The following is a 112700-nucleotide window of genomic DNA, read 5'->3' as shown; positions in this document are numbered from 1 at the left end:
CTGTATCCCCTGGGAGAGGGTGGGCGCCTTCCACGACCTTCCCCAGGCACCTGCACTGTCTGGCTGCTCTCCAGAGTGAAGAGTGAGGGCTCAGATTATCTCTAATTCTGTGTGAGGCCGATTATTTAAAATCCCCATACCTTAGTTTTCTCATTGGTAAAATGGGTGGAGAGGTGGGAATTACTCTGACAACTGTATATAAACCATATTATCTGGTACATAGGACCCCATACATGAGAACCGTTTTTGTCATCTAAAGGCATTTTATAGATGAAGACGCAGGCTTGGGACATTGAGTCAACAGACATTTGTTAAATCCCAGCCCCAGGCTGGATCCTGTGAAAACACATCCCCTTCCCTTATGGAATTTAAAGCAGATCATGTAATTATGATTACATCTGATATTAAGTGCTAAATAAAAAGGTAATGAACAGTGGGAGCAATGAGCACAGGTAACGGGACCTGTGACGTGTTAAGCTCTGAAGGGTCAGATGGAAGCTGAGGGAAAAGGAGTGAGCAGGGAGGTGTGTTCCTGGCAGATGATGTGTGAGACCCTGAAACAGGAAACAGCTGGGCAGCTTTCCAGAAAGCAGCTGTCAGGAGTAGAAGGGACCTGGAAAAGCGTAGTAGGTGCCTCCAAGATCCTAAGCAGGAGAGGAAGGTGATGTGATTTAAGAGGACAGTGGGCCGGGTGCAGAGGCTCACGCCTGTAATCCCATCACTTTGGGAGGCTGAGGTGGGCGGATCACCTGAAGTCAGAGTTCGAAACCAGCCTGGCCAACATGGTGAAACACCGTCTCTACTAAAAATACAAAAAATAAGCTGGGTGCAGTGGTGGGTGTCGGTAATCCCAGCTACTCTGGAGGCTGAGGCAGGAGAATTGCTTTAACACGGGAGGCGGAGGTTGCAGTGAGCCAAGATATGGTGCCACTGCACTCCAGCCTTGGCAACAGAGCCAGACTCCATCTGAAAAAAAAAAAAAAAAAAAAGGACAGTAGCTGTTGTGGAGGACAGATTAGGGAGAAGCAAAAGGAAACAGGAAGACTAAATGGACAGAGGCTACTATAGTCCTGAACTGAGACAAGACTGCCTCGGGCAGTGGAGATGGAGAAAAACAGTGAGATACCTGGGAGGTAGAAACTTAAGTTCCAGACCATGGGGGCACATGTGCACTGCACCCTTCTCAAAGAAAGTTGGCTGAGCGCGAGCGTGGGGACTCACAGGGCTTCCTGTGCCCTGCCCTGATGCATGGCCTGACCTGGGATGCAGTAAGCCCCAGCTGATTGGATGCCTGAATGCAGCACTTCCAGTACTTCACCTGCTTCTCAGATTTTTTTTTTTTTTTTGCCTGTCCCCTCCCATCATATGGTCAAGAATACGTTTCATTGGTTCTGTTTGCTTTCCATCTTACCTTTGTATTTTTACTTGTGTTTGCAAGTAAAATACCTATTCTGTATTGCCTTACCTAGCATACCTTCCCAGGTTTCCTGTTGTAATCAAGCTCATCCTTTAGCCTGTATCCTTAAAGGACACCCTTTTTCCCACTCCTTTTTAAGTATAGCTTCATGATGAGATATTCCTGTCGCTTTGGCATCCCTCCTTCCACCCTCTCCTGATCACCGGAGCAGTTTTCCTCCCAATGGTTGTTGGTCTGTCTCTCTAGCGATCCTCTCTAGTGGCAACCGGGCTGGGTAGCAGAGCCCTGGGCTACAGTGTCACTTCAGCCGCCCAAAAGGAAGACAAGCTCTGCTCTGTATGGCCATTGAGGCGTCAGCTGCCTCCCTGGCCTCCAGCGACAAATCAAGTCACTGGCCCAGGTAACTCTCCAGAACCGAGGAGCCCTTAATCTGCTGATAGCAGAAAAGGGAGGTATCTGTCTGTTTCTTCAGGAGCAATGCTGCTATTACATCAATGAAACAGGCCTTGTGGAAAAAAATGTCAACGCTCTTTATCGCCTCCAAGAGGACCTCCGCAAGAAGTCTCGCCTTTTAACTGGTGGACCTGGCTGACCCCTATTGTCACCCCCATCGTTGTTGTTCGCCTTCTGTTAGTGTTGGCCCCTTTTTCTCCTCAGGTTTTTACAGGCCCACATGGGGGAATTTCCAGGGTGGCCGTAAACTGGATGCTGCTTCACCCCTTCACCTTTTCCCTGATTTTTCCTGGCCAAGCAAATGTCTAGCCGCCATGCTAATGCCACACTATCACCAGAACACAACCCCTAGCACCAGCTGCCTGCCAGCTTATTCCTCAACCGGTACACAAAGCAAGTTAATTTTAAAGCGTTCTTGTGGCATAGATCAAGCCCAGCACTTCTGACACTCTTCTCTGTTGCTGAGATGCCAATGGGAAATCAGCTGTGTGGTTAGCTGCCACTTTATGCACTGTTGAGTTCTCAGAGATGGTTAAAAGTATTGGCCTAAAGTTAGGAAATCCAGGTTCCTGTCTTGACCGTTTTTTTTTTTTTTAAAGAAACAAAGTCTTGCTCTTGTTGCCCCAGGCTCCAGGCTAGAGCATAGTGGTGCCAATCTCTGCTCACTGCAATCTCTGCCTTCCTGGTTCAAGTGATTCTCCTGCCTCAGTCTCCTGAGTAGCTGGGATTATAGGCATCTGCCACCATGCCCGGCTAATTTTTATATTTTTAGTAGAGACGGGGTTTCACCATGTTGAAGCTGGTCTCGATCTCCTCCTGGCCTTAAGTGACCTGCTCACCTCAGCCTCCGAAAGTGTTGGGATTATAGGCGTAAGCCACCACGCCCAGCCTTGACCTCTCATTTTTTTTGACTTTTTATTTATTTATGTATTGTGAGACGGAGTTTCAACTCTTGTTGCCTAAGTTGGAGTGCAATGGTGTGATCTCGGCTCACAGGAACCTCTGTCTCCTGGGTTCAAGAGATTCTCCTGCCTCAGCCTCCCGAGTAGCTGGGATTATAGGCGCCAGCCACCATGCCTGGCTAATTTTTTGTATTTTAGTAGAGATGGGGTTTCACCATGTTGGCCAGGCTGGTCTTGAACTCCTGATTTCAGGTGATCCACCCACCTCGGCCTCCCAAAGTGTTGGGATTACAGGAATGAGCCACCACACCCCAATGATCTCTCATTTTCTTTTCTTTTCTTTTCTTTTTTTTTTTTAAAGACAGGGTTTCACCATATTGGTCAGGTTGATCTTGAACTCCTGACCTCAGGTGATCCGTCTGCCTCAGCCTCCCAAAGTGCTGGGATTACAGGTGTGAGCCACCGCGCCCGGCGATCTCTCACTTTCTATAGGAAGGATTCATTTTGCTTCCCTGCGCCTCACGTTCCTTATCAGTATAGTGAGGCTATGCCAGAACCATTGCAGTGCTATGCACACCTTCGGGGCTGATTAGTAGGTACCATTTAATGGCAGCAAACCGAAGCCAGGGATAAGGGGTTCTCTTATAAGTCAATTAAAAATTTGCATAATAGTAAATTTTGTCAGTTCTTTTTTTTTTTTTTTTTTTTTTGAGGTGGACTCTCACTTTGTCACCCAGGCTGGAGTGCAGTGGTACAATCTCTGCTCACTGCAACCTCTGCCTCCAGGGTTATAGCAATTCTCCTCCCTCAGCCTCCCAAGTAGCTGGGATGAAAGGCACCCACCACCATGCCCGGCTAATTTTTGTATTTTTAGTAAAGATGGGGTTTCACCATGTTGGTCAGGCTGGTCTCGAATTCCTGACCTCAGGTGATCCACCCACCTCAGCCACCCAAAGTTTTGGGATTACAGGCATGAGCCACCACGCCCGGCCAATTTTGCCAGTTCTTATGCTGCAAAAGTCAAGTACATGTTACCTATCCTCTTTAATAAATTCCAAAAACACACTAATGAAGTTTAATACAGTTTGTTGCTTATCCCTCTCTAGGTTTCAAGAGATGTCTTAACTATGCTGGGAAGGTAAGAACTCTCTTAAAGAGGATGTTTCTTGGGAGGGTGCAGTGGCTCAGGCCTGTAATCCTAGCACATTGGGAGGCCAAGGTGGGTGGATCACCTGAGGTCAGGAGTTCGAGACCAGCATGATCAACATGGTGAAACCCCATCTCCACCTAAATACAAAAAAATTAGCTGGCAAGTGGCACATGCCTGTAATCTCAGCTACTTGGGAGGCTGAGGCAGAAGAATCATTTGACCCAGGAAGTGGAGGCTGCAGTGAGCCGAGATTGCACCATTGTACTCCAGCCTGGACAGCAAGAGTGAAACTCTATCTCAAAAAAAAAAATAAGACAATGCTTCTTCACTATTACGGGCCCTATTCGGGGAAAAAAAAAAAAAAAAAAAAAAAAAAAGCCCATAGAGTCTTCTAGGACAATTCACAGTTTACTAGAGAAAAGAGAACCATATTCATATGTCTACTGGTTCAAGAATTAAAACGTGTTTTAAGCTAGTCTGTATTCTGGTTCTCAATTTCACATATGATAGTTTTAGAGTATACTGGAGCTTCTCTCTTGAAAATAAGTAAATCTCCTAGCATCGTTATTTTATATATAGGTTTTTTTTAACTTTTCATCTTGATGTAATTTTGCATTCACAGGAAGTTGCACTCCAGCCCGGGTAACAAGAGCAAAAGTATGTATTTAAAATACACACACACACACACACACACACACACGTGTGTGTCTATGTATTATATGTATATACATATATGTGTGTTGTCATGTAAATAATGCATTATGGCCATTGTCATCGAGAAGATAAATTAAGGCATGCCAAGATTTCTTGCAAGATTAATTTGCATTTGCTCTAATAAAAACACTCCTTTACATTTTAAGAATTCATGAATCATTTTTTCTCTTAAGGGTCTCAAATAGCTACAGCCTTGAGGCTCCATATTTTCCAACTGGAAGTGCCTAACAAGCCAGGGGGCATAATGTGAATTTCTGATCTAGTACTAGAGCTTTGAGGTTTTCTTGTCCTTAGGAAAATAAGTTTCCTTCAAACTAAAATACACTCAAGGACTTGTTTTCTTTGGACTAGATCAACTGACAGACAACCTGGCCCTTTTGCTCTTGGCATGTGAATCATACAACTTGTTAAAGAGAAGTATTGGATTTTATTTGGAGAAAGGAGGAGAGGAGAGTAGAATTGGGTAGAAGGTTCAATTTGTCCCAACTTGATTGGCCTCATCCTTCACTCCTTGTTAACTACATGAAATCATGTGATTGAGCCATGTCTAATGTAATTTGCTGGGAGGATGCAAGTTTTCATGCTTGCTTTTCACTTGAATGTATCACACTTCACTATGCTTTAACCTCAACCACTAAGAAGCTGTTACTAGAGCGTGTTGAAACAAGCTTACCTCTGCCATCATGTTATCTGTCCGGAATTCAGAGTGGCAAACCATACTTGGCGTGTATGTTTTTCTGCACCTGAGGAAGTCATTATGATAGTCACTGTTCCTCAACGTCCCTGCCACGTGGCAGCAGGTGGGATTTTGGTGTGTGGAGGGGGCTCGGGAATGGATAGAAAGGTCTCCGTTGCAAGTACTAGTTTGCACTTGTAGAAAGAGAGCTGTTGGGGCTGGGCATGGTGGCTCATGCCTGTAAGCCCAGCACTTTGGGAGGCTGAGGCAGGCAGATCACTTGAGGTCAGGAGTTTGAGACCCCTGACCAACATAGTAAAATCTCATCTACTAAAAATACAAAAATTAGCCAGCCATGGTGGCGTACCTGTAATCCCAGCTACTCAGAGGCTGAGGTAGGAGAATGGCTTGAACCCCGGGAAGCGAAGGTTGCAGTGAGCTGACCACTGCACTTCAGCCTGGGCAACAGAGCGAGACTCTGTCTCAAAAAAAAAGAAAGCAGGCACAGTGGCTCATGCCTGTAATCCCTACACTATGGGAGGCCGAGGCGGGTGGATCATGAGGTCAGGAGTTCAAGACCAGCCTGACCAACATGGTGAAACCCTGTCTCTTCTAAAAATAAAAAAATTAGCTGGGTGCGGTGTCAGGTGCCTGTAATTCCAGCTACTTGGGAGGCTGAGGCAGGAGAATCTCCTGAACCCAGGAGGCAGAGGTTGCAGTGAGCTCTAGCCTGGGTGACAGAGTAAGACTCCATCAAAAAAAAAAAAAAGAAGAGAAGGGGAGGGGAGGGGAGGGAAGGGGAAGGGAGAAGGGACGGAGGGAGGGAGGGAGGGAGGGACAGAGGGAAGAAGAGGAGGGAGGGAGGGAAAAGAAAAGAAAAAAAGAAAAGGGAAGAGCTGTGATCAGGCTATGAGTTTAGCGTGCCTCTCTTCAGCCCATCACTTCCCTGGGAATCCTGAAACCTACCAGGAAGTGCAAGCAAGTAAACCTGTATCAAGCTCACTAAAACAGCATCCGGAAACACATTATTTGTTCTTTTTTTCCCCACTAAAAAAGTTGTCTCGCCGGGCACGGTGGCTCAAGCCTGTAATCCCAGCACTTTGGGAGGCCGAGGCGGGTGGATCATGAGGTCAAGAGATCGAGACCATCCTGGTCAACACGGTGAAACCCCGTCTCTACTAAAAATACAAAAAAAAAAAGCTGGGCATGGTGGCGCGTGCCTGTAATCCCAGCTACTCAGGAGGCTGAGGCAGGAGAATTGCCTGAACCCAGGGGGCGGAGGTTGCGGTGAGCCGAGATCGCGCCATTGCACTCCAGCCTGGGTAACAAGAGCGAAACTCCGTCTCAAAAAAAAAAAAAAAGTTGTCTCACTCAGAGACCAGTCCTGAGGAATGTACTTGTTATCAGTTAACTTGACATTTTGCTCTGTTGAAGGCAGCGCCTTCATTCCTTGGACATAACTCTGGGTCCTCGTCAAACACCCTAGTCATGCTTCATGCATGAGGGTTTAGCCCAGTGCCTTCCCCTGGGACTGCATGACTTTTGTACACTCCCCTCTTCTGTAAGTCAGAGTTAACCGTGTCTTTCTGGCCCGAGCCCCAAACCTTCCTTGGGCTGAGCCTCAGAGCTGCCTGGGGTGCAGCATGCAGGAAGCGGTGTTTTGTATGTTTTAAATTCCTGGCTGTCCTGATGTTCTTGGATGAACCAGTGTCCTTGTACACAGTGTCTCTACTTAGTGATTGATAAAAGTTCTTGGCTGGGCAGAAGCCAGTTGACAGTTCCTGCAGTTGGATGAGTCACGGGAGCCTCCACTCACCCGCTCCGGGCTGCAGAGGCAACTCCGGGCACCCACAGAGGCTCAGACGCGTGATAAGACTTGTCTGTGCACCACATTATCCCAGCCCAGGAGCCTCTAATTACACGTCTGGTGTTTGCAGGAGCCCAGGTGGCCTGCACTTCCATGGGCCGAGAACTGTGAAGTTAGCGCGGGTTTGGTTCTCACTGCCAGCACGAGGCCAGGGTGGGGGAGGCACCTCAAAGCCCCAGTGCGTCACTTCAACACCAGTTATCATCCCCGCGTTCTAAAGAAAACAACAGTCTATTGAATCATGTGATTCTTTCTTTCTAAAGCACTGCCACAATTTTATCTTCCCATAGACATTTCGAGCCCTTTTTTTCAGTTTGTTTTTACATCTCGCTTTTCCATTCACCCTTCTTAGTACAGGCAGAAACCTACCTGGCACTGCGGGAGACGGAGTGTAGGAGAAAGCAGGATGACTCTGGGTCTGAATGGTGGTGTGTTTTCCTCCACACAATGTGGCTTTGTCCTCCAAGGTGTCTCACGTGATGGAATCTGGCTGATCGGACTTGCTTACAGATGTCTGGAACAGCATTAGCCACTTCCAAGCGTCAGGAGCTCACTGATTGCCAGGGATGGTGCCAGGCACACTGAAATGTTGTGGGATGGCATTGGGATCAGCCCTAGAACCAGGAGACCTACTTTCACAGAAAGGACACTCGTTCAGAGCAGGGCAAGAAAGTCACTATCACAGAGACCAAAACTGCTTCTGGCCCAAGCCAGTCAGTGGCTGATGGCCGAAGCTGCGCTGTGGGACAGTGAAATGGAGCATTTGTTGATCCTGTCAGGAACATCATCTGTGTGGGAAGCTTTTGAGGACAGCAGCCAGAAATCTGTTTTTGTTTTTGTTTTCGCAGCTACATTTTTCTTCCACGCTTAGTTGATGCTGAATCAATTTGACTGTCCTTTTGCCACAAACTTTAACAATAATAGATAGTCATTTGTCATCTGGCAAGATGAGGTTGCGAAGACTCTCACTGAGAAACTGATTTACCCAATTGAAATGTGCATTTACATTTTTTTTTCTCCTCTAAAACCTAGAGTATTCATCTGTGGATGACTTCTACTCCTGATGTTTTCTTAAATTGGATACTTAAATGATTCTATGTATTTAGTAATCACAAAAAGTCAGTCTTATGGATACAGTTTTCTCTAAATAGTTTTGGTATAGACAAAAAGAGGTGTTACCATCCACCCGGCTTGCATTATAATTCTGTGCTTCCCTAATCCCCACCCAAATGCCCATTTCCATCTGCACAAACTCATTCTTTCTGAATCATAAATGCCACACCCTCAGTTGCACATAAAACTTTGCCGTATTATGTATACATCGGTGTGTACAAAGACAAGTTGTGGCTTAGAAGCAGGCCATTTATAGTTTCTGCAACTGTTTATCATCTCACTTCTCCACAACTGATTCTAGGTCTGAAAGGTTTTCTTCTAACATTTGATAGCCTGATTTCGAGGATATGTTTTCAACACCGTTTCTGGTTACAAATCCTGATGTTGGCAAGTCTTTCTCCGTAAGCATGAACATCAACCAAGACACGGTACACTGTGCTATTAATCAAAGCAGCACAGAGCAACTATGTGACAGGTCATAGCCAAGAGTGTAATGGAACAGGGGTGTGGAGGGCCATGAAGATTCCCACAGCCCTCCTGCTACACATCTGAAAATCTCCTGAAATTAAGAATAAACCCATAGCTGAAAAACAAAAGTGTTTATTGGCATACCAGACTGTTTCAGGAATTCATGAAAGAAAGAAAGGAGATGGGTCTTGTTTGATGGAGAAATATGACCACAGGAAAGACCAATGGCTAGGGGCCGGGTGCGGTGGCTCATGCCTGTAATCCCAGCACTTTGGGAGGCTGAGGCCAGTGGATCACTTGAGGCCAGGAGTTCGAGACCACCCTAACCAACATGGTGGAAACCCATTTCTATTAAAAATACAAAAATTAGCCAGGCGTGCTACAAACCTGTAATCCCAGCTGCTTGGGAGGCTGAGACAGGAAAATTGCTGAACCCACGAGGCAGAGGTGTCAGTGAGCTGAGATCATGCCACTACACTCCAGCCTGCCCAGAGCGAGACTCTGTCTCAAAAAATAAATAAATAAATAAATAAATAAAATAAAAATAAAAATCACTTCTGTGAAGGTAGCTGTGAGTTCTATGAAAGCTATGCCCTTTATGGAAATAGGGAACAGAAAGGAGCCCTGTGGCAGGAGTAAAGGTGATTATCTGGGGGCTTTTGGAGGATCAGCCAGTTGCCTTCACCCCCTTCCCCACCTCTTTTGTGCTAAACTGTGTCACAATGAGTGTGTGCCCACAGGCCAGAGCACTGGTGACAAGAGGCACAGAAAGACGTGGGGTAGCAAGGAATCTGCACTATTTCTAGGTGGACTGGAAAGGCCTTCCTGACGGACAGCACTCAGCCTTCCTCACATTGTCCAGTTTTTCCTCTGCTATGGTTACCAGAGGCAAGCTCATGTCATCAGAACCTGGTTCAACAGACAGGAGAATAGGAATTTTCAAATATGAGCCTCAAACTTAAATTGCCAAGCATTTGAGGAAAAGTAATATCAAGAAAAGTACAAAACTCAATAAACAAAGACTAATCCCCATGCAAACATTTCACAAAGCAAACAGACGTTAAAACAATCTTCGGAGATTAGACAGAATATTACATTCATGAAATAAGAACAGGCTGTTAGGCCGGGCACGGTGGCTCACGCCTGTAATCTTAGCACTTTGGGAGGCCAAGGCAGGCAGATCACAAGGTCAGGAGTTCAAGACCAGCCTGGCCAACATGGCGAAACCTCGTCTCTACTAAAAATACAAAAATTAGCTCAGCATAGTGGCACATGCCTATAATCCCAGCTACTTGGGAGCCTGAGGCAGGAGAACCTGGAAGGTGGAGGTTGAACCTGGAAGGTGGAGGTTGCAGTTAGCTGAGATCATGGCACTACACTCCAGCCTGGGCAACAGAGCGAGACTCCGTCTCAAAAAAAAAAAAAATTATACTATCCCCCTTTCTTCTTGACCCCCACTTCACAAGCCATGCTAAAGATAACTGTTTTTTTTTTTTTAGACGGAGTTTCGCTCTTGTTACCCAGGCTGGCTGGAGTGCAATGGCGCGATCTCGGCTCACTGCAACCTCTGCCTCCTGGGTTCAGGCAATTCTCCTGCCTCAGCCTCCTGAGTAGCTGGGATTACAGGCACGCGCCACCATGCCCAGCTAATTTTTTGTATTTTTAGTAGAGACGGGGTTTCATCATGTTGACCAGGATGGTCTCGATCTTTTGACCTCGTGATCCACCCGCCTCGGCCTCCCAAAGTGCTGGGATTACAGGCGTGAGCCACCGCGCCCGGCCCGAGATAACCGTCTTTTATTTCCTGCTGACAGGTCTGGGAAGAAAAAGAATAAATAAGGCTAACCACCTTCCTGACTTTTTTTTTTTTTTTTTTTTGAGACAGAGTGACAGTCTTCATTTGTCACCCAGGCTGGAGTGCAGTGGCTCTCAGCTCGCTGGAGCCTCTACTTCCTGGGTTCAAGCGATTCTCATACCTCAGCCTTCTGGAGTAGCTGGAATTACAGGCACACACCTCCACGCCTGGCTAGTTTTTGTATTTTTAGTAGAGATGGGGTTTCACCATGTTGGCCAGGCTGGTCTTGAACTTCTGACCTCAAGTGATCCACCTACCTCTGCCTCCCAAAGTGCTTGGATTATAGGCGTGAGCTATCATGCCCAGCCCACCTTTCAGACTTCTAATGCTATAAATTAATTTTGCCTGTTTTTAAAAACTTTATATAAACAGAATCAGAGAGTAGTACTCTTTTGTGTCTGTTTTATTTTGCTCAATATTATGTTTGTGATATTTTTGCATGTGGAAACTTTTTTCCTTTTTTTTTTTTGGGGGGGGGGGGACTGAGTTTTGCTCTGTCTCCCAGGCTGGAGTGCAGTGGCAGGATCTCAGCTCACTACCGCCTCCATCTTCCCCCGCCCCCATCCCCACCTGTTCGAGCTATGCTCATGCCTTGGCCTCCCAAGTAGCTGGGATTACAGGCATGAGCCACCACACATGACTAATTTTTGCATTTTTAGTAGAGATGGGGTTTCACTATGGTGGCCAGTCTGGACTTGAACTCCCAACCTCAGGTGATCTGCCCACCTCAGCCTCTCAAAGTGCTGGGATTACAGGCGTGAGCCACCGCGCCGAGCCAGAAACATTTTTTTCATTCTCATTCCTTTATATGAATAAACCACAAGATCTTTATCCGTTCTTGTATTTGTGGACATTTATATTGTCTCTCTTGTAGTCAGTGCAAGCGGTGGAGCCGTGAACATTCTTGTGCATGGTCGTTTGAAGATTGTGCATACATATTTCTACTGGTCATGTTTAGCTTCTGTTTCATTTTTAGATATTGCCAAAAAGATTTCCAAAATAATTGTAGCCGTTTATATTCCCCCCAGCAGCACTGGAGCGCTCCAGTTGCTCCCCTCTTCACCAGCACTTGGAATTATTCTGCCTCTCTCGTCTTTGCCTTTCTGAAGGGTGTGAGAAGATCTATTCTTTTCAATCACACACGGCCTATTTACAAAAACTGACAAACTGCTAAGGTACAACCAGTTTCAAAGAATTGGTACCATACACACCGGGTTCTCTGACCACGGTGGTTCAAGGCCTTTAATCCCAGCACTCTGGGAGGCTGAGGTGGATGGATCACCTGGGGTCAGGAGTTTGAGACCAACCTGGCCAACACAGTGAAAATACAAAAATACAAAACTTAGCCAGGCATGGTGGTGTGCACCTGTAATCCCAGCTACTCGGGAGGCTGAGGCAGGAGAATCACTTGAACCTGGGAGACAGGGGTTGAAGTGAGCCAAGATCATGCCACTGCACTCCAGCCTGGATGACAAAGCAAGACTCTGGAGACTCCATCTCAAAAAAAAAAAAAAAAATTGAGAAAAGGTAGTCAAATAAACGGCTGTACATGAAAGCTCACAGCAGTGGGATTCACAGTAGCCAGAAGATGAAAATAACCTAAATGTCTATCGCTGGATAAACGGATAAATAAAATGTGGTACATCCATACAGTGGAATATTATTCCGTATGTTGTATGATTCCATTTATATGAAACATCCATTACAGGTAAATTCATAGAGGTAGAAAGTGAACTAGGGCTTGCCAAAGGCTGGGGGAGAGGGGAAGGGAGAGTGAGAAGTGGCTTCTAATGAGTACAGGGTCCACTTTGAGGGGATGAAAATATTTCAGAGCTAGAGAGCAGTGATGACTGCACACAACTCGTGAATGTGCTAAATGCCACTGAATTGTCTGCTTTAACATGGTTAATTTTGTTAGATGAATTTGAGCTCAATTTTTTAAGACCCAGGTGGATTTAGAGGAAAATTCCATGAAATATTCAAAGAATAGTTAATTCTAACTCTTCAGAAATATCTCTACAGAAAAGAAAAAGAGGGCTACTCCCTGATACAGTTTGGATATTCACCCCCACCCAAGTCTCATATTGAATATCCCCAGTGTTGGAGGTGGGGCCTGCGGGGAGATGTTTGGGTCACAGGGTGGATCCTTCATGGCTTGGTGCAGTTTTCTCGGTAGTGAGTTCTCCTGAGATGTGGCTGCTGTCAAGTGTGTGTGGCATCTGCCTTCCTACCCACCGCCTCCTGCTCCTGCTCCCACTTCGCCTTCTACCATGAGTAAAAGTTCCCTGAGGCCTCCCCAGAAGCCGAGCTCAGGCCAGTGCCATGCTTCCTGTCCTGCTCACAGAACCATGAGCCAAATCCACCTCTTTCTTTCTAAATTACCAAACGCAGGTATTTCTTTATAGCAATGCAAGAACAGCCTAACACTCCCCAACTCAAGACATGACTTTACCGTAACCTTGATTCCAAAATTGTACAAAGACAGTACGAGAAAGGAAAATTCCAGTTCAACGTTACCCATGAGATGTAGAAATCCTAAATTACATACTTATCAAATAGAACCTGGTAACGTATAAAAACATAATGACCGCATTGAGTTTATTTCAGGCATGTAAGACTAATTCATTAGAAAATCTACTGATATAATTCGCCACGGTCATAGATTAAAGGAGAAAAGCCAGATGATGTCACTAATGAAGGAAAACCATTCAATAAATTTCAACATCTACTCATGGCAAAAACTCTTAGCAAACCAAGAATGGAAAGTGTACTTTATTTATTTATTTATTTATTTTGAGACAGAATCTAGCTCTGTCAACCCGGCTGCAGGGCAGAAGAACGGTCAGAGAGACTTGAAGAGAATCTGGATAGTCCACTCCAGAATATTCCACTTTGGCATAAAGATTATTTTAAGCTGAAGGCAATTGAGAATCAACAGATGCAGAATTATCTGCCCTCCCCCTTTCTGCCTAAAAGCAGGTGGTAAATTTTATCACACCAGTGTACAGCCTGGGTGACAAAGCAAGACTCTGTCTCTTAAAAGAGTAAATAAGTAAATAAAAGTATCTGCATTTCTATATACCAGCAACAATCAGAAAACAAATTTTAAAAGGAGTTAGCAATGAAGAGAGAGAGAGAGAGAGAGAGAGAGAGAAAGAAAGAGAGAGAGAAGGGAGAAGAAAAAAGAAGAGAAAGAAAAAAAGACCTAAAAATACCTAACGATAAATCCAAAAGATGTGTAAGTCCTTAATGGGGAAATTACAAAACTTTATTGAAAAACATTAAAGTTGCCTTATGCGTAGGTAGAGCTCCATCGCTCATGCTTATAATCCCAGCACTTTAGGTGGCTGAGGTGAGTGGATCACTTGAGGCCAGGAGTTCGGGACCAGCCTGGCCAACATGATAAAACCCCATCTATACTAAAAATACAAAAAAATTAGCTGGGTGTGGTAACACATGCCTGCAATCCCAGCTACATAGGAGGCTGAGGTGGGAGAATCGCTTGAACTCGGGAGGTGGAGGTTACAGTGAGCTGAGACTGTGCCATTGCACTCCAGCCTGGGAGACCAAGTAAGGCTGTTTCAAAAAATATATATATATATATATATCAGCAACAACAATCCGATTCAAAACTGGGCAAAGTACACACTTCAGCAGCACATATATTAAAAATGGAACAATACAGATTATTAGCATGGCCCCCGAAAAAAAAATTTGTTTAAATGGGCAAAGCACTTGAATAGACATTTCTAAGATGTATAAATGGCCAATAAGCAGATGAAACGATGTTCCACATCATTACTCATTAGGGAAATGCGAATAAAAACCACAGTGGGAATTACCATATCATTCAGCAATTCCACTTCTGCATGTATACCCCAAAGAATGGAGAGCAGGGTCTGGAAGAGCTGTGGACACCATGTTAAGAGCAGCATTATTCATAATAGCTAAGAGGTGGAAGTAACACAAGTGTCTCTATGGAGACGAAAGGATAAGCAAAATCTGGAACACACATACACTTGAATTTTATTCAGCCTTAAAAAGGAAGGAAATTATGGGCCAGGGGGCAGTGGCTCACACCTGTAATACAAGCACTTCTGGAGGCCAAAGCGGGGAGATCACTTAAGGTCAGGAGTTTGAGACCACCAGCCTGACCAACACTGTGAAAACCCATCTCTACAAAAAATACAAAAATTAGCTGGGCATGGTGGCGAGTGCTTGTAATCCCAGCTACTCCAGAGGCTGAGGCAGGAGAATCGCTTGAACCTGAAAGGCAGGGGTTGCAGTAAAAGGAGATCGCACCACTGCACTCCAGCCTGGGCAACAGAGTGAGACTGTCTCAAAAAAAGAAAAAGAGAGAGAAAGTGGAATGGTGGTTGCCAGGGGCTGGGGGTAGGGGAAGGAAAGCTAGTGTTTACTGGATACAGAGTCTCAGTTTTACAAGATGAAAAAGAGTTTGGAAGATGGATGGTGCTGATGGTTGCACAGCAGGATGAATGTATCTAATACCACCGAACTGTATTTAAAACGGCTAGGATAGTAAATTTCATGTTATATGTATTTTACTGCAACAACAATAAAAAATTTTAATGGAGGAAATCCATTAACAGAGATTGAATGCCCAGGAGTTTGAGGCCAGCCTGGACAACGTAGTGAGACCCCATCTCTACAAAAAAATAAAATAAAATAAATTAGCTGGGTGTGGTAGCACGCACCTGCAGTCCCAGCTGCCTGTAGTTCCAGCTACTGGGGGTGGAGGAGTGGGTAGCTGAGGTGAAAAGGATAGCTTGAGCCCAGGAGGTGGAGGCTGCAGTGAGCCTTGATCACACCACTATACTCCAGCCTGGGTGACAGAGCAAGACTCTGTCTCAAAAACAACAACAACAACAAAAGATTAAATAAGTTACAGTATGGTTATACTATAACATTCTGTTCAACCAGACTTGCTTTATATATTCCTGTATCATCTGAGTCTTTCCCAGTGAACAGGTATTGATGTATTTGTTGTATAATTACATTTTTTAAGTGCTTTAAGACCCAGGTGGTACTGAGCTTGATGCCTCATGGACTAATGACATGGTATTATTATCCACCATCGGAGATAATTGACTCTTTCATAAGCGTGCTGAGTGGCTGGTTTCCTGAATAAGGGATGTAGAAGCATAAGCAAGTATTAGAAAAGAGGCTGAGCTCACTCTTGCCTGTGACCTTTGTTAAGTTTTATTCTTGCACTGATTTACTGCTGAAGCCCAAATCTGAGGCCTGACCACCCTTCTATTACCATCATCCTTTTACTCACCCCTGGCTGTCAAGTTATCTGTAACAAAGCTTCCTCCTAGTCACCCTAACTGCCTCAGGCTAGTCACTCAGCAATGCAAATAGAGAGAATTCTGCATTTTTTAAACACAGACCACAGACCACAGAAGGGCCCCAGGCACCAGGTCTCAGGAAGGGCCTGAGACCACAACAGATAAGGAAGGCGGGAGGGTGGAATCTTCAGGACCAGGTGAATGTGACTGTCACCAGCCACATTCCATCTGGGTCTAGGAAAAAAAAAAACAAATGGCCAGGGTTCGGTGGGTCGCTCACTCCTGTAATCTAGCACTATGGGAGGCCAAGGTGGGTGAATCACCTGAGGTCAGGAGTTCTCAACCAGCCTGGCCAACATAGTGAAACCCCAACTCTACTAAAAATACAAAAATTACTCAGGCGTGGTGGTGGGTGCCTATAATCCCAGCTACTTGGGAGGCTGAGGCAGGAGAATCGCTTGAACCCAAGAGGTGGAGGTTGTGGTGAGCCAAGATGGCGCCATTGCACTCCAGCCTGGGCAACAAGACCAAAACTCTGTCTCAAAAAAAAAAAAAAAAAAAACCCTGAGAATGTGATCACATGCAGAATTCAAACAGCGAAGCAAAATAAAGCAGCTCTGTAAAGCAGCTGAGTTTCTGAGGCCCAGCATGTATGCAGCCCTGTGGGGAGATCCCATCTGATCAGCTGGTCCAGGACTTGTTTGGGAACATGCAAGTTGCAGGAAATGAAAAATATAATGATGGTGGCGGTGATGGTGGTGAGGGTGATGGTGGCGATGGTGATGGTGATGGTGGTGATGGTGGTGATGACTGACGGTGGTGGTGGTGATGGTGATGGTGGTGAGGGTGATGGTGGTGATGGTGATGGTGGTGATGGTGATGATGGTGGTGATGACTGATGGTGGTGGTGGTGATGGTGATGATGGTGGTGATAGTGGTGATGGTGGTGGTGGTGATGGTGACTGGTGGTGATGACGGTGGGGATGTTGATGATGATGGAGATGGTGATGCTGCTGGTGATGGTGATGGTAATGGTGGTGAAAGCAACATTCACATTCTTCCCAGTGCTAAAGACCTTCCTTAGTGCTCAGTCCCATAAGAGCCCTTGGCCCAGCCTGGATGCCTTGGGACTCAAGCTAGGGTCTAGGGAAAGGACCAGCTCCAGAAGGACCTTATGCTAGTACTGTGAAGAGTGTGTCCCGCCCAGATATGAAAAGGAATAGCCCCTCCCTCTGCACCATGCTGACAGACCACACATGTGCATGGGGAAGATGCTGTAGCTAATAAACAGGGAAGAGTCTGAGAGCAGCCCAGACCTCCCTATCGCTCCTTGGATGCCCAGGTCCCTGCTGCTGCTTCCCCTTACTAAGGGCAAAGGCAGGGTGTTTTCTAAAAAAACCAACCAGATGATTCTGCAGAACTGGCTGCAGGAGAATATGGTGTTGTCATTTCTTAGGAAACCAACACCCTAGAATATGGAGTAACCAGACTCAGATGATACAGCTGGCTACCCTAAAATCGTACTTTACATTTAATGGTGCATTTACAGAAATGGATCCTATGGCATAGGCCCTGTAGGCTGTTGACCTCTAGAAAGACTTTCTTCTCTATAATGGATGATACCAATGGCCACTTTCTAGGGTTATTGTTTGGACAGAATTGGATGATGTGGCACATAAATGTCCACATACTGACAGAGGGAAGCTCTCTTAAGATATGGTAAATGAAAAAGCAGGGGCAGAATGCAATCCCTCTTGGGATTTTGGGTAGAATCTGATCCTTTTGTATAAGGTGTGAAAGAAAACACATCTTCAGCCCCAACCCACGAAATTAAGCTCCTAGCAGGCCACATGACAGGCAGGGGTCAGTAACCCCAGCCCTTTCCCTATGAAACCAGTTAACATCTGGGTAGCAGGGCAGGGCCATCACAGCCCTAGAGCAACTCTGTCTTTGGCCTCAGGAATTCAGTTAATGGGTACCTGGCTGCCCACTGCCCAGTGGGGCAAGCCGTGGTCTTGAGCTAGTTGGAGGCTTGGGTGCTCTTCCGGAAAGAGGAAGTTTCAGGTCTCCTTCCTAACTCTCTGGGGTCCTTGGGCAAGCCAGTTGGGCTCTCAAAGCAACTGTTACTGTCTCTAAGACGGCAGAGATCCCACCCTGACCCCACCAACTCAGGAGAACAATCAAGCCAATTGCCACACACCTGAATTCTGACTCCAGGTCACTTTTCAAGTGCAGACAGCGCCCCTCCCACTTAAGTTCCCAATTTTTGTTTACCCCCTCCCTGCTTATTAGAAGTTTGTTCAGCCTGGGAAAGAAGCAGGCAGATAAGAGAGGGTGGAGGCTTTAAAAATGTTTTCAACATGCCGAAAGCTAGTCATTCAAGAAGGACCAGAAGAAGCCCAAGGTTTCCTAGAGACCTCCACCCCAGATACTGTCAGGGAGAGGGAAAGAAATCTTCAGTGCAATGCCGGGGCTCTGATAGTACTGATTTCTGTTAGAGAATGCTCTTTAGAAACCTCCAACTAGAAACACCTTTTCCTGCTGCCCTGAAGGCACAAAAACTCAGCCAATTTCTTTCAATATCTCCCTTCCTGTAGATGTCTCTAAAATTCCAAGGAGCGTAATTATTCAGAGGTAAGGGATGCTGGCAAAACACCTAGCAACCCTCAGAGAGTTTACAGATGTTCACTATTAGTAATAAATGGTTTTCAGATCAGCAATTTGTGACTTTCAAATAGCAGGTATCCGCCAGGCACGGTGGCTCACGCCTGTAATCCCAACACTTTGGGAGGCTGAGGTGGGCAGATCATGAGGTCAGGAGTTTGAGACCAGCCTGACCAACATGGTGAAACCCCATCTCTACTATAAATACAAAATAGCCTGGCATGGTGGGGCCCGCCTGTAATCCCAGCTACTCAGAAGGCTAAGGCAGGAGAATCGCTTGAACCTAGGAGGCAGAGATTGCAGTGAGCTGAGTTCGTGCCACTGCCCTCCAGCCTGGGAAACAGAACAAAACTCTGTCTGAAAAAAAAAAAAAATGTATTTTACAGACATCTGAAATTCACTAATCTTAACTCTAAATTCATCCCAGCCACTCCCCCAAGGACCCCTTCAAAACTCAAGACAGCAAATCTCCACATGATCTGTGTTCAAGTCAGAAATTCGTAGGGGTTATGGCTGGGCGTGGTGGCTCATGCCTGTAATCCCAGCACTTTGGGAGGGTAAGGCAGGTGGATCACTTGAGACCAGGAGTTGGAGTCCAGCCTGGCCAACATGGGAAAACCCTGTCTCTACCAAAAACACAAAAATTAGCTGGGCATGGGTGGTGCACATCTGTAATCCCAGCTACTCGGGAGGCTGAGGCAGGAGAATCGCTTGAACTTGGGAGGCAGAGGTTGTAATGAGCTAAGATCACATCACTGCACTCCAGCCTGGGTGACAGGACTGCTTCAAAAAGAAAAGTGGGAGTTGTCCCGGATGCCCCTCCTCTCACACCAAGTAGGTGCCCAACGTTGCCACCCGCCTGCTTGCACGCCTGCTCCGGAAGGAGCAGAGCCAGCCTTTAAACCAGGTGGGTTAGGTCTCTCCAGTGGTTCTGACTCTATTGAGTCTTGACAGCTTGCTGTGGCCCTGGCTACCTCTCCAACTTCACGTCCTACCGCGTTCCCCTAACCCACCCCTCACTGCTCGGCAGGTTGTGCTCCATCACAGAGGCCCAGGCCCACTCCTACCTCAGGGCCTTTACACTCCCTGCTCCTGCTGCCTGGTGCACTCTGAACAGATACCTACTTGTATCTTTCACACATAAATGTCCTCAGATTCCCTGAGATTTCTTTTCAGAGAGGACTTCGCTGCCCACATGCAATTCCCTCATCACTGCTTCCTTACTCCTCCTTCATTTTCTTCACAGCATGTGGGTATTTTAGTATTTGCTTTCATCTCTCCCCTGTGCCCATGGAGTAAGCTCCCCAAGGACAAAGGCTCTGTTTCTCCTTGGTGTATTCCCAGCACCAGGAACAGCACCTGGCACACAGTAGGTACTACCTGAGCACCCAGCTGGGGAAGGAATGAAAACCTAAGCACTGCTCTTACTTCCTACCTCAGATGTCACTTCCTCAGAAGCCCCACCCCACCCACCTCCACCATGTAAATTGTCTCTCCCTTAGTATTCTTTATCATCTGTAAAAGTGCTTATAAAATAGACAATTACATGTGTTTGCACTTGTAAAAGTTAACATCTGCCTGGCCTTCTGGACCAGGGTCAGCCACCTACACTCTGAGGCAGCCCTACACCCCTAGGCAGGCCTTTCGCTGGCAGTGAGAGATGGCTGTCAATGCTCCGGGTTGCCGGAGTATCCCCTTGGCCACTCCAGCAGAGAGAGAGAGTATAGCAGCTATGAGACACTCCAGTGGAGTCTTGTGGACTGACTGAGCTCACCTGGGTCACACGGCCAGTGGTAAACAAGGCTCTGATTGGCTGGGTCTGGGTCATGTGCCCACCCAGGAGGAACTGAGTGGTTCACAAGGAATGCTGGATGCTATCACCTGGGGAAGGGAAAAGAAGATGTTGGGCCAACCTTGAAAAGTTTGTATCCAAGGACTCTTTCCGTAACAGAAAAAGGAACTAGTGTAAAAAAAAAATTCACCAGTACAGCCAATTTTTTTTTTTTTTGGAGACAGGGTCTTGCTATATCACCCAGGGTGAAGTGCTGTGGTGTGATCACAGCTCACTGCAGCCTTGAGGACCTGGGCTCAAGTGATCCTCCCACCTCAGGCTCCTGAGTAGCTGGGACTACAGGTGCATGCCACCATGCCTGGCTAATTTTTGTATTTTTTTGTTGAGATGGAGTCTTGCTATATTGCCCAGGCTGGTCTTGAACTCCTGGCCTCAAGCAATCCTCCTGGCTGGGCTTCCCAAAGTGCTGTGATTACAGGCATGAGCCACCACACCTAGCCCTCATTGGTATTTTTTTACTAGCACATTAAAAACACCCAGCTAATAAGCGGAGAAAATCACAAGCCTCTTAAAATTCTGCTTGTATGCTTTTCCTCCTTGCTGGACCGTTAAGAGCTGCAAACGAAGGTAATAAGGAATTTCGCAAAAGAAATGAGAGACAAAACAAGAACAATCATTAGTTTGCTAAATGCCCTGTTTATTCTGCAAACAAGGCTTAGAAATGTATAGACACAATTTGTAGGTTGGAAGATCTCTGTGTAGTTATGACTTCACAACTATACTTCACAAAAGCAGTAATGAGGGCAGCTTAGGAACATATTAACCTACCATTGTTCTGTTCAGAGCAAACATAGTGAGAAGAGATTCCTAAGGCCTATCTCTCTAGGTGATTGTCACATTTTGCTGCTCTAGTCTTTAAGAACAAGTGGAGCCTTCACTTGAGCCGCCACCTCCTTGCCATTCAGGGCTTCAACAATTGCAAGCGCGAACTCGAAGCTGGTCCCAGGCCCGCGGCTTGTAAGAATCAGGCCGTCCTTCTCCACCCGATTCTCAGAGTAGGTGTAATGACCTGCAGAGCAGAAACAGAAAAGGTGACATCCTAATGGGCTATGTGACAAGAAAGAGGATTACTTACCAATTCAACTCACTATTACAGCATGTAACTAGCCATTCAAAAACATCTACTCAGCACTCCAAGCTCTTAGAAGCCCTCCACAAAAGTATTTTTAAAACCGTGTAGAGCAAAGGCTGAGAGAAACCAGTCAGAATGAAATATGTGTAAGTTAAACGCAGCTGCTAAACTTTAAGTGCTGGGGGACTGTCAGTAAATGACAGTTACGTCACTATTTTACAACAAAGCTCAAGTGTCAATTCAGAAGTGCTGGGGAAAGCATGAGGAGGGTACAGCAACGCTGAAGGCAGAAGCCACCAGGATCAACATGTGGCAACACACACCCTGATGCCTCAAAAACAACCACAGCACAGCAGATATGCATGTGTGTGTCCAGGTAGAAACAACATTCACTCTCAAAGACTACTTTCCTTCTGCATCCCCACACCGCCGTGCCCGCCAGTTGGCTATTTCTTGGCAAATATAATATGAAAACTGGGATTCTTAAGCATGAATGCCCTGAGCTCTGCCCCTCCACAGCAGGTAGTTACCAGTCTCTCCCACTGCACACAGGGCCTAACCTCCCTCCCCACAGCCATCCCTATCACTCTCCCACCTGGAGTTTCCCTTACTGAATACAACAGGTTCTCTCCTGCTCCAGGAAGAGCTCAAGGGCTGCTCCCTCCACCCAGAGACCAGCTCTTCCCAGTGCCTTGCCCCTTTGGTTTCAGTTTGGGCATCAACAAAAACCCCTCAGAGAGGGTATCTGTGACCACCCCCATCCCCCCAAATTAGGTTCCTCTGTTGACTCTATCACTGCATCCTATTTACTGCCCTCCCAGCATTGGCACAATCTATCACAATCTATAAACATTTCATTTCCTTGTTTATTGTTTACTCTTTAAAGGGGCTGAGCCTTCATTAGTCCGTCTGGCCAACGATATCCATGGCATAAAGGAGGTGCACCTGAAGGGTGAGGTCAAGGCCACCAAGCACCATTCTCGACTTGATCTCCTTTCTGTACCTTTCCCTTGCTTTAAAGGGAAAGAATCTTGCAGGATTGTAGCTCTCCCTTCAAGCTGTGTACCCCTTCAACCCATTCCAGCACCCAAAAGCTAACTCTCCAGAGCGCAAAGTGGGGCACAGCCAGTCCCCAAGGAAAGCCCTTGCCAACTCTCCAGCACCTGAAGGTCACACTGAACTCCATGTCACGGAGCATGGAGCCCTCTTTGGTCCGGCCTTCGCACAGAGACTGGGCTGGGACCAGAAGGGAGAAGGAAAGGAACCTGCTGTCTGGGTGGGAGCAGGTGGTGCCTGCACTAGGCTGGTGACAGTGATCCAGAGGAAATGAAGGTTTGCAATGAAGGACTAGGCGAGGAGGCTTCAAGGATGACTCACAGCTGTCTGTCCCAGGTGACTGGGTGATGCTGAACCACTCAGTGACGTGGGACACAGAACAGATTTAGGGCGGGGGAAGTGACAAAGCTCCTCCGTGAACTCCCGCTCTATCCTGATGCACCAGGCACACAGGCAGGCGGGCAGCTCTCGCCACCAGAGCTCGCCACTGTGCCCGAGAACACCCCGAGGGCACAGCTTCCTCTTCTTCCTTTTTCTGTTCCCAGCGCCAGGCACTAAGGAAGAGCTTAGGAAACATTTGTTCAATGAACACACAGGAAAATTCATCCAAAAATCTTCCTTCAAACAGAAACAGAGTGCTTCTGCTATATTAATGAGCTTTTGAAACCAAACAATATTCATCTCTTTTCCAAGATATTAACAATGACTACAGGAACTTTATGTCTTACTATGTCACTAAAAAAAACAAGCCACCGGCTGGTCAAAGGCGGTGAGTTATCTCAGTTGATCACTCACAGTCAGTTACTCCCGGCTGGTAGAAGGTGGTGAGTTGTCTCAATTGATCGTTTAGTTACTCCTTGTTCTACTCTTTCTCCCCTTCTCACTACTGTGCTTGACTAATCTAAAAAATTTTAAAAATCAAGTGACCCACCAAAATAAACGAAGAGAACATCAAAAATTTTCAATTTCACTATTGTAGAGAAAAAGAGGATCCCTAGTTTGAGAGAAAATGGTTTTCATAATCTAGCCTCATTTACTGATGGTTAAACCAGCCCAAACTGGGCTGGGTCTTCCAGAGCGACTTGTGAGACGCATGGCTGAGAGTGGGACACCACAAAGCACAACTGTAAATGGTTCACTTGACAGTATCTTTGTAGCTAAAACAGTGCAAACAAGGCTTAAGCTGGCTACATATGCTTAAAGGTTCTATGGTTCTTTTCAGTCTTTTAACCCGGCAAAGCAAAAGGTTTATGGTTGCCAACTGCTTCCACCTAGTGGCAAAGACAGAACATGCACCCCGCCAGCGCCAGGAAGGCGCAATGCAAACTGGAGGCTCGAATTGTGACCCTACAGTGAATTCAGACTTTACACCTCCCATTCCAGCCAGCAGAGGGCATTGATTTTTTTGTTTGTTTTAAACCAGACTCCAGGTCTTTAAGTATCTTCAGAGAAAAAGCAATGGGAGCCTGGGCGTGGTGGCTCACGCTGGTAATCCCAGCACTTTGGGAGGCTGAGGTGGGTGGATCACCTGAGGGCAGGAGTTTGAGACCAGCCTCATCAACATGGTGAAACCCCGTCTCTACTAAAAATATAAAAATTAGCTGGGCGTGGTGATGAGCGCCTGCAATCCCAGCTACTTGGGAGGCTGAGGCAGGAGAATCCCTTGAATCTGGGAGGCAGAGGGTGCAGTGAGGTGAGATCGCACCACTGCACTCCAGCCTGGGTGACAGAGCGAGACTCCAACTCAAAAAAAAAGGCAACTGAACACAGGTCAGCTCAGCAACTGTAAGCCTGAGGGCCGAGGCCAGGATGCTGCCTGTTTTGCAAATGCAGCTTCACCGGCACAAAGCCAGCCTGAATGTTTAATACAGTCTGTAGCTACTGTGGAGCTGCAACAGTTGAGTAGCTGCCAGAGAGCTCAAGTCCTGGAAAGTCTGCAATATTTACCACCCGGCCTTTGGGGAGCAGTCAGTGGACCCCTGAGCAGAGCTCTGGTTTCAAATCCCAGGTCTGCCATTTAGTGGCTGTCTGACCTCTCTGAGCCTCACTTTTTGGTAAAATGAGAATGACACCAACCCAGCAAACAGTACTAAGCAGTGGTGGTATGCAGTGGCATTACAGAGGCTGGGTGAGGGCAGCCTTTTCACCAACAATCCTGAAGCAGGTTTATCCTCAGGCAATGGATGAGGAAACAGGCTCAGAGAGACTAAGGAACCTTCCCACGAGTGGGGAAGCTGGGGGCCACCCCATGATGCCAAGCTCCAGAGACCCTGCTCTTCACTGCTCAGGTGTGGGACCAGGTATGCAGATGCCATTAAACAGTGGACGAATGAGAAAGAAAACCAGACATTACAGTTATAACTTACTTACTTTAAAATCTGAGGAATTAAGACTATGGGGGCTGGAGCTGGTGGCACACACCTGTAATACTAGCATTTGGGGAAACCAAGGCCGGAGAATGATTTGAACCCAGGAGTTTAAGTACAGCCTGGGCAACACAGGGAGACCCCGAATCTACCAAAAAAAAAAAAAAAAAAAAAAAAAAGACTATCCCCTTCAGATGGGATTGCTTATCTCAGGAGAAACTGTCACACTGATCTTTCAAGTTCACAATGAGGAACAGGGCCTCACGCAGAGCAGACCCTCAAGTGACGACTGCAGCTCTACCTCTCAAAGTGTCCTGAAGGGGTAGACATTTCAAGTATCCATTTCTTACAATAAGGTTACTGAATAAGTCCAACGCCTAATAACTTAAGTGTGGGTGGGAGCCTAGCTACCACAGAGGGGAGGGGCAGGAAGGCAAGACTGGATGCAGGGCAGAGGGCTGGGCTGGAGCTCTGGCCGCAGTCTCCTTGCTTGTGAAGCCAGAATGATACCACCTGCCCTGCTAGGCACTGGAGACCAGGAGGCTCCACCAAAATGATGTAGGGGAACGTGCTTTTTGTAAACTGAGTGTTTGAGCATCAACAATCTGATATTTTTCTATGCCTGACTAACCTCAATGGTTTTGAGGCACTAAAGGAAAACAGATGCAATAGGCATACCTTCAGGTAATGCAGGAACCTGTTCTGCTGAGTCTTCCCTCTGGACAGATCACAAAGGGAGCCCAGTTCTGCTCTTTACATCTCTTTCCAACTTTCTAAAATCCCTCTATCAGCTTAAATTCCTACATTGAAAATGCCCAGAAACCAGAGCCTTTTTAAAAAGTACCAATTTTCATGCAGATAGTTTTAATGAAAACGTGGTATCTTCCTAAGCAACTAAAATAAAACCGTGAGTGGGGCACACTGGCTCACATCTGTAATCCTAGTATTTTGGGAGGCCAAGCCAGAAGGATCACTTGAGGCCAGGAGTTCAAGACCAGCCTGTGCAATATAGTTAAACCCTGTTTCTACAAAAAAATTTAAAAACTAGTCAAGTGTGGTGGCTCCTGCCCAAACTTCCAGCTACCTGGGAGGCTGAGGTGAGAGAACTGCCTGATCCCAAAGGTGGAGGTTACAGTGAACTGAGATCACACCACTGCTCTCCATCCTGGGTGACAGAGCGAGCCTCTGTCTCAAATAAATAAATAAACCAACCATGGATTTTCAGAAAAACACTGCTCTCAATAAAATATAAGCGTATGTAGAATGTACAACACCAAGAGAGAACCCTGATGTAAACTGTGGACTCTGGATGATGATGTGTCAATGTACATGCAGATTCTGGTGCAGGATGCTGACAGTAGGGGAGGCTATGCATGGCCGGGGGCGGGGTAGGGGTGAAGAGTGGGTGAAGAAGATGGGAACTTCGCTGTGAACCTAAAACTGCTCTAAAAAGACAAAGTTTAGTAATTTAAAAACAAGCAGTATAATGAATCGTTGAGAAACAGTCAGTTTACCCTGCCCCCGTGGCTCCCTTGTGGAAGTTACTTTTACTTTGTAATTAGTGGTAGGCGAGTAACAGCTGCCTACCTGGTATTCCTGAGTTATGTGTATATGGAGAACATCTGTGTATTAATACGAATCATCTGTCAAAGAGCAAATAAATGTGTGGCTGAACCTCTCTGCTTGGGGCCTTCAGCCTGGAGAGCCGTCAGCCCCACAGGCCCTCAGGCTGTTGGTCCCCAGGACAGATCCACTCTGTTGTGCTGTCTGGGTGTCTGCCTCTCAAATACCTTTAGAGCCGCCTGAGTGGGGGGGGTCTCCCAACCCAGCTGGTTCTCAGTAATGAAAAGTGCATCACTTTTAAAAGGGAACTCAGTTACGCTCACAATGGCATTCAAGGATGTTCATTATGGCATGATTTACAAGGGCAAAACCACCTCCGTGCCCACCCCCAGGAGAAGGTTACATACAGCATGGCACATTCCAACACTGGACTAGCAGCAGCACTTAACAGGATGAAGCAAATCTAAATCTACATGTGCTGTTAAAAGATAACATAAGATATGCCACTAAGTTAAAATGCAAGCTGCAGAACAATACATTTAGATCTCATTTTAGTTAAAAAGGATAATGAGTATGTGCAGATAAAATTCTACAGTTATACAAGAAACTTTTTTTTTTTTTGAGATATGGCCTTGCTCTGTCCCCCAGGCTGGAGTGCAGTGGCGAGATCACAGCTTATCATAGCTTTGACCTCCTGGTCTTAAGTGACCATCGCATCGCAGCCTCCCAAGCAGCCGCAACTACCAGTATGCTTCACCACGCCTGGCTAATGTTTTTTGTATTTTTATTGGAGATGGAGTTTCACCATGTTGCCCAGACTGGTCTCAAACTCCTGGACTCAAACGATCCACCCGCCTCAGCCTCCCGAAGTATTGAGGTTACAGGTGGGAGCCACTGCACCCAGTCTACATGAAACTTTTAGCAGAAGTTACCTGTGAGAAGTAGAGACGGGTGGGAAGACAAAAGAGAAACATATGTTTTTACTTCACATCCCTTCTCTAATATTTGCGTTTTTTATCATCAACAGAAGTTACTTTTATAAAACTAAATTAGTAAAAACTAAATGTCTAGCTGATATTTAAAAAGAAACACACCAGCAAGGGAGTATGCCTGCAACTGATTCTCAGAGCAATGTCCATTTGACTTTGAACTGGGGTCAAAGGGCATACTCTGAAACCGCTGTGGAGATTGAAAGTTCGCTCTCAGGCAGCTGGCTAAGTATTTAACCAAAATGCTAGTTAAACCTGATTTCATTAATATTTTCACCTGCAATGATCCAGAATCCAAATGGCCAATGGTGCTGGCCACACACCCCACCCATTGTATACACAGAGGCTGGCAAACACTGCCCCTCCAGCCCACAGTGAGTGGCGTCTCCCACCACACCCTGGCCCACAGAGAACCTCTATGAATTAGATTCTAGTTGAAAAACAACACTAAATGACAGGTTTTTTCTTTGTATATTAAAATACAAGCACATAGGCTGGGCACGGTGGCTCACGCCTGTAATCCCAGCCCTTTGGGAGGCCAAGGCAGGCAGATCACAACGTCAGGAGTTTGAGACCAGCCTGACCAACAGGGAGAAACCACACCTCTATTAAAAATACAAAAATTAGTTAAACATGGTGGCATGCACCTGTAATCCAAGCTACTCAGGAGGCCGAGGCAGGAGAATTGCTTGAATCCGGGAGGTGGAGGTTGCAGTGAGCTGAGATCGCACCACTGCACTCCAGCCTGGGCAACAGAGCGAGACTATGTCTCAAAAAAAAAAAAAAAAAAAAAAAAACAAGTATATACTTACCTCCGTTCATCATTTTGTCTTTAGCAAGCGGATGTGTTGTAACTTTACTTCCAAAACCTATTTCATGAGCCAACAGAGCAGTAGGACCTAAAAACAAAAATAAAAAGATTTAAGTGTAGATATAGAAAAACCCCACGTTTAAAAAATTCCAACGGTGCCTGGCGTGGTGGCTCATGCCTATAATCCCAGCACCTGGGGAGACCTAGGAAGAAAAACTGCTTAAGCCCAGGTCTTCAAGATCAGCCTGGGCAACACAGACCCCTTTTCAACAGCAAAGTAGACTTAAAAATCAAGAGGCTCTTACCAAACACACAGCTGTGATTCTGAAATGAAACACTTCTTAGTATGAGAGATAAAGTGTGTTTATAAAAAACAAATTGCTGAGCACATCTGGCAAAAGCACAGAAACTCCAAATACTTCAATAACCACTCAAGAAGATTTACCTTGATACCAGAGATAACAGAGCATACACAGATAAACACAGAGCATACACAGATTAACAAAATGTGCTGATTTCTCTCCTCTCCCCCAACCCCAGAACAGGGACCAAATATACCAGCAACCCAAAGGAGGGCGAGATCACCGAGGGGTAGGCTCAACTTCTTACCTCACTCTCAGCAAAAGGAAAGATTTAGTTACATGCTAAAGTCAAGTAGTATTCTGAGTTTTTGGATCTTATTGCTCTTTTATAATTTTATTTTCTACTTGAAAATGGGAAATTAACACTCATTCATCCACCCATCCATCCAAACATAGCAGGTGGTACGATTAAAATGAAAACACACTGCCCCGAAGGCGATATCCTGTGAAGTGCCTGAAGTGTGAGATATAAAGACACTAGCATCACTTTATGAAAGCTACTTATGCAAAGAACCACACAGAAGTGTCAGTTAATGAAGTCTTTCAAAATGGGCAGGTCCCAACAGAAGATTTTTATTCAAATGTATTCGCTAAAAAATGGCCAACCTCAGGGAAAGTCACAGCATACTGCGTATGTAATGGCCCTCAAATAAGGATTAAAAACAAAGGTATTTTATTCCTTTAGCTGTTACTTCATCTTAAAGCTTTTCACAAAGTATTTATTCTGCCTTTTTCTCTAAGCCACACAGATAAAAATTCTTCCTAAGGCCTCACATGACACCCAGAAGAATATGTTTCAGAACAGTACTCTGCCCTTGGAAATGCTCAGGGAGCTGTGGGCGGCTAAGATCCTATGGCACAGTCTGTACGCTTTTGGTGTCAGCCAACCTGAGAGGTCTTGGTCTTACTGACCTTTCATTTTTCAACAAGACTTCAAGGAAGGAGTTATATAACATACCCACAGGCTACTCAGACTGTAGCTGTTGCAAACAGGAAGATCATACAGATATTACCTAGTTACATAAGCTTTCTGCCTAATACCAGGTGTCAGTTTCAGACCAAGTCCTGACTTTTAGCTCTTAAACCAAAAGCCTCAAATGTTTCTTCTCCACATTACTTTTTGCACACAAGACAGCTGTATACAGCAGCAAATTTAAAAAATCTCTAAGAATTGAATAATTTCACTCAGTTTTTATTTGAATGAATTCATAAATTGCCTTTAATTTTTATTTGGTAAGAGTTTAAAAAGAAGTTCCTACATCATCTTGTATTTTAAATTAAACTTTAACAGATGATTGCACAGTGAGGATTGGTGAGTGAGAATTTTTAGGCTGCTGCCCTCAAGGTGGTAAAATCACTGCTACAACGATGTGAATTTACATTACAGTTGAATGCAGTTTACTGATGTCTTCCTTGCTCATCATGGTAAGCTCATAATTCCTGCCTTCTGGGGCTTCAGAATCCTATTTGGAATACCAGAGAAGAGATGTTTCATACTCGTAGGACCTGGGATCCTGATGGATGAAAACACTGCGCGATGGTGGATGCGGAGGGTGCAGCTGACCACATCCCCTTCTGCAGCCAACGGCACCACCCTGTGGTGACTTACAAAATGACCACCTCTGCCAACTCGCCAGCTCCTCCAGGTGGCCAAGACCTTATTGCTAGACCTGGGCATCTCAGCGGTAAACTGTCCACTCCTCCAACTCCACACTTCCTTCCACTCCCCCAAAGTAAATCTCATTTAATTTTCTTCTCAACACAGACTCCCTTCCAACTTGCCTTCCTCATTCACTCAACAGTAAGGGCTAGACTAATATTCTTTGTGTTCAAAACGTTTCCAATTCCTAACTGCAACACTTCAGAAGAATAATCTTATTTTTCTGTTTGTCAATTTAAAAGATCCGAATCTCTTCCATCACTCCTCTATTCCATTCCCATCACCTTCATCTCAATTAGCTCAGCTCATTATCACACTTTTTCCTATATTGATGTAGTGCCCAGAACGGTGGTGCAGGATATCCAATAGTATAAACACACTGCCAGAGTGTTATTTTTCTATTTTTAATTTTTTTTAAGAGACAGAGTCTTGCTCTGTCACTTGGGCTGACATGTAGTGGCATGATCATCACAGCTCACTGTAACCTGTCTCCTGAGTAGCTGGGACTACAGATGTGCACCAACATACTAGGTTGATGTTTAAAAAAAAATTTTTTTTTGTAGGGGTGGGGTCTCACTATGTTGCCCAGGTTGGTCTTAAACTCCTGGGCTCAAGTGATCCTCCCACCTCAGTCTCCCAAAGTGTTAGGATTACAGCTATGAGCCACCATAGTCAGCCTATTTATTTGTAATGTTGATTTAAGTTATTATAAGGCCCATGCTTCGTAGCATGGCATTTGAGGTAGACTGAGCACAAAGTGACCCAGATGTGATTGATCTTTTTTTTTTAAGACAGAGTCTTGCTCTGTCACCCAGGCTGGAGTGTAGTGGCATGATCTCAGCTCACTGCAACCTCTGTCTCCCGGGTTCAAGCGATTCTGTCTCAGCCTCCCAAGTAGCTGGGACTACAGGCATGCATCACCATGACCAGCTAATTTTTGTATTTTTATTACTTTATTTTTTTGAGACAAGAGTTTTACTCTTGTTGCCCAGGCTGGAGTGCAATGGTACAAACATAGCGCACTGCATGCTCTACCTCCCGGGTTCAAGCGATTCTCCTGCCTCAGCCTCCTGAGTAGCTGGGATTACAGGCATGTGCCATCATGCCTGGCTAATTTTGTATTTTTAGTAGAGATGTGGTTTCACCATGTTGGTCAGGCTGGTCTCAAACTCCCAGCCTCAGGTGATCCTCCTACCTCGGCCACCCAAAGTGCTGGGATTACAGGTGTGAGCCACCGTACCTGGCCACGGCTGATCATTTCACTACTTTTATGGCACAGGACAAACTGACATGCAGTCTTTTCTTTCAGCAGAATCATAAGGAAACAAATTCAGCCCAAACTCTTACTTTCCTTTGGTCAAAGCATCTAGGACTGAGGCTTGCTTCACAGCAGAAGTGCCAAAGAAAACCAAACTCAAGGGATCTGTGACTTTCTCTCCAGAGGGGTGCAGCTGCTTGGGCTGCAGGGACTGCAATGCCCTTTGGCAGAGATAATTTCCTGAGCCTCAGGACAGGTCAAAAGGCTAGTGGTGACTCTCGTAGTAAGACCAAGTACAAGACTTGCCAGGGTGGTCACCTCTGTGGTCCTTCCCAGCCTCTAATGCCACAGTTCTCAAACATTTAGGTCTTAGGATTCCTTTAGCTTTTATGTGGGTTATATCTATGAACATCTGCCATATTAAAAGTTACTTTTTTTTTTTTTTTGAGACAGTCTTGCTCTGTCACTCAGGCTGGAGTGCAGTGGCGCCATCTCGGCTCACTACAACCTCTGCCTCCCTGGTTCAATAGATTCTCCTGCCTCAGCCCCCGAGAAGCCGGGATTATAGGTATGCACAACCATGCCCTTAACTTTTGTATTTTTAGTAAAGATGGGGTCTCACCATGTTGGCCAGGCTGGTTTCAAACTCTTGACCTCAAATAATCCGCCCACCTTGGCTTCCCAAAGTGCTGAGATTACAGGCATGCACCACCACGCCCAGCCAATTATTTTTAATGGAAAAAAACGCAATTACTTTTGCACCAACCCAATAAAACTGGGAAATTTTTTTTTTTTTTTGAGACAGAGTCTCACTCTGTCACCCAGGCTGGAGTGCAATGGCACAATCTTGGCTCACCACAACCTCCACCTCCTGGGTTCAAGCAATTCTCCTAGCTCAGCCTCCCAAGTAGCTGGGATTATAGGTGCGTACCACCATGCCCGATTATTTTTGTATTTTTAAGTAGAGACGGGGTTTCATCATCTTGGTCGGGCTGGTCTCAAACCCCTGACCTCATGATCCGCCTGCCTCAGCCTCCCAAAGTGCTGGGATTACAGGTGTAAGGCACGGTGCCCAGCTAAACTGGGAAACAATTAAAACACGAGAATAGATGCTCAAATGATGGTATCCTACTCTGATGTCACTCCTGAAAGAATGAGAAGGAAAAAGGCAAGTAACACTTTTGTTTGAAAGGCGTGGTCTCACTCTGTTACTCAGGCTGGAGTGCAATCATAGCTCACTGCAGCCTCTAACTCCTGCCCTCAAGTGATCCTCCCACCTCAGCCTCCTGAGTAGCTGGGACTACAGGCACACAGTGCTGTACTTGGCTAATTTTGTTTGTTTGTTTGTTGAGATGGGGTCTGGCTATGTTGCCAAGGCTGGTCTCAAATTCCTGGCTTTCAAGAGATCCTCCTGCCGTGGCCTCCCAAAGTGCTCGGACTACAGGCATAAGCCACCACACCTGGCCCCTCGGTAGTAACTACTTTGACCTTTCAAGCGCTCCAAAAGAACTCTGAGAACCACTGATCGAATGTATCAAGTCCCTGGGACCTCTGGCCTGTAACTTCTTTTAAAAAGCGTACTGCATTGAACAAAATAGCAACATGTTTTGATGTTGATGTTTACCAAACCATCCGTTCATTCATTTGTTTATTCATTCGGTCTTCTGACAAATATTTAATGAAGATCTACAAGAAGAAAGGTGCTGCAGAAATTACAGCATGGGAAAAAATCAAGATGGGAGAACATCATCTGACATGAAGCAACAAGAATGGATTTTAAAATAGTTACGAGAAAATATTACTGAGGTACAATGATGAGAGGACATCTGTGAAATACAAAATGTCCTTATTCTACATTATGTGGCAGATAATATGGTGCCCAAGATCACTAGGTACTGAGAGAATCAGAAGCTCCTGGAAAGCCAGTGGGGCTTCTGAATCTGCAGGGCAAGCACCGCAGAGCTGTTGTGTTTATGTCTGACGGATTCTTGCTGACTGTGTGCTGGCACAAAGACTTTCTGGCACAGAGATTTGCTGTAACAAGCTGTTTACTGAATTCCAGAGGGCCTTGTTTTCCTCCGAGGTCAACCAAACACGGAAAACACTAAGTTTCACAGAATGTAGACCAAAGGCATGGAGAGGCAGAAAACAGAACAATTGTCCTCATTTCTGAAATGACACCAACTTGATGCCACCCAAACTAAATACACCAACACAGATGCCCTGCATGCTTTATGAAGGGGAAGAGCTATTTGGAGTCAAACCATCAAATGAAAGGCTACCCCACCCACCAACAACATTGCAACACAGACTGCCCCTGCACGTCACCTGCACAGATGGCGGCTATCAGGCCCTTCCGGTTTTCCTGTTCCTTCAGTATCTCCTTCACAGCAGCAGACTGGTGAAAAGAAAACCAAAAATACATCAAATTATCATTAAACCACTACCCAATCACTCACTAGGAAACTTTGGAAGAATCTGAGTTTAGCTTAAACCACAAGTTCTCTGACCTATTTTCCACCAATACTTCTGTATCACTGGTATAAAAATAATCAAAGTGTATCCATATTCTTAAGCCTAAGCAAGGCATTTCTTCGAAGAGAAACACATTCCTCCATATTTAAAGATCAGAAAAAAAAGCAATTTGACCCCTGCCATTTTGTACTCCAGGGAGAAAGAGGAAATGTGGTGTTGCGGCTGTTTTCAGAGGGCAGAAAGACAGACTCTAGCAGGAAGCAATCTCTTGCGTCTGACTCAACCCACTTTTTTATTTTTTTTTTAAAAAAAGACATTTATTCAGCGTCACGATCAGACTATTACATTTAGCAATCAACAGCATGGATGCAAAAAAAAAGATAAAGGAAAAAAAATCTACATTAAAACTCTCTGTTGGAATGCTTTACACTTTCCACAGAACAGAAACTAAAATAACCTATTATACAATTAGTCACAAATACAGTCCTCGAGTTTTTTGCCCATATACATGAGTATTTGTCTAAATCATGTCTTCTTTGTAGCAGCTAGGCCCTGCCACCACTGTGCTTGGCCGAGTTCACAAATCTGTTGTAACCTGTAGCTTCCCTGTCACTTCTCTGGCTCTCCTCTCCTGCTAAGCTTTGTTTCCTAATTAAAATCTTCTGCCACTGCCATAGCTACTGCTGCTACTGGAACCGCCATAGCCACCTTGGTTTCGTGGTTTGGCAAAGTATTGGCCGCCACCACCATAGGGGCCAGAGCTTCTGCCTCCAAAGTTTCCTCCCTTCGTGGGTCCAAAATTTGAAGACTGATTGTTGTAACTGCCAAAATCATTGTAGCTTCCACCACCTCCAAAATTGCCTCCATCATTACCAAATCCGTTATAGCCATCCCCACTGCCACCATATCCACCACCACCACGGCTGCCACCAAAGCCACCACGACCACTGAAGTTTCCTCCACGACCAAAGTTGTCATTCCCACCAAAACCACCTCCACGACCACCACCAAAGTTTCCAGAACCACTTCGACCTCTCTGGCTGGAGGAAGCACTAGCCATCTCTTGCTTTGACAGAGCTTTCCTAACTTCACAGTTGTGGCCTTTCACAGTATGGTATTTCTGAATGACAATCTTATCCACGGAGTCACGGTCATCAAAGGTTACAAAGGCAAAGCCCCTTTTCTTGCCACTGCCTCTGTCAGTCATGATTTCAATCACTTCAATTTTTCCATACTGTTCAAAATAATCTTAGGTGATGTTCTTCAGTGTCTTCTTTAATGCCACCAACGAATATTTTTTTCACAGTTAAGTGGGCACCTGGTCTTTGAGAAGCTTCTCTTGAGACAGCTCTCTTTGGTTCCACAACTCTTCCATCCACTTGCTGTGGCCTTGCATTCATGGCTGCGTCCACCTCCTCCACAGTTGCATACGTGACGAACCCAAAGCCCCTGGAGCGCTTGGTGTTTGGATCTCTCATTACCACACAGTCTGTGAGCGTTCCCCATTGCTCAAAATGGTTCCTCAGGCTCTCATCGGTTGTTTCAAAGCTCAACTCTCCAATGAAGAGCTTCCTCAGCTGTTCCGGCTCTTTAGGAGACTCTGACTTAAACATGATTGCAGGGAGAAGAGAGACTTTAACGATGCTTCTTCGGCGGCGTCCACGGGCAGAAAGGCGACTCAACCCACTTCTAGCAGCCCCGACTCTGCCTGCTGGTGTGCCCCTCACCCTGGCCTCTGACTCCTCCCATATGACTTAAAACGAGGAACAGCAGTCTGCTGATGGCATTTGTCATTCCTGCTGGTAGCTCTAGCCCCACAAACTCCCCCAGTTCAGACTGTTGAGTAGACAATTTGCCCTTCCCAAAACACAAAATCTGATTATTCTTTTGATGGTGGAAAAAAATGAAATAATCTTACTTTGGACTATATTCACTGAAATCTGTTCGTAACTGTTCCACCAATTCACCTTACTTCCACGGCAACTTTTTTGTGTGTGTGCGGATGAGACAGGTTCTTGCTCTGCTGCCCAGGCTAGAATGCAGTGGTGCAATCACAGCTCACTGCAGCCTCAAAATTCTGGGCTTAAGCCATCCTCCCACCATAGCCTCCCGAGTACCTGGGGCTACAGGTGTGCACCACCATGCCCAGCTAATTAAAAGAAATTTTTTTTGGAGAGATGGGGTCTCAATGTGTTACTCAGGCTGGTCTCAAACTCTGGGCCTCGAGCAATCCTCCTGCCTCAGCCTCCAAAAGCACTGGGTTTATAGGCATGAGCCACAGCACCTGACCTCCACAGAAAATATTAAAAATGTTTTTTTTTGAGATTGGGCACGGTGGCTCACACCTATAAGTCCAGCACTTTGGGAGGCTGAGGTAGGTGGATCACAAGGTCAGGAGTTGAGACCAGCCTGGCCGACATGGTGAAACCCTGTCTCTAATAAAAACACAAAAATCAGCAGGGCGTGGTGGTGCACGCCTGTAATCCCAGCTACTGTGGAGGCTGAGGCAGGAGAACTCCTTGAACTCAGGAGGTGGAGGTTGCAGTGAGCTGAGATTGTGCCACTACACTCCAGCCTGGGTGACAGAACAAGACTCCGTCTCAAAAAGAAAAAAAATTTGAGTTAATGCTACAACACCATTTTGTTAATTTTAGTTGTTTCTATTTCATTCACAGCCTCCTCCCTGAATTATCTGAATAATAACAAAATCAACAGAACACAAGCAGATGCTATTGAGGTATAATTGAATAGAATTTTACCTCAGACAAATTCTGTGCACCCAGATTACCTCCTGGTAGAACCACGACGTCATATGGTCCCTGTAACAGTTTAAAACAAAGAAAACGAAAATATTTCATTTCAAATGAGCATTAAAATGACAGTCCAATACTGTAATACCTTCCTATTTTAAATGTAGGAAATATAGGAGATAGCCTAAATATCTGCCAATGGAACAGTTAAATAAATTAACGTGTATCCGTATGATGGAATGTTGTTTCAAACCTGTATACAGTGACATTAAAGGATGTCCACACTGCAGAGTAGCAGGGGTGTATAATCTCCCCCCTGTAAAAGACAGGGATGTATGTTTGTATGTACATGTATGTGTGTATGTGTATAATCATCACAAGCACCCTGACCCCACATATTGTGTATACAGGTAGTCATAAAGGAAGACACTCTAGCTGCTAATGGGAGTAGTGTGGAATGGGGCAGAGGGAGAATGAGAATAGGACACTTAACATTTCAACTTTGTATATGTCCATATTGTTTGAATTATTCTTCAACAAGAATGAAGCAACTTTAAAAAAATTAACAGAAAAAGAGGCTGGGCATGGTGGCTCATGTCTGTAATCCCAGCACTTTGGTGGGCCGAGGCGGGCAGATTACCTGAACTCAGGAGTTCAAGACCAGCCTGGCCAACATGGCAAAACCCCGTCTCTACTGAAAACACAAAAATCAGCCGGAGCTGGTGGTGCCTGCCTGTTAGACCCATCTACTTGCGAGGTATGAGGCAGGAGAATCGCCTGAACCTAGGAGGAGGAGGCTGCCGTGAGCTGAGGCTGCGCCACTGCACTCTAGCCTGGGCAACAGAGCCAGACTCTATCTCAGAAAAGAAAAAAAAAATTTAATAGAAAAACAAATTTTAAGTAAAAGGCACAAAAACAATTTTTTTAACTTTAGGAAATTAAAAAAAATTTTTTTGTGCCTTTTACTTAAAAAGTTACATTTTAACGTTAAAAAATGTAACGGGGGAGAATTTTAGTATCCCTCCCCCAAAAAATTCCTAGAAATCTAATTAATTTCAAACTTCCTGAAATTACAAAATGGAAATTTTGTATTGTACTTTAGGATGGAATTTTAACATCCTAAAGTATTGTTAAAACAGTATTTTAACATATTGTTAACATTTTAACAAGTATTGTTTTAACAATACTTTAGGATGTTAAAAGGAGGTTTAAAAAAATCTAGTCATTAAACAAATTACAAAATAAAAATGTATTATGTATTTACTGCAACCTGTACTTTAAAAATTTTTTAGAGACAGGGTCTCATTGTCACCCAGGCTAGAGTGCAGTGGCGCAATATTATAGCTCACCACAGCCTTGAACTCCTGGGCTCAAGCAACTCTCCTACTTCTGCCTCCCCAGTAGCTAGGACTGCAGGCATGCACCACCAGAGCCAGCTCATTTTTTTTATTTTTGTAGAGACAGGGTCTTGCTATCTTGCCAGGCTAGTCCTGAAACTCCTAGCCTCAAGTAATCCTCCCACCTCAGCCTCCCAAAGTGCTGGGATTTCAGGGGTAAACCACTGTGGCTGGCTCAGAATCACTTTTAAGACCATAAACATCCTACTGTTGATGGAAAACCAAGCAAAGCTCAAAACTCAAAAGAAAATGTGTGAAGTATAGAATTTGTTTGACTCCTTTTAGAATCGGCAATGAAAAATAAAAGCATGCAAAAGGTAACCACTTCCTCAAAAATCTACAGTAAATACAACTACCATATGGTCCAGCAATCCCACTACCGAGCATGTATTCAATGGAAAGGAGATCGGCCTACTGAAGAGACACCGGCACACCCTTGTTCACTGCAACAATAGTCACACTAGCCAAGATATTAAATCAACCAAGTTCCAACAACAGATGAATACATAAGAAAATGTGGCATTTATACACAATGGAATACTATTCAGCCATAAAAAGGAATGAAATATTGTCATTTGTGGCCATAAGAATGGAACTAGAGGACATTATATTAAGTGAAAGAAACCAGGAACAGCAAATTAAACACTGCATGTTCTCACTCATATGTGAAAGCTAAAAAAATTGACCACATAGAAGTAAAAAGTAGGACAGAGGATATCAGAGGCTGGGGAGGATAGAAGAAAGTAGGGATAGGGAGCGATTTGCTAAAAGATACAAAATTATAGCTAGATAAGAGGAATAAGTTTTGGTGTTCTGTGCCCCTGTAGGATGACTATAGTTAACGACCATATATAGTTTCAAGTAGCAGGAGAATACTGAACATTCCCAACACAAAGAAATGATAAATGTTTGAGATGATGGATGTGCTGGTCACTCTGATCTGATCACTATATATATGTATGGAAACATCATGTATCCCATGAATATATACACTTACTATCGATTGAAAATAAAGGTAACCACTGTTTTAAAATACCCAGACACCACATGACAAAAACACAGAGATTAAAAAAATGTATTATTTTTGAGACAGGGTCTCGCTCTGTCACCCAGGCTGAAGTGCAATGGCACACTGAAGTGCAATAGTTCACTGCAGTCTCAAATTCCTGCGCTCAAGCAGTCGTCTGGGCTCAAGTGATCCTCTTGCCTCAGTCTCTGGAGTAGCTAGAACTACAGGCATGCACCACCATGCCTGGCTTTTAAAATGTTGCCCAGGCTGGTCTCAAACTCCTGGCCCCAAGTGATCCTTCCACTTTGGCCTCCAAGTGCTGGGATCACAGGTGAGCCACTGCACTTGGCCTGGAATATTTACTTCTGCTTGTCATTCTTTTTTCTTTTTTTTTTTTTTTTGAGACGGAATTTCGCTCTTGTTACCCTGGCTGGAGTGCACTTGCATGATCTTGGCTCACCACAACCTCCGCCTCCTGGGTTCAAGCGATTATCCTGCCTCAGCCTTCCAAGTAGCTGGGATTACAGGCACCCACCACCACATCTGGCTAATTTTGTACTTTGGGTACAGACAGGGTTTCTCCATGTTGGTCAGGCTGGTCTCGAACTCCTGACCTCAGGTCATCTGGCCGCCTCAGCCTCCCAAAGTGCTGGGAATACAGGGGTAAGCCACTGCAGCCAGCCTGCTTGTCATTTTTAATTTATTTCAACAAATTATATGTAAATACCAACAGTCTAATCTTCTACAATCCAGTATTGAAAAATCTGAACTTATTAGAAAGGCTTAAACTTTTTCCTATGTACCTGAGGACAGCTCAGCACACAGAACCACACTCTAGGTTCCTTGGCAGTGCACCACCAGCCATTCATGATCCAACTCCACCTCCTTTCCCACCATGCCTCTGCTCCCACACTCCTGTTACCCTGAGCCCACGATGGAGTGTGCAAAAGCACCTGTGGGGGAGCATGTTTTGAAGAAAGGAATGCTAGCTTCCAAAAGTGTCCATTGTCCTTAAAGGTGAGAACCATAATTCTGAAGATACTGAAGAAGGAACACAACTAAAGTAGAAAAGAGAACAGTGGCCAGGCGTGGCACATGCCCGTAGTCCCAACTACCTGAGGGGTTGACGTGGGAGGACTGCCTGAACCTGGGAGGCTGAGACTGCAGTGAGCGGTGACTGTACCACTGGACTCCAGCCTAGGGGACAGAGCAGGACCCTGCCTTTAAAACAGAAAAAAATAATAATAATAACAAACAGGAAATGTGGCAGTTGATTTACATCAGGTAAAAATGTGCAAGAGGAGGCAAGGACGCCTGTATAAACCGGAAGAATACCGATGGGAAGACGATGCAGCCATCCAGCTAAGCATCAACCCACTCATCTGGCCACACAGCTACCCAGCCACCCACTTAGCACATTCGGTATCAAGCAACTGCCACGTTCTATGGGTACAGAATAGAAAGACAAAGTCCTCACCCTCTTAATTTGTCGGGGGAAGACATTCAAGCAAAATAATTTTCTAAAATGAGTCTGTGCTAACAATAGTCTTAGATACAGTCAAAAAACATTTCAAGAAACGAAGAAGTCGTATGAAGGAATAACTCCATGTATGGATTACAAACCTCTTTTTTTGCATCTTCAAGACTGGCATCAGGACAAATCATGACATCACGGCTACACTGTACTGGGTCTTTTCCAGCCAGACCTGCAACGGTGACCTTTATCTACGAGAAATATATTATCATGATATTTAACAACACCTAAACATAAAGAATAACACTGTCTTTAAAAAAAAAAAAATAGAGATGGGGCCTCACTCTGTCACCTGGGCTAGAGGGCAGTGACATAATCATAGCACCGCAGCCTCCAGCTCCCGGGCTCAAATGATCCTCCTGCTTAAGCCTCCCAGGTAGCTGGGATTACAGACATGAGCCACCACACCTGGCTAGAGTAACATTTACACAACTGCCCTGTGTTTGAAAGTAACATGGCAGGAAATATTGCACCAAACCTATACCAAATTTAAGCTAATATGTTGGCTAAATATATTTAATAACTAGGTCTGCCCTGGTTTGCCTGGGATAGACCCTCTTTATAGCTGCTGCCCTGTACCTTGTGTGACTGGAACACCCTTTCTCCCACAAATGTTCTGGTTTGGGGGACCAGTTATATGATTACCCTATTAATGACTTATCTTGCAAGTTTACTGTTGCCATTTAAACCTCATGGTATTTTTGTAAGATAGAAATGCAAGTCAAAACACTGAAATACTACTTTATCTTTCAAAAAATTTTAAAGAGCTGGCACTGGGATAGTGAGAATTTTCCTACACTCCTGGTGGGACTCCAAACTGGGACACTGGAGAGCAACTTGGCAAAACCTAGTCATGCTGACTAGGGGCCGTCCTGCGACCTACTAATTCTACTTTTAGATGTATAACCTGGAAAAACTTCTACACACTTGCACAAGGAAACCTACACAAAAACACTTATTACAGAACTGTAATGCTGTAATTAGAGGAATGGGTAGATTGTGGCATTGAGTGCAACACCAAGCAGCAATTTTAAATGAATAAACTGAATTGACGTGTATCTTCATTTGTGAGAACCAGAGGAGTATAGGGTTAACAGACTCTGGGGCCAAACCGCCTGGGTCTGAGTTCTGGCTTTTGTACTTACTATGTGACGTGGGTATTTTATTGTCTCTGTGCCTCAGTTTCTTCAATCATAAAATGAGGATGGCAGTATCTAACTCACAGGGTTGTTGTAAGGTTTATAAGCACTTAGAATGATGCCTGGCACAGAGTGAGTTCTACTTCAGTGTTCACTATTGTTAGATATAGAGAGACAATATATAAACACTCAGAATGAGAACCATAGTCAACTGCTACCTTAAAGGCATGCATGGATGGATACACAATAGTGCAAGGACAGCAATTATCTTTAAGGAAGGAGGAAGGGGCATAGGATTGGAGAAATTTACAAAGGAGGCTTCAAATACATTTATTTGAAGCATGTGCTCTTTAAGAAATAAGTCTGAGGGGCCCGGCACGGTGGCTCACACCTGTAATCCCAGCACTGTGAAAGGCTGAGGCGGGTGGGTCACTTGAGGCCAGGCGTTTGAGACCAACCTGACCAACATGGTGAAACCCCAACTGTACTAAAAATACAAAAATTAGCTGGGCATGGTGGTGCACACCTGTAATCTCAGCTACTCGGGTGGCAGAAGCAGGAGAATCTCTTAAACCTGGGAGGTAGAGGTTGCAATGAGTAGAGATCACACCACTGCACTGCAGCCTGGACAACAGAGTGAGACACCATCTCAAAAAAAAAAAAAAAAAAAAAAAAGAAAAAGAAAAATGGGTCTGAGGACAGTGGGGTGACTCACATATGTAGTCCTAACACTTTGGGAGGCCTGAGGCAGGTGGATAACTTGAGCTCAGGTGTTGGAGAGCAGCCTGAGCAACATGGTGAAACCCTGTCTCTAGAAAACATACAAAAATTAACCAGGTGTGGCGGCATGCACCTGTAGTCCCAGCTACTTGGGAGGCTGAGGTGGAAAGATGGTTTGAGCCGAGGACACGGAGGCTGAAATGAGCCAAGATCATGCCACTGCACTCCAGCCTGGACGACAGAGCTCAAAACAAAAAAGAAATGGGTGTGAAGGAAATATGGTAAGACATTAACAAGTGTTAAATGTGGGCAGTCGATCAACAGGTATTTATTCTTAGGTAATCTCTGAAACTTTGTGTATATTTGAAATATTTCACAAAGCACTTTGAATATTATTTTATTCGAAATGATTTAAAAATCCAAAAATATTTAACAGGGATGGCTAGAAATCGGTGTGGGACTTACCCCAGCTCGCCTCATGACATCTACAGGGATGACGGTCTCCATTTCCTCCGCTCCTTTAGCCAGGATGACCAGAGCTCTTTTGGAAGCCATTTTTATATGTTTTAAAGGCTTAAAAAAAAAAAAAAAAGTTTCAAAAAACTTTCACGGCAACCCTGGAATACCCCAAAATTTAAAGTTTAGGAACATTTTCAAGCAGAATTAAGTACTTCCTAGGGAAATGGTTCTGATAGACAACTGAATATAAAAGCAGCAGTTTAGGTTAAAGTTGATTTGCATAAAAGCTTTAATTGTTTTGGGAAGAAAAGACCATGAGAGCGTTCCAAGGTGTAGTATGGCTTAGAGTTTTCTTCTACCATGTTCTCTTAAATCCAACTTTAATAATATATTGCAAATGGGCTTTTCCAAATTACAAGTACGCGGGTCTCGCGTTTCACACAACGCAGGGAGACAGTATCAGTTCAGAGCAACGATTAAACTGAACTTCATGGGCAAAACTTTAAATACGGTCTTTCGCAATTAACTTGCAATTTTTTGGAGGGGATTTTTGTTTTCTTAGTGCCAATAACTGTACTAAAAAATTGTGTGTGGGGGTCAACGGTGTTAAACGTCTGAACACATTTTTTAATGACTGAGAAAGATGGAAATCCCCCTCACTGAAGTCAACCCAACCCCATTCTGCCTCTCCGTGCACAAAGCTGTCACTGCAAAGGACAGCAGCTCAACGAGGTTCTGATTTTTTTTTTTTGCCTATTTAAGGTTATGTGGACATGTACCGTCCGCACAAAACAAAACGAGTTTCATACAACGGTTTCAACCAACAGCGTTAGCCAGTTCCATGCCGGGCGACAGGTTAGGCAGAAGCTTCTGGACGCTGCAGCATTGCTACCGCGCTGGCGGTCAGTCAAGTCCAACGCCAGCGACAGGACCCGACTGGGAGGCCGGAGGCGAGGGCGGCCCAGGCCCAGGCCCCGCGCCGGGGACGACCCAGCGGGACACCGTCCAGGGCCCCCACGCCGCCAAGCGCCACGGCCCACACACGCGCCGCGCCCCGGCTGGCCCTGACCCGCACCCCGCGCCTCTTCCTGCGGACGCGGCGCCCCGGCCCGTCGGGGACCACTCACCCCACACCAGGCTGAAGGCGGACGCGCGCCACCACGCACGCGCGCCGCCCGGCCTCCCTCAGCCGCGCATTGCGCAGACTCGCGCGCCTGGGCGCCAGGCTGCGTCACGTCCGGCCGAGCCTACCTCGGACCGAGGCGGGGGTGGTGCCGGGGTGGTTCCTCGTTGAACAGGCCTGAGTGAGGCGGCTGGCACCCGGGGGAAACCCTCCGCGAATGGCACAGTCTGGCCTGCCCCGGCCCCCGCAGTACCTAACATTGTCCGCGGCCAGCGTGGGGGAGCAGCCGATCTCTGGAGCGGCGGAGGCAAAGAGGTTGCTGGCAGAGGGCTTCCTTTGTTCGCGCTCCGTTTACGTCTGTTCCTTCTGCGTGGTTCCTCTTTCCTGGACCCGTTTCGCCCCTGGCCTGTTAGGTCTCTTGTCCAGGCCTTCCCCCCTCCACGCCTGGTCTCCCGATCTCCGGCGACTCTTGCGCATTTATTCACACCCGGATTTCTCAGGGGTGTGTGTTTTTTTTCCTCAGCCTTGTTTTCAGCATCGTTTTTCCTCGTGCAGTGGCGCGATCTTGGCTCGCTGCAACCTCCACCTCCCGAGTTCCAGAGATTCTTCCTTAGCCTCCCGAGTAGCTGGGATGACAGGCGTGCGCCAGTACGCCCGGCTCGTTTTTGTATTTTTAGTAGAGATGGGGTTTCGCCATGATGGCCAGGGTGGTCTCGAACTCCTGACCTCAGGTGATCCACCAGCCTTGGCCTCCCAAAGGGCTGGGATTACAGGCGTTGAACCACCGTGCCTGGCCGATACTTGTCTTTCTTTGCCTGGCTTGTTTCACTTCACGTAACGACCTCCAGTTCCATCAGTGTCGTTGCAAATAGGATTTGATTATTTTTTATGGCCGACTAGTATTGTGTACATTTTCTTTATCCGTTCATCCGTTGATGAACGCTTCGGTTGAGTCCATATTTTGGCTGTTGTGAACAGTGCTGCAATAAGCATGGGAGTGCAAATAACTCTTTGATGTACTGATGTCCATTCTGTTTTTGTTTTGTTTTTTAATAGACTCCATCTTGCTCTGTCACCCTGGCTGGAGTGCAGTGGCACCATCAGGGCTCACTGCAACCTCCGCCTGTGGGTTCAAACAGTTGTCATGCCTCAGCCTCCCAGGTAGCTGCGACTACAGGCGTGTGCCACCACACCTGGCTAAGTTTTGTATTTTTAGTAGAGACACGGTTTTACCATATTGGCTAGACTGCCTTGAACTCCTGATCCCAAGAGATCTGCCTGCCTCAGCCTCCCAAAGTGCTGGGATTATAGGCGTCAGCTATTGCTCCTAGCCCTTTCTTTCTTTTTGATATATACCCAGTAGTGGGAGTGCTGGAACATAATGGTAGTTCTGCTTTTCATCTTTTGAGGATTCCATGCAGTTTTCTATAGGGCTGCACTCATTTACGTGCTTGCCAACACTGTATGAGGTTCCTTCTTTCTCCACGTCCATGTCGACATGTTATTCCCTTTTTGATAAGAAAAAGGCATTTTAACTGGGGTGAGATGATAACTTGCTGTCTTTATTTGCATTTCTCCGATTCGTGTCTTGAATTCCTGACCTCGTGATCACTCGCCTCAGCCTCCCAAAGTGCTGGGATTACAGGCCTGAGCCACCGCGCCCGGCTCTGCTTTGTTTCTTTTTCTGTGCATACAGTTTTTAGTTTGATGTAATCCCATTTGTCTGTTTTTGCTTTTGTTATCTGTGCTTTGAGGTCTTTGCCCAGATCAATACCCTGGAACATTTCCCCAGTGTTTTCTTTCTCTTTTTTCTTTTTCTTTCTTTTTTTTTTTGAGACAGTGTCCGCCCAGGCTGGAGTGTAGTGATGTGATCTTGGCTCACTGCAACGACTATCTCCTGGGTTCAAGCGATTCTCCTGTCTCAGCCACCCAAGTAGCTGGGGTTACAGGCACCCATCATCATGCCCGGCTAATTATTGTATTTTAGTAGAGACAGGGATTCACCGTATTGGCTAGGCTGGTCTTGAACTCCTGACCTCAGGTGATCCACCCACCTTGGCCTCCCAAAGTGCTAGGCTTACAGGCATGAGCCACCATGCCTGGCCCCCCAGTGTTTTCTTCTAGTAGTTTGTTTATTTATTTTGAGATGGAGTCTCGCTCTGTTGCCCAGAGCTGGAGTGCAATGGTGCCATCTCAGCTTATTGCAACCTCCACCTCCCAGGGTCAAGCAGTTCTCCCGAGTAGATGGGATTATAAGCACCCGCCACCATGCCCAGCTAATTTTTGTATTTTTTAAAATTATATGATACTTTTAAGTTCTGGGGTACATGTGCCGCTCATGCAGGATTATAACATAGGTAATTTTTGTATTTTTGTAGAGATGGGGTTTCACTGTGTTGGCCAGGCTGGTCCTGAGCTCCTGGCCTCAGGTGATCTGCCTGCCTCTGCCTCCCAAAGTGCTGGGATTACAGGTGTGAGCCTCCACACCTGGCCTCTTCTAGCAGCTTCATAGTTTCAGGTCTTAGATTTAAGTCTTTGATCCATGTGGATTTAATTTTTGTATGTGGTGAGAGATAGGGGTCTAATTTCATTCTGCTTATTGTTTTCCAGTTTTTCCAGTACCATTTATTGAAGATGCTGTTTTTTCCCTCAGATTTTATTTTATTTATGTATTTTTACTAGTATATATTTTTTGAGACAGTGTCCCTCTGTTGCCCAGGCTGGAGTGCAGTGGTGTGATCTCAGCTCACTGCAACCTCTGCCTCCCAGCTTCAAGTGATTCTTGTGCCTCAGCCTCCTACATAGCTAGGAGTGCAGGGGTGCGCCACCCACCCACCCCCAGGTAATTTTTGTATTTTTAGTGGAGACAGGGTTTCATCACGTTGGCCAGGCTGGTCTCAAACTCCTGGCCTCAAGTGATCTGCCTGCTTCAGCTTCCCAAAGTGCCAAGATTACAGGCATGAGTCACCATGCCCCACCTCAAATTTTATTTTTACAAGTTTTTGAATACTGATACTTGATTTTTCAAAAATCAAGATGATAAGGATCACATTGAACACACATACCTGTTCCTATCCAGTTCCATGGCCGCTGCCTCACATTACTAGCTTCTTATGCATTCTTCCAGTATTTCTTTAGGCAAGCACAAGCATACAAATATATGCTATTACATATACTGTTATTTTCCCTTTCTCCTGTAAAAATGTAGATCATACAGATATAATAACAAAATAATCTGAAAAATAAAGTTCTTTTTGCTATGGAAAGATCTTTTAAGATATTCTCGTGTGTGTGTCAGTGACTGGGTGGGCTAAATGCAGAAATATATATATACACGCTATAGAATCTACATTTTATATATGTATATGTGTATATATATGTGTATGTATATGTGTATATATGTGTATATATATGTATATGTGTATGTATATATTTCTGCATTTCCCCCACCCAATCACTCACACACTTAAATGAGTATCTTGGGAGATCTCTCCATAGCAAAAAGAACTTCATTTTCTTTATGTTTCAGGTTATTTTCAGATAGTATGCCATCGTGGACATGTTCTATAGTTTATTTGCTGGTGCCCCATTGATACGACAAGTTATTTCCAGTTGTATAGTGTAGACAGAGTTGGATTGAATAACCTTACATATAGGTCCTGCTTGTGCAAGTCTAATTGGAGGGTAAATTCCCAGAAGTGAGAAGTACATTTAAGCAATTCCATACGAGTGGAACCACTCAACATTATCACCAATAATAAGAGATCAAACAGTATTTTAAATACATCAGTATTTTTGTTGTTGTTTAGAGTTTCACTTTGTCGCCTAGGCTGGAGTGCAGTGGTGCAATCTTGGCTCACTGAAACCTCCAACTCCCAGGTTCAAGTGACTTTCGTGCCTCAACCTCCCGAATAGCTGGGATTACAGGCATGCACCACCACATCCAGCTAATTTTTGTATTTTTAGTCAAAATGGGGTTTCACCATGTTGGCCAGGCTGGTTTCAAACTCCTGACCTCAAATGATCTGCCTACCTCGGCCTCCCACAGTGCTGGGATTACAAGTGTGAGCCACAGCACCCGCCTAAATACATCAGTGTTTTTAAGGTTCGTATTTAGATATTAAAATCGTGTTTTTCTTCTTTCCTTTTTTTTTAATTAAAAAATTATACTTTAAAAGAATTTTTTTTTTTTTTTAGTAAAAATGGGGTTTCACCATGTTGGCCAGGCTGGTCTTGAACACCTGACCTCAGGTAATCCAGCCACCTCAGCCTCCCAAAGTGCTAGGATTACAGGCATGAGCCACCACGCCCAGCTGCTTCTTTCTTCTTCTTTGTTGTTGTTGTTGAGACAGTCTCGCTCTGTCACCCAGGCTGAAGTGCAGTGGTGCAATCTCGGCTCACTGCAACCTCCATCTCCCAGGTTCAAGAGATTCTCATGCCTCAGCCTCCCAAGTAGCTGGGATTACAGGTAGGTGCCACCACCCAAGTAATTTTTGTATTTTTATTTGAGATGGGATTTCACCATGTTGGCCAGGTTGGTCTTGAACTCCTGACTTTAAGTGATCTGCCCACCTTGGCCTCCCAAAGTGCTTGTGTTACAAGCATGAGCCACCGCGCCTTGCCACATTTATTTTCAAGAAATAAATTTTTTGTTTGTTTACAAAGCACTTTGGTATATTTCATATGATTCTTACAATGGTGGTGAGTGTGTTTTTTATTTTATTTAATTTTAAAAATTGGAGCTGAGCAAGGTGGCTCATGCCAACACTGTGGGAGGCCAGGGTGGGAGGACTGCTTGAGCCAAGGAGTTCAGGACTAGCCTGGGCAACATGGCAAGACGCTGTCTTTACAAAAAATTTAAAAAATTAGACGCCTGTGGTCCCAGCTCCTTGAGAGGCTGAGGTGGGGTAACTGCTTGAGCCCAGGAGGTCAAGACTGCAGTGAGTCATGATCTTATGCCACTACACTCCAGCCTGCTCAACAGAGACCGTGTCTAAAAAAAAAAAAAAAAAAAAAAAAATTGTGAATAGAGTCATTTATGACCACTGAATTTGTGCAAAAGTTTGAAATGTCTTTAATCATAGGACATTTAAGAAGAAACTTTCACAAGTTCTGGAATGACTTCACTTTTGGCTATTTGCAAAGGAAGGAATGTGGAAAACAGGAATGACAAAGAGAGGAGAAGCAAGTGGTCAGATGTTTGCTTCTAGAACCAAGGAGGGAAGGAAAACCAAAAGAACAAAAGAACACAGGTTGTTTGGATCCAGTCCCATTGTAAACTTTTCTTTTTTTTTTTTTTTTTTTTTGAGACGAAGTCTCACTCTGTTGCCCAGGCTGTAGTGTGGTGGTGTGATCTTAGCTCACTGCAACCTCTACCTCCAAAGTTCTAGTGATTCTCCTGCCTCAGCCTCCCGAGTAGTTGGGGTTACAGGCATATGACACCATACCCAGCTAAATTTTTTGCATTTTTATTAGAGACAGGGTTTCACCACATTGGCCAGGCTGGTGATCCATCAGCCTTGGCCTCCCAAAGTGCTGGGATTACAGGTGTGAGCCACTACGCCTGGTCACCAATGGTAAACTCCTAAAAGGAGTCAACAGTGCTCCTGCTTCTGGTCTGCTACAGCATGAGACAACCACAACAGTGTAAAAATGACAGATGTTTCAGCAGTGAAAGCAAGAGAGAATGAACTAGAGTTAACAATCCTGAGACATGAGCATCACCGTCAAGACCTGAAATGGACCAGAGTCAGCATTATTTCTTACAAAGTGAATACACTGCACAGTTTTTTAAAAGTCAAGTATTGGCCGGGCATGTGACTCACACCTGTTATCCCAGCACTTTGGGAGGCTGAGGCAGGTGGATCACCTGAGATCAGGAGTTTGAGACCAGCCTAGTCAACATGGCGAAACCCTGTCTCTACTAAAAAATACAAAAATTAGCTGCTCGAATTGGCAGGCGCCTGTAATCACAGATACTCAGGAGGCTGAGGCAGGAGAATCGCTTGAACCAGGAAGGTGGAGGTTGCAGTAAGCTGAGATTGCACCATTGCACATCAGCAATCTCTTGCTCTGGGAGACAGAGCAATATTCCATCTCAAAAAAACAAACAAGTACTACTTGTGGCAGATTGGATTAGTTTTCAAAAATAGTCACTACCTTTCTACCTTTATGGGTGGTGTCTACTTCCTGTTCCTTGATTTTGGGTTTGGCCTTGTTTTGGTCCATGGAATGTTAACAGACACCTGACCAAAGCCTTGAAAAGTCTGACCTGATGATTAGGTTGCGCTCTTCTGCTGCTGAATTGCAGGAGGAAGAGCTTTCCTCAGGCAAGCTGCTGCTGTTCCCTCAACCTGGGTTTCAGAATGAACATGTCGAACAGAGCAGCCCCAGCCAACCTGCACAACTAACAACCTGAAGCAGAGTCACTACAACCTGATGGGGACTGTAGCAGCCAGGTTTTGCTACAGAGCAGTAGTTCACCCATGCAGCAGCAGCCCTCTGACTCAGTCATTCCCCTCAACCCTGCTCCCCAGAAGCAAATATTTTCAAGTCTTTAATTCTTTTGGTAGTTAGCTCAGTATTTTAAAATAGTATGTTAATATTTTCTTATTTATCAGCTTTAGACCTTATATATTGACTTCCTGGCAGGTGTTACCATTTTTCTTCCACGGATGTGAAGACTGAGGTCCAGAACGGTGAAATGACTGTACAAGGTCCTGCAGTCTTGGTCAAATTCAGATATTCGGATGCTAACTTTCACACTCTACCCACCATATACTGTAAGTATTAAAACTCAGTTACACTCAAGACACTCTATAGTTCATGCATATTTCTCAGAACACATTTATAGGACAAAACCAAGAAATTAAAACTATTTACCAAAAAATATTGCTGTAGTACTGACGACGAAGACACTTCCTAGTTGAGTCTCCAATTTCCAGGCAGAACCACCCCATCCTACCCACTACCTCTTTAACTCAGCATTTGACAACTCTATGCATTGCAGGAGGTATGAATGAAGAAACTGCCAGTTTTATTTCTTTTTTTAGAGACGGGGCCTGGCTATGTTGCCCAGGTTGGTCTCCACCTCCTGGGCTTAAGGGATCCTCCTGCCTCAGCCTCCCAAGTAGCTAGGACTACAGGCATAAGCAACCGTGCCTGGCCAAAAACTCCGTTTTCAAGGAACGTGGCTTCTCGTAGCAGTTGCAACTTTTAATGCTGAAATACTGTTCTTCCTGTGGAGGTCACAAAGCAATCACAGAGAAATAATGTTGACAGTGTTAGTAATAGCCACCCATGGCCATCTGGCCATCGTTCCAGAAACACAACTCCGCTCATAATTAACCTGGTCTTAGCGGCAAAAAACAAACCAACCAACCCAAAATAAAAAAACAAAACTGCTGCTAAGTTATTATTGTTTTTCCATGGGTCACTCTTCCATTTGGTATCTCATCTTAAGTAAACACTCTAAAATAAATCATTCCCTATATTTCATCTCGGGAGAGTGCATCATTCTAGCATTTTGCCTTTTGTTTAGTTATTTATCGTGTCTTCCCGGAGTCCCGAGAGCGCCGGGAGAACCTTCCTGTCTTGGCTGTCGCTGAATCCTCAGCATCTATTACAGCCCCTGGCACACAGCAGGTGCTAACCAGATGTCATCCCGCTTTCACCCTGTTATTTGACAGCCTTCTTGGTTGCTATAAATATTTTACATGTGCAGAACTCTACAGTTTACAATGTGATTTCAACCAATTTCTTATTCCTATTTTAATCTTATTTCTCACGTCCAATTAATCTCACCAGACAACTACAAAATGAATTAGAGGAGGAATTTAAACTGTAGTTATTGGGCATAAGGAAGGCCTCTGGGGCACCGAATAAACGTAGTTGAACGTTCACCACCCCATAAAGGCCGGGTTCAGGCACGCTCTAGAGAGGTCCGGTAGAAACGGCGAATTTCCCCTCTGGAGCCCCCAAAAGGTTAGGTCTGCAAGACCGAAGAAGCGTAGGCGCGCCCTGACATTTGAGGCGACACTGGCGCAAGGGGGGAAATTCTGACGCCAACGTCTGTGAGGGGCCCCGGGAACGGCATCGCTTCTGCGCCCACCGGTGTGAAAAGCCCCCCGGCGTGGGCCGGCAGACACAACTCCCACGGCGAGCGCCGGAAACTGGGCGGCTGACCCGCATGACGTAGGTTCACTTCCGGCGGCCGCAGCACGTGACTCCCAGGATTGGCCGAGCCAGGTCGCAGGGGGCGGGACGGTCGCGTGTTCCCAGCGACTCGCGCGGTCGCGTCGGAGCTTGCCGGGGCCAGACCAGACGCAAATACGCAGGGTGCTGCTGGCGAGGCCTGAGCGAAACAGCCCCGAAAGGTCACTTCCTTCAGAGCGTCGCTTCTGGGTCTCTGCGCCCTGGAGCCGCTGTGCCGCAGCCACCTCGCCGACTCTGAGGTGGGTGCGGTCTGCGGGATGCGGGGCGGAAGGTCGAGACCTTGGCACCTGCTGCTCCCATGTTCGTCCTAGTGACCGCAGCCCACAGTTTCGCTGTTCCCATCCCGGGACCCTTGGTATCCTGAGGAATCGGATGCAGTCTCTGATGTTTTAACCACCTCGTTGGTGGCTCATTGGAAAATCTTCAAAGCCCAGTGTGGAAGCAAGTCTGTGGCTTGCACAGGGTTTTCTGTTTCTGTTTCTCTTGAGTTATTTTTTTTTTTTTTTTTTTTTTTTTTTTGAGACAGAGTTTCGCTCTTGTTACCCAGGCTGGAGTGCAATGGCGCGATCTCGGCTCACCGCAACCTCCGCCTCCCGGGTTCAGGCAGTTCTCCTGCCTCAGCCTCCTGAGTAGCTGGGATTACAGGCATGCGCCACGATGCCCAGCTAATTTTTTTTTGTAATTTTAGTAGAGACGGGGTTTCACCATGTTGACCAGGATGGTCTCGATCTCTTGACCTCGTGATCCGCCCGCCTCGGCCTCCCAAAGTGCTGGGATTACAGGCTTGAGCCACCGCGCCCGGCTTCTCTTGGGTTATTTATGGAAAACACTTATTGTCATGCCTTCCATGGCATGTTATTTCTTTTCTTTTCTTTCGGAGAAGCAGAGACGGGGTCATGCTATGTTGCCGAGGCTGATATCGAACTCCTGGGCTAAAGTGATCCGCCCGCCTTGGCCTCCCAAAGTTTTGGGATCACAGGCATGAGCCACCGCCCCCAGCCATTATCTTATTTCTTGAAGTAAGAGTAAGATTCCATTACTTAGGGTTTCAGTTACGAGTTATCAAAAAGCCTTTAAGATAACTTACTTGCAAAATGTGAATAGCAATGCCTGCCCAGAGGTTAGTGAGGACATAGTGAGGTCTTGCATAAAACACCAAGCTCAGAGTGCCTTAATATTTCCTGTAGTAATTCTGTAATTGTTTCCATAAGGCTTTCAAATTCCAATACTTTGGAAACATACAGTGATCAAGGAGTTACACCAGTATTTCTCTCAATGGGCAAGGCAAAATCCATATCCACCCAGCGGTAGACCCTTGAATCTGGCAAAACTTTCCTGGCCGACTCCCTGCCCCCTATCCTTTATTGTATTCTGGAGATCCCTTCCTTTTCTGGAGGCCTACTTACTCTGGAGGTTGTTAGAGCAGTGAGAATTATATTCTGGTGATTGTTCCTATGTCTGTAGTTGTGTAAATCTGAACTTGCCAGTTACTACTAGGTAGGAGATTCAGAGTTTGAATCCTGCCGCAATGTGCTTCAACAAATCCCTTCTTCCTTATCTTCCACATTTGTATGTCTTCTGCTCCCTCACTCAGTTACTGTTCTGGGAACTTTCTGGAACCTTTCTTCCTTCATGCTTTGGCATAAGCATTTCCTTCTGCTGGGAATACCTCTACTTCTGTATCAGGCTTTTTTTTTTTTTTTTTTTTTTTTTTTTTCTTTTTTTCAGATGAAGTCTGGCTCTGTTGCCCAGGCTGGAGTGCAGTGGTGTGATCTCGGCTCACTGCAAACTCCACCTACTGGGTTCAAGCAGATTCTCTGCCTCAGCCTCCCCAGTAGCTGGGATTACAGTCGCCTGCCACCACGCCTGGTTAATTTTTGTATTTTTAGTAGAGATGGGGTTTTGCCATCTTGGCCAGGCTGGTCTTGAACTCCTGGTGGATCCAGGTGGATCCTGGCGTGATCCACTCTCGGCCTTCCAAAGCGCTGAGATTACAGGCATGAGGCACCACACCCGGCCTATATTAGCCTTTCAATGGATTACTCATCCTGCAAAACCCAGTTATGGTGCCAGTCCCTCCAGGAAACTTTCTCCATTACCATAGCACTTTGCCCTCCTATTACAGAATCTGTAGGGCTGTGTGCTCTTATCTTAGTTATTTGTGTAACTTCTTCCTTCCATTTAAGGCTGGGAAAACTGTTGGGATGGCACCTTATCTGTATATACCTCACAAGACAGTAAAACTAATTCCAGAAGTATTTATGGAGCGCTTGTCGTGTGCTCTCAGGAGTACTCTGGGTGCCAGAGGATGCAGCAGTGAACAGTGTCCCCTTTCATGGAGCTTATGTTCCATGGGGAAAAACAGACAGCAAACAAAAGCACAAATAAATATGTGTGCTAAGTGGTGGTATATACTATGAAGGAAAACAAAGGAGGGAGAAAGGACAGAGAATAATTTGGAAGGAGGAGTACTTTTTTAGACACTGGTCAAAGAATGCTTTTTCTGAGGAGAAAACCCAAATAAGATGAGGGAATGGCCAGGCGAGGTAGCTCAAGCCTTTAATCTCAGCACTTTGGGAGGCCAAGGTGGGCGGATCACCTGAAGTCAGGAGCTCGAGACCAGCCTGGCCAACATGGCGAAATCCCATCTCTACTAAAAATCTAAAAATTAGCCGGGTGTCATGGCAGCTGTCTGTAATTCCAGCTACTCAGGAGGCTGAGGTGGGAGAATCTCTTGAACTTGGCAAGTGGAGGTTGTAGTGAGCCGAGATGATGCCACTGCACTCCAGCCTGGGAGACTGAGCAAGACGTCATCTCAAAAATAAATAAAAATTACAAATTGTTTTTAAAAAACAAGAAAGTCAAACTAGAGGGGAGTGGTAGGATACAAAGTAGAAGTAAACGGGTTAGAAAGGTAGAAAATGTGCAGATTTGCATTACGCATTCGATAAATGCTTATTGAATTTACTGAATTGGTAAGGGACAGCGATTCAATGATGATAATAATGAAATTTGGGAATTGCTTGAGGTTGGGTGCAACAGGCTCTGTAGGCATATATATGTAATATTTACAGCTTACACCCAGGTACAGTGGAACTTTATTTAGTGTGGTGATACTTAACTGAAAAAAAAAAGTCTTATGAAAACCAATGGTTTATGCAACAATCTTCCATTATAATGGAAACCCAGAAGAACAGGAGACGGATTTTGTCAAGAACGACTTATGAGTGGAATTATTTGGTAGATAATGCCGGTCACCATTAAAAAGTTCAGAAGGGACAAAATCTGCCTCCTGGTATTGCCTTGCTTTTTATTTGTTGACTAAGAACTCTTGAATGTTAATTGGTAGTAGTTGAGATGAATTTGTGTATTCCTTAATTTTAATAGTACTTTACTTCCCAAGGGTAAGGTGAATGGTAGGGACTGGGAGCTAGTACCCCACAGCCAGAAATTGGCCTTCAGTACAAAGTCATGTTACTTCAGGATAATGTTGCCTTTTGGGGTGATACTGCTTTGATCACAGCTGTCACTTGCAGCACAAAGAATAGTTTTCCCCTTAATGGCATGTGGCAACTATCTCTCTCCATCTGAATTTTAAAATACAGAGCACTGTTGACAATGGTTTTTGATGACATGCTCTTTCTTATTTTAAGCTAATCTAACTTCTTCCAAAAAGTGTCTACTATGAGGCTATCAATTCTGCTCTTCATCACATGTCCCAAAGTTTAAATTGATCGTCATTTTCGTGGTAGTCATTCATGTAGATTAGCTCTAATGTGGTTTCTAACTCAGATCGAAAACCAGTGGATTGAGTCTACCCTTGGTTGCTGAGTCAACACATCTTTTTATTGATTCATAGGAATGCACCATTACAGTTAGCTCCTGTGTTAGTCATACCTCTTGGCCAGATGTTAAGGTAGCTTTGGAATGAGACAATGTCAGTTCTACCCCTGGCGTTTCCATTCCTTAAATGTGGCAGTATGGTGTGGTGGGAGTGCGTGTTCTTGCTCTCTGAGTCCAGCCTGTCTGGAGTTAAGCCCAGCTCTGTCCCATGCTAGCTAAGTGATCTTGAACAAATGACTTAGCTCTCATGCCTCAGGTTCCCCATCTATAAAATGGGGTAGGGGGGATCACAGAACCTGTGTACTTCACAGGATTACTGTGAGGATTAAATGAATTCATATAGTTAAAGCTAGAACACTGGCCTGGAGTAAACCCTCAAATGCTGACCTTAATCTTTGTCTCAGTAATTCAACTCCCCTGGCTTCTGTTTCTTGACATTAGAATAGTAACAGTAATTCTTACCTCACTGAGTTTCTGCATTGCAGATGTTATGCTCAATGTGTTTGTGTGTGTGTGTGTGTGTGTGTGTGTGTGTGTGTGTGTGTGTGTGTTCGTTGCCCAGGCTGAAGTGCAGTGGTGTTATTTCAGCTCACTGTACCCTCCACTTCCTGGGTTCAAGTGATTCTCCTGCCTCAGCCTCCCGAGTAGCTGGGACTACAGGCGCACACCACCATGCCCAGCTAATTTTTGTATTTTCAGTAGAGATGAGATTTCACCATGTTGGCCAGGCTGGTCTCAAACTCCTGACCTCAGGTGATCTGCTCACCTTGGCCTCCTAAAGTTCTGGGATTGCAAGCCTGAGCCACCGTGCCCAACCTATGCTAAATAATTTTAAGTATTTTATTTAGCCTCTTCAGAAGGAAACAAAATCTGTCTTCTCAGGCTAAATAAAACATTTAAAGTGTTTAGCATAACCTGCAATACAGGAAGCCACCCATAAGTATTAGCTCTTATTAAGTATTAGAAAACATGTATCTATCAGTAGTCGCAATCTGTTTAAATTCAGTGATGAAGGGACCAGAGGAATGGACCACAGAAAGTGATACACCATACACATGCCATCTTGGTGAGGATGGTGAGGGACAGAAATGACAAGAGTTTTTGCCTTAAGCTATGTGACAGCATCTGAAGAAGTAATCAAAGTGAAGCTGGCTCTTGGAGTAAGAGCAAGTTCCCAGAGCTAAGACTGTTGAATTACATGAGCGATGGTGAAGAGACTTCATCCAGGGGTTGTGACCCTATGGTCCACAGATACCCAGGGGTGCACAGACAAGAATCACGGAGTCTGTGAACTTAGATCTAAAGTTCCGTCTTTATTTTCACTAAATTCTAATGGAAATCTAACATCTCCCATTTTGAATACAGTAATTCACGAAGCATAGCTGAAGGAACAGTACTCATGGCTTGGGACCAAAGTTGTCTTCTTATCACATTATAGTTCTTGCAGATATCCCAAAATACCATTTAGAATCATGATTAATTTGAAATTATGGCAGATATATGGTAAGTCCGTATATTAATACATCAGAAATTGGCTTTTTTTTTTTAAAGATGGAGTCTCACTCTGTCTCCCAGGCTGGAGTGCAGTGGCATGATCTCGGCTTACTGCAACCTCCACTTCCTGGGTTCAAGCAATTGTCCGTCTCAACCTCCCTAGTAGCTGGGATTACAGGCCCTGCCATCACACCCAGCTAATTTTTTTTTTTTTAAAATTTTTAGTAGAAATGGTGTTTCACTATCTTGGCCAGGCTGGTCTTGAACTCCTGACCTTGTGATCCACCTGCCTCGGCCTCCCAAAGTGCTGGAATTACAGGCATGAGCCACCATGCCTGACCACAAATTGGCTTTAAAAATATTTCACCAGGTACATTTCAATTCAGTTGGTTTCCTTTGTAATCCTTTGCATTATATTTTATGAATTACGAACCCTATTCTGAGAGGGCTCCACAAGCATAGGGCCCACAAGCGAAAAGGGCCCTGGGCACAGGCAGGTTAAGAGTGTTTGATAAGAGCATGGCTTCTGGAGCCAGACAGCCGAGTTTCTAACCCTTTCTCAGCTTCTTACCAGCGCGGTGATGCCGGGCAGGCTACCTGGCTTCTCTGTGCTCTTGTTTACTTGCCTGTAACATAGGGACAAAGGCTGTCCTAAGGTATAATTGTGGGAACTTATGTAAACACATAAAACAGTGTTGCACATAGTAAGCCCTTGGCCAGTGTTAGCCATGATCAGAAAAGCATTTTATGTGAGACCTGAGGAAGGAAAAGACAGCTCAGACTGGGGTCTACGTGCCAGAAGATTTCCCTAGGGAGAGAGTGAAAATAAAATGTTAGGTCACAAGAGATAGGCAGACCACAGGACTGGAGTTAACAAATTCATGCATTCCTTTATTTATTTGTTCATTTGATAAAGGTTATTGACTACCAACTATGTGTCTCTCAGCACGGTCTCTGACACTTTTGGACCTGGAGCAGGTATAGAAATGAGCCCCACACCGTGTCTGAATATTTAATTGTGGCAAATCAAGTGCAAGGAGAATATTCTACTTCACAGAGAAGTCTTCAAAGTAACTAAATAACAAATTATTTTTATGCGACAAAGTTGGCAAAGATGACTGAGTTTAATTAATATTATAGATGTGTAGATGTTCTCTGATGATCTGAAAATGTTTAAATGAGTGGTAAATACAGGCATACAGGGCCAGGCATGGTGACTCACGCCTGTAATCCTAGCACTTTGGGAGGCTGAGGCGGGCAGATCACCTGAAGTCAGGAGTTTGAGACCAGCCTGGCCAGCATGGTGAAACCCCGTATCTACTAAAAATACAAAAATTAGCCGGGTGTGGGGGCGTGCGCCTGTAGTCCAGCTGGGTGGGGAGAATCACTTGAACCTGGGAGACAGAGATTGCAGTGAGCCGAGATCACACCACCGCACTCCAGCCTGGGTGACAGAGCAAGATTCCATCGCAAAGAAAAAAAAAAAGACACACACAGTTTATAAATTATTGTATTTTTGCCCATCAAATTTATTTTTCTTGCTTTCATTTCATTTGTTGCAATAGATAATTTCACACAATTTGTATTTGGACAGTAATGACTTAAAGGATTAAAAAATAAAATATAATTATACTCAACATATATAGCATTTGTATGTATTTAATGTAAAATGTGAATTAGAGTATGTAAAGTTTATTTATTTATTAATATTATTTTTTGAGACGGAGTTTCACTCTTGTTACCCCAGCTGGAGTGCAGTGGCCCGATCTCGGCTCACTGCAACCTCTGCCTCCTGGGTTCAAGCAATTCTCCTGCCTCCTGGGTTCAAGCAATTCTCCTGCCTCAGCCTTCCGAGTAGCTGGGACTACAGGCGTGTACCACCATGCTCAGCTAATTTTTGTATTTTTAGTAGAGACGGGATTTCACCATGTTGACCAGGATGGTCTCGATCTCTTGACCTCATGATCCACCCGCCTCGGCCTACCAAAGTGCTGGGATTATAGGCGTGAGCCACCGTGCCCGGCCCCATTTATTTATTTATTTATTTATTTATTTATTTATTTATTTTGAGACGGAGTTTTTTGCTCTTGTTGCCCAGGCTGGAGTGCAATGGCGCGATCTCAGCTCACGGCAACCTCTGCCTCCACCTCCTGGGTTCAAGCGATTCTCCTGCCTCAGCCTCCCAAGTAGCTGGGATTATAGGCATGTGGCACAATGCCTGGCTAATTTTTTTGTTTTTTTAGTAGAGACAGGGTTTCTCCATGTTGACCAGACTGCTCTCAAACTCCCAACATCAGGTGATCTGCCTGTCTCAGCCTTCCAAAGTGCTGGGATTACAGGCATGAGCCACCACACCTGACCCTAAATTTTTCATGTTTGTTTTTTCATTATTTTTTTTTAAGTTTCAGAATTATTAGAATTAAAAAACAAATTATAATGGATAAATATCAAGTATTTAAAACTTATTTTTATTAAAGATCTGAGATTTTTAATCTTTTGAAATTTAATTAAATTGTTTTAAATATTTTTATAAAAATTGAAATTGTTCTTTGGCTCAGTCCTAGGAGATTCTAGTAAATAATTAATACTGCAGTTCTTATTCTACATATTACATATGTGCATAGTCAAGAATAATATGAATAGTTTAATATTACAAAGGAATCATTAGACTGTGCATAACTGCTGTGAATTCCGTGCTAATGTACAAGAACTTCCAGAACTGCCAAGTGGACCATTAATAGGATCAAACAAGTGGATAACCAGCCTGCACAACATGAAAAACCCTCTTCCACAACAAAATACAGAAATTAGCTGGGCAAGGTGGTATGCACTATAGGGTCCCAGCTACTTGGGAGTCTGAGGCAGAAGAATCCCTTGAACCTGGGAGGCGGAGGCTGCAGCGAGTCAAGATTGCCCCACTGCACTGCAGGCTGGGTGACAGAGTGAGACCCTGTCTCAAAAAAAAAAAAAAAGTGGATCCCTGGGACTGCTGGGAAATACCACTGTCTGTGATATTCTTACATAATAATAGATTATACAAGAATGTTCTGGCCAGAAGCGGTGGCTCATGCCTGTAATCCTAGCACATTAGGAGGCCAAGGAGGGTGGATCATGATGTCAGGAGATCGAGACCATCCTGGCTAACACGGTGAAACCTTGTGTCTACTAAAAATACAAAAAATTAGCCCGGCGAGGTGGTGGGCACCTGTAGTCCCAGCTGCTCGGGAGGCTGAGACAGGAGAATTGCTTAAACACTGGAGGCGGAGGTTGCAGTGAGCTGAGACTGCACCACTGATCTCCAGCCTGGGTGACAGAGCGAGACTCCATAACAACAACAAAAGAAGAATCTGTTACACCCTCGGTATCTGAGACAGATTTAACAAATCCACTTGCCTTTTGTCTGCCTGGTACCCCCATGACTCACACCCTTCCAGCCCTTCCTGGAGGCAGCAGCACAGCCCACAACCCTCACAGCATGGAGACACCCTCACCTAGAGTTTCAAGGATATGGGTCCAGGAATGTGGGGGAGTCTTCACCTGGGCTTGGCAGTGTGGGTCCACAGAGCAGATGGAGCCGAGTTACGCGTCCCTATGCCAGCACCATGTGCCAGACACCCAGTCAGACGTGCCTGTGTGTTCGTTGTTTGTGTGTGTTTGGGTCCCTGCTCTGGACGGAACATACTTAACAGCGTATTTAGATTGATGAGTAATTTCTAAATATTTGGACACATGGTAAGCAGGCCTTCATTTGTATTCTTGTCCTGGGGACTGCACAGTGTTGGGGGTGGTCTGAAGTTGGAGACAAATATTGCTGAGCCTTAGCATATGAGTGGATACCACCTGGAGAAAGGGCAGAACAAGGCGGAAAGGCGAGCAAAGTCGACTGCCGGCATCCGCCTCTCCTTATGATACGTACTTCTCCTTACTCTACCTTCTTCCTCTTCGATTTCCTGCTCATTCTCTTTTTTTCCAAGTTTAAAAACAGTTTACTCCTTCCCAGGCCTCAGAACTCCTGCTGGCATCACAAGCACCATGTATACCTAATAGTGACTACTAGTTTGGGTATTTGGGGTAGGGGTGGAGACACTGAACTTTGAAAGAATAGATCTTTTGGGACTATAACAAATGTAAATAGTGAATATCCCACAGATGAGATTGCCTCTAAGGACAGCAAAATATTTTATAGGAAGCTTATTTTGAGGGCTTTCTCTTTCTCTTTTTTTTTTTTTTTTTGAGACGGAGTTTCGCTCTTGTTACCCAGGCTGGAGTGCAATGGCACGATCTCAGCTCACCGCAACCTCCGCCTCCTGGGATCAGGCAATTCTCCTGCCTCAGCCTCCTGAGTAGCTGGGACTACAGGCATGTGCCACCATGCCCAGCTAATTTTTTTTTTTTTTTTTTTTTTTTTTGTATCTTTAGTAGAGATGGGGTTTCACCATGTTGACCAGGATGGTCTCGATCTCTTGACCTCATGATCCACCCGCCTCAGCCTCCCAAAGTGCTGGGTTTACAGGCTTGAGCCACCGCACCCGGCCGAGGGCTTTCTCTTTCTAAATGTCTTCTTTATCTTGTTTAGAGTTCTTGGACCTTCGTGCTATTTAGCTTCACAGTATTTAGCTGCTTGAGATACTCAAGATTAGACCTATAATCAATCAAAATGAAACAAAATCTATTTCTTGGTTTAGAATGAGATGCTTAGAATGTGATGAAACAGATATTATTAATATTGCTAAAGTGTTGATGCTTTGTTGGGGTCATCTCTGATTTAGTTTGGGAAGGTTTTATGGAATAGATGAAGTTTTTGTTGCATTTGAAAGATTACAGGGCTACAGTGGATAAAGCAATGTGATACATATTTTAAAGCAAATGAAAATCATACCAAAAGAATATTACACCTTTGGCTAGCTTAGTATGTATGTATATCTGATTAACTATATAATTTGTCTTAGCTTACTATGATGATTTTATCACACAAAAATGCATGCAGTAACATGAATTCTTTTTTTTTTTTTTTGAGACAGTCTAGTTTTGTTGCCCAGGCTGAAGTGCACGGCTACAAACGTGGCTGCCTGCAGCCTCGACCTCCCAGGCTCAAGCAGTCCTCCCATCCCAGCCCCCTAAGTAGTTGGAACCACGGACGGGTGCCACCACACCCAGCTAATTTTTTAATTTTTTGTAGAGACAGGGTCTGGTCATCTTGCCTAAGCTGGTCTTGAACTCTTGAGCTCAAGCGATCCTCCTGCCTCAGCCTCCCTAAATGCTGAGATTACAGGTGTGAGCCCCTGTGCCCGGCCATGAATTTTTTAAATGCCTGAATAAAGTTGAGTATGGCCTTCAGTAGCGTAATTCTGAAGTGGCTGATTCTGTTTAACTGTGGGCAGGCAAAACTAACGTTGAGACTCTTTTAGCTCAATAAGGACTTTTATGTTACTCGCATAAAAACCTGAGATAGTGAGCTCATTACTGTGGTGGGAAAATAAATATGTCACTTTCAGAGGAAGTAATGTCTCTGCCCACAGAATGTCCAAAATGTAGGTGAGTGAGTAGCATTCAGTAAAATGAAACGATGGTCCAGTTAAATGTCACACTGCAATGTTAAAGAGAGTGACACATGTAAACGAGGAGGTTACTTGGTTAGATGGTGACTTTCAGAGTGTTAGGAGGGGATCAGCAGTCTGGTTTTTATGGTGTGACACTCTCACATTCAGCCAATTTCTGCCAAAGTGGGGCAAGGAGGGGTTCCACAGATGTCATAGGTGAGCTGACTCTCAGATGACTGCCAGTATTTGGGAACACATTCTGTAGGCAACTCGTAGATTTTTCTCCTTTTCTGTCGTGACTTGCCCTGTGGTCGCTCTTCTGATGATCAGTGTGGGAGATAGGGAAGGAACAGTTGAAACCAGCAAGTCTGATCGTAGAAATTCCTGCTTTCTTGAGAACTGTGTGGCAAGCATTGAACTACTTTGCATGCTCATTGTCTCATTTAATCCTAGCTCATGAGGATGATGTGTGGTGTTACGGTACCTGTAAGATGTGCGTGGGAAAATGGAGCTAGGGAGGTTAAGAGATTTGCTCAACGTTAGACAACTGAGGCAGGAGAATGGGGAAAATGAGGCAGGAGAATAGCAAAGGGAATTAGAAGTTGGATAAAGGAGGGCTGGGCACTGTGGCTCACGCCTGTAATCCCAGCACTTTGGGAGGCTGAGGCAGACGGATCACGAAGTCAGGAGATAGAGACCATCCTGCCTAACATGGTGAAACCCCGTCTCTACTAAAAATAAAAATTAAAAAATTTTTAAAAGTTGGATAAAGAGCAGAACAAGTCAAAGCAGAGAGCAGAAGTAAGGTGAAAGGGCAGGTGAGCAAGAAGCAAGATAAGAGAAGGAAGCTAAGCAGCCAATACCAAAAGGAAGAGAAGTGAGCAAAGACTCCTTGGCCAGCAGGATCTGGACCAAATCAGTAAGGAGCAGCTCTTCCGGGCTAGGCACATGCATTAGAGAGAAAAAGTATCTTTAACATGACCCTGTGTGATGATCCGCTCATTGAAGCTCATGCATATGGACTCATATCATGCCTGTACTTAAAACTATGGGACGGAGATGAAGAACAAGCACACAGAGTCAAAATAACTAAGCGACACGCCTACCAATCAAAAAGGCAGACACTGGGCAGGGAGGGGGAGGTTGCAGTGAGCGGGGATCGTGCCACTGCATTCCAGCCTTGGTGACAGAGTGAAACTCTGTCTCAAAAACCAGCAAGCAAACAAAAAGGCAGACACTGGCTAGAGGTTAGGCAACCTTGGGAAGAGAAGGAAAAAAAACTTCAAAGTAACCCAAAGTACAGCAAACTAATGCTGCTCTCATCTCCAAGAGACCAGCTCGCTCCTCCCTCTCCGAGAGTGCAGTACTGTGCTTAATCAACTCTTTGTTTTCCTTTTCCTTTTTTGAAATGGAGTCTTGCTCTGTCACCCAGGCTGGAGTGCCATCTCTAATGACTGCAACCTCCCCGTCCCGAGTTCAAGTGATTATCCTGCCTCAGCCTCCAGAGTAGCTGGGATTACGGGCACCCACCAGCACACCCAGCGAATTTTTGTTAGAGATGAGGTTTCACCATGTTGCCCTGGCTGGTCTCGAACTCCTGACCTCAAGTGATCCACCTGCCTTGGCCTCCCAAAGTGCTGGGATTACAAGTGTGAGCCACCATGCCCCTCCTGCACTTAACAAACATTTGCTGCTTTGCTTTGCCCTCTGTGTGTGTCACGTCCAATTCTTTGTTCGGGACACCAAGAGCCTGGAACTGCATGGCACTATCCGGCAACACCACCACAAATGGAGAGCCTAGATTTGATCCAGTTCAGTCTGAGAGCAAAGAATGAGCTCAACCATTGTTCTGTTCTTTGCCTCTCCTTTTTCTCGTGTGTGTGTGTGTGTGATAAAATTGGGTAAGCGTAGCAAATCAAAACCACAAAGAGTTACCACTTTATACCTACTAGGATGGCTATAATGTTTTTTAATGGAAAAATTACAAGTATTAGCAAGGATAAGGGGAAATGGAAACCCTCACTGGGGACGGTAGGAATGTAAAATGGTACAGCTGCTATGGAGAACAGTCTGGCAAGTTCTCAAAATGTGAAACATAGAATTACTATATGATGCCACAATTCTACTCCTAGGTATACACCCAAGAGAACTGAAAACCTATGTCTGCATAAAAACCTACACAGAAAGATTCACAGCAGCACAGTTCATAGTAGCCCCAAAGCAGAAACAACCCAGATGGCTGTCAGCAGATGAAAGGAAACAAGATCTGTCTACACAGTGGAGTGTAATTCAGCCACGGAAAGGAATGAAGACCGGTCCAGCCTGCAGGATGCGTTCACCCTGAACTTCAGGCTAACCAAGAGAAGCCAGTCATAAAAGACCCCCTGCTGTATAATCCTGTTTTTATGAAATGTCCAGAATAAGCAAATTCACAGGGACAGAAAGTAGATTAGTAGGTGCCAGGGGCTGAGGGAAGGAGAATGAGAATGCCACCAATGGACATGGGATTTCTTTTTGGACTGATGAAAAATGTTCTGGAATTAGATAGTGGTGATGGTTGCACAGTGTGGTAAATGTACTAAAATCCACTGAATTGTACACTTCAACATGGTGAGTTTTGACTGGGTGCGGTGGCTCACATCTGTATTCCCAGCACTTTGGAAGGCTGAGGCAGGCGAATCACCTGAGATCAGGAGTTCTAGACCAGCCTGATCAACATGGTGAAACCCCATCTCTACTAAATACAAAAAATTAGCTAGGTATGGTGATGCATGCCTGTAATTTCAGCTACTTGAGAGGCTGAGGCAAGAGAATTGCTTGAACCTGGGAAGTGGAGTTTGCAGCGAGACGAGATTGTGCCACTGCACTCCAGCCTGGGAGACAGAGCGAGACTCATTCTCCAAAAAAAAAAAAAAAAAAAGTGAATTTTATGTTATGTGAGCTGTATTTTAAATATTTTAAAAGACAACCTGAGGGTCAGATCTGGGAGATCTTTGAATACTGGATTCTAGGGTCCAAGTTTTATTTGTGTGGACCAGGGAGCCACTGGAAGTTTCTAAAGAGGATATTGACAAGATAGGGGTCAGGTAAACATGTAAAGTGCTTAACACATGGGAAGTGTTCAGTAAATATCAGCTCCCTTCTCTTCCCTTATGACCCGCTCCCCAAATTCAAGACCAAGCTTCCATTCTTCCTATGGAAAAATCGTCCTTTTCTCTTTGGACACTAATGGAAAACCCATCTTTTCTCTTCTCTCTTTTTAAAATTTTTGCCCCCGGCTAATTTTTGTATTTTTAGTAGAGAGGGAGTTTTGCCATGTTGGCCAGGATGGTCTCAAACTCCTGACCTCAGGTGATCCACCCACCTCAGCCTCCTAAGTGTTGGGATTACAGGCATGAGTCACTGTGCCTTTTCTTTCTTTCTCTCTCTCTCTTTTTTTTTGAAGAACAATTGAAATCAACGTTTTCTAAAAGATTCTTTCTAGATCTCAGCTTCACCGAATCATGTCGTGCGCATTCACCCACCACGTGACTGCTGCGCTTCCCCGTCTCCATTTCACTCCATTTCTCCCTCCTTCCTCTCTTTCCCACCCACACAGGGAGGAGCATGATAAAAAGGGACCAGGCAGTCCTGGGTTCCAAGCCTACCCGGCTCCCTGTCCTGTAGACGCTCTGACTCCGCTCAACGCCAGTTCCTTCCAGTAACCACAGCAGTCATACCAAGTTCTAGGGTTCTTTCGAGGATAGTGTGTATTAGCCACAGTGGATCTCTGATGCCTGACGCATCGGCTGTGCTCAAGAAATGACAACTCTTGCATTACAGTGACTATGGAGTTAGGGGACAGTGTATGGTGAAATGCTGATCACTGTTGAGAGTTAATTTCATCCCTCTAGTCTCAAATCCAGTATTTTAAGGAGGTGCTAAATGCTTTGTCCTGGAGAGCTATCTTATGGGACAGAATCCTTTTCCCAATGTCATCCGAGACACATCCTGACAGTAGAGAGCTACTTCCAAGAAGTAATTGGAAGTGCCATTATTAGGCAGGAATAGGGACTCTAGGGGATTTTGGGGTCAGCAGATACGAAATGAACGATTTCACACAGCTGTGGCAGGAATTTCCCACGAGACCCCGCCCCCGGCTGAGTCACAGCACTCCGTGTGTGACCTGAAGCCCTCCTGAGCTGCAGAACCCTGAAGACCAAGGAGTGGAAAGTTCGCCGGCAGCCCCGAGATCTCAAGGTCTGTCCATTTGGGGGAGTGAGCGGGGGCACTGAGAGGGGTGAGGATAGAACCTTTGCTCCCTTTGCCCATTTCTAGACTTTTTCTCCTTCTAATTTAGAATGACATCTCTTCAATAGCCCATGAAACAAACATCACTAACTTGGCCTGAAGAGACTTTTTCACTCCTTAGTTATGTTACCATACAAGCTTCACATCTCAAAACAGGCTAGGTAGGACATGGCTCTGTTTGAGAAAATGTGTTAGTGTGTTGAACAGGGAGGACTTTCCACATGTTTCGGTGTTCAGCTCAAGGGGAAGAGTGACTGTGGGACAGCGTCTTTTTTTCTCTCTCTCTCTTTCATAAATAACCTAATTTTTAATTTGTTATTTTTGTGGATACATAATAATTTTACATTAATGTATTTATGGGGCACACTTGATATTTTGATACATGCCTAGAATGTGTAATGATCAAATCACAGTAGTTAAAATATCTATCAACTCAAAAATTTATCATTTCTTTGTGTTGGGAACATTTTAAATCTTCTCTTCTAGCTATTTCGAAGTATGCAATAAATTATTGTTAACTATAGTCACCATACTGTGCTGTGGGATAGCTTCTTCTTAACTGAATCATCTGATGCCCCTGACAGCTTCTCTTTGTAAGGAGTTTATTTCAGGGGCAGCAAGTAATTGACATTATTGAGAGCTGGATGGTACTTCGAAGTGTCTATGAAAGTCCCCAAAAGTTCTGGCTATTGTTATTTCCGCATTTTAGCAGAACATGATGGAAAATTCACCCTCAGACATTGGCAAACCTGCACAAAGCTGTGTACTTAGTCACGCCTGCCTTATCACAGTCGTTTCTATGAATGTACTGCTTTTCCATAGTATCGCATCATTAATTGTTCCTGAAAAACCCTGAGTTATCTTCTTGTAGAATTGTATAAGTAATGATTGCAATATAGATAACTTTGAGAGGAGAAACCACCTTTCCTTGGAAATGTTTACTTTTGCAGAGTGGCATTTTCGAGACCAGTTAATTTGATTAAAATTCTCTTGGAATAGGCTTTGCTTGTATCTTACCTGTACCAGATTTCATCATGGGAAACAGCTGTTACAACGTAGTAGCCACTCTGCTGCTGGTCCTGAACTTTGAGAGGACAAGCTCATTGCAGGATCTGTGTAGTAACTGCCCAGCTGGTGAGTGCCCAGTTATCACGTGCATTTGATCTGTTCTGTTGGAAGCATGGTTCAGTTAGTCTAGTGGTCAAGGCTAATGAGCTCCCTTTTAAGGAAATGAACATGAAAAAATCCACACATATTTATTGGATGCTACCACCTAGCTGTGTGAACGCAGGCAAGTCATTCAACCTCTTGTGCCTTGACTTTCTCATCTGAGGATAATAAGAGAACCTGTTTTATGGGATGGCTGGGAGGATCTACTGAAAGGCTTAGAACAGTGCATGGCACACGGCAAGACTTCAATACATGTTAGTTTTGTGTGTAGGGCTTTGTGCTCAGACTGGGGGCATAGCAGCAAGAAAGCAGGTGGCACAGGGCTTATCAGTGGGAATGTCAGGAGCATTTAAATTTTAGTGTAGGACATTGACGTCCTTCTGGATCCAGTCATATTGATCTCCTAGATCAGTCAAGATAATCATTTTGTTTTATTCAACAGATAAAGTATTTTCTTTCTGCTGATTTATTTCTTACAATATCTATATTTTGTTATTTCTTTTCTTTTTTTTGAGACAGTGTCTCATTCTGTCACTCAGGCTGGAGTGTAGAGGCATGATCTCAGCTTGCTGCAACTTTAGCCTCCCAGGTTCACGCGATTCTCCTGCCTCAGCCTCCCAAGTAGCTGGGACTACAGGCACGCCCCACTGCACCTGGCTAATTTTTATATTTTTAGTAGAGACGGGGTTTCACTATGTTGCCAGGCGGGTCTTGAATTCGTAACCTCGGGTGATCTGCCTGCCTCAGCCTCTCAAAGTGCTGGGATTACAGGCATGAGCCACCGCACCCGGCCTCTTTTTTTTTTTTTTCTTTTGAAACAGTCTCGCTCTGTCGCTCAGGCCGGAGTGCAATGGTGCAATTTTGGCTCACTGCAACCTCCGCCTCCCAGGTTCAAGCAATTCTTCTGCCTCAGCCTCCTGAGTAGCTGGGATTATAGGCATGTGCCACCATGCCTGGCTAATTTTTGTAGAGCGGGGTTTCAACATGTTGGCAGGCTGGTCTTGAATTCCTGACCTCAGGTGATCCGCTGGCCTCAGCCTCCAAAGTCCTGGGATTACAGGTGTGAGTCACCGTGTCTGGCCTGAATTTTGTTATTTCTAATTCTGTGATTACACAAAGAACAATCTTGCAAATGTATCATATTAAGAAGTCGATCAAACTAATGTCTATCACTGTGGCATCTAGAAAACTAATCATTCTTTTCTAATCTTATTTTCTTGTAAACTTCAGAATGCCTTGGGTGACGATTGCCCACTGTCAAGCGTGTACTGCTATTTTCTGCCTTTTTTAGGTACATTCTGTGGGAATAACAAGAATCAGACTTGCATTCCCTGTCCTCCAAATAGTTTCTCCAGTGTAGGTGGACAAAGGGTGTGTGTCCTATGCAGGCCGTGTAAAGGTATGAGTTCAAAGATGTTTTCTTCTTCTAGAAGATAGTTGGGAAGATAAGCTTTTCTTTCCTATTCAATAACTGCTCTCTATTGAAAATCTCAAGTGTCAAAGACTCTGATTCTTTTGTCAACCAGTAGGTCCAGTAAAATAATTTATGATGAGAGCAATTATTTGTGGACTGAGCTTTCTAAATATTAGAGGGAACATTCATTTGCTGAGAGAGAAGTTTTGACTTCCCAAAATGTAAAAATGTCTTTTTAGAGATTTTAAAGTAAACTTGAACATTTCTGGGAACATTATAAATAGAGTGAGAATGATTGTGACTGCACAACATAAATTTGATTCCTGGATTTGGAGGTCAAGTGGAATAAAACGTTGGGTGCTGTGGGGACTTCGCAGGTGTTTTCAGGACCAGGAAGGCGTGTTCCTCCACCAGCGATGCAGAGTGTGACTGCATTTCAGGATTTCGCTGCCTGGGGGCCGGATGCCGAATGTGTGAACCAGATTGTAAACAAGGTCAAGAATCGACAAAAGAAGGTAGGTTTACACTTCTTTGATCTAGTGTAGTTCTGTGATGTAGGCAAACTTAGCTTAGGCCTTGATCCTTTGAATATAAACAAACAGATCTATAGAAACTTAAAGTAACAAGTAACAAGAAACTTAAAGTAACAAGTAAAATGTATTGACTATTAAAAGATGATGTTAATAATTAATATCATCTTTTAATTAATGAAATATTTCCGTTATTTTGTCATAAATGGAAATAACTTGAAATCAGAACATTCGTTAATTGCCAGAACCATTCATCTTCACACACGACAGACACAAGCAATACTCTGAGTACCGTCAGAATAGAAACTAGCCAACTTAGGCTGTTGTTTCAAGAATTATTGAACAATTTGTGTAGACTGCATTATGGTAATGACTTGATTACATTCATCACAGGAAAAGTTATAAAATGATGAAAATGCTTCCTTTTTATCATTGCTTTCGTTTTTAATGCAAGGTTGTAAAGACTGTGGCTTTGGGACATTTAATGATCAGAAACGTGGCGTCTGTCGACCCTGGACAAAGTATGTATAATTTCCTTTAGTTTATTGAATAAAGAATCTTGGTTAGGCCAGGTGTGGTGGCTCACTCCTGTAATCCCAGCACTTTGGGAGACCAAGGAGGGTGGATCACGAGGTCAAGAGTTTGAGACCAGCCTGACCAACATGTTGAAACTCCATCTCTATTAAAAATAGAAAAATTAGCCGGAGTGGTGGTGCATATCTATAATCCCAGCTACTTGGGAGGCTGAGGCAGGAGGGCTGCTTGAACGTAGAAGTTGGAAACCAGCCTCAGCAACAAAGTGAGGTCCTGTGTCTACAAAAAATAAAAAAAATTAGCCAGGCATAATGGCACACACCTGTTGTCCCAGCTATCTGGAAGGCTGATGAGGCAGGAGGATCACTTGAGTCCCAGAGGCTGGGGCTGCAATGAGCTATGATCGCACCATTGCACTCCAGAGCAGAGACCCTGTCTCAAGAAAAAGGAAAAGAGTTGCCCGTGGAACTCTGAAACTGTAAGCCTCTTCTCTGTTTCCTTCTCATTTCTTTGCGGCCTCTTATATTCTCTGAGTGATCAGCCCATCTCCATGTTGTTCAATGCCAGCCTCTAGAATGACACAGAAGAAAGTAACAATTTCCCGTTACCCTCCAAAATGTGGCACACACTTGGGCACACAAGGCCATCACAGGTGCTGGTCCACAAATGGCTTGTCCTGTGCCCCTGTCAACAGTGGTGTAGGGTTAGAGAATAACCATTTAGAAACTTTTCAGGCAAATTGTCAGAGTAATGTGTCTGTTGACTGAGAATAGAAATTTGGGCATTGTATTTTGTATGTCTCTGCCCTTTTTCCGTTTGCTTTTTCTTACTAGAAAATCATTTTTGTTATTTTACATTTTCATTTTTATTGTATTTTTTAAAAGTGCTTTGGTTTGTAACAGACAGGAAAGTGACTTTTTCGGAGAGAAAATAAAGTGTTTTAAAACAGGAATCATGGTATCCATCTGCTTTTGTCATTTATAATTTATCAGCATCGGAGTGGCCGACAAATGGAATCACGATACACAAGAAAAGTATTGACTATTTTCTCAGACTTAGCTGAATTCTCTCTTTGAAAAGTAGCTTTTTAAAAAAGTTCTGTTTTTTTGTTTTGTTTTGTTTTTGAGATGGAGTTTCACTCCTCTTGCCCAGGTTGGAGTGCAATGGTACGGGCTCAACTCACTGTAACCTCCACCTCCTGGGTTCAAGCGATTCTCCTGCCTTGGCCTCCTGAGTAGCTGGGATTACAGGTGTGCGTCACCATGCTGGCTAAATTTTTTGTTTTTGTAGTAGAGATGGGGTTTCACCATGTTGGCCAGGCTGGTCTTGAACTCCTGACCTCAAGTGATCTGCCCGCCTCGGTCTCCCAAAGTGCTGGGATTATAGGCCTGAGCCACTGGCTTTTTAAAAAGGTCTTTCAATACAAATTGTTCAGAGTTGTTAAGTGAGTCTCTGTGGAAAGTGGGTTTGAACTGGGCTCTGGAGGATGAGTGGACTTGGGGTAGGTAAAGCACCGAGGGAAAGGTGTAGCAGCAACAGCAACAATGATGGCGATGGTGGTGGTGGTGATGATGACAGCTACCCTTTACTCCGTGTGTCAGACGTGCAAGAGGGTGTCACTGACTCTCACTCATTTGTTCCTTGAAATAGTTCTGGCAGCACATGCACCCTTAATTTTGCAGATGAGAAAACTGAGGCTTAGGGAGATTTCTTTTTCTTTTTTTCTTTTTTTTTTTTTGGTTTGAGAAAGAGTCTTGCTGTGTTGCCCAGGCTGGAGTGCAGTGGTGTGATCTTGGCTAACTGCAACTTCTGCCTCCTGGGTTCAAGCAATTCTCCTGCCTCAGCCTCCTGAGTAGCTGGGACTGCAGGAGTGTGTCACAATGCCCGACTAATTTTTCCAATTTTTAGTAGAGACAGGGTTTCACTATGTTAACCAGGATGGTCTCGATCTCCTGACCTTGTGATCTGCCCATCTCAGCCTCCCAAAATGCTGAGATTACAGGCGTGAGCCACCGCAACTGGCTTTTTTTTTTTTTTTTTTTTTTTTTTTTTTTTTTTTTGAGATGCAGTTTTCCTCTGTTGCCCAGACTGGTGTGCAGTGGCACAACCTCACTTCATTGCAACCTCTGCCTCCGGGGTGCAAGTGATTCTCCTGCCTCAGCTTCCCCAGTAGCTGGGATTACAGGCACCCACCATCATGTCCGGCTATTTTTTTTTTTTTTTTTTGTATTTTTTAATAGAGACAGTTTCACTTTGTTGGCCAGGTTGGTCTCAAACTCCTGATCTAAGGTGATTTACCCACTTTGGCCTCCCAAATTTCTGGGATTAAGGCATGAGCCACCATGCTTGGGCTAGAGAGATTTCTTAACTTGCCCAAAGTCATTTTGGAAAGCAGGAGACCAAAGGCTCAAACCCTGGTTTGTCTGATGCCAGTGGTGGACCCTCTAACCCTGTGCTATCCTTTATCTGTGCTGGAGATGGTCAAGTCCAATTAAGAAGTTGGGGCCGGGCGCGGTGGCTCAAGCCTGTAATCCCAGCACTTTGGGAGGCCAAGGCGGGTGGATCATAAGGTCAAGAGATCGAGACCATCCTGGTCAACATGGTGAAACCCCATCTCTACTAAAAATACAAAAAAAGTAGCTGGGCATGGTGGCGCGTGCCTGTCATCCCAGCTACTCAGGAGGCTGAGGCAGGAGAATTGCCTGAACCCAGGAGGCGGAGGTTGCGGTGAGCCGAGATCGCGCCACTGCACTCCAGCCTGGGTGACAAGAGCGAAACTCCGTCTCAAAAAAAAAAAAAAAAAAAAAAGAAGTTGGGGGTGAGAGACTAACCAGGCAAAACAGCCTGAACTGAGCTGTCACCAAATAGAAGGAAGACACGGAAAGCTTCAGGGAGCCAGATGGTCAAGCAGAAGTTTTTCAGAATATCTTTGCATTGCCTGCAAACCCAGACCCACATATCTTTTTCACTAGGCTACTTCATTGGGTGAAAAATGAAAAAGTTTTAAATCGGAATCCTCTGGACCTAAGTTAATTCTTTAAACTTTTTTCATTGAACTGTCTAAGCTGCTCTTTGGATGGCAAGTCTGTGCTTGTGCATGGGACGAAGGCAAGGGACGTGGTCTGTGGACAGTCTTCAGCCGACCTCTCTTCAGGAGCATCCTCTGTGACCCTGCCTGCCCCTGCAAGAGAGCCAGGTATCTGGGCTAAGCCATTAAATCAAAATGAGTATCTTTTTTCTTGTGTGTGTGTGTGGTTTTTTTTTTTTTTTTGAGATGTAGTCTTGCTCTGTCACCCAGGCTGGAGTGTAGTGTTGCAATCTTGGCTCACTGCAACCTCCGCCTGGGTTCAAACAATTCTCCTGCCTCAGCCTCCAAAGTAGCTGGGACTACAGGCATATGCCACCATACCCAGCTAATTTTTATGGTTTTGGTGGAGATGGGGTTTCACCATGTTGGCCAGCCTGGTCTCGAACTCCTGACCTCAAGTGATCCACCTGCCTCAGTCTCCCAAAGCGCTGGGATTACAGGCGTGAGCCACTGCACCCAGCCATTAAGTTTCTTTCTTTCTTTCTTTCTTATTTTTATTTTTTGCGATGGAGTCTCTCTTTGTCCCCCAGGCTGGAGTGCAGTGATAACGATCTCGGCTCACTGCACCCTCCACCTCCTGGGTTTCAAGCGATTCTCGTGCCTTATCCTCCTGAGTAGCTTGGATTACAGGCACCCACCACCACACCCAGCTAATGTTTGTATTTTTAGTAGAGATGGGGTTTCACTATGTTGGCCAGGTTGGTCTTGAACTCCTGACCTTAAGTGATCCACCCTCCTTGGCCTCCCAAAGTGTTGGGATTACAGGCATGAACCACCATGCCCAGCCTTTTTCAAAGTTTTCTAAGTTTACTACATTAGCAGGTTGGAGATGCCCAAAGCTCTGAATCTTCTCATGCTTAGGAGTTTACCAAGGTAAATATACACAAGTGTATGAGCGTCAATACATTTCTGCGTGCATTTCTCCTTTGGCTCTGTTTTGCAGGACGCACTCCGCAGATCATCTCCTTCTTTCTTGCGCTGACATCGGCTGCGTTGCTGTTCCTGCTGTTCTTCCTCGTGCTCCGTTTCTCTGTTGTTAAACACGGCAGAAAGAAACTCCTGTATATATTCAAGCAACGTAAGAGTAACATAATCGTATTAGGGCTCTAACAAGGCAAGGCTTTTTATAGTAGGAAGGAAAAGATGATTTTTTAAAAAATTTATAGAAATGAGGTTCATATAGCCCAGTGGTTATCAGGCAGGGGCAGTTTTGTCTCTAGAAATATTTTCAGTGTCTGGAGGCAGTCGTGATGGTCACTACTTGGTGGTGGTGGTAGTTGGGGGCTATTGGCACCTGGTAAGCAGAGGCCAGTGATGCTGCTAAACTCCTACAATGCACAGGGCAGCCTCCCAGCAAAGAGTGGTGCTGCCTCAAATGTCAATAGTGCTGAATGGAGAAAGCTTGGGTATAGTAGAGAACACTCCAGTTCCAGAAAAATGACAGATTTAAATATGCTGCAGCCTTGGATTATTCCATATGTGTACATGCGTGTAGAGGACACTGGCAAAGAAGAATCAGAAAACCATGTTCCCCTCATGCCCCTCTGGTTGATAAACGGGCTTAAATTGAGTTTGGACCTATATTTGAGGAAGGCAAAGAGAACAAAGAGGGAGTTTGAAGGAGTTTAACCAAATGGACTGGCCGGGCACCATGGTTCACACCCGTAATTCCAGCACTTTGGGAGCTGAGGCAGCCAGATTGCCTGAGCTCAGGAGTTCGAAACCAGCCTGGGCAACATGGTGAAACCCGTCTCTACTAAAATACCAAAAAATTAGCCAGGCATGGTGGCGTGCACCTGTAGTCTCAGCTACTCGGGAGGCTGAGGCAGGAGAGTCACTTGAACCCGGGAGGCAGAGGTTGCAGTGAGCTGAGATGGTGCCACTGCACTCCAGCCTGGGCGACAGAGTGAGACTCCGTTTCCCCCACCCACCCGTAAAAAGGACTATTACAGCATCAATATGGATAAATGAAAATTTTCAATAATGAATTTCATTCATTCATTTGTTCAACAAGATATGATGTCTATAAGGCACTCAGAAAGTGCCTGGCACAGAGTCAGCACCCATTAGACAAAAGCCATGGGTAATTATTTGAAAAAAGTATATAGAAGGAGAACAACCTGTTTTTTGTCTTTATCGATGATAGAACGAGACATAACAGGCTTAATAAGACTTAATACGAGACATTTAACAAAAGGAGATTTTGAGAGCAAAACCAAAACAACATATAAGATCAGAATGTGTCTATTTGGAGGTTGTTAAAAGATATATGCAGAAAACTCATTAGTAAAATTTTGTTTTGTTTTTGAGACAGAGTTTCACTTTTCTTGCCCAGGGCTGGAGTGCAATGGTGCGATGTCAGCGTACCACAACCTCCGCTTCCCGGGTTCAAGCAACTCTCCTGCCTCAGACTCTTGAGTAGCTGGGATTACAGGCATGCACCACCATGCCTGGCTAAGTTTGTATTTTTAGTAGAGACAGTGTTTTTCCATGTTGGTCAGGCTGGTCTCGAACTCCTGACCTCAGGTGATCTGCCTGCCTTGACCTCCCAAAGTTCTGGGATTACAGGTGTGAGCCACCATGCCTGACCTATTGTACACTCTTTTATTGAATGATGACATCATTATTTACCTATTCTAATATTCATGGATACTGGGATCATTTCCAGCTTGAGGTTATTACATGCAATAACATTTGAATATTTTCGTCCGTGGATCTCAGCACATGTAAACACGTGTTTCTGGTTTTGTTTTGTTTTTGAACCTAGGAATAACATTGCTGAGACACAAGGAACATGTATCTTGGTCTTGAATATGCCGAACTGTTTTCCAAAGTGACTGGATTCTGTTTACACTCCCCTGGCGGGAATGAGATTTCTTTTACTCCATATCCCCTGATAACTCTTGGCGTCATTAGACTATTTTTGTCCATATGGTGTGTAGATAGTGTATCTCATTGTGGTTTTAACTTGCGTTTACTGATTGCTAATGAGGTTAGATGCCTTTTCATGTTATTTTGGTTATTTGGATTTCCTCTGTAGTGAATTGCCTGATCGAGTCTTTTGAATATTTTCTCAGAGGGTTTTCTGTCCTTTTCTTACTAATGTATAGGAAGTTTTTAGTCTGTTGCTCATGAGCTGCAAATATCTTTTCCTTTTTTGTGGTTTGCTCTTTTATTTTTATTTTTGAAACGGAGTCTCGCTCTGTCACCAGGCTGGAGAGCAGTGATATGATCTCAGCTCACCACAACCTCCGCCTCCCAGGTTCAAACGATTCTCCTGCCTCAGCCTCCCAAGTAGCTGGGACTATAGGCACTTGCCACCATGCCCGGCTATTTTTTTTTTTTTTTTTTTTTTTTGTATTTTTTTAGTAGAGACAGGGTTTCACCATGTGAGCCAGGACGGTCTTGATCTCCCTACCTTGTGATCCGCCCACCTTGGCCTCCCGAAGTGGTGGGATTACAGGTGTGAGCCACTGTGCCCGGGCTGTGATTTGCTCTTTCATTCTCTTTTTGAGGTCTATACTTCCAATTTAAACCTCTAAGCTCTCACTTAAGCCTGATTCCAGTTTTGTCTTTTGTTTTATTGAGACAGGGTCTCGCTGTCACTCAGGCTGAAGTGCAATGGTGTGATCACGGCTCACTGCAGCCTCAAACTCCAGAGCTCAAGCAATCCTCCTGCCTCAGCCTACTGAGTAGCTGGGACTACAGGGGCATACCATCACACTCATCAGCTAATTTTTAATTGATTTGTAATTTTTTGGTAGAAACTGGGTCTCACTATGTTGTCCAGGCCAGTCTTAAACTCCTGGGCTCAAGCAGTTCTTCCGCCTTGGCTTCCCAAAGTGCTGGACTTAATCCTGATTTAAAGAACCATTTCTGCAACAAAGTTCTGTCCATACCTCAGACTGCAACAAAGTTCTGTATCAAATGCTTTTCAAAAGTATTTATGAGTAACTCGTGAGTTTCAACGGAACTGTAATCCATTTTAGAAAAAAGTTTTAGGTCATTCAAAAGAACTTTTAATTTTGACATAATTATAGATTCACAGGAATTTGCCAAGACAGGAACATCTCTCATGCCATTTATGGGTTCCATCCTCCAGTACAATGGCAAAGCAGGAAAGTGACATTGGCACAGTGTGCATATGCAGCTGTGTGTCCCTTTATGACACATGTGGAGCTGTACAACGACCGGCACAGTAAAAATCAGAACTATCCATCTCTGGAGAGATTTCCTCCCTCTACGCCTTTCTAGTCCAGTCCACTCCCCCTCCCTGCCTTCCCCTGGTAACCACTTATCTGTCTTCCATCTCTACACTCTTGTTATTTTAGGAATATTGTCTAAATAGCCAGGGGCAGTGGCTCACCCCTCTAATCCCAGCACTTTGGGAGGCCAAGATGGGCGGATCACGAGGTCAGGAGTTTGAGACCAGCCTGGCCAACATGGTGAAACCCGGTCTCTACCAAAAATACAAAAAATCAGCCCTTCATGGTGGCACATGCCTTCAATCCCAGCTACTCAGGAGGCTGAGGCAGGAGAATTGCTTGAACCTGGGAGGCAGAGATTGCAGTGAGCTGAGATCTCGCTACTGCACTCCATGCTGGGCGGCAGAGCAAGACTCTGTCTCCTAAAAGAAAAAAAGAAAAACTGAGGAGGGTTATGTAAGTTATTTTGAAACAATTATCCTTGACTAAAACTTCAGAAGTATTTTTTGTGTGTAAGGTACAGTAGCCTTTATACAAGGTTGTGGTTTCTCTCGATGCAACCTCTGCCTCCAAGGTTCAAGTGATTCTTGTGCCTCAGCCTCCTGAGTAGCTGGGATTACAGGCACCCACCACCATGCTTCACTATAGTACAGACAGGGTTTTGCCATATTGGCCAGGCTGGTCTTGAACTCCTGGTCTTATGTGATCTGCCCACCTTGGCCTCCCAAAGTGCTGGTATTATAGGCATGAGCCACTGCGCCTGGCCCATTTCAGGGTTTTGACACAAGTTATTACATCTTGATTTTACAACACTCACAAACATGAACTCTGTATTTTCAGCTGCTCCCCATCACTTGCATTACTGCCTGATCTCCACCTCCTGAAAGATCAGCAGTGGCATTAGCTTCTCGTAGGAGCACAAACCCTAGTGTGAACTGCACATGTGAGGGATCTGGGTTGCACACTCCTTATGAGAATCTAAAGCCTGATGATCTGTCACTGTCTCCCATCACCCCCAATGGGATTGTCTAGTTGCAGGTCAACAAGCTCAGGGCTCTCTCTGATTCAACATTATGGGGAGCTGTATAATTACTTCATTACATATTACAATATTATAATGATAGAACTAAAGTGCACAATAAATACAATGCACTGGAATCATCCTGAAACCATCCTTTTCCTCAGTCCATAGAAAAGTCGTCTTCCACAAAACTGGCCCCTCGTGTCAAAAAGATGGAGGACCTCTGCCATATGCCACTGTAGTCTCAGAAACGCTGTACACTTCAGCTAAATTAAATTTATTTAAAATGTTTTCTTTCTTCAATAATAAATTAACCTGAGCTTACTGCATGTAACATTTTAATTCATAAACTTTATTTTTTTTTGAGGCAGTGTCTGTTGCTCAGGCTGAAATGCAGTGGCAAGATCTTGGCTCACTGCAGCCTCCACCTCCCAGGTTCAAGTTATTCTCCTGCCTCAGCACACCAAGTAGCTGGGACTACAGGCAGCTTCCACCTCACCTGGCTAATTTTTGTATTAGTGATGGGGGTTCATCATTAATTCACTATGTTGGTCAGGCTGGTCTCAAACTCCTGAGCTCGGGTAATCTGCCCACCACAGCCTCCCAAAGTGCTGGGATTACAGGCATGAGCCACCACACCTGGCCTATCAACTTAAAAAATTTCTTGTAACTTTTTGACTCTTTTGTAATAACTCTTAGTTTAAAACACAAGCACTTTGTACATCTGTACAAAAATATTTTCTCTTTATTTCCTTATTCTGTAAGCTTTTATCTATTTAAAAATTTTTAAATTGTTTTTAAACTTTTTTTGTGAAAAACGAAGACACAAACACACATATTAGCCTAGACCTACGCAGAGTTGGTGTCTGCCACCTCCACATCTTGTCCCATTGGAAGGTCTTCAGGGCAAAAGCATGTAAATAACGGTCATCTCCTATGAGAACAACATCTTCTAAAATACCTCCCAGAGGACCTGCCTGAGGTTGTTTTACAATTAACTTTTTTTTTTTTTTTTTTTTTTGAGGTGGAGTCTCGCTCTGTCCCCCAGGCTGGAGTGCAATGGCATGATCTCGGCTCACTGTAACCTCTGCTTCCTGGGTTCAAGTGATTCTCCTGTCTCAGCCTCCCAAGTAGCTAGGATTACAGGTGCACACTGCCACACCTAGCTAATTTTTGGTACTTTAGTAGAGATGGGGTTTCACCATGTTGCCCAGGCTAGCCTCAAACTCCTGAGCTCAGGCAATCTACCCGCCTTGGCTTCCCAAAGTGCAGCGATTACAGATGTGAGCCACTACACCCGGCCTTAACTGGGGGTATATATATATATATATATATATATGTACACACACACACACACATATACATATATATATATGTAGAAGGAATGTACTCTAAAATAACTATAAAAAGTATAGTAGAGTAAATCCATAAACTACTAACATAGTCATTTATTGTCATTGTCAAGTATTATGTGCTGTACCTAATTGCATATGTACAACTGGCAGCTTAGTAGGTTTTTACATCAGTATCACCACAAACGTGAGCAATGAGTTGTGCTGCAATGTTACGATGTTTGGACATCACTTGACAATAGCAACTTTTCAGCTCCACCATAATCTTATGGGACTACGATCATATATGCAGTCTGTTTTTGATTAAAACATCATTATATGCTATATGACTGTATTCCAATCCATGAACATGGTATGTCTCTCCATTTATTTAAATTTTTTTAAATTTCTAGATTTTAAAATTTCTTTCACCAACATTTTGTAGTTTTCACTTTGCAACTTCCGTATATGTTTTGTTAGATTTAGACCTAAGGGAAAAAACTTTTTTTGAAGGCAAGGTCCTTCTTGCTGTATTACCCAGGCTGGAGTGCAGTGGCATGATCATGGTTTACTGCAGCCTCAGCCTCCTGGGCTCAAGCGATCCTCCCACCTCAGCCTCCAGAGTATCTGAGACCATAGGCATGTGCCACCACCCCTGGCTAATTTAAAAATTTTTTGTAGAGACAGAGTCTTGCTATGTTACCCAGACTGGTCTAGAATTCCTGGATAAAGTGATACTCCTGCCTTGACCACCATAGTACTGGGATTGTAGGTGTGAGCACCCACACGCAATTTCTGGATCTAATTTAGCTCTTGTATTTTCTCAGGGCTCCTCTTTCATCACTCTAGGGAAGGAGGGAGGATGGTAGCTTTTCACGGCTAGGCAGGGGTGGAGCATGTTTGGGTTCTGTGCTGTACCTCCCGGAAAGTGAGGATCTCCTTGTTATTGCTAGACATGTGTGAGTTCTGGCTCCCACTAGGCGTCCTCTGACACCACCCCAGGAAGGAAGGGGAGATGAGCCTTAATCCACAGTGAGGGAGGAAGTCCAGGCTCTCTGTTCAGTCTTTCCTGGTGGGCTTGCAGGTGGGGCCACTGTGTTTTGTGTCATGTTTTGTTGGGATTAAGTGGTTATTGCCTAGAAGTTTTTAGTCTTGCTATACTGCCCCTTTCCTAGTCTCATAACTAAAGAGTGAGTACAAGCGCTTCTTAGTTTTTTTGTGTGTGTATTTTTTGAGACAGAGGCTTGTTCTGTTGCCCAGGCTGGAGTGCAGTGGTGAAATCTTGGCTCACTGCAACCTCCTCCTCCCAGGTTCAAGCAGTTCTCCTGCCTCAGCCTCCTGAGTAGCTAGGATTACAGGTGTGTGCCACCACGCCCAGCTAATTTTTGTGTTTTTAGTAGAGACAGGGTTTTGCCATGTTGGCCAAGCTGGTCTTGAACTCCTCACCTCAGACAATCTACCCACCTTGGCTTCCCAAAGTACTGGGATTACAGGCATGAGCCATCGTGCCTGGCCTCTTTTTGGTTTTTGTTTTGTCTATACCATTGGCGTTTTTAGGTTGCCAGCTTCTCTAGCTTCCTACTCTGGGGGATAACGAGGCAGAAGGAAAACCCAGGAAACCTATTGCTATGTTGTTCCTTGGGTCCTGAGATCCTGAGTCAATTGGCCTTCCTCTCTCTGCCTTTTGGAGTCTTCAGCATCCAGGTTATCAGCTGTGCTCAGCAGGACAAATATGGAAAGCATGACATCTCAATCTTTCCAGAAGAGATCTTCGTTCTGAAATTCATCCTTGGAACAATTTCAAAAAGCATCCTATTAGTAATTTTTGAACATCTTGCCAGTTTTTCATAAGTTCTAGGAGATGGTGTGGTTATTTGGGTTGGGTTATTTTTTATAGCAACAAGCATGTGAAACTGGGGTAGGACTTTTTGCCTTGCCAGTCTGTAAATTAATAACTGCTCAGGATTGAAAACTGCTGAGCCGTAATACAAATACTTCACCCTAAAACGTAAACAAAAACCTGGCCAGTCATGCACAAATCAGTTCTTCGTTCCTAACAGATGGAAGTAGTGGGGATACCTTTACACTCGTGGAGCCATAGCATTGCGTTCCAAAGAAATCACAGGATCTCGAGTCTAAGTAACTCTCAAGATGAAAATGTGTGCTGCTGAATTGAAACTAGAGCTAAGATTGGGATATGGCTAATATTTTATACTTCCGTGATTCATGCTTAAGACTTTTATTTTTTTTTTTTAGCTGATATAGAAAATAGTTCTTACAGACCAATAAAAATATTTGGTAAAAGGAAACAACTTTCAAATAATCTCTAGAGGAAGTTCATCCTTGCTGTTACCTCTCTTGTGGATGAGTTTGTTAAAATCATGATGATGATGATGATGATGATGATTTTTTTGAGACAGAGTTTTGCTCTTGTCACCCAGGCTGAACTGCAATGGCATAGTCTTGACTCACTGCAACCTCCGCCTCCTGGGTTCAAGTGATTCTCCTGCCTCAGCCTCCCAAGTAGCTGGGATTACAGGTGCCTGCCACCACACCCAGCTAACTTTTGTATTGTTAGTACAGATGGGTTTTTGCCATGTTGGCCAGACTGATCTCGAACTCCTGACCTCAGGTGATCTGCCCACCTCAGCCTTTCAAAGTTCTGGGATTACAGGCATGAACCACCGTGCCTGGCTGAGTTTGTTAAAATTAAAGAAGAGAACGTTTGCTGCTTAGAGATGTTCTATAGATGTAATTTATGAAAAATAAGTGTGAAATGATTCAAATAGATAATAAAATATATGTATCTTAAATTTTCTTTTTTAGCATTTATGAGACCAGTACAAACTACGCAAGAGGAAGATGCCTGTAGCTGCCGATTTCCAGAAGAAGAAGAAGGAGGACGTGAACTGTGAAATGGAAATCGATCGGGCTAGTGGAACTTTCTTGAAAAGAAGCAAGGAAATACAAGCCATCCCACTATCACATCTTTCTAAAATGGAGAAGACCATCCTAGATAATACCAAGGATAGCCCCCCACCACGTTTTTTTCTAGGTGCTAATGAGTTGGCCTTTAAAAATGCACTTTTTTTTTTTTTTTGACAGAGTTTTTCTCACTGTGTCACGCAGGCTGGAGTACGGTGGCACCATCATGGCTCCCTGCAGCCCTGACCTCCAGGAGCTCAAGTGATCCTCCCGCCTCAGTCTCCTGAGTAGCTGGAACTGTAAGCAAGAGCCACCACATCTGACTAACTTTTCGTGTTTTGTGTTTTTATTGGTAGAGATGGCATTTCATCATGCTGTCCAGGCTGGTCTCAAACTCCTGGGCTCACTCTGGCCTCTCAAAATGCTGGGATTATAGACATGAGTTGCTATGCCTGGCCAAAAAAATGTACCACTTTTAACAGAACAGACAGGAGAGGACAGAACTCGTGGTAAAAAAAAAAAAATAAAAAAAATAAAATAAAAAATAAAAAGCATACCGCTTAAGAGGCTTGAGATAGTTTTTTCGAAATCCAAAGAAAATGATAGTTTAAATTCAATTATTCAATTATGTAGGCCAGTGGTCCAACTATAATTACAATCAAAATCAATGCAGGTTTGTTTTTTGGTGCTAATATGACGTGTGACAATAAGCCACAAGGTGCAGTAGGCACCCCAACTAAACTGACCATTGGTTCTGTCATTTAACATGACATGCTCCGCTGTTGGAGGGACTATGAGCAGACAGCCTGTAGCTGGGGTCAAGGGCAAGAAAACCTCAGGCTTGAGGAAGGTTTGGAAAGAGTTCAGGTGTCTGCATATCCTGTGGGTCTCTCCATCCTCACACCTTCTGCCTTTGGCCTGCTCCCTGCCAGTTAAGCGTTCTTAACTTTTAACATAGTAGTTGATACAGACGCCAATAAATGAACCACATATGAGAGGCATGAAGTGCAGTGAAAAGGTGAACACCTGTGAGCTCATAGTCCTACCGCAGCACTAGAGCCGGGCCGCCAAACTCCCATGGCCAAACCTGGCGCACCATTTGCCTTTATTTGTTTGTTTGTGTGTTTGTTTGCTTGAGACAGAGTCTTGCTATGTTGCCCAGGCTGGAATGTAGTGACTATTCACAGGCATGATCACAGCGCACTCTAACCTTAAACTCCTGGGCTCAAGTGATCCCTCTGCCTCAGCCTCCCAAGTAGCTGGGATTACAGGTGCAAGCCACCTTGCATGGCTGCCATTGTTTGGCTTACAAAGGATAGCTTTTTTTTGAGACAGGGTCTCGCTCTGTCACCCAGGCTGGAGTACCGTGGTGCGATCTTGGCTCATTGCAATCTCTGCCTCCTGGTTCAAGTGATTCTCATGCCTCAGCTTCCAGAGTAGCTGGAATTACAGGTGCATGCCACTGCACCTGACTGATTCTTATGTTTTTAGTAGAGACGGGGCTTTGCCATGTTGGCCAGACTGGTCTCAAACTCCTGGCCTCAAGTGATTCCCCCACCTCAGCCTCCCACCGTGCTGGGCTTATAGGGATGAGCCACTGGGTCCGGCCAGCTTTTACATTTGTAAGTGGTTTAAAAGTAATCAAAAGAAGCATACTAGCTTATAGCACATAAAATTATATAAAACTGAAATTTCAGAGTCAATAGGTAAAGACCTACTGGAACACAGCCACGTGCATTTATTTATGTACTAAGACTGGCTTTGCACTACAAGAGCAGTGCTGAGTAGGTGTGACAGAGACGCCACAGACCATGAACATTTAGTATCTGAATCTTTACAGGGCGAAAGTCAAGGTCAGAGCCACCATCCATGTGCTGCTTTCCCCGCTCACCTTCTGCCCATCCCCAGGCAAACTGTCTTAGGAGTTTTGAGTCTATCTTTCCCTAGTTTTTTTTAAAAAAATCATTTATCATATAATTATGTATCCTAAAACTATGTTATTTCATTTTGCTTGTTTTTGAGCTTTATGAAAATTGTATTGGGCTATGTGGAGACTTCTGTGACTTGCCTGAATCACTCAAAATTATATTTATAGGACTCACTGTGGCCAGGCGCAGTGGCTCACACCTGTAATTCCAGCACTTTGGGAGGCCGAGCCAGGTGGATCACCTGAGGTCAGGAGTTCAAGACCAGACTGGCCAACATGGTGAAACCCTGTCTCTACAAAAATTAGCTAGGTGTGGTGGTAGGTGCCTATAATCTACTTAGGAGGCTGAGGCAGGAGAATTGCTTGAACCAGGGAGGCGAAGGTCGCAGTGACCTGAGATTGTTCCACTGCACTCCAGCCTGGGCAACAGAGTGAAACTCTGTCTCAAAAAAAAAAAAAAAAAAAAAAAGACTCATTGTGTTATTGTGTGTAGCTTCAGTGTATTCATCTTGACTGCTGCAGATATGTCATGAATTATAGACCCATTCTTTACCAAGAGACATTTAGGTTTTTTAAAGGTGTTTTGCAATCATGGGCAACATTGTCATGAATGCTATTTTTTGTATCTCCTGTGCAGAAGTGTCTCCAGGGAAAGTTTCTAAAAGTGGAATTGCTGGGTCTTAGGACATGTGATGCTCAACTTTATGAGTTGGTGCCTATATCAGTTAGGACATGCTGAGTTATGCACAAATAACAAATAATTCCCCAACTCTTAATGGATTACAACAAAACAACAAAGGTGTAAGAGTCTCGCTCTGTCTCCCAGGCTGGAGTGCAGTGGTGCAATCTTGGCTCACTGCAACCTCAGCCTCCTGAGTTTAAGTGATCCTCCCGTCTCAGCCTCCTGAGTAGCTGAGACCACAGGCATGTGCCAACATGCCTGGCTAATTTTTGTACTTTTAGTAGAGATGGGGTTTCACCATGTTGGCCAGGCTGGTCTTGAACTCCTGACCTCAGGTGTTCTGCCCACTTTAGCCTCCCAAAATGCTGGGATTACAGGTGTGAGCCACCACGCTCTGTCATTTCTTACACTTTTGTATGACATGCCTATCACAAGCTTGCGGTGCCTCCGTCTCATGTTATTTTACTCTGGGGTTTAGGGGAAGGGAGAAGCTACTTTTTGGAACACTGGGCATCGCGTGGCAAATGGGTATCTGTCACTTCTGCTCCTATTTAGTTCTTTCTCCTGTAACCTTTAGAGCAAATCACGCAGTCAAGCCAGGCATCAGTAGGGCAGAGAAGTATAATCTTTATTTATTTTTATTTATTTATTTTTTTCTTGTGACGGAGTTTCGCTCTTGTTGCCCAGGCTGGAGTGCAATGGTGCGATCTCAGCTCACTGCAACCTCCATCTCCCGGGTTCAAGCAATTCTTCTGCCTCAGCCTCCTGAGTAGCTTACAGGCATGTGCCACCACACCCGACTAGAAAAGTATAATCTTTAAATAGGGATGAGGAGAAAACATTTCTGAACAATAGTCTATTGCAGTGCCAAGCTGTCCCTCAAAGTGCCTTTCCTTATGTACCCCTGTCAGTCATACACATGTCCTGAGTGTCGTGTGAGTAACCCACTGATTCATCTCCTTGCTAACCCTTAGTATTATCAGATGCCCTTAATTTTGCCAATCCAGTGGGTATAAAATGAAATCTCACTGTGGTCTTATTTTGCATTTTCTTGGTCACTGATGAGTAGCTTGTGACATGTTTATATACCATCTGTGTTCATTTTTTTAAATAAAATGCTTGCTCATGCTTTTTTGCCCATTTGAAAAAAAACTTGGGGCCGGGCATGATGGGTCACGCCTATGGTCCCAGCACTTTGAGAGGCCGAGGCAGGCAGATCACTTGAGCCTTGGCAACATGGTGAAACCCTGTCTTTACAAAAAATACAAAAATTAGCTGGGCGTGGTTGTGTGCACCTGTAGTCCCAGCTACTCAGGAGGCTCGCTTGAGCCCAGGAGGCAGAGGTTACAGTGAGCCGAGACCACGTCACTGCACTTCAGCCTGGGCAACAGTGTAAGACCTTGTCTCAAAAAACAAACACACAAACAAAGAAAAAGCAAAATAAAACAAAAAACCAAATGTGTTTCTTTGTCCTGATTCCTAAAAGGTCTTTATGTATTCTAGATAATAATCTTTGGTCAGTTAAAAAATATCTCCTTTGTGGCAGGGCACAGTGGCTCACACCTGTAATCCCAGCACTTTGGGAGGCCAAGGTGGGTGGATCATCTGAGGTCAAGAGTTTGAGACCAGCCTGGTCAACATGGTGAAACCCTGTCCTTACTAAATAAACACAAAAATTAGCTGGGTATGGTGGTGGGTGCCTGTAATGCCAGCTACTTGGGAGGCTGAGGCAGGAGAATCACTTGAACCCAGGAGGCAGAGGTTGCAGTGAGCCAAGATTGTACCATTGCACTCCAGCCTGGGTGACAAGAGCAAAATTTGTCTCCAAAAATATGAATATGTATCCTTTGTCATTTACTTTTCCCTTTTAAAAATTTTTTATAAAATTCTTTTTTTATTTTTACTTTTAGTAGAGATGAGGTTTCATTATGTTGCCCAGGCTGGTCTCGAACTCCTCAGCTCAAGTGATCTTCCCACCTCAGCTTTCCAAAGTGCTGGAATTGCAGACATGAGTCACCACGCCCCACCCATTTTTCTCTAATTAATGATGTCTTTCTTTTTCTGGTAATAAGCAAAAAGTTCTTCATTTGATTTGGTTAAATTTGTAACTGTTTTCTCATATGGTTAATATTTTTGTTGCCTGGCTAAAGAAATCCTTTTCTCTCCCAATATTATAAAGATGTTTGCCCACATTCCAAAAGTTTTAAGTTTTGTCTTTCATATTTAAGTCTAACATATCAGGAATTGACTTTTGTGCTTGTTGAAAGGTAATGACCTGATGCCATGGCTTGCATATAGGTGACCACTAGTCCCTGCATCATTTATTCTACACGTCATCTTTTCCTGTGGATCTGCAATCTCATCTACCACTCATCAAGTTCCACATGGCTGTGGGTCTGCCTCTGAGCTCCTTGTTCTGTTCCATTGTCAATTTGTCTATCCTGTGCCAGTATCAAACTGTGTTTATTACAATAGCTTTGTAACAGCTCTGATAGCTGGTAGGACATCTCCCTCCACCTTCTTTTCCTACTTCAGAAATGTCTTAGCTAAGCCAGGCATGATGTCTCACATCTGTAATCCCAGCACTTTGGGAGGCCAAAGCAGATGGATCACCTGAGGTCAGGAGTTTGAGACCAGCCTGACCAACATGGTAAAACGCTGTCTCTATTAAAAATTACAAAAATTGGCCGGGCGCGGTGGCTCAAGCCTGTAATTCCAGCACTTTGGGAGGCCAAGGCGGGTGGATCACGAGGTCAAGAGATCGAGACCATCCTAGTCAACATGGTGAAACCTTGTCCCTACTAAAAATACAAAAAATTAGATGGGCATGGTGGTGCATGCCTGTAATCCCAGCTACTCAGGAGGCTGAGGCAGAATTGCCTGAACCCAGGAGGTGGAGGTTACAGTGAGCCGAGATCGCACCATTGTACTCTCCAGCCTGGGTAACAAAAGAAACTCCGTCTCAAAAAAAAAAAAAAAATTACAAAAATTAGCCGGGCATGGTGGCATATGCCTGTAATCCCAGCTATTTGGGAGGCTGAGGCAGGAGAATCGCTGGAACCCGGGAGGTGGAAGTTATAGTGAGTGGAGATTGTGCCACTGCACTTCAGCCTAGGCGACAGGACAAGACTCTGTCTCAAAAAAAAAAAAAAAAAAAAAAGAAAGAAAGAAAAAAAGAAAAAGAAATGTCTTGGTTATTCTTAGTTCTTTGTTCTTCAATCTAGGTTTTAGAAGTTGAATTTGAAACGATTTTGATTGGAATTTCATTAAATCTACAGGTCAACTTAGGGAGAGTTGACAATTTTACCAACTGAGTCATTCATATGTGTTCTGGTGAGAATAAAAGAACAATCACTGGCTGTACAATTCTTTTCCAATAGTGGGCAAAGCAAAGCTTAGGAAGTTTACTGGTGCCATTTCAGGAACAAACTAGGTGTGAATTTTTTTGTCTCTCCAAATCATGATGCTGTAAGTTCTAAAGTGATTTCTCCTCTTGGCTTTGGACACATGGTGTTTAATTACCTCCTGTTCACTATCTACAAACAGAAAGGGACTGGTCATGCCCCCCCCAGGGTTAGGGCATCCAAGATAACCGAGCAAGCCTCTCATGTGTCTTCGATTACAAGCCGAAAATCCAGAGTTTATTCTGTGGATAAAGGAGGCCGTGTTTATGATACAGACAGTGATATTTTTATCATAGCCTATTTTGGTATAACATGCAAAAGCTATAAATGAAAAACACAGGAACTTGGCATGTGAGTCGTCATTCCTCCTAAATGACAATTAACAAGGAAGGAACGTTGAGACTGAATAAAATGATCCCCTTCTGGGTTTAATTTAGGATGTTCCATATTTAGGTTTAATAGATACAAATGTAAATTTCTATGACAGAAACAAATTAGCCTATTCAGGGAAATATAAATTCTAAATCATTTTCTAAATGCTAAAAACAAGCTCAGGTTTTTTTTCAGGAGAAAGTTTTGAATTTTTTTTCTTTAGTGGAAGATCTCACTCTGATGGAAACTTTTGATGTGAGGGCGGATGACTACAAACGTGGGCGTCTTTCTCTGCAGAAAAATGTTTCCGTCTGTGGGTGAGAGGTGCCCGCCACAGCCAGGGCAGGTTGCGTGTGCTCTCTGTGTGGTAGGGCTCGGAGGGCGATCATTATCAACGTTTTTATTTAAAGGACTCTCTAATCAAACACAAATCGATGATGTTCACAGAAAAAAGAATAAGAATAAAAGACCTCATTTTAAAAAACTTTTATAACTATTGCAACATCAAAGCATAAAGGCTGATCATGAAATGAAGTGCCATTCTTTGTAAACAATGGCAACAATGGAATCTTAGACGTTAGAGCCCGAGGATGCTGAAGATTTCCAGTTTGAGATTCCTTTTGCTTCCAACAATTGATTTGTTAGTCACGTAAAAATGAATGCTGTTGGCTGGGCATAGTGGCTCACACCTGTAATCCCAGCACTTTGGAAAGCTGAGGCAGGTGGATCACATGAGGCCAAGAGTTCAAGACTAGCCTGGTCAACACTGTGAAACCCGTCTCTACTGAAAATACAAAAATTAGCCAGGCATGGTGGCACATGTCTGTAATACCAGCTACTCAGGAGGCTAAGGCATGAGAATCACTTGAGCCTGGGAGGTGGAAGTGGCAGTGAGCTGAGATCATGCTACTGCACTTCAGCCTGGGAGACTGTCTCAAGAAAAAAAAAACAAAGGATGCTGTTTTCCCAGCTTGGGCAACATAGTAAAACCCAATCTCTATGAAAAATAAGAAAAAAATTAGCTGAGCATGATGGCTCATGCCTGTAGTTCCAGCTACTTGAGGGGGCTGAGGTGGGAGGATCGCTTGATCCCAGGAGGTTGAGGCTGCAGTAAACCATGAATGTACCCTGCACTTTAGCCTGGAGGAAAAAGTGAGACCTTGTCTCCAAACAAACAAACAAACAAACAAACAAAAATCCCAAAACCTGTTTTTACAATATTGATTTAGATGTATTTAAAATTCACTGAATCATTGAAGCCTTACAAACACCAAATCTTTTCCAAATTCATTGAAGAGGCAGATTCTGGCACATTGGGATACAAACGACTCTTTCACGGAACTAGCAGCCAGCAGGTGTCCCCTCCACACCAGGAACCACGTCAGGACAAGCACAAGGATAAGCACTCACACCTGGGAACTTTCATTTGAGGGGAATGACATGTCCAACCTGGTAAGATCCACACTAGGGTACAAGATGCCTTCTCTGAGAGGACTTTTCAATCAACACAACGCCACCAAGCACCTACTAAGCGCCTGGAATGGGACTGTAAAAGGGGAGTGAGAGCAGCTGGCCTCCTGGAGCTCACGTTGAGGGGGTGGGGTGGGGAATGGAGCAGCTGTGTGTCAGGGAGCTCCCCTGGAAGGGGTGGGAGGGAGGGCGTGGTGCAGAGGAGGCGATGCCTGTCCGGGCAGTATGCTTCTCAGACAGAGCCATGGGCCCCGGCACATGGGAGGGAGGGCTGGGGCTGGGATTGAGGAGAGGGGGAGGAAGCCCAGGGTGAGCAGGGACCAGAGAGCCAGATTTTATATGTTAAATCAAGAAACTCTGATTTGGCTGGCCATGGTGGCTCATGCCTGTAATCCTGGCACTCTGAGAGGCCAAAGTGGGTGGATCATGAGGTCAGGAGATTGAGACAATCCTGGCTAACACGGCAAAACCCTGTCTCTACTAAAAATAAAATAAAAAATAGCTAGGCATGGTGATGTGGCCTGTAGTCCCAGCTACTCATGAGGCTGAGGCAGAATTGCTTGAACCCGGGAGGCAGAGACAAAGAACTACCGGTGATACTTCCCAGTGAGAGAATGCTACATTGCAGCAACATGGGGTCTTGGAGTAGGGTCATCAGCTCAAGTACAGGTTGCTCAGTTAAATTTGAACTTCAGATAGACAAGGAATATTTTCTCAGTATAAATATCCCCCATGCAGTATTTGGGACATGTTTTTACTAAGAACTAACTGTTATTTATCTGAAATTCAAATTTGACTGGTGTCCTATATTATTATTTGTGAAATTTAACAAACCTAGTTAAGGAGGAGAGTCTTTGGCTCTCTTTTAACAGTAGACACTTGGGCGAGCCCGAGTGCAGATGTTAGAGAGAGTCCAGGAGGCAGGTAGCTGCGAGGCAGAGAGGAAGGGGCCAGAGCTCAGAGGAGAAGGGGCCAGGACCACAGTTTCCAGTTTAGTAGGAGGATGGGGCCAGCTGAGAGCAGATGCTGGTCGGCTACTGGGCTTGATGAGTGGTGGAGATTGGGGGCCTCCCAGAAGGTCCTCTGGGGCCCTCTGCTGGTGTCAGGGGCTTGAGGGGGCAGGAGGATGGGGGAATGAAGAACCAGCCAAGTGGAGGCTTGGAGAGGCTTCCTCGTTCCACGTGAGGGCTTCAGATCCAGAATGCTGGTGTTCCCAGAAGGGCCATAAGAGGTGGAGCCGGATGATCCTGGTACAGAGGCCTTTCCAGAAGGGCGTAACAGAAGGTCAGAAGGTCCATGGGACAAGGAAGTTGGATATTGGTGACAGAGTGTTAGAAGGATTCCGAGTACAGTTTTTAAAATTTTTTTCTAAGACAGAGTCTTGCTCTGTTACCCAGGCTGGAGTGCAGCGGCACGATCTCTGCTCACTGCAACCTCTGCCTCCCAGGTTGAAGTGATTCTCCTTCCTCGGCCTCCCAAGTAACTGGGACTACAGGCATGTGCCACCACACCTGGCTAATTTTTGTATTTTTAATAGAGATGGGCTTTCACCATGTTGGCCAGGCTAGTTTGAAACTCCTGACCTCAAATGATCCGCTCACCTCAGCCTCCCAAAGTGCTGGGATTACAGGTGTGAGCCACCGCACCTGGCCTCACAGATTGTTGTACGTTAATTAGGTACTTATTATAAAGGCTGTTCTAACACACAGTTCAATCTTTCTGAAGACAAGGCTCACAACCAGGCTCACAGGTTCACAGAAACATGGCCACCAGCAGAAACACACTACAAACAGCCGCCTTTATCGACGAGTGTTCTGGGAGGAAACAAAAACTCAACAGCCTCTGCTGCAGGCATCAGGGAGTCGAAGATTTCAGCTGAAAGGTGCTTCCTTCTTCCCTTGCTCCTCTCTCTTCCCTCAATGCCCACCTCCCACCCCTGTCCCCATCTCTGCAGTGCAAGAGCTACAGACAGAGCTTTGACCCTGGCAATGACCAGGATATATAGACTGTCGTGTACCTTATATCCTGGAGAGAATTCAGACCCCCTCATCCCCACCTGACATGACATTGTATATTCATTTACCTGTTTACCGTCTGCCTCCCAGATTAGAATGTCAGCTTCGAAGCATGAGTTTTGTCTGCATTCCCAATCCATGTGAAGTGCCAGTAACCATGGGTTGAGTGAATGGACAAACGGGATCAAGAAGGCACACTGGTAGCCATCCACTTATGGTCTATGTGCAAGACAATATTTCTGCAACATGAACTATTTGCACTTATTTTAATAAGATTTCACCAAGTGCTCTTCTGCTACTACCCAGTGAAGGAAGATAAAGGTTGGATGAGCTTTCAGTCCATCACTCAGAGCTTTAAGATGGATAATGGCTTATTTTCTTCCAGCTTTGGTAACAGAATGCTGGTCACACCAGGGATAGGGACTGTAAGCGGACTGGGCATGCTATTGATTACAGGAGTTAAGAAGAAATTATTTAGGCAGATAGTGAGGGTACAGAAGTCCCTGGTGAGGTTTTCCTTTTTAATGAAAAGCAGCCCAAATCATTTTCTAACAAAGAGCACCCTGTAGAGTCAAGCTGCAGACATAGACAAGCCAGCTGGGAGCTTGCACAGGTGCATGCCTGAAGGAAAGAACTACCTGGGACTAGACATGTTCAGAATAGGGGGTCCATCTTACCTATTCTGCCAGCCACATGTACAGTACTGAGCAGACGGTACTGTACAGTACTGAGCAGACGGTACTGTACAGTACTGAGCAGACAGTACTTGGCGTTGGCCAAGGAGAAAGTTCATTTGCATAATAAGATTAGGATGGGGCAGCCAGCCATCCCCACGCAGTACGTAGACTTCATACCTGATGGAACCAATCTGTGAGCCTTGTGTAAATCAGAGACTGCCTTCTCAAGCCTGTCTATAAATCCAGCGCACTCCAATGCCCTCCAGCCTTTTTCTTTTGAAGTCCTGAAGTTTTCTCTCTCTCACTAGAGAGAGAGCTGTTTTCCTTTCTCTTTCTGTTGCCCATTAAGCCTCCGTTCCTAAACACGTGTGTGTCCATGTCCTAAATTTTCTGGCGTGAGAGGACAAACCTTGGGTATCTACTCCAGACAATGTAGCTGCTTCACAGTAAGTATTATTTTTCACTTCGGGGTTATTCTTTGGGGAGGAAGTAAATTTTTTTTTTTTTTTTTTTGAGATGGAGTCTGTCGCCCAGGTTGGAGTGCAGTGGTGGGATCTTAGCTCACTGCAACCTCCGCCTTCCGGGGTTCCATCAAGTCTCCAGCCTCAGCCTCCCAAGTAGCTGGGACTATAGGCGCCTGCCACCATGCCCGGCTAACGGCTAATTTATGTTTGTTTGTGTGTTTCTTTGTTTGAGACAGAGTTTTGCTCTTGTTGCCCAGGCTGAAGTGCAATGGTGTGATCTCGGCTCCCTGCAACCTTCACCTCCCAGGTTCAAGCAATTCTCCTGCCTCAGCCTCCCAAGTAGCTGCAATTAACAGGCGTACATTACCACGCTCGGCTGATTTTTGCATTTTTAGTAGAGATGAGGTTTCACCATGTTGGTCAGGCTGGCTTGAACTCCTGACCTCAGGTGATCTGCTTGCCCACCTCAGCCTCCCAAAGTGCTAGGATTACAGGTGCGAGCCACCATGCCTGGCCTGCTAGCCACAATCTTAAAAAGTAAACAACTACCTGTGAAGTTGAGGCTTCAAAAACTAAGTATTCTGGAAGGAACAATAATCATGTATTTCTTTTCCCCCTACTCTGAGTTTAGAGTTGTTGAAGTAGGGGCCTAAGGGAGTCTAAAAAATAAAAAATCCCTGACGTCATGCTCAGGAACTCATTGTCTGTTAGTTATTTACATTTTGTTGTGGTTGCTTTTTTTTTTTTTTTTAAGAGACATGGTCTGGCTCTGTTGCTCAGGCTGGAGTGCAGTGGTGTGATCATCGCTCACTGCAGCCTTGAACTCCTGGGCTCTTACTTCAGCCTCCTGAGTAGTTAGGACTACAGGCATGGACTATCATGCCCCTCTAATTTAAAAAAGTTTTTTTTTTTAAGACAAGGTCTTGCTATGATCCCCAGGCTGTTCTCAAACTCCTTGTCTTCGGAAATCCTCTTGCTTCAGCCTCCCAAAACACTGGGATTGCAGGTGTGAGCCACTGTACCTGGCACAACCTGATTTATTGACACCCATGGACAGTCAGAGCTCTGTTTCCATTCACACTTTCATTTTTGTGATCTAGTTTGTAAGATTAACCATTTATACTTTTTATTTTTTTGGAGACAGAGTCTCTCTATTACCCAGGCTGGAGTGCAGTGGCAGAATCTCAGCTTGCTGCAGCTTCTACCTCCCAGGTTCAAGTGATTTTCTCGCCTCTGAAGTAGCAGGGGTTACAAGCTTGCACCACCACACCCAGCAATTTTTTTTTTTTTGTATTTTTAGTAGAGATGGGGTCTTGCTCTGTTGCCCAGGCTGGTCTTGAACTGCCAACCTCAGGTGATGCATCTGCCTCAGCCTCCCAAAGTGCTGGGATTAGAGGCATGAACCACTGCGCCTGGCCAAGATTTTTATCTTCCATTTGGGAAGCACATTATTACTTTTGTGTCTCTACCCAGCTTCTGATTAGAACTTCGGAGACTGGGATGGAATTTCTGTCTCTACTGTCTCATAGAATGTGAAGAGAAGTTTTCTGAAAATAAGTTTGGAGGAAAGAGACTTTACTCCAGTGAGATTTGCAAATCCAGGAGGTGGAGGTTACAGTGAGCCGAAATCATGACCACTGCACTCCGGCCTAGGCAACGGAGAGAGATTTTGTCTCAAAAAAACAACAAAAAATGGGGACTGAGGTGTCATAAAGTTCCTGCCCGGGTTCCCAATCAGGTCTGTTTATGCAAATGAAGGACTGAAACTTGCTTAGTTTTGATTGGTTTATGCGGCTGCATCTTCTTTGGTCGATACAGCTGAGCCCTGGTTGGTGGAGGCAGGTGAGCTCCAGAAGTCTCGTTAAAAAGGTGCTGGTTTGGGGGAATCTCAGAGTACCTGTGTGACTTCTAGTTAGCAAATGGCCACTTAGCTCTATTTTAAATTTAGGCCCAGTTAGCCACTAGGGATCGATCTTAAAGAATTGCCTCTTGCAGGTTCACATTTCTTCACTGAAATAAAACACTTTGGCCACAGTGAGAAATAGATGAGAGCCTGTCAAACCCATATAGGTGAGCTAAGATGACGGGCACATGCTGGCATCCCAAAGACATCTCTGGATGATAGTTTTTATAGATTTCTTTTCACTACTGTTATTTATTTAAGGTATATAACAAGCCAGAATCCACAGAAAACGCCTCCATCTGATAATACTTAAGTAAACAATTTTGAGGCCATACAGCGTCAGGGTTAACTTCACGGGCTTTGGACCCAGTCAGTTTGAGGTTAGATTGCAGCCACCACCTTTTTTTTTTCTTTTGAGACCGAGTGTTGGCTCACTGCAACCTCTACCTTTTGGGTTCAAGCGATTCCCCTGCCTCAGCCTCCCAAGTAGCTGGGACTACAGGCGCCTGCCACCACGCTGGGCTAATTTTTTTATTTTTAGTAGAGTCAGTGTTTCACCCTGTTGGCCAGGCTGGTCTCGATCTCCTGCCCTCAGATCTAAATTTCTAAAATCACAAAACCATAAAATTCTAACTTTAGCAATTGTGGGCAACAAACTTCTTTCATCTAACCCTTGTGTGAAAGGTACATGAGATGGGTATTAAAACACATGAAATCCAAATTTGGGGTATAGGTCAAGTAAAAACGAAGAATTAGTTGATTTGCATGGAAAAGATGCAACCTCTCAGATTCTAAAGGGGCTGTGGCTCTTCATTTCCTCCCTCCCTTCTCTTGCTATTGCTAAGCCTGTCACTTAAATGTAGCTATGTGACACTCCTGTGCAAGCATCTACTTCTGCAGCCCCCAGTCTTTTGGATTTCCTTAGAAATTTAAAAATCAGACAATAGGCCGGGCGTGGTGACTCGTGTGTGTAATTCCAGCACTTTGGGAGGCCCACGTGGGAGGACTGCTTCAGTCCAGGAGCTTGGAACCAGCATGGCGAACATGACGAAACCGCATTCCTACCAAAAATAGAAAAATTAGCCAGGGCTGATGGTGGGAACCTGTCATCCCAGCTACTCCAGAGGTTGGGGCAGGCAAATCGCTGGAACCCGGGAAGTGGAGGTTGCAGGGGGCTGATATGGCGCCATTGCACTGAGGCCTGGGCGACAAAGAGAGACTGTCTCAAAAAAAAAAGAAAAAAAAGAAGAAAAAAAAACGGAGAGAGGGAGCAAAATCAGGCAGTAAACTGTAGAACACAAACGCTCTACCACGAGAGGGCAGTATACACCACCAGCGCGCAGGCGGGCCGAATTCTCCAGCTCAGGCCTCTTCAGGGATGGGAAGGGGATGGCTAAAGAGGGTCAGCGGCTTACCTGAAACCACGTCGCCAGTGGCCCGGGTCTATTATCCTTAAAGGTTAACATGCCGCCTAATTAAAGGAAAAAAAAAAACAGGCGCAGGCGGGAGTGGTGGCTCACGCCTGTAATCCCAGCTCTTTGGGAGGCTGAGGTGGGAAGATCACATGAGAGTAGGAGTTCAAGACCAGCCTGGCCAACATAGTGAGACCCCTGTCTCTATAAAAATTTAAAGAAAAAAAATACGGGGTGCCTTAGTAGGGACGCCCTTCACCATAACTTAATAGTCTAACAAGGATGTGCAAGTCGCCAAAAGAAAGAAAATGTATGGGGCATGAAAGTGTGGGAAAGCTGCACTGACGACTCAGGCCATCTTGAGGCCCCTATGATGTGGATGGGAATGATTTTCACAGCCTTTTTTTTTTTTTTTTTGAGACGGAGTTTCGCTCTTGTTACCCAGGCTGGAGTGCAATGGTGCGATCTCGGCTCACCGCAGCCTCCGCCTCCTGGGTTCAGGCAATTCTCCTGCCTCAGCCTCCTGAGTAGCTGGGATTACAGGTACGCGCCACCATGCCCAGCTAATCTTTTGTATTTTTAGTAGACACAGGGTTTCACCTTGTTGACCAGGATGGTCTCGATCTCTTGACCTCACGATTCACCCGCCTCGGCCTCCCAAAGTGCTGGGATTACAGGATTGAGCCACCGCGCCCGGCCTGATTTTCAGAGTCTTTAACAAAATCGTCACATTGTCAGGACTTCCCTGACTTCCCGCTTCCCTCGAGAGAATCACCCCTTCCCTAGTGAAGAGACAGGCACTCTGCCCAGAGCCCAGAGAGACGAGGATAATTTCTAATTTCCACACCAAAAAGCAGGGTGGCCCTATCAGGACAACACCCTCCCTGAAGGTGTCAGGTCTGCATAACCCCCACCTGGAGGAGACAGAGACAGCCTGGGGATCAAAGGCTCTGTCTGATCACAGACCCTCCTGCAGGAGCTGGCAGGGAACTGTCACCCTCTGCAGCCCTCCCTACCCAGGGCCACAGAGTCTCCAAGCTTCCGTCCCAGTGTGGTGTCACCAGCCCTGCTCCAGACACCCCGGCCATTCCCTCCCACCTCATCCATCACCCTCTCCCTCGTACCCACTCTCCCTAGTGTCACCGGATTTCTTTCTGCTCCTTGAACCCGCTAAACTCTTCTCTGGCTTAGGACATTGGAGTTTGCTGTTCCTTCTTTCTAAAATGCTTTTCCCCACAGACCTCACACCTGCAGTGATCCACTGGGCCAGTCTGCGTGAATCCTCAGAGCCATCTCAAACCCAGGATGTTCCAAACTGGCTAAGAGTTTTTGTTTTGGGTTCGATGGCACTGGATTGAACCCAGCACCTCCACGACATCCATTTCCTCATTTGTGAAATGAAGACAATAGCACCTACCTTACAGGCTTTTTGTGAGGATTAAATGAGAATATATATATACACACATACACACACATAGATGAATGTATATATATGCATACACGTATATAGTAGCTGTGTGTATATATATATACACACACATATATAACATATATACTTGTATACACATATATATGTACATATATACACACACACATACATACATATGTATATATATATATATATATGTTTTGGGTTTTTTTTTTTTGAAACGGAGTTTTACGCTTGTTGCCCAGGCTGGAGTGTAATGGCGCAATCTCAGCTCACTGCAACCTCTGCCTCTCCGGTTCAAGTGATTCTCGTGCCTCAACCTCCCGAGTAACTGAGATTACAGGCAAACGCCACCTCATCCACCTAATTTTGTATTTTTAGTAGAGACGGGGTTTCTCCATGTTGGTCAGGCTTGTCTCAAACTTTCGACCTCAGGTGATCTGCCCGCCTCGGCCTTCCAAAGTGCTAGGATTACAGGCATGAGCCACTGCGCCCAGTCATGTATGTATTTATACACATACATATGTATATAGGATATACGTATATACACATAAAATATGTAGCACAGTGCCGGATCCATAGAACACCTCAGTGAATGGCAACCTTTACAGTAATGAAAACATCTTCCTTTGTAAGTCAGCTACTTTCATCTCCTAAGACAGAAATCAGATAAGTATCTTTTGACTCTTTCCTCTTTTTCACCACTCACATTTAACAAATCAGCATGCTTACGTAAATTTAATGGTTAAAAAAAAAAGTAAAAAAATACAATGAAACAAATCAACAAGCCCCAGTGTATATTTCTCAATCCAATCCATTCTTCAAATCCTACCATCACTGCCCTAATTCATGCCTGTATTATTTCTGGCCTGGATTACTGCAGTGGCCTTCAAATAGCCTGGTTCGAAAACAAGCTCCGTTACTTAGTCTGTGTCGGATGAAAGCTTACCATGGATAAGAGACGACTATGAACAGCTCTCTGCCAATACATTTGAAAACTCGGACAAAATGACCAATTCCCTAGAAAAAACATAACTTACCAAAACTGACTTAAGAGGAAAGAAAATGTACGGATAGTCATAAAATGATTAGGGAAATTGAAACAGAAGTAAAAATCTTTGTCAAATTAAACTTAGACCTGGATGACTTTCCAGGTAAATTCTCCTAAACTTTCATGGATCATTTCTATCTTATACAAACCCTTTCAGAGAGTAGAAGAAAGTGGTTATATTCTCCTAGGTATTTTGTGAGGCCAGTGTAACCTTGATACCAAAACCAGGCAAGGACAGTAAAAGAAAGAGCGAAAAAGGCCAATCTCAACCAGGAATATCAAGGCAAAAATACGAAACAATTTTTTTTTTTTTGAGATGGAGTCTTGCTCTTTATCCCAGGCTGGAGGGCAGTGCCATGATCGATCTCGGCTCACCACAACCTCCGCCTCCTGGGTTCAGGCAATTCTCCTGCCTCAGCCTCCTGAGTAGCTGGGATTACAGGCACCTGCTTCCACACCTGGCTAATTTTTGTATTTTTAGTGGAAACGAGGTTGTGCCATGTTAGCCAGGCAGGTCTCGAACTCCTGACTTCAGGTGGTCTGCCTGCCTCCGCCTCCAAAAGTGCTGGGATTACAGGCGTGAGTCACCTTGCCTGGCTGAAACAAAATATTAATGTGGTGTTTTATGTCCACACATTATTTGATTTTCCTCCCTCCGCTCCCTCCCTCTCTCCCTTCCTCCCTCCCTCCCTCCCTCCCTCCCTTTCTCCTTCCCTCCCTCCCTCCCTCCCTCCCTTCCTTCCTTCCACTTTGTGTTTTTGAGACAGGGTCTGGCTCTGTCTCCAGGCAGAGTGTGGTGGTGCAATCATGGCTTACTGCAGCTTCAATCTCTTGGGCTCAGCTGATCCTCCCATCTCAGCCTACTGAGTAGCTGGGACTACAGGCATACACCACTATGCCTGGAAAATTTTTAAATTATTTGTAGAGGTCTCACTATACTGCCCAGGCTGATCTTGAACTCCTGAGCTCAAGTGATCCTTCTGCCTTGGCTTCCCACAGTGCTGGGATTACAGGCATGACCTCCATGCCTGTCCATTTATTTGACATTTCTGCATTCAGGAGGTGGAGCTAAGCTTTTCTCCACTTGAGCATGGAGTGACTTGCTTCTGATGATACAAAGACTGGCTTTCTGGTTGGATGCACTCTCGCTCTCGCTGTGATTGCTGGTTCTGGAGGAAGCTGGCTGCTGTATGTGAGAGGCCTACATGCTGACAGTCACACAGGGAGCCTGGAAGCAGATCTTTCTCCAGTGAAGCTCCAGATGACTTCAGCTCTGACCAACACGTTGACCGCAGCTTCACAAGAGACCCTGAGCCAGAACGACGTAGCTCAGCCACTCCTGGACTCCTGAGAAAACAAGAGAGAACAAATGCTACTGTTTCAAGCCACTACATTTTGGGATAATTTCTTACGTTAATATAATTCACAAACAAAATCTAACAGCGTTTAAAAAGATCATAAGGGCAGGTGCAGTGGTTCATTCCTGTAGTCCCAGCTACTCAGGAGGCTGAGGTGGGAGGATCACCTGAGCCTGGGAAGGTGGAGGCTGCAGTGAATCATGATCACACCACTGCACTCCACCCTGGGTCACAGAGAGAGACCTTGTCTCAGAAAATAAAAAAGACTAGAGAGGAACTTCCTTAACTGATAAAGGATATCTAAAGAAAAAAAAATTAGTAAACATTATTATTTTATTTTTTTAAACATTTAACTGCATCGACTCAAAGTAAACATTATTCCTAATGAGAACATGTTTAGTGTTTTACTTATGAGCTGAAACAGGATAAAGATGGTCACTATCATTGTAGGGCCCCTCAGGTCTCTCTGTTTTCTTTCTGTGTCCTTACCGAAAATCAGAGTGCCTTGACCGCTCTCTGATGCTTTGGATCTATGCCCGCATCCAAATCTCATATCTAATTGTAATCCCCAGTGTTGGAGGTAAGGCCTGGTGGGAGGTGATTGGTTTATGAGGCAGATGCTGTTCTCATGATAGTGAATGAGGTCTCAGGAGAGCTGGTTGTTTAAAAGTGTGTGACACCTCCCCTCTCTCTTCCTCCTGTTCTGGCCACGTGAGATGTGCCTGCTTCCCCTTTGTCTTCTGCCACGATTGTAAGTTTCCCGAGGCCTCCCCAGCCATGCTTCCTGTACAGCCAGTGGAACCTTGAGCCAATTAAACCTCTGTTCTTTCTGGGTGCGGTGGCTCACGCCTGTAATCCCAGCACTTTGGGAGGCTGAGGCGGGCAGATCACGAGGTCAAGAGATCAAGACCAGCCTGGCCAACATGGTGAAACCCTGTCTCTACTAAAAATACAAAAATTAGCTGGGCGTGGTGGTGTGCACCTGTAGTCCCAACTACTCGGGAGGCTGAGGCAGGAGAATTGCTTAAACCCAGGAGGCGGAGGTTGCAGTGAGCCGAGATCGCGCCATTGCACTCCAGCCTGTGCCTGGTGACAGAGCGAGACTCTGCCTCAAAAACAAAAACAAAAACAAAAACAAAACAAAAAAACCCCTCTTTTCTTTACAAATTACCCAGTCTCAGGCATTTCTTTATAGCAGTGTGAGAACGAACTAATACCCAGCCAGCTGTACAGGTTTTGGTCAACAGGCTTGAACCAAATCAGGTCTTTGAACATTCCCAGGCACTGATGAAGGTATCTAGGTTTACTAAAAACAAACAAACAAACAAACAAAAAAAAAAACAAACAAAAAAAAACTGACCTCAGCTCTTTAAATTCTTTACACCTTCATATAACTCCGTATTCTGAGCCCCCTTACTGTGAGATACCTCTCTTCTCTTGCTGTCCATCTTGAAGTGTTGGTATGTGAGTTCCCCAAATGAATGCTTTTTTCCAGGCTGGCATTTAGTGCTTTTTTTCTTACTTTAACCAGCCTGATCTCGAGACAGCTTGGGGCACCTCTTTTTGGGAACTCCCTTGCTTCCATTTTTGGGGGTAACTCCAGCCACAGGTTTGGGGAGACCATATAATCACCACTTATATTTTACATGTATTGGGGATTCTACACAGTAACTTATAACAAGAAAAAAAAGAGAATTAAATTTTGAATATTCCAAAGGAAGAAACAAAACAATTCTTATTTGCAGATGGCATGGCTGTACACATGGACAACCCCAACCCTACAGAATGCTAGAAATAACAAGAGAAGTTTAGCACGATGTTTGGCTATAATATTACTCTACATAAATCAGTTGACTTGTAACCTATCAGCAACAATGCATAGTAACAACAAAACCAGAAGGTACCTAGGAATGCTCTACCAAAAGAAGAATAGAACATATATAACAATTATGAAACATGATCAGGCATGGTGGCTCACACCTGTAATCCCAGCACTTTGGGAGGCCAAAGAGGGTACATCACCTGAGGTCAGGAGTCAGAGACCAGCCTGGCCAACATGGTGAAACCCTGTCTTTATTAAAAATACAAAAATTAGCAAGGCATGGTGGCAGGTGCCTGTAATCCCAGCTACTCAGGAGGTTGAGGCAGGAGAATTGCTTGAACCTGGGAGGCAGAGGTTGCTGCGGGTCAAGATTGCACCATTGCATTCCAGCCTGGGCAACAACAGCAAAAATCCAGCTAAAAAATTATTAAACATTAATGAAAGACATTTAAAAAGACCTAAAAAATGGAGGGACTTAATATGTTCATGGATAGAAAAAATACAAAAAATTAGCCAGGTGCGGTGGTGGGTGCCTGTAGTCCCAGCTACTTGGGAAGTTGAGGCAGGGGAATTGCTTGAACCCAGGAGGCAGAAGTTGCCTGGGGAACAGAGCGAGACTCCGTCTTCAAAAAAAAAAAAAAAAAAAAACTTTGTTTTTTTCAATATACAGGTTCTAGCGAAGGGAATTCTCAAAGAAAAATTAGAAAAAAATCCAGCGTCTGGCACAAATCTTATCAGATATTACAGTGACTATATTATCAAAATTTTTATGTAATAAAATAATTTATTTTTCTAAACCAATATGGAATAACATTTTAAAACTTCTTAAAGGCTTCCTCAGGAACATTTTCCACTAAGAACAACACACACATGCACACACACGTATTAAAATTGTATTCAAAGGCTATAATTTATACTATAATATTATAAGATTAATGCTTAGTTCCATGAACGTTTGGTAGAAATCACCTGTAAAGCCATCTGGGTTTAGGTTTCATTTGATGAAGTTTTAACCTCTGTCTTAATTAATCCGTGTAGAACTAATTTTTATATTTGGTGTGAGGTAGGGATACTCTTTTTATTCTTTTTTTCTACATGGATAAACATCCGTTCCCCATTTATCTGCAATACCACTTTTGAAAACTCAAGTATCTAATTACGGAGAAAGTGAAAACACAGTTTTTGAGCTTAACTCAAAACATTAAGACGCTAAAGTTCAAATAACACCTAGAAAACAATTCTACTCTACACTGATATTTTTCTTCGGAGCATTTTCATTTGAAAGGGAAATGTGGGATTTGCTCCTTCCACTTCTGTTATCTTGTCTGATGACAGAAACACAGACCGTCATTTATCTCAAGTACTGATATAACAATACATGTTGCATTTATGGTTTAGCATATCCAGCACTGGCCTGGAAAATGTAGAAAACCCATACTTTGGACCATGCTGACTTAATGCATATCTTCAAATATGCCAGGACTAAGAAAATGTAGAAGCAGAAACCTCATGTAATTTGGAAGTGAAAAGCACTCACTTTTATAAAAAATATTTATAAAATTTATAGAATTTTATAAATAATTCATAAAGCTGCTTTTTCAGTATACACAGATCCCATGAAGTGTATCCAATGCTTTTCAGTTACAAAATGAAATTCCTGAATGAACTCTAGCAATTCTTGAGTAAAAAATCGAGATTGGGCAATTCAAGCTCTTATTTGGCTCCTATTATGAAGGAGGATTTTTCAGTTTCCATCAAGTCAGATGGTAGTTATCTGTCAATTAATAATTGACAAATTACTGATTTTAAAACAAGCCTACAGTTCTCATCTTCCTTTTACTGAGACTCTCAGTCCTGAGAAATTTTCTCCTGCACTGAGCACACTGGCTTAGAATCACTCTGTTCCCTCACAGTTAAAGGGAAGAGGATTAAGGTGGGGTGGGGGGAAGATTCTGCAGACATTTTTCATTTAGGCCTAATTTGTTTTGTTGTTGTTTGAGATGGAGTCTTGCTCGGTCACCCAGGCTGGAGTACAGCAGTGTGATCTTGGCTCACTGCAGCCTCTGCCTCCCGGGTTCAAGGGTTTCTCCTGCCTCAGCCTCCCGACTAGGTGGGATTACAGATGACTGCCACCATGTATGTTGGCCAGGCTGGTCTCAAACTCCTGACCTCAGTGATCCACCTGCTTCAGCCTTCCAAAGTGCTGGGACCACAGGCATTAGCTACCGTGCCGGGCCCAGGCCTAGTTTTAACTGATACTCTGCGTGGTGTGCTCCCTTTAAGCACAAAGCCAACAAAGAAGATACAAGTTAAACATCTGGCCAGTTACAATGATAGAAAAAATAATAGAGGCAAAAAATAAATAAAAGCAACTTCTAGGTTTGGTTTTGTTTGAGACCGGGTCTTGCTCTGTCACCCAGGATGGAATGCAGTGGTGTGATTAGAGCTCATTGCACCTTGAACTCACAGACTCAAGTGATCCTTCTACTTCAGCCTCCCACGTAGCTCGGATTACAGGTGTGTGCCGTCACATCCGGCTAAGTTTTGTAATTTTTTTTTTTTTTTTTTTTTTTTTTGTAGAGGCAGGGTTTTGCCATGTTTCCCAAGCTGCTCTTCAACTCCTGGGCTCAAGTGATCCTCCCATCTTGGCCTCCCAAAGTGCTGGGATTACAGGCATGAGCCACTGCGCCTGGCCAACCCACTTATTTTCTATGTGATTTTTCCCAGTGGTTGTGTGATGACCCCGTAAAAATTTCTGCATCTGTTATGGGAAACTCCACCACTGGACACCTCCACTGGCTGGGCCATCAATTCAAGGACAAGGAAGGTCATTGTTCCAGACAGTGACTGGGGCAGGGAGACCCAGGGTGAGGAGGAAATTGTGAGGATGAAGGAGAAGGAAGACCCCTCTGTGCTACTATGTGTAGCCGCCAGTGTCTGACCTCTGCCACACCAGAAGCAGGTGTCCAGAGAGTTGGTGCACCCTCAGCGCCCTCGGGAAAGCGCACCTGGGCCAGATGCCACTCACTGCCTTTTCTCTTTCAGAGCAGCAGGTGGGATGCGTTTACCCTCTCCACTTTGCTGAAGGATGCGTCTGAGGACTGTGAAGAGAGGCTGCCCCAGGCGGCAGGAGATGCATTGGAAGCCTGTGCAATTTTCCACAATGGTACACAGCGCTGTTCTTTTATTTTTCCCATATCAATACAATTCCTTGCATTTTCAATGTTTTCTTTATGTGTCCACTATAAAATTTTTGAGGAAGAAATTTAGTGAAGGCAGACAAAGATCTCCTTTCTAAAGATGACTACTCTTCAGTATAGTCTACTCTAGGACATTTTTTGTACTTGTATATCAATGTATACACACACACACACACACAAACACACACACACACATACATATTTTTTGAGACAAAGTCTTGCTCTGTTGCCAGGCTGCAGTGCAGTGGCACACTCTCAGCCCACTACAACCTCCGTCTCCCGGGTTCTAGTGATTCTCCTGCCTCAGCCTCCCAAGTAGCTGGGACTACAGGCACACGCCACCACGCCCAGCTAATTTTTATATTTTTAGTAGAGTTGGGATTTTACCATGTTGGCCAGGATGGTCTTGATCTCTTGACCTCATGATCCTCCCACCTCAGCCTCCCAAAATGAGCCACCGTGCTTGGCCATATTTTTTATTACAAAAGTGTTACTCTGTTTATTCGAGGTTGGGTCTGTGGGCCTCTGGCCCTGGAATGACATGTGAATTTATTAGCAACGCAGAGTCTTGTGGTGGGGGGTGCACAGTGGTTCACATGTGGCATGTGATTTGACCTTAGTGCACTGGACAGGAGGACAGAGTTCTGTTTTATTCACCACAGCCCTCGTGCTAAGAAATCAGAGAAAAAGTCAGGCGTGGTGGCTCATATTTGTGATTCCAGCACATTGGGAGGCCGAGGTGGGTGGGTCACTTGAGCCCAGGAGTTTGAGACCAAATTGGGCAACATGGTGCAAGCTCATCTCTACAAAAAATACACAAACTAGCTGGATGTGGTGGTGCGGGACTGCTACCTGGGAGGATGAGGTGGGAGGATCACTTGAGGCTGGGAGGTTGAGGCTGTAGTGAGCTGTGACTGTGCCACCGCACTCCAGCCTGGGAGACAGAGCAAGACCCCCATCTTAGAAAAAGAGAGAGAGAGAAAGAGAGAAATGGAAAGAAATCAGAGAAACGGTGCAAACCTGGAGGGGACAGGATGTGGTAGAGTTCAAACATCTCCGTTTCCTTTGGTGAGACACAGAGTGACGAAGCAACAGTTAAGGGGGGCAAGCACCCCTACTATTGGGCAGAGAGAGCTTGGCACGGCAGAGAGAGCTTGGCACGGCAGAGAGAGCTTGGCACGGCAGAGAGAGCTTGGCACGGCAGCCAGACCCGAGTTCTCTCTCTAGCTATGCCTCTGACTTACTCAACAGTTTTTAGACAAAGAAGAATCTATCATTTCCCAACTGCGGCATAAAAGTGAAAAATGATGTGGGTTTTTTCTTCTATTCAAGATGAGGGAGAGCAGGAAGTTGTATTTTAGTGTGTTGTAAGTTAATATTAAAAAGTGAAACAGGCTGGGTGCAGCGGCTCACACCTGTAATCCCAGCACTTTGGGAGGCTAAGGTGGGCAGATCATGAGGTCAAGAGATCGAGACCATCCTGGCCAACATGGTGAAACCCCTTCTCTACTAAAAATGCAAAAATTACCTGGGCGTGATGGTGCACACCTGTAGTACCAGCTACTCAGGAGGCTGAGGCAGGAGAATCGCTTAAACCCAGAAAACGGAGGTTGCAGTGAGCCAGGATCATGCCATTGCACTCCAGCCTGGCACCTGGCAAAAAAGCGAGACTCTGTCTCAAAAAAAAAAAAAAAGAGAGAGAGAGAGAGCTTAAAGGAGGATCTTTTTTTTTTCTTTTTTAAAAATAGAGGCTCACATTGTTGCCCAGGCTGTAGTGCAATGACACAATCCTAGCTCACTGCAACCTCCACCTCCCAGGTTCAAGTGATTCTCCTGCCCCAGCCTCCCAGTAGCTGAGTCTACAGGTGCCCACCATGCCCAGCCAATTTTTGTATTTTTAGCTAATTTTTGTATTTTTAGTAGAGACTGCATTTTGCCATGTTGGCCAGGCTGGTCTCAAACTCCTGAACTCAAGTGATTCATCTGCCTCAGCCTCCCAGAGTGTTGGGATTACAGGTGTGAGCCACTGCACCCAGCTGGATCTTTCGAGTTGAATTCTACTTTCTTTTTTTTTTTTTTTTTTTTTTTGAGGTCTTGCTCTGTTACCCGATAGAGTTCAGTGGTGCAATCCTGGCTCACTGCAGCCTCAACCTTCCAGGCTCAGACAATCCTTTCACTTCACCCTCCAGAGTAGCTGGGACCACCACGCCTGGTTAGTTTTTGTAATTTTTTATTTTTTTTATTTTATTTTTTTTAGAAATGAGGTCTTCCTAAGTTGCCCAGGTTTGAGCTCCTGGGCTCAAGCCATCTGTCCACCTCGGCCTCCCAGAGTGCTGGGATTGCAGACATGAGCCACCACACCTGGCCAACTTCTACCTTTTTTTTTGAGAGGTGGTATCACTGTCGCCCAGACTGGAGTGCAATGGCATGATCTTGGCTCACTGCAACCTTTGCCTCCTGAGTTCAAGCAATTCTCCTGCCTAAGCCTCCTGAGTAGGTGGGATTACAGGCACCTGCCACCACCCCAGCTAATTTTTGAATTTTTAGTAAAGACAGCGTTTCACCATGTTGGTCGGGCTGGTCTCAAACTCCTGATCTTGTGATCCACCCGCCTCAACCTCCCAAAGTGCTGTGATTACAGGTGTAAGCCACTGCACCTGGCCAAATTCTACTTTCTTACACTTTCTCATTTGTCCTTTCTGGGCCTTTTTTTTTTTTTTCTTTCATCGTCAGAAAGTCCACCGCCATTATTATCACAGCTAACGTGTTGAGCATTTCCCTTTATGAACACCCTAACCCCATTCCAGCCCTTGAGGAGTTATGAGCATACTCTTATTGTCCGCAATCTGCTGGTGAAGAAATCAAGAAGCAGAGGGAAGTAACTTGGGCGAGGTCCCGTAGTTGGTTGGTGGTAGGGCAGGATTCTTATCCAGAGAGTCTGTGCAGAGCCCATGGGTCTACTCACATCCACAGGTCGACGTTCAAAATGTCCACTGTCAGCCCCCGGGGTCCTCCGACCATCCCACAGCTAACTGTTCTTGGTTGCCTCAAGTATTCCTTCATCTAAGTGACGGTTTCCAGACCATCATCTGGACCCAACTGGATTTGTCAAGAGTTTTGCTGAAATCTCATACTTGTCATGTGGTCTGATGAAGTAGGAGCACAGAATTTTAACCTCCTTCTTCTTAGACATCATGTCTGTGATGAGATGGCCAGGGGATTTTCAGCAGCCAGGGCTTCAAGTTGGCTCCTGCAGACAATGGAAACCTTAATGGAGGCAGCACTGAAGAGGGAGAAGGAACGAGGAGAAAGGTACAGACATTTTCCGGAAAAAGCGACACGACTGACCTTATTAGTGAATGAACGCTGGCAGTGACTCACAGATGACGCATCAGAGGTTGAGCCTGGACTCTGGGGGAACAGCGGGTCCTGATGGGGTGGGATGGGGGTGGGGACATGGAGGCAGAGCCAGTCTGAGGGATGGGAGGGGAAAGGAAGAAAACGCTAAGTGCTCTTTTGGAATTGTTGCGTTTCAGGAGAAAGTTCCATTTATGTGAAAATGAATGTGTGGCTGGAAATACAGCTTAGGTGGAAAAGGCGATTAGAGAGACAGATGTGGGGTCATAAACTGAGAGGCTAAAGATCAACTTTAAGAGTAACCCAGCGACGAAATGAATCAATCTGGGATTTGGGTAGTTTTGGTTCACTTGACGGAGAGGAGCAAGTGTCTAACTTGTGAAGCCATTTCATGTGCTCAGTTCCTGGTCTGGTCCTCTAAAATCTTAGACCACTTAGGCAAGAGTCAGGGCAAGGCTTATAACATCTTCCAAGATGCACTTCAGTCTTTGGAAAGAGTTCCTTGTGCTGCGGTGGCAGATCACTTTTGCTTTTGAGCCCAGCTGAAATTAAATCCTATTAAACATCAGTCTAAGTGGCTTCAGTTTAAAAATTGTTCACTGACGAATATCCCGAGTTCACTTACGTTAGAAATAGATGCTCAGTGCCGCAAAGAAAAATCAGCACTGAGACAAAGGATCTCTCAGCAAAGCAATTTTTACTTCCTGGACTGCAGAAAGGGTTTTCTCACTAGCCATCTTGCCATGAGAGCACAATGAGCGAAAGAAAAGCAGACATAAAATTTGTTCCTTACACATTTGGGGGTTGTCCTTACTGCTGTGTCTGATCTCTGTTGGCTGGAGCCAGATCTCACAATCTAAACTAAAACCCAACTGGCTAATACCTTAAAACTTTTCTAAACAGTTAAGGGGCATAGGGCGCTAGCTTGGGCATGCCTGTGAGAACGTCCAGCACAGGCATCTTGGTTAAACTACAAGGACATAGAATGTACTAAGAGCCTGTAAGCATGGCATCTCTAACAGCTACATAGGATAGGGTTTAAAAAAGAGCTACTAGCACACTTATGATTTATTCTTTTTTTTTTTGTGAGACGGGGTTTCGCTCTTGTTACCCAGGCTGGAGTGCAATGGCATGATCTCGGCTCACCGCAACCTCCGCCTCCTGGGTTCAGGCAATTCTCCTGCCTCAGCCTCCTGAGTAGCTGGGATTACAGGCACGCGCCGCCATGCCCAGCTAATTTTTTGTATTTTTAGTAGAGATGGGGTTTCACCATGTTGACCAGGATGGTCTCGATCTCTTGACCTTGTGATCCACCCTCCTCGGCCTCCCAAAGTGCTGGGATTACAGGCTTGAGCCACTGTGCCCGGCCCTTGATTTATTCTTTCACAAGAGAGGAAACTTTAAAGAGGAAATTTTTTACTTCCCACAACTTATAATCTGCTTTAAATTCCAGACACATTTATTGCTGCAGACAAATATTTAATCTTTCTTTTTTTCCTTTTGGAGACAAGGTCTTGCTCTGTCGCCCAGGTTGGAGTGCAGTAGCATGACCCTGAGTCACCACAACCTCCACCTCCTCTTGGGTCCAAGCCATCCTCCTGCCTCAGCCTCTCGAGTAGCTGGGACTACAGTCATGCGCTACCATGTCCAGTTAATTTTTGGATTTTTTTTTTTTTTTTTTTGTAGGGACTGTGTCTCAGTATGTTGCCCTGGCTGGTCTCAAACTCCTGGGCTCAAAGCAAACCACCCACCTCAGCCTCTGAAAGGCTGGGATTATAGGCATGAGCCACAAAGATTGAATTTTGGTGTTATGTGTGATTAAACATTCACTATTAGGAAGAAGAATTTCATCCTTTTGCTTCTTACTTTTAGTCTCTACCCTCCAGATTGTAAACAGGTGCCCTAGTCCAGTGGCAATGGAGGGGCTCCTCTGGCTACTCACCCCCTGCTGTGGAGGGAGACACACCCAGGGTGTTGCCTGCAAGGTGCGCCACTTGCAGGGTTCCCACAACAGATAAGGCTGCTCCTGCAACCGAATGCCACCAGGGAACCCCTGAAATAACAGTACAAGACAGCCTGGCAACTTTCACGATACTGTCATGGTTCAAGTCCCCCCGCTCCCATGCCACTTGGTAGCAAAGAACAGGAAAACACAGAGAGAAAGGAAAAACAGCCAGGCCACGGGCATGGCCAGATTCAGCTTTTTCCGCTTTATTTTCTGACCAAAAACAAGCAGTCGAAGAGCTGCTGTGTAATGTAATGGCGTTGCCAACTAAGAACTGAAGCAGAAAGTGGGAGCAAGGCTGAAAGGCAAGGAAAATTATGCTCCGGGGTAATGCCAAGGTCTTGACGACTTAATTCATTCTTTGGCAACT

General features: G+C 44.8%; 2 protein-coding genes and 1 pseudogene across 6 annotated transcripts; 1 reads left to right on the top strand and 2 right to left on the bottom strand.

Moving 5' to 3' along the window:
• Positions 1–21056: 21056 nt before the first annotated feature.
• PARK7 (Parkinsonism associated deglycase) lies at positions 21057–44290 on the bottom strand. 3 transcript variants are annotated; one of them, XM_003939603.3, is made up of 7 exons: positions 44188–44290; positions 43067–43174; positions 40832–40933; positions 36812–36871; positions 33906–33975; positions 28299–28385; positions 21057–21449 (listed from the first exon to the last, which is right to left on the bottom strand). In XM_003939603.3, the coding sequence occupies exons 2-7, from the start codon at positions 43154–43156 to the stop codon at positions 21289–21291; spliced, it is 570 nt and encodes a 189-aa protein (XP_003939652.1). In that variant the 5' UTR covers positions 43157–43174; positions 44188–44290; the 3' UTR covers positions 21057–21288. The 3 variants fall into 3 exon arrangements, with proteins under 3 accessions (XP_003939652.1, XP_010348564.1, XP_074236106.1); XM_010350262.3 differs by lacking the exon at positions 44188–44290 and adding an exon at positions 43870–43894; XM_074380005.1 differs by lacking the exons at positions 40832–40933; positions 44188–44290 and adding an exon at positions 43886–44053.
• LOC101053793 (heterogeneous nuclear ribonucleoprotein A1-like) lies at positions 34369–36294 on the bottom strand (annotated as a pseudogene).
• An 8157-nt stretch (positions 44291–52447) lies between the features above and the next one.
• On the top strand, positions 52448–86628 carry TNFRSF9 (TNF receptor superfamily member 9). Of its 3 annotated transcripts, XM_074380004.1 has the most exons (9): positions 52448–52636; positions 65407–67513; positions 68564–68698; positions 70026–70133; positions 70526–70663; positions 71133–71199; positions 74278–74408; positions 75244–75378; positions 83684–86628. In XM_074380004.1, exons 3-9 carry the CDS (start codon positions 68599–68601, stop codon positions 83770–83772), a joined length of 768 nt encoding a protein of 255 aa, XP_074236105.1. In that variant the 5' UTR covers positions 52448–52636; positions 65407–67513; positions 68564–68598; the 3' UTR covers positions 83773–86628. The 3 variants fall into 3 exon arrangements, with proteins under 3 accessions (XP_074236105.1, XP_010348568.1, XP_010348567.1); XM_010350266.2 differs by lacking the exon at positions 65407–67513; XM_010350265.2 differs by lacking the exon at positions 52448–52636 and having other exon boundaries at positions 60266–67513.
• Positions 86629–112700: the final 26072 nt, after the last annotated feature.

The sequence above is a fragment of the Saimiri boliviensis genome, chromosome 11 (genome assembly GCF_048565385.1).
Source record: "Saimiri boliviensis isolate mSaiBol1 chromosome 11, mSaiBol1.pri, whole genome shotgun sequence".
Lineage (NCBI taxonomy): Eukaryota > Metazoa > Chordata > Mammalia > Primates > Cebidae > Saimiri > Saimiri boliviensis.
This window is presented reverse-complemented; position numbering and strand designations above follow the sequence as displayed.

Coding starts and splice junctions, on each gene's coding strand:
- PARK7 (XM_003939603.3), bottom strand. CDS start 43,156: ATGGCTTCCAAAAGAGCTCTGGTCATCCTGGCTAAAGGAGCGGAGGAA. Junction 28,386..33,905: donor GATAGCCGCCATCTGTGCAG/GTGACGTGCAGG, acceptor TTTTGTTTTTAG/GTCCTACTGCTCTGTTGGCT. Junction 21,450..28,298: donor AGACAAAATGATGAACGGAG/GTAAGTATATAC, acceptor TCTGCTCTGCAG/GTCATTACACCTACTCTGAG.
- TNFRSF9 (XM_010350266.2), top strand. CDS start 68,599: ATGGGAAACAGCTGTTACAACGTAGTAGCCACTCTGCTGCTGGTCCTG. Junction 70,134..70,525: donor CCTATGCAGGCCGTGTAAAG/GTATGAGTTCAA, acceptor GGGACTTCGCAG/GTGTTTTCAGGACCAGGAAG. Junction 75,379..83,683: donor CCTGTATATATTCAAGCAAC/GTAAGAGTAACA, acceptor TTTCTTTTTTAG/CATTTATGAGACCAGTACAA.